This window comes from Artemia sp. Qi Xiang Cuo, chromosome 9 (genome assembly GCF_049724085.1).
Source record: "Artemia sp. Qi Xiang Cuo chromosome 9, ASM4972408v1, whole genome shotgun sequence".
In the NCBI taxonomy this organism is placed as follows: Eukaryota; Metazoa; Arthropoda; class Branchiopoda; order Anostraca; family Artemiidae; genus Artemia; species Artemia sp. Qi Xiang Cuo.
Genome location: NC_142802.1, coordinates 37,030,123 through 37,174,301, shown reverse-complemented (window position 1 = coordinate 37,174,301; position 144,179 = coordinate 37,030,123). Strand labels below are relative to the sequence as shown.

Here is a 144,179-nt window from a genome sequence, read left to right as displayed (position 1 = left end):
AATAAATACAGCTAATCATGCTATCCCCTGGAAAATACCTAAGAAACCCTTCCCTAAACACATTCCCAAAGCATGGTGGACAAATGAGTGCCAAAATAAATGGAGAACAAAAAAGGCCGCTAGGAGAACATTCATAAAAAAAAACTATCACCTACTATATATTTAAAAAATTACAAGCAGAATCTAACCTAAAAAGGACTATAATAAATGCTAAACATAACTACTGGAATAATTTTGCAAATAATCTCTCCAGAGAAACACATGAGCCAATTATACATAAAGTCATAAGCCAAATCTGTGGGAAAAAGACTTTCCCCACTCCTGTATGAGCTTATACATAATAATACCCATTATGACAGATAATGAAAAAGCTAAGCTATTTGCCACTCTTTTTGTTAATAAGCTAACATCAAATAATTGCAGCAAAATGTCCCCAATTTCTATGAACCCAAGTTACCAACCACGCCCAGGATCCGAGAATATAACCAGCCCATTTTCAATCCATGAAATGAATAATGCAATACATCATATTAGGACCAAGACTAGCGGCAGCTATGACAATATACACCCTACATGGATAAAGAATCTCCCCCCTTCATACAAACAGGAACTTTTAAATTGTCGTAATCATGCTTGGGCATCTTCTATGTTCCCCAATATATGGAAATGTTCGTCCCTCCTACCAATCCTAAAGAAAAATAAACCCAAAAATAACCCTGAGTCTTAGAGGCCCATAATGATTACTCATGTGATGGGGAAAATAATGGAAACAACGATATATTATCGACTCCTCTGGTTTGTTGAAAAAAATAATATGATCCCTCACACCCAAACTGGTTTCAGGAAACACCACTCCGCAGCAGATTTTTTCATATTATTAACAAATGCAGTACATAACTCTGTTTAGAACAATAAGAACCTAGTTGCAGCTTTAATAGATTTTGAAGGGGCATACGACGCTGTGAACCACCAGATCTTTATTACTAAACTTGCGAACCTTGGATTACCTCCTACGCTAGCTTCTTTTATATAATATTTCATAGAATTGAGAAATTTCATTGTTTGTATAGGTTCAGCCTCTTTACCCCTAAAGACAATAGCTAAAGGCCTTCCTCAGGGAGCAGTCCTCAGCTGCCTCCTCTTTGCCCTATGTCTCTGCGACCAGAACCTCCCCCACACGAATCTACAATATGCTGACGATCTGGTGCTATGGTCATCTGGCAACACCTTTGAAATATCACAGTCAAAGCTGCAAAAGTCACTTTTCCAACTTGAAAAATTCTCTCAACATTCAGATATACCCATTGCACCTACCAAGTCAAAAATAATCCAATTTCACCAAAAGCAAAATCATGTTAATGCAAGACTAACTCTAAATGGAACAACTATTCCAGAAGATAATCATACTACTTAGCTAGGTCTTATGCTCGACCAAAAACTTAATTTCCACCTCCACATTTCAAACACAATAAAAAAATGCCATAGAAAAACAAATATCCTAAAAAGACTTCTTTCCACACCCTGGGGATGTAAGGAGAAAACCTTACTCCAGTTTTATAAATCACATATAAGACCCTACATTGACTATGGGCTCATCGTCTATGGTGCATGTGCACAGACCCAGATGCAAAAAATTGAAACAATACAAAATGGTATAATACGTCTCATATTTGGCCTTAGGAAACCCACAAGCACCAAGTTTCTGCTTATGGAGAATGGATTAACAACAATAAGGGAGAAACGTAGCTTTCTCTTGACAAAACATCTTACAAAAATTGAATCAAATAGCTCACGCACCATACATAATTGGTTAAGAAATCCAGCCATGTATAGAGGCATTGCAGATGAGTATGCCATTATTCAGAAGAAGTTCCCTGTACCGGCAAAAGTCTATTGCCCCTACTTCCTCCAATCCCCTCCATGGAATTGGTCAATTCCCATAATAAATACTGATTCCTCTAAGTGGAATAAAGATCTAGCCCCCATTTCTTTTGTCCAGAAAAAAAATTCCTTAACTTAATACCATTATTAATAAAAGAACCTTTTAAATATTTGTTGATGTATCAAAAATAAATGAGAATGTAGCAAGTGGTGCTTTCCTTCCCCACCTTAAAATTGCAATGAGTGAGAGGCTATATAATAATGTATCTATAATTTTTGCTGAGTTAAATGCCATAATCATGGCATTAGAACACCTTATGAAAAGCCAACCTTTGATTCCTAATTCCAATAATATTTTAGTTTATTCTGACTCTTTTTCGAGCCTTGAGTTGTTGGCCTCAGCTCCTCAGTATAAGTTGGACATTAATACTTATCATTGTCTTAGTATTATAGATAATCTTGCTTCAAGTGGCATAAGAACTTATCTTCAGTATATTCCTAGCCACTCTGGTGTAAGTGTTAATCATCAAGTTGATGAAATAGTAAAAATTTCTATAAATATTGACCAGCCAAGTGGGAGACCAATCCCCATTAGAGATATTTGGAGACTATCGGATATTATATTTAATAAGAATAATCCTGTCCTTTCCCCCTTTACCAATAAGTATTTTTCCAAAATTTATCATAGAATTTGTTCTGTAACAAATGGACTAAACTTTCTTGCAGTCTGCACAACATACCTTGCTTTGTAAACTGTTAAAATGCTTCAAACACCACAAAATCTCACTATCAGCCAAGAGCATAGAAATCAACATCTATAATCTTATATTTGAACTCCTTGAGTCGAAAGATCTACTGAAAGATATCTGAAAATATCTAATAAATAAGAGGCAATCAAGCCAGTAGCTCTGTAGCCCACAGAGTGAAGCAAAAGGAAAAGGGCTAAATAGTATTACTGAAAAGCCCGCCTGCTGTGAAATAGAAGAAGAAGAAAGTTATGTCATTAACAATTAATATATTGGCTGTTAAATAGAAGAAGAAGAAGAATTGGCTTGAAAATAAAAAAGTGGCTGCACCCATAATATTCTGCATATATGGCAGCTTTTTTTCTCTCTGTCTTTTTCCTCAGATAGCTTGGCACTGGAATATCATAGAGACCTGTTAAATGGCTCATTTTAAATAAAATTATTGTGGTTAAAAATCGTTTGTAATTAAAATTTTTTTTTTTTAATATAATCAATTTTTTTAGTGCATTTTTCAATAAAAATTTTATAGCTCATGTTATTTGCATCAGGAATTTGTCACATCTATGTGCTTTTGTAATTAACACAAAATATTTAAAATAAAATCTATATTTTTACAAAGACCTTTTACCATTATAGGAAGCTTGTAGACATAGTTATGTAAAACTGGAATAATTCCTGAAAAATTTTGAATAAAATAATTTTATTTAACTACAAACTGCCAAAATGGTTATGTTGCTGAGCAATAATACTAGTTTTTTTTTAATTAAAACCAGAAAAATACCTGAAAATTTGAAACTAGTTTGGTTTTCCTTTTGCTTAAAATGACTTGTTATGTCAAGCTGAGATTCCAAATGTAGTCAATTATTTATCCAACAAAATGTCTGTTGTAAGGCCCAAGAAATGAAAACTTGCAGTTAGTCAGAGGCATCGCTGTAGCGTTGCCTATAGTAAAGGCCATACGGCTCCAATGTTTTATTATTTTTTTTTTTTTTCCAGAGGCACTTTATATGGAAGGGGTCGTCGTAGAAACTTCAAAGGGGGCTCATTCAATTGGAAATCGAGAGTTCTAGTTACCTTTTTAATATTCGAAAATGATTGGAGGGCAACTAGCCCCCCCCCCCACCCCACGCCCATCATTCCCCCCAACACATCCAATCAGAATTTTGAGATAGCCATTTTATCCAGCGTAGTTGATTTCCAGATAGAAAATATATTTTTGAGGAGGATACTCCCCGACAACCCTCAGGGCAAGGGTTTTAAGTTATGCGCTGGGGGTATACAAGGTTTTTATAGAAGGCGTTGTCGTAGAAACTTCAAAACAGGCTAATTCTTTTGGAAATTAAAGGGATAGTGCCCTTTTTAATAGTTGAAGGTGATTTGAGTGCAACTAGCCCCCCCCCCCCCCCACGCCCATCATTTCCCCAAACACATCCGATCAAAATTTTAAGATAGCCATTTTGTTCAGCGTAGTTGATATCCAGATAGAAAATATGTTTTTGAGGAGGACATTCCCCAAAACCTTCAGGGCATGGGTTGTAAGTTATGCCCTGGGGGCATATAAGGTTTTTATAGAAGGCATTGTCGTAGAAACTTCGAAAAAGGCTCATTCGATTGGAAATACAAAGGGCTTGTGCCCTTTTTAATAGTCGAAAGTGATTGGAGGGAAACAAGCCCCCCCCCCACGCCCATCATTTCCCCAAAACACTTCCAATAAAAATTTTCAGACACCCTTTTCTTTGAGCATAGTTGATTTCCAGATACAAAATACCCTAAAACGATCATGGCAAGAGTTTTACTTAATGCCCTGGGGGAATACAAGGTCTGTATGAAGGCGTTATCTTAGAAACTTCAAAAAAGGCTCATTCGATTGGAAATTAAAGGGCTAGTGCCCTTTTTAATAGTTGAAAGTGATTTGAGTGCAACTAGCTTCCCTCCCTCCCGACGCCCATCATTTACCCAAACACATCCGATCAAAATTTTGAGATAGCCATTTTGTTCAGCGTAGTTGATTTCCAGATAAAAATATGTTTTGGAGGAGGACACTCCCCCAGAACCTTCAGGGCAAGGGTTTTAAGATATGCCCTGGGAGCATATAAGGTTTTTATAGAAGGCGTTGTCGTAGAAACTTCAAAAAAGACTCATTTGATTGCAAATTCAAAGGAATTGAGCCTTTTTCAATAGTCAAAATTGATTGGAGGGCAACAAGCCCCCCCCCCGTACTTCCACCAACCCCACCCACTCGAAATTTTTAGATAGCCACTTTGTTCAGCGTAGTTGATTTCCAGAGAGAAAATATATTTTTGAGGAGGACACTCCCCCAAAGCCCTCAGGGCAAGGGTTTTAAGTTATGCCATGGGGGCATATAAGGTTTTTATAAAAGGTGTTGTCATAGAAACTTCAAAACATGCTCATTCGCTTGGAAATTAAAGTGCTAGTGCCCTTTTTAATAGTCGAAAGTGATTGGAGTGTAACTAGCCCCCCCCCCCCCCACCCCCACATTTCCCCCAAAACAAACAAACAAAATTTTAAGATAGCCAATTTTTTAAGCGGAGTTGATTTCCAGATAGAAAATATATTTTTTAGGAGGACACTCTCCCACAACCCTCAGGGCAAGTGTTTTAAGTTATGCCCGGGGGGCATATAAGGTTTGTATAGAAGGCATTGTCGTAGAAACTTCAAAACAGGCTCATTCGATTGGAAATTAAAGGGCTAGTACCCTTTTTAATAGTCAAAAATGATTGGAGTGCACCTAGCCCCCCCCCACCCCACGCCCCGCAATCCCCCACAAACAAACAAAAAAAAATTTTTTAAATCCCTTTTGTTCAGCGGAGTTTATTTACAGATAGAAAAAATGTTTTTGAGGAGGACACTTCCCCACAACCCTCAGGGAAATGGTTTTAAGTTATGCCCTGGGGTCATATAAGGTTTTTAAAGAAAGTGTTGTCATAGAAACTTCAAAAAAAACTCATTCGATTGGAAATTAAAAGGCTAGTGCCCTTTTTAATTGTCGAAAGTGACTGGAGTGTACTTAGCTCCCTCCCCCACACCCATCATTTCCCCAAACACCTCCAATCTAAATTTTTAGATAGCCATTTTGTTCTGCTTAGTTGATATCCTGATAGAAAATATATTTTTGAGGAGGATACTCCCCCACCATCCTCCGGGCAAGGGTTTTACGTTATGCCCAGGGGGCATATATGGTTTTTTTAGATGGTGTTGTCGTAGAAACTTCAAAACAGGCTCATTCGATTGGAAATTAAAGGGCTAGTGCCATACTTAATAGTTGAAAGTAAATGGAGGGCAACTAGCCCCCCACCCCACGCCCATCATTACCCCAAACACACCCAATCAAAATTTTGAGATAGCTATTTTGTTCAGCATAGTTTATTTCCAGATAGAGAATATTTTTTTGAGGAGGACTCTCCCCCACAAGCCTCAGGGCAAGAGTTTTAAGTTATGCCTTAGGGGCATATTAGGTTTTTATAGAACGCGTTGTCGCAGAAACTTCAAAACAGGCTTATTCGATTGGAAATTCAAATGGCTATTGCCCTTTTTAATAGTCGAAAGTGATTGGAGTGCAACTAAACCGCCCCTCCCCCCCCCCCCCCACGCCCATCATTTCCCCAAATACATCCGATCAAAATTATGAGATAGCCATGTTGTTCAGCGTAGTTGATTTCCAGATAAAAATATGTTTTGGAGGAGGACACTCCCCCAGAATCTTCAGGGCAAGGGTTTTAAGATATGCCCTGGGGGCATATAAAGTTTTTATAGAAGGCATTGTCGCAGAAACTTCAAAAACGGCTCATTTGATTGGAAATTAAAAGGGATAGTGCCATTTTTAAAAGTCGAAAGTGATTGGAGGGCAACAAGCCCCCCCCCCCCTCCCATCATTCCCCCAAACACATACAATCAAAATTTTAAGATAGCCATTTTGTTCAGCGTAGTTGATTTCCTGATAGACAATATATTTTTGAGGAGGACACTCTCCCACAACCCTCAGGGCAAGTGTTTTAAGTTATGCCCGGGGGGCATATAAGGTTTGTATAGAAGGCATTGTCGTAGAAACTTCAAAACAGGCTCATTCGATTGGAAATTAAAGGGCTAGTGCCCTTTTTAATAGTCGAAAATGATTGGAGGGCAACTAGCCCCCCCCCCCACCCCCCGCCCAGCATTCCCCCAAACACATCCAATCAAAATTTTTAGATAGCCATTTTGTTCAGCGTAGTTGATTTCCAGATAGAAAATATATTTTTGAGGAGGACACTTCCCCACAACCCTCAGGGCAAGGGTTTTAAGTTATGCCCTGGGGGCATATAAGGTTTTTATAGAAGGTGTTGTCGTAGAAACTTCAAAACAGGCTCATTCGATTGGAAATTAAAGAGCTAGTGCCCTTTTTAGTTGTCGAAAGTGATTGGAGTGTAACTAGCTACCCTCCCCCCCCCGCCCATCATTTCCCCAAAAACATCCAATCAAAATTTTCAGATAGCCATTTTGTTCTGCGTAGTTGATTTCCTGATAGAAAATATGTTTTTGACGAGAACACTCCCCCACAATCCTCAGGGCGAGGGTTTTAAGTTATGCCCAGGGGGCATATAAGGTTTTTATAGAAGGAGTTGTCGTAGAAACTTCAAAACAGGCTCATTTGATTGGAAATTAAAGGGCTAGTGCCCTTTTTAATAGTCGAAAGTGATTGGAGGGCAACTAGCCCCCCACCCCTCGCCCCGCCATCCCCCCAACACATCCAATCAAAAGTTTGAGATAGCCAGTTTGTTCAGCGTAGTTGATTTCCAGATAGAAAATATTTTTTTGAGGAGGACACTCCCCCACAACCCTCAGGTCAAGGGTTTTAAGTTAGGCCCTGGGGGCATATAAGGTTTTTATGAAGGCGATGTCGCAGAAACTTCAAAACAGGCTCATTCGATTGGAAATTAAAGGGCTAGTGCCCTTTTTGATAGTCGAAAGTGATTGGAGTGCAACTAAACCGCCCCCTCCCCCCCCACGCCCATCATTTCCCAAAATACATCCAATCAAAATATTGAGATAGCCATTTTGTTCAGCATAGTTGATTTCCAGATAGAAAATATGTTTTGGAGGAGGACACTCCCCCAGAACCTTCAGGGCAAGGGTTTTAAGATATGCCCTGGGGCATATAAAGTTTTTATAGAAGGCGTTGTCGTAGAAACTTCAAAAACGGCTCATTTGATTGGAAATTCAAAGGGATAGTGCCCTTTTAAATACTTAAAGACGTTTTGCGGGCCCAAAGGCCGCCCCCCCCCTCCCCCCCAGCAGTCCCCCGAATTCATCCACTCAAAATTTTGAGATAGCCATTTTGTTCAGCGTAGTTGATTTCCAGATAGAAAATATGTTTTTGAGGAGGACACTCCCCAAAGCCCTCAGGGCAAGAGTTTTAAGTTATGCCCTGGGGGAATATAAGGTTTTTATAAAAGGCGTTGTCATAGAAACTTCAAAACATGCTCATTTGCTTGGAAATTAAAGTGCTAGTGCCCTTTTTAATAGTCAAAAGTGATTGGAGTGTAACTGTTTTAAGTTATGCCCTGGGGGCATATAAGGTTTGTATAGAAGGCATTGTCGTAGAAACTTCAAAACAGGCTCATTCGATTGGAAATTAAAGGGCTAGTGCCCTTTTTAATAGTCGAAAGTGATTGGAGTGCAACTAGCCCCTCCCCCCCACGCCCATCATTTCCCCAAACACATCCAATCAAAGTTTTGAGATTGCCATTTTGTTCAGCGTAGGTGATTTCCAGATAGAAAATATGTTTTTGAGGAGGACACTCCCCCAGAACCTTCAGGGCAAGGGTTTTAAGTTATGCCCTGGGGGCATATAAGGTTTTTGTAGAAGGCGTTGTCGCAGAAACTTCAAAAAAGGCTCATTTGATCGGAAATTCAAAGGGCTACTGCCCTGAATGATTGGAGGGCAACTAGCCCCCCCCCAGGCCCATCATTCCCCCAAACACATCCAATCCAAATTTTGAGATAGCCATTTTGTACAGCGTAGTTGATTTTCAGATAGAAAACATGTTTTTGGGGAGGACAATTCCCCAAAACCCTCAGGGCAAGAGTTTTAATTTATGCCTTGGGGGCATATAAGGTTTTTATAGAAGGCGTTGTCATAGAAACTTCAAAAAAGGCTCATTCTATAGAAAATTCAAAGGGATAGTGCCCTTTTTAATAGTCAAAAGCTATTGGAGGGCAACTAGCCCCCTCCCCTACGCCCATCATTCCCCCAAACACATCCAATCAAAATTTTGAGATAGTCATTTTTGATCAGCGTAGTTGATTTCCAGATAGAAAATATATTTTTGAGAAGGATACTCCCCTAAATCCTTCCGAGCAAAGTTGTTGAGATATGCCCTGGGGACCAATAGGGTTCGTGTAGACGATGCTGTCATCTTCTCTGCAAATCAGGCTCATTCGAGTGTAAATTAAAGAGATATTGCCCTTTTTAATAGTAGAAAATGATGGAGTGCAACTAGCCCCCCCCCCACGCCCATCATTTCCCAAACCTCCACCAATCAAAATGCGGAGATTGCCGTTTTGTTTCGTGTAGCCTTTTTCTCGAGAGTAATCGTATTTTTGAGGAGTACACTGCCCAAGAGTCCTCAGAGCAAGGATGGTGAGTTATGATCCAAGATTATTGAAGGTTTTTACATTCGATGGTGCCGTAAAACGATCAAAAAGGCTCATTCACCTAGGATATAATGAGACCGTGCCCTTATCAACGTTCGAAATAGTTTTGATTGCAACAAGCCCCCCCCCCGCCCCCCATTTCCCCTAACACCTCCAATAAAATTTTTGAGATAGCCATTTTGTTCAGCGTAGTTGATTTCCAGATAGAAAATATGTTTTTGAGAAGGACACTCCCCCAAAGCCCTCAGGGCAAGAGTTTTAAGTTATGCCCTGGGAGCATATAAGGTTTTTATAAAAGGCGTTGTCATAGAAACTTCAAAACATGCTCATTTGCTTGGAAATTAAAGTGCTAGTGCCCTTTTTAATAGTCAAAAGTGATTGGAGTGTAACTGTTTTAAGTTATGCCCTGGGGGCATATAAGGTTTGTATAGAAGGCATTGTCGTAGAAACTTCAAAAAAGGCTCATTCGTTTGGAAAATAAAGGGCTAGTGCCCTTTTTAATAGTCGAAAGTGATCGGAGTGCAACTAGCCCCCCCCCCCCCCGCCCATCATTTCTCCAAACACATCCAATCAAAGTTTTGAGATTGCCATTTTGTTCAGCGTAGTTGATTTCAAGATAGAAAATATGTTTTTGAGGAGGACACTCCCCCAGAACCTTCAGGGCAAGGGTTTTAAGATATGACCTGGGGGTATATAAGGTTTTTATAGAAGGTGTTGTCATAGAAACTTCAAAAATGGCTCATTCGACTGGAAATTTAAAGGGCTAGTACCCTTTTTAATATTTGAAAGTGTTTGGAGGGCAACTCGCCCCCCCCCCCCCCACGCCCATCATTCCCCCAAACACATCCAATCAAAATTTTGAGATAGTCATTTTGTTCAGCGTAGTTGATTTTCAGATAGAAAATATGTTTTTGAGTAGGACACTCCCCCACAACCCTCAGGGCAAGGGTTTTAAGTTATGCCCTGGGGGAATATAAGGTTTTTATAGAAGGCTTTGTCATAGAAACTTCAAAAAAGGCTCATTCGATTGGAAATTCAAAGTGCTAGTGCCCTTTTTAATAGTCAAAAGCTATTGGAGGGCAACTAGCCCCCTCCCCTACGCCCATCATTCGCCCAAACATCCAATCAAAATTTTGAGATAGCCATTTTTGTTAAGCGTAGTTGATTTACAGATTGAAAATACTTTTTTGAGGAGGAAACTCCCCCACAACCCTCAGGGCAAGGGTTTTAAGTTATGCCCTGGGGGCATATAAGGTTTTTGTAGAAGGCATTGTCGTAGAAACTTCAAAACCGGCTCATTCGATTTGAAATTAAAGGGATAGTGCCCTTTTTAATAGTCGAAAGTGATGGAGGGCACCTAGCCCCCCCCCCCCCCCACGCCCATCATTTCACCAAACACATCCGATCAAAATTTTGAGATAGCCATTTTGTTCAGCGTAGTTGATTTCCAGATAGAAAATATGTTTTGGAGGAGGACACTCCCCCAGAACCTTCAGGGCAAGGGTTTTAAGATATGCCCTGGGGCATATAAGGTTTTTATAGAAGGCGTTGTCGTAGAAACTTAAAAAAAAGCTCATTCAATTGGAAATTCAATGGGCTAGTGCCGTTTTTAATAGTCAAAAGTGATTGGAGGGCAACTAGCCCCCCCCCCCCGCCCCTCCTTCCCCCCAACACATCCAATAAAAATTTTGTGATAGCCATTTTGTTCAGCATAGTTGATTTCCAGATAGAAAATATATTTTTGAGAAGGACACTCCCCAAAGCCCTCAGGGCAAGAGTTTTAAGTTATGCCCTGGGGGCATATAAGGTTTTTATAAAAGGCGTTGTCATAGAAACTTCAAAACATGCTCATTTGCTTGGAAATTAAAGTGCTAGTGCCCTTTTAATAGTCAAAAGTGATTGGAGTGTAACTGTTTTAAGTTATGCCCTGGGGGCATATAAGGTTTGTATAGAAGGCATTGTCGTAGAAACTTCAAAAAAGGCTCATTCGATTGGAAAATAAAGGGCTAGTGCCCTTTTTAATAGTCGAAAGTGATCGGAGTGCAACTAGCCCCCCCCCCCCCCGCCCATCATTTCTCCAAACACATCCAATCAAAGTTTTGAGATTGCCATTTTGTTCAGCGTAGTTGATTTCAAGATAGAAAATATGTTTTTGAGGAGGACACTCCCCCAGAACCTTCAGGGCAAGGGTTTTAAGATATGCCCTGGGGGTATATAAGGTTTTTATAGAAGGCGTTGTCGCAGAAACTTCAAAAAAGGCTCATTCGATTGGAAATTTAAAGAGATTGTGCCCTTTTTAATTGTATCAAGTTATTGTTGGGCAAATAGCCCCCCCCCCACGCCCCGCATTGCCCCCAACACATCCAATCCAAATTTTGAGATAGCCATTTTGTTCAGCGTAGTTGATTTATATATAGAAAACATGTTTTTGAGGAGGACACTTCCCCAACACCCTCATGGCAAGGGTATTAAGTTATGCCCTGGGGGCATATAGGGTTTTTATAGAAGGCGCTGTCATAGAAACTTAAAAAAAGTCTCAGTCTATAGAAAATTCAATGGGATAGTGCCCTTTTTAATAGTCTAAAGATATTGGAGGGCAACTAGCCCCCTCCCCTACGCCCATCATCCGCCCAAACACATCCAATCAAAATTTTGAGATAGCCATTTTTGTTCAGCGTAGTTGATTTCAAGATAGAAAATATGTTTTTTAGGAGGACACCCTCAGGGCAAGGGTTTTAAGTTATGCCCTGGGGGCATATAGGGTTTTTATAGAAGGCGGTGTCGTAGAAACTTCAAAAAGGCTCATTCGATTGTAAATTAAAAGGGCTAGTGCCCTTTTTAATAGTCGAAAGTGATTGGAGGGCAACAAGCCCCCTCCCCCACGCCCATCATTCCCCCAAACACATCCAATCAAATTTTTTAGATAGCCATTTTGTTCAGCATAGTTGATTTCCAGATAGAAAATATATTTTTGAGAAGGACACTCCCCCAAAGCCCTCAGGGCAAGAGTTTTAAGTTATGCCCTGGGAGCATATAAGGTTTTTATAAAAGGCGTTGTCATAGAAACTTCAAAACATGCTCATTTGCTTGGAAATTAAAGTGCTAGTGCCCTTTTTAATAGTCAAAAGTGATTGGAGTGTAACTGTTTTAAGTTATGCCCTGGGGGCATATAAGGTTTGTATAGAAGGCATTGTCGTAGAAACTTCAAAACAGGCTCATTCGATTGTAAAATAAAGGGCTAGTGCCCTTTTTAATAGTCGAAAGTGATCGGAGTGCAACTAGCCCCCCCCCCCCCCCACTGCCTTCATTTCTCCAAACACATCCAATCAAAATTTTGAGATTGCCATTTTGTTCAGCGTAGTTGATTTCCAGATAGAAAATATGTTTTTGAGGAGGACACTCCCCCAGAACCTTCAGGGCAAGGGTTTTAAGATATGCCCTGGGGGCATATAAGGTTTTTATAGAAGGTGTTGTCGTATAAACTTCAAAAAAGGCTCATTCTATTGGAAATTCAATGGTCTAGTGCCATTTTTAATATGCGAAAATGAGTGGAAGGCAACTAGGCCCCCCCCCCCCCCACGCCCATCATTCCCCCAAACACATCCAATCAAAATTTTGAGATAGCCATTTTGTTCAGCGTAGTTGATTTTCAGATAGAAAACATGTTTTTGAGGAGGACAATCCCCCACAACCCTCAGGGCAAGGGTTTTAAGTTATGTCCTGGGGGCATATAAGGTTTTTATAGAAGGCGCTGTCATAGAAAGTTCAAAAAAGACTCATTCGATTGGAAATCCAAAGGGATAGTGCCCTTTTTAATAGTCAAAAGCTATTGGAGGGCAACTAGCCCCCTCCCCTACGCCCATCATTCCCCTAAACACATCCAATCCAAATTTTGAGATAGCAATTTTTGTTCAGCGTAGTTGATTTCCGGATTGAACATATATTTTTTAGGAGGACACTCCCCCACAAACCTCAGGGCAAGGGTTTTCAGTTATGCCCTGGGGGCATATAGGGTTTTTGTAGAAGGCGTTGTCGTAGAAACTGCAAAACAGGCTCATTCGATTGGAAATTAAAGGGATAGTGCCCTTTTTAATAGTCGAAAGTGATGGAGGGCAACTAGCCCCCCCCCCACGCCCATCATTTCCCCCAACACAACCCATAAAAATTTTAAGATAGGCATTTTTTCAGCGTAGTTGATTTCCTGATAGAAAATGTGTTTTTGAGGAGGACAATTCCCCACAACCCTCACGGCAAGGGTTCTAAGCTATGCCCTGGGGGCATATAACGTTTTTATAGAAGGTGTTGTCGTAGAAACTTCAAAAAAAGGCTCATTCGACTGGAAAATCCGAGTGCTAGTGCTCTTTGTAATAGTTGAAAGTGATTTGAGGGCAACTAACCCCCTTCTCGCGCCCACCTTTTCCCCAAACACATCCAATCAAAATTTTAAGACAGCTATTTTATTAAACGTAGTTTTAAGTTCTGGAAATTAGGTCTTTGAGGAGTACAACTCCCCCAAAGCCCGCAGGGCAAGGGTTATAATTTAAGGATTCCACGAATCCTTCATAGTATTTCTAATGGAAGGGATGCTCGTATAAACTTGAAAATTGCTCATAACTTGAAAAGGCTCATTTGATTGAAAATTGAAAGTTCTTGTTCACTTTTTAAGAGTCAAAAAGAGATTGAAGGGAAACTAGCCCCTCTCCCTCCTCCACGCCCTAAATGCATCAGATAAAACTTTTGAGATAGACATTTTGTTAAAATAGTTCAAAGATCTAATAACAAAAAACTCCGGTGTCGACACAGCCCATCAGGGCCCAGGGGTAGGCGTTGTAAGTTATGCCCTGGGGCATAACTCATTAAGGGGGGTTTATAACTTATGGGAAGGGGTTTTGTATGGGAAGAACACATAGGAAATCTATTATAATTATCCAATTATAAGGTTAAAACACATACTCTGTGATAGATGAACAATTGGTTTGGCACACAAAATCATATTAAGGTCAATTTCAAACAATCTTGATCCTTTTGTGTCAGCAAGTGAAATGGTCTAAACCCCCTTATTGGAGCTATTTTTTAAATCCATTCAATGTTGTCAATCGATGTCCACAAGTTATGCAAGCTGTCTATTTTTCATATATAAGGTTTTTATAAAAGAGGTAATCGTATATACTTTGAAAAAAGCCTCATTCTATACAAATTTAAACTAAAAACGACCAGAAATTACTATTAAAGAATAAATGAAACCCAAAACGAACAGAAATTAAATAAACAATCATAGCAAAAAAACATACAACAAGTAATAATATAAATGAATTGAATATGCAAATCAAGTTTGAATCGAATAAAAATAACTACAAACAAGAGTTTGGGTATCGTCTCACTGCAGAAGCCTAAAACCTACTGCGTCATTGGCGCTTTACTTAAAACGAATTATATTACAAATGTTTTCTTTTGTACTTAATATTTAAAATAAATATTAAAATTACAGTAAAATTTTGAACTGATGACGTTTTAGCAAAAAATATCATTATGCATCAAATATTCAGTTTAATTTATTAGTTCTTTTCAAGATTGGTCAGGACAAATAGTTTCACTACAAACAAAATTTGGATACTGCCCCCTTCTTTAACTGTAAAAACCTTAAGCCTTCTGTGTCATTGGTGCTTCACTGAAAACTAATTTCTTTTCTAGTACAAATTTATTATTTTCCAGTTCTTACATCATTGAAAATGAAAATAAAAATTACAGTGAAAAAAATCTTGAACTGATGGATCTTTCAACAATTAATATCATTATATATCTAGTATTCAATTTGATTTTGTTTATACTTTCCAAGACTGTTCAAGACTCATATAGTTTTGCCATTTTTTTTTAACTCTGCCATTTTTTGTAACTATTCGTGTTACTTTGTTGTGAAAACATTCTATGGCTTCTAGGCATTTCTATTTAAGCGGAAAACTGCACCTCAAACTTTGTGGAACATGCATTTTCTTGCATGAAACACCAAAATATAATAAAATGTCAAGTTTCGGAGTGTTCCACCACTCGCTAGCAAGTGCCATTGGTATTTTTGAATCCGCATGGTCAATTTAGGGGATGGAGGGTAGGCTAATTCTCGTAGCAGCCCCATTCCGTCGTGCTATGGTTCACATTTTCAACACCTGGCGTCCGGACTATCATATAATCTACCAAGCACACAACTACCCCAAATCAGTATCAATAAATAAATGAAACCCAAAACAAACAAATATTAAAATAAATATTAGAGTCAAACTCAAAACCAGCATAAATTAAGGTGAGTAGGGTTCAAAACCCCTATGCTTTCTAAAAGCCAGAATAGAATTTGTACTTTACTGAAGAAAAATTCAAATGAGTTTACTGAAAAAAAATGTGCATTGTCAATTTAATATACATATGCTGATATTTATTCCCTAAAATCCTAATTAATTTTTGATTTCTTAAAGTTACAAAAGTGAAAATATTTCAAAGAATTGTTTTCAGTAAAGCGCCAATGACGCAGTAGGTTTTAGGCTTCTGCAGTGAGACGATACCCAAACTCTTGTTTGTAGTTATTTTTATTATATTCAAAATTGATTTGCATATTCAATTTAATTTTCACTCGTTTTAAGATTTATTTATTAATTTACATTAATATCTATTGTATGTTTGTTTGCATTGATTGTTTATTTGATTTCTGTTCGTTTTAAGTTTCATTTATACTTTAATAGCAAAATATTTGTGTTCGTTTTAAGCTTGATTTTCATATTCATTCTAAGCCTTACTCGCTTTAAGATCTATTTATTCATTTATATTATTACTTGAAGTATGTTTTTTGCTATGATTGTTTATTTAATTTCTGTTCGTTTTGGGTTTCATTTATTCTTTAATAGTAATTTCTGCTCGTTTTGAGTTTGAATTTTAAAAGTTATTTGTATCTGCTGAACTAAATTTTAAAATGGACTTTACTTTTCTTTGAAAAAATTATTTTTCGGAAAGTTTTTTTTAATTAATTACTATAAATGATTATTCTTTGGAACCAACACTTGAACTATCAAACATGATAAGATGTGGAAATCGACAACCTGGACCATCAATTGTGACAATACCAATATGGGCAGCTAGAGCAAAGGCCATTGCTAGATTCTCTGAAGTAATCAAAATCCAAAACCGTGTCAAAAATGAAGAGGAAAGACACACGCGGTTAGAAGCCGTGCAGCACAATGCAAGTGTGCGAGTCAAAGATGAAAATGAAGAGCAAACACGCATGCAGTTAGAAGAAAAGTGGTGGCGTGGAAAAATTTAAATGAAGAGCAAAGACACATGTGGTTAGAAGACATGCGACACCAAGTATGTGAGCAAGTCAAAATGAAAATCAAGACCAAAAACACATGTGGTTAGAAGAACAGCAGCCGCGTGTCAAAAAAGAAAATAAAGAGCAAAGACACACACACAGTTAGAAGGCATGCAACACCAAGCATTTTAGCAGGTCCTAAATGAAGAGCAAAGACTTGTGCAGTTAGAAGATATACAACACCAAACATGTGAGCAAGTTAGTGAAAATCAAGCTGGACAGCAAGAATCAAAACGGGTGAAAATGGAAAATGATAGTAATGATGATTGGGTTTGGGATTTTGACATGGATAAGGTCATCAATGCTTACCATACCTTTGTTAAGAAAACAATGGTTTACCAATATGTATTTCATAATGATGAAAGACGAGCCGAGGTAAAACAAACCAAACAAATTGAAAGTGATAAGTCATGATGATTGGGTTTTGGATTTTGACATGGATAAGATCATCAATGCCTAACAAGCCTATGCAAAAGAAGAAATTTTTGTCCCACCATCTGAACAATTAAAAGAAACAAAGGTAGTCATTATTGCCTTCCATACCTTTGAAAATCAAAAACCTGGACTAGATAAATTGTTGGAAGAAAAAATAAGTTATTGTCATACCACCTGAACAATTAAAAGAAAAAAAGGTTTGGTGATATGTCAAAGACAAGCCAAGGCAAAAGAAGAAGTTTTTGTCCCACCACCTGAACAATTAAAAGAAACAAAGGCTTGGCAACATGTCTTTGATAATGACAAAAGACAAACCTAGGCAAAAGTTAAAGATCCAATAAAAAAGGGTAATTTCATAAAGGCACTACTTCTAATTTAAGGTCTATTTGGACGTCATAACATCAAGCAAAGGCTCAAATTGTCTGTGTTTAGCTGACAAGCAACAGTGGGAATTCATATATATAGAAACCTGCCAAGATCCAAGGCCTGGAGGCAAAGTCGCCAGACTCCTGGATATATAAATATATATATATATATATATATATATATATATATATATATATATATATATATATATATACATTATATTATATAGGCTACCATTAATGAAAATACTCTCCAAAAAGGTATTTTTCAAAATATAGAAGGTAAATGACCCCCTTCCTATTGAAACCATTGATAAGAAGGGGCTTGTCTGTCTACTTTGCCTATGACTAAATAAAGAATCATTAGTTAAGATTAGGCTAATTAAAAAAAAAAATCTTGTATTTTACTAATATTCTGAAAGGGAACTCTATGATTTCACACATATTTATCAGGCCAAGAAAAAGAAGAAAAAAGCTGTTTAAGGTTAGAATAATAACACAAAACACTTATTTTAAAGCAGAAAATAAGTAAGTTTTTTTCAACATTTATCTTATCAAAGAAATCAACATTGACCCTTAAATTAAAAAATAGTAATATATTTCTTGTAGTGTTTAGGATTCATTTTTTCAGCAAAGATGTCTGGAAAATAGTCCTCTATCATTCCTGAAACCTGGTAGGATTAGACGTTGAAAATACCTATTTTGTTGTATTTTCATTGGAATTCATTTCATTTTTCTATTTTTATAAAAAATTGATATTATAAAAAATTGAAAATTCAGAGTGGCATTTTATAAAAATGTCATTCCTATATTTAAAAAAAAAATGCATTTTCTTCCCTCCCTTGTACATTTTCATGAATTGACGCCTTGACCAACTTAAGTCTGAAAAATTATGAAATTGTACTCTTAGTTTTGCTTTTAAAAGTACAGTAATATTAATAAAACTAAAATAAAGGACACGACAGTGTTTCAGGCTAGGGGTCTGGTAAGAAAGTTAGGGGAGGCATTTGGATCTTCAAACTCTCCAGACCATTTGAGATCTTGTAATTTTGGGCATGTCATGTGCATAGGGGGGCATAATTCGATTCAAAAGTCTAAAAAAATACTTTGAATTTCATGATTCCCTTTATTTTTCATTTGGCTTAATGTATCTGTGTTTTCACTGTACCCCCACCCCCTTTCCAAATGTGAGCTGTCTAAAGTAGGTTCCTGCATACTGCCATTACACATGTTATTTTAACATTACAATTAAAATTGATATTCAATAGCAGCAGTATTGACAAAATTTAATGCAGCAAGATATATTTATGCAGTAAATATGATCTAAAAAGAGGTAAGACATGGTTTTTCTCTTTGTGGTCCATGATTTGTGATTAAACTGCCTGTAAAATACTTCTCAGTATTCTCATTTTTGTTAAATTAAAATTTGCATGCTAAATACTGTAAAACATAATCAAACTAAGTGTGACTTATCTTCTGCAAGCAGGTAGTTCCACATCTAGGGAGCTTCCCATTTCTAGGACAACATCTAGGGAGCTATCCCAAATTCTGTTCCAGATAGTTTCTTAATTTTTCTACAGAATTTACAATTTTTTTTTTCAAATGGGAGGGCTCAATTTAGCCCTCTGTAGGATTAGGCATTGCCACTTTTAACTTATTGCTTTATACTTCTTGTAATTATTTTTTTGGAATTTACAATTCATTGTATATTATTTGGTAACAGTGTAGTTGTCTGCTCTTGAGATTTTGTGAACTAAACGCTAAAGCAAATGGATTTATGTTTGATTACATTCAGAAAATTTTATTCATTAGGTTTTCAGAGCCACTTCCTACTTAACTGTATCCCAGCTGCCCCCCCCCCCCCCTCTCTTGCCTGGACATAGCCCTTGGCTATATACATAGGCATTTTGAACCAACTTCTTGGAAATAAGTACGAAAAATAATACCAATCAACAAATATTAATAAAAAAATAATGGTTACCTATAATCTATTTTACGTTTTTTGACTTCCTCTCCGTTTTTGCACTAATGCATGCATCTTTGAATCAAGTAGCATTACGTCAATCTGAAATAGCAATGTTAAGTCATCCTAAACCACCATTTTGTGAATATTGGTGAAAATTGAATGAAGTGCTTGCACTTCTTGCGTTTATGTATGGCACCAGACAGGACACACAATTCTCAAATCTTCAGGAGTGGTTTATTTTACTTTCAAACATTATATATTTGTTGAACTTAACTTCTCATGAACTAAATGAATATATTTTCTGTTTTTGTTTTTTTTTTAGGAAATTGGATGAGATGCTTTGATAAACTGTGCCTACTGTTTTTAATTTTGATTGCAAAAGAAACAACTGTGTCATGAACACAACACCAAATCGGTTTCAAACGTCTATAAAGGGAGAATCCTCTCTCTATGCCCAAGATCTTGCTTCACAGCTTCTCAAACGAGCAGGATTAAGTGAGTTTTAATTTAGTTATGAATTGTATTTTCAGTTCCTCTTTAATTTGAAGATATTCATGTATTGGATTTAACATCTTTTATACTTGTTTGATATTGCTCTTTTGATATTTTTGTTGTGAATTACTGGCTGGCCGATACAATTTTTATTACAGTAGTTATTTGCATTTTAGAGAAGCAGGTGATTCAAATTAGCTACTATCACTTAGGTACGTATGCACAATTGGTTTGGCAACAGAAGGGGGGGGCTTGCAATTTCTCTCAAGGATTCTCCTGCTGGAGCTTTGCTTATGGAATTTGCCAAAATTAAGCTCAGGGGTCCTATCGACTTTGATAGGTAGATAAGAGAATATATGGGAGTTAGCCTAGCATTTTCTTGGGAATGTATCGGCAATTATCTCAGTGGTTTTTCTAGAATTTGGATCAGTGATCTACTGCGATTCAGTGTAGAGAATTTACGTGAATTAAACAAGGAGAATTATTAAAATTTCATTGCCTATCGGAAAATTACCAACCTCGCATACTACTGGGAGGACTCAATCCCAAGCTTGCTGGATGATCCATGCAGACAGGCAAAATGATACACCAGAACATCTACTTGGTAACTACAACAGACCTACTAGGTAACTTGGTAACAGATCTACATTTCTGTCCCATTATCAGGAAGGTGTCAGGGCACCCAGCATCTTTAAACAGCCTTATTAGTGCCAACATTGCAAATATTTTAGCTATTTTTGCAAAACACAATACTTTCTCGTTATATAAAAAGTTTAAGAATCAAGCTTACATGCAAATAATCACTTTATATATGTACTACATTTTTGAGTTGTTCAGTCCAATGTATTAATTTCAGTATTTAGTCCAATGAATCCTTCTCTTTGGACAAAGGTGGCCCGAAATTGCACTTCTTCCATGTGTTTGACCTGAATGATCAAATTTTTTGCACTACTTTGAAAATACTACTACTACTAATACTGCTGCTTTGAAAATAATGGTTTTAATGAGCTTGCATCCTTAATATATAGGCTGTTATTATTAATAGGATGATACCTATAACATCCCAATCTTATACCAATTCCATTTCATAGCTCTTATTCTTGACTAAGTTAAAACTACTATCTTTTCAATATATTGGAGTAATAAATTACGTCTGTTGATAAGAAATCTTTAAATTTCAGAAAAGCCCTGTGGCAATTGGTACAAAATGTAATAAACTTTGGAGGAAAACAAGGAAACTAAAGATGATACCCAATATAATAATATTTCATTTTTACCAGTAAACAAAATAAAATACTTATAATACCACATAATCCTTTTCTATTTTAACATTTCAGCTGTTCCAACTTCTTTGTCTTAATAAATTTTCTTCAAATGCTATATATCCAATATATATTGCAAACAGTTCAAATATAAAAATTTTATCGCCTATCAATAGCTGTTATGCAAAGCCGGGTTTAACCTAGGCATGATCATCTAGAAATCTAGGCTCTGGGTCCATTAAAAAACCTTTTTTCGAAGTATACAAACAATGTTATGAACGATATAGATTCGCCCTATAGTTATTATATCTTGTTATTTGCTTTGTTTTTTTTTTAGCTTGTTATCTGTTTTAGTTTTTTTTTTCTTATATTGTCTAAGCAGTTTGCAGTCTTCTATTCTAGTTTATTGTATTTGAGAAAAAAAACATTGAAGGGCTATTTTTCCTTTCTTTGTTTCAGTTGTTTCTTCCCTTTTTCTGAAATTCGGTATCTTGATTCACCCTGGATAAATAAAAGTTTATTTGTATTTTAACTTGTCAAAGAAGTTTTTTTCTTTCTCTCTTCTAGCTCCAACATGCATACAAAGACCTTCACTTGTTTCAAAAGCAGAATCTGGTTCAGAAGATCATCGCCTTAGAAAGAAATTCCCACGAAATTGTCCAGATCAAACACCTCTTCACTTAAAAGGACCAATTATTGAGATAGTCTCTACAAATACAGTTGATGAACTCCAATTCACCCCACTTAGGGTCAGATATCATTTTATTTTGTATCTTTAAAGTTTTCTCTCCTATCTTTTTTGTTACCCGGCTACCAGCGTTGTCTTTTTTTCATGTTCTCACTTTATTGAATCTTGGCTTATTTTCTGTTTTAAAATCTTCCTATTATTTAAGTCTTCTGAGGATGAGACACTGGATAACACTTTAATTCCATAGTTTTTCGTATTTTCTGTAATTTTGTTGCAAAAAATTTGAAATGGCTCTTTTTTTCCTTTTTCTTTTTTTTGCAACAGAACCTATAGTTATAACCAAATTACGCTTCTTGGATTGAATGGTATATATCGGAACCAGAGAAATATTTATTTTTTTGTATTTTCAATAATTTCGTTGCCTAATTAAGAGCTATTTTTGTGAATTTTTCATAGGAATATGTCGTTTTCCTACAAAATCTATAGATGGAGCCAAAATTCTACCCTTCCCTGATTCAATGGTATACATCTGAATCAGATAAATGATATTTTTTTTCGTATTTTGTATAATGTCTTCGCAAAAAATGGAGTTTACTGTGAAAAATTCTATTACGAGCTATTTTTGTGGACTTTTGATGGTAATATGTTATTTTTGGCAGCAAAATTTGTAGATAGAACCAAAACTATACGCTTACCTGATTGAATGGTATACTTTTGAATCAGAGAATTTTTTTTTATGTTTTCTATAATTTCGTTGCCTAATTAAGAGCTGTTTTTTGCGAATTTCTCATTGAAATAGGCCATTTTTTGCAACAATATCTGTAGGTAGAACCAAATTTATCGACATAAAGAGAAGAGTAAAAGAAAAACTAGACTAAACTGTGAAAATGCTCAAGAAAATAAAATGAAAACAAACATTAGAAAGTGCTACTCTACAAAAGAAAAAAAAACGAAATAACTTACACCTGAGAAACTATATTCGTTCTTTGTAAAAGTTATAAACATTTTGAATCTACTAGTAAAACACTACATAAGTCTAATCAGAGTGAGGTTCAACACCTCGTCTTGTCCGTGTATGCTCGTGTAGTTCGTGTTTTTTGCAGTTATTCTCCGAAATTTCGTATTCTTCTTTAAAACTAGAATTATTCGAGTTTATGATTTGTTTTCTAATTAAAATATTATAAATGTGGTTTAATATGTAATCACTCCCACTCTTGTGTATTCCGTTCGCTTTTTTTTTGTGTGTGTGTATGTGTGTGTGTGTGATTCTTGTAAAACTTGCTAACAACACAGCGCAAACATCAATTAGAGAGAAATCTGTTGTAGTTTTATGTTGTATGAACCTATCTCCTAAATTTTTTGGATATTTTGGTTCATTTTAGTTTTTCTTTCTTCTTTGAATCGTTTTGCGAATCCCTTTTTAGGATACCTGTTCTGAATTAAAATATCATTAATGAATATCTTTTCGGTGGTCTAGGAAAATATTCAACTGTAGAATCCACTTTGGTGGCAACTTGCCCCACTGCTAACTAGGTTTTGGTCGCAGCATCTAAGTAGCAACTCTGAATTTATCTGCAATATATTCTCTGATTGTGTCATCCCGTTATTATTATTAAATTAAAATAACAATTTTTTTTTAATTGAAAATAAGAAACAACATTAAACCTTAAAACAAACAGAAATTATTGCGTATATGAGGAGGGTTCCTCTTCTCAACACCTCGCTCTTCAAGTTTTTTTGACATTTTTTAAGAACTTTTAAAAAACCTTTTTATTGTTGTAACTAACCGATACTCGTGTTTCAGCTGTCGTTCTTAAAGAATTGGAACAAAATTCAAACTTTAGCGTAAAGTGTAAGGTGTTGAGGAGGGGGAACTCCCTCAAATACGTAATAATTTCTGTTTGTTTTAAGTTTTAATGTTGTTCCTTACTTTCAACTAAAAAAAATTGTTTGTTTTATTTAATTTCTGATCGTTTTTTAAATAATGCCTGGAAATCTGGCTCCACCTTCTCGAAAAAATTGCCCTTCCCAAGAAAATATCCGCTAGACAATTCAATCCCGGTGAAAATTTACCTCGAACAACTACCTTTCATCGTCAACATCTCCACGTATAAAGTTAAGGTAGGAAAGATAAAGCAAGACATACAAAAAAAAATTTGTATAGCAATTGTGGCAAATTCCCCCAGTTTAAAATTTTCCCTGAAAAGTTCACCCCCTGGAAACTTCACTCTCCATAGAAAATTTTCCCTCAGGAAAAACTTCCCCCCCCCCCCTTCGAAAAATATATGCATACTTCCCAATAACAAATACTATACGTAAACAATGGGCAAATTTTATCACTTAGAGACCTTTCTGTAGAGACTTTGGGGGGTTGTGTTATCTCCAGAGGCGTAGTTATTGGCCCTTTCAACTTTTTCTGAACAAAATGTCTATCTCGAAATTTTGATCTGACAATTCTGGGAAAAAAGGGGCATGGGATGAGGAGAAGAGAAGTAAGAAGCTTCACTATACCAAAGAAGATCAGAAATAAATTCAAAAATAATCAACAGAAATCTATCAGTGAACAAACGAGACCGAAAACGAACCGAAAATTTAATGAATAATCAAGTCAAAATTAAAACGGAAAGAAATTACCACAAACAGGAGCGGGACTAACGTCCCATAAGCCTTCCAAAGGGCAGACGTCATTTGCACATTACTGAAAATAATTTTAATTTTGAACAATGTGATTTAGTTTGTTATAACATCAGTTAAAACACAACAACAAAAAATACATCTCAAGCCCGATCAATATTAACAATTACGAGTGGTGCTACCTACCCCTTTTTTACTACTACTACTGCTACTAACAACCAGGGGTGAAGCTAGGGTTTTGACTTTTGAGGGGGGATATAAAGAATGTCCCGACCGATGAATTGTCCAGTGTTCTGACAAATGTGGACACATGGGCTTAATTAAGACGCTCAGAGCTAATTGGATAATGAAAAGCTTATATCTTAAACATTTAATGCATTGACGCTTATCACGTTTGTTACAATAAGGTGCTTAAAATGTTTGCAAAATCACTAGCTTCCTTCCATGCATGAAAAATCGTATTCATATTTTCAGTATCTAATTTCTAACTTTGTAAACACCATAATTCCAAATTTGATTTACCATACTGTCAGTACTTCCGTCTTTCTTTTTTTAATTCTTTTAATTGCTCCTCACTAAATAAATATCGCTTCGCTCCAAAATCATGGAAAAATTTTCCATCCATTCCGTATTTCTTCTATTCACACATTCATGCCTTCCCTACTTCCCATTCTTCCTTATTTTTACCAAGGATCTGTCGCTCGGGAACTTCTTTCATAATATTCTACTCTCTTCTTCCAAGCGGAAAGATTTCCCGCTAATATTCCTTGCTGCTTTTCTAACTTTCTTTCCTAGTGCCCCATTAGCTACTTCACGAACTATTTTCGCAAAATCAATTTATCCGTCTTTGACGCTATCAAATTCTAAACTCTCAAATTTCATATCAACTACTCTTAGATCTTCTTCGATTCTCATTCCGAAGGCTATCAGCGTCATAACTACCTGCTAAGAACTTACCCTTTAGTTAGTAGCTTCGATTTGGAGCTATTCAGAATATTTAACTAAGGTAGAATGGAGTGGTGTTGAACCAGATTTTTTTTTTTTTTAAAATTGAAGTCACGTATTTTCGGTATTTGAATAAAATGTAATTTCTAAAATTGAGACAGAAATGTTAAATTTTGCAAAGAACTTCATAGTTTTGATGCATTTTAATTTTTCAGGCCAGACGGAAACTTGATTTGGAATCCGATTCTTCAAGGCCGTCGAGCAGTTCCAGTACAGCCTCTACACCAATACAAACTTCACGGGGGATCAAACGACCTCTTCCTATGAACTTATCTCTAAAGCCAGATCCTTCTCCATGTCCTGGTAGAACAAGACAAGACGCATCATTAGGCATTATTACTAAAAAATTTCTTCAGTTGCTTGAAGCTGAGCCAACGGGTGTCTTAGATTTGAATATTGCGTGCAATAAAATTGGTGTGCAAAAAAGGAGAATTTATGACATCACTAATGTTCTTGAAGGTGTTGGACTTATCACAAAAGTTTCAAAAAATAATGTTCTATGGCAGTAAGCATTATCTCTCTTTCAATTTTAATTTAGGAAAAGGTACAATCAGGAATAACCTATGGGGGAGGGGATTTTATTTCGTTAGCATAACTGTAATTTAGTAACGAGCAAGTTACTTTCAGTTAATCGAGTGGATTATATAAGTGTACAAGTTGGTCTGGTTTCTTCTGACTTGGTTGATTTAATTGCAAGTTGGGAAAAACCATGCAGTAATATGCATGTTGATTTTTGTAATTCTCATCACGATAAAAGAAATCATAGCATATTTTTTCAAGTACAGTATTGGTGATTTTTACCGGGTGGCTTTTCAAATAGACAAATCGGAATATGCTTTTAGTAATCTTTATTGTTAGGACATTATATTTTTATCTACTTAGTATTCATCAGCATGGCACATGAAAAAAGAAAAAATCTGATTTGTCTTCCAAGCTATATTTGTTTTTGTTCGTCCAAATAATCCCGAATCTTTGGGTGAGTGGCATAAAAGGGCGTTTTGAAAGAGTCGAAACAAAACAAAGAGATTTATTTGTTGATTTTTTTTTTCTTCGTTTTTTTTTTCATCTTCTTATGCATGTCCTTTGGTTAAAAGATTCATTTCAAGGGGTGGGATCAATGGCAGTTTTTCGGAGGATATTTTCAAGCAATAACATAAATATAGGGAGTTCTTCAGACCTCACAAGAGAGGGAAAGGATCCTCCCTCCCCCATGTGTAGATGTGATTCTTTAAAAAAAAAAATGGTTCTTCATCATATTATTTTTATTAAAATTTTTTTGTCTACAAATGACGCTGTTTGTAAAATCTTCGCAAATCCAGAAAAGTATACTTATTCCTGTTTGCCTATGAACTGTGCATAAACACATTCATGCAGACCTAGTCGAGGAATAGGTGGGTTGGCTCTGAGACTGATATGAAGCCCCCGTACCCAAGAAAAATAGTAGCCTAAAAAGTCACTTTCCCACTTTTGGATCTCTCTCTCTCTATCTATCTATCTTTCTTTCTCTCCATATATATTTCTCTATCTCTTTCTTTCTCTCTCTAGATATTTCTTTTTTTTTTCCTCTCTCTCTCTCTCTCCCTCTCTCTCTCTCTCTCTATTCTCCGTCCCTGTCTGTCAGAGTTCTAGCTATTTGATACTAATAAGTCTGTAGGGTGTTAAATTCGGCATGTTCATTATTTTGTTAAAGTTCGTTTGAGTTTGTTAAGTTGGTCTTTGTTTTAACTTTCCTCTATGCAATTTTGAGTGTAATGCAATTATAGTTTAAAATAGATTCTATTCTACAGTGCTAGAATTGTACATACGTACACTCTGTCGATCTGTGAACTGGAGGCCCTTTCGCTTTTGACCCCTTATCACACTGAGTTGACAAAGTGTACCAGTGATTTAGTGAGATTTGCACGGGGATCTCTCAAACCTTTTTGAACTTCTTCAAAAAATAGATCTGTCAAATTTCAGAAATTCTTTGAATTACCCTTTATAATACATTTTACCTTTGGATGCAATGTCTTATGACTGGTGTTGCCAAGATATGTAAATTGTTTTCTCCTTCCTTCCTCTAACTAGGAATTAGGGATATTTCCCTTCGTGATGATATTGTCGATTGTAGTATATTATTTAGTTTTGGCTATGATCAACTATAATTTTTACGTCTGTAACACAGATATATTGCAGAAGTTTTATCTTATTTTTTATTAGATGGAAAGGCGGTATGATCTAAAAAATTATTCACCGTGTTTTTCATACACACATAAGTGTTCAGTGTGTATTTATTCATTAATAAATTTGTAACAAAAAACACTTCAAAGTGGTGTTCTCCCTAAGGCTCTATGACTAGGAAAAAAACAGTGTCTTTCTTTGAGAATGGACACACATTTTTTTGACGAAGCTTTCCTAGAGAATAGATGAATTTACACCGGGACATTTCAACAATATATTAATTGGCCTAATCAGCAAAAGATGCAAAATAAAAGAAATAAAATGTGGTTCGATTTAAAGAGTTGAAGCAAAATTGTGCCGTAAAAATGACACAATGGATATTCTTCCTCAGCCGGGTGAGGTAATAAAATGAAAAATAAAAAAAAATTCTAGGGCAGGTGGGACATAGTTGAGGTGGGGGTTTGCTGGCATTTTTCATATATATTTGAATATTCATGGTTGTGTGTGTGAACTAGCAACGTTAAGATCATACTGTAAGGGGGAAACTTTCTCCTGGGAATTTCACGAAAACGCGTTGAAATGGACGAGAGTTGAGACTTGGGGCCAAGAAATGTTTTTTTTTTCTAATCGTGTTATGCAAGTTTCCCTAAGGGGGTTATCTTCTTCTTTTTTCAGACAGCAAAGTAACAAAAGGTTATTTGAAAGTGAAATCGAAGTTCTTGAAGCCAAGGAAAATCAATTGGATAGATTGATCGCACTTGCTGGTAAATTTATTTTGTATAACATTATTCCTGGTATTATAGATAATTCTTATTGTTTTTGGTAAGCTAGTTATTACTATTTGTTTTTGTGCATGAGGGTATAATTCTTCATGCACGTGAGTATACCACTCCCAGTCCTTTTTTTTTAAACGAAACAAAAATTGCCAAGTAAAAAGTGTAGTTCATTTAGTGCCAGCGAGGGCCAGCTGAGTATCAAAGACTAAAACTTCTTAGTGTTTAGTTACATAATGATATTATGCTGTTAGAAATTTTTTATTAAGAAAATATTCCAAACTAACAAAAGAATAATCAATTCTTATTCTATGCCCTTCTTAGAATACTCTTGTTCCGTTTGATATCATAGTCTAACCAAATATCAAAGGTTTAAAAAATACCAAACATTAAAACAAAATGTGAAAAATATCAAGATAAGAAACATTATCTGAAGAGTTACCCCCGTTCGTAGTACCCGAATCTTTAAAAAAGATAGTTGGAACCAGGATACACATCAAAGAATCTAGTCTCTTGTTGGTTCCAGATATGACAAATTTGTTCAGATCTTAAAGATACCTTTAAAAAATTGTTTCAAGAAAATTCGATTAATTGTTAAAAGAAATGGAATAAAACATGATTCAAAAGAGGTTTGGTCTTGAAAAACGCAGAACTACTAAATTCGGCGTGTTTGATTGGCCTGGGATAGACTTTTAGCCCTCTATCTAAAACAAAATTTGGAATTTTGTATTGAATCAGATTAACAATGTTTTTGGACTGTCCTAGGTCCTTGCGTCGGCTTTGCAGTATGTTGCCACAGTTGGGTTCGAACTCTGGGTTCAGTATTACCACATTGAGATCAAACCTGCTGGGCAATTCGGAAGTTTGTGTTTTCCTTGAAAAGTGTGGCTATTAATGTTTTTCTTTTTTTCGTGACTGATGAATCATATCGGCTGAAGCTGGTCATCGCAAATTGGGGAAGGGCTCCTTCGGACAGATATTTTAAGTTCTAGAGTTCTTTTCAAGTAGCAAAAGAAATCGTGCCACAACAAAGTACATGTTTTAGGCATTTTGTGCCGCAAAAATTTGAGATAGTCAATAATTTTAAAATGCTATTGCTCTGGCTCAGTAGAATAAAAACTCTAGCCTTGATTTTTGTAATATGCAGAAGTAGATTTGCCAGTAAAACACGTCTTTAAGTTTTTTTTGTTATTTTCCTCTTTTGGAAGAAATTCGTGCATTTGGTTTTAATCTTGTTTTGAAAATTGAAGTCTTTATCATTGCTTTCTTTCTAATGACATCCCCTTTTTCATTTCCAATCAAAGATGAAAATTGAAAAGGCCAGTTTTAGAAATTGTTCGGTAAGAGGATTCAATAGCACAGGAATTGTGATTAAAGCCGGAAAGATGATTCGTCAATAAACAAAAGTAGTAGTTCCCCGTAAGAGAACAAAGGGGCTTGTGGACAATAGAAAGCGTGTATATTTGTGCAGATCAGATCAAGAGTAGAACTCCTTTTATTGTCGGTATTTTTAATGCTTGTTTTAAAGTTTAAAGAACTACAAAGGGAGGGAATTTAACTGTAATTCATTTGCAGCACCAACAGAGAAAACACCTGCTTTTGAAAATTTGAAGTTGGGAGAAGTGGTGTCTCTGTGCAACATTTTAATTTTGGGAATAGTCAAAGCAATTAAAAGTAAGAAATTTAAATAAATCGGGCAGAAGTTTAGATCTTACGCTTACCCAAGTGATTTCATCGTAATCTGAAAGATTGGAAAAATGAATTAGTTCTGGGAAAATATTGTTACATACAAATAATAATATTCGATCTCCCTTATACTGTACTTACTTACTTGTACTTGGATCAGGACACAAGCTATGTAGCTCTCCCTGGCGACAGGATCTAGCAGACTGTTGAATTCCAGAGGTTACGGTCTTGGGTTAATGGGACGATAATTTCAAGCCATGAATGGTCCCATCTGCGACCATGTCTCAGGAAACCGCCAATTGGCTCGATGTCAGATTTGACTTTGTTAAGTCAAGTTTCGACTTGTCCGCCATGTCGTTTCCTCCAATCAAGTGCTGGTTTGCAGCGTAGGGTTTGATTTGTGAAAGTCTCGGCTGGTCTTCGGCAAACATGGTTGAACCAGGACAGGCGGCCGCGTCGAATGATAGATGTGATTTCATACTTCTGGTCACATCGTTGGCGGATGATCGTATTTGGGATTCGGTCGCTGAGTCGTAACCCCAATATGCTCCTCAGGCATCTGTGTTCAAAAGTGTTGAGGGCGTGTGCCTCGGTAACTTTTAGGGGCCATGTCTCACACCCGTACATTAAGACTGGTCGGACAAGGGCATCGTAAATAAGAATTTTTGTTTTCCGGTGGATTTCCTTCCTTTTCCATAGCGGCTTCCATAACTGTGCAAAGACAGCGGAATCTGATGGAATGCGGCATTGGATTTCTTCGCTACATCCGCCATTAATGTTAATGTGTGATCCGAAATACTTGAATATTTCAAGTATCTCGTATCAAGTATCTCGTAGTATTCTCTGCTTATTTCAAGAAATGAGGACTGTGTGCCTGGATCTGTCTTTGACTAGGAACTTTGGAAAAGTGAAGCGATTGCTAAAATGATTAATATTTTCGAGGTTAATTTGGGGAGCCATATCAAAGTAATGGGAAGCTGAAATTGAAATACTTTTGGGGGTAACAAGTAGTGTCTGTTTGAGTAGTGTAATTATTGCGGGAATCTGAAGTGGGAAGAAGACAGTGGAAAGCTTACTGGGATTACATTAGCCGGACAAGGATCCCCGTGTGCATGATGATAGTATGTTAAAGGCCTGTTACCAGGTGACTGGCTTGATGTGGACGACAGTACAGGTCTGCCAAATATTGGTGGTTTGCGAAAAAGTAGGAAGAGTTTAGGGCAGGATTTTCTATAAGGATCGGAAGGTTAGCAATAAGAAGGGAAATTGTTTATTCAATTTTGGACCTCGAAAATAAATGAGATGGTTTTAGGTCAAAGAATTTGAAATTTTCTAACTCTCCTGGTAAAAATATCTAATATATGACAAAAAAGAATCATATAACTTACTCAAAAGTGATAAATAGTAAAGTTGTTATTCATTCTATTATATATAGTCGTTATTTATCTGTAATGTAGCCAGAGTGGCTGACGACTGTATTGATATTTATGAAACTTTCATAAATTTCGTCAAAATACTCACTGGAAAAATTGTTTCCAACATTTTTGTAGCAGGAATTACTGTCTCGCACATACTTTTTCTTTACATGGTGTGCTTTTTGCGTTTGGGTGTAAATTTCTCCATGTTCCATAATTGTTCCCTCCATCATTTTTATATGCCTTGACATGGTCCTTTATAAGTTTCTTCTATTGCAGAAGGTGAGCTGCGTTGTGCAAACAATGATGCTGAAAATAAAGCATCTGCTTACGTGTCACAAGCCGATCTTCGATCTATAGAGATGTACAAAAACAAAACGGTTTTAGCCGTTCGCGCTCCTACTGGTACCTCTTTGGAAGTTCCTCCTCCTGAACATGTAAGTTTGTCTTATTCGATAAGGTTTCTTTGGAGCTATAAGTCCACTGAACAGAGATAATCAAAATAAAAAGAAAAGTGAACAATAGATTGATAAAGAATTCATTTAAAATATTTAAATGAGTAAAAGGGTAATCAAAAATAATTGTGCTGAAATTTGTATTTGTTGGATCTTCTAGACTAATGTTAATTATGAAATTTAGTTGACACAGATTTTATGTTATCTACAATCAGGGCCTTTCCTGAATTTTGAACGTGTGGAGGGGGGGGGCAAGTATGGAAAGGTTTTTTATCCATTTTTAACTGAACAATTTTTGGTTTTACTTAATTCTAACTTAAAAAAACATAACTATGAAAAACTGAGATGAATTGGAGTCCTGCTACCCGGAGAGGGGGGGGGGGGAAGGATGGGGTTGAATTTATGATTTTTCCACATCTTTCTGTCATTTTAATACAATTTGCGAATCTTCTCTTTTACGTTTTGAAGTTTAATTCATGTACTAGTCAATGTTTATTTCTCTTTTCGGAAATTCAGAGGCTAACATTCGGTAATTAACAGTTTTGAGATGTTCTCTGTAACTGACAATACTCCGTGAACAGATTGCAGCATGAACTACACATAAGACAGGCAGTTGTGTGTAGTTTCTTCATGCCTATAAAAGCAAGTAACTCCCTCCTAAAATTCAGTTATTGTGATTTTTTTTTTTTGCTGAAATCTAATGGTATTGTACTTATATTCATCTGTAATTTTATTGTAACTGGTGAAGATATTTGTAGTAATAGGGTCATAGACACAAGGATATGTAGCTTAAAACGAAATATTCCGCTTGACTCTATTTATTTTTCTGTATTCTTTTTTGTTTTTGTTGTTTTTTTTTTTTTTTTTTGCTCTGGTGAAGAAATGCCTAGGAGGGGGAAGATATGATTTATGGTGCCTATTTGTTAAGGATAATGATTTGCTTTGAAACCAAAGTTTCGAAAAATATAATTGTACCAGTTTTTATTTTAATTCCGCCTAACCTTGATTTGAAACCCAACTATAAGGCTTTGGACGCTTGTTTATCTGTCATTCTAGGCAATTTAACGGTCCTGAGTTAATTTTTAGTTTTTGGTCAACCTGCCTGAGACTGGGCGGGTGTGCCTTTCCAAAAGCTGACACACAAGTATTTGTCCAGTAAGAGAGTCATACTTACTCCCGCTGTTTACCCGTGCCATCTAACCAAACACTGGAAAAACTATAGGTCTCGTCGTTTGCCTGCGAGTCCAGGGGACTTGTTGGTCATGTGTCAATCCTGTGACACGGTATTCCACCTGAGACTAGAAGCGGCCAAGGCTATTAGGCCTAGGTCACTTGTTCGCCTGTGAGTACAAATTCAGTGCCCCATTTCGCATACAAGTCCAGTGGACATTGTCCGTGGCGTGTCAACCCAAAATCAATCCGATCTTTCATCCTTTAGTTCTATGACTATCTACCTTAGTTTTGCCCTAGGAAGGACGCTTGGCAGGATGGATTATAGACTTTTCTATCAACAAGTCACATGATATCTTTTGTTTGCAATTCTAAAAAGACTTTATGCCATAGTTGCTTCCCACTCACTTGAACTATCTGTCTTGGCTTTTTCTACAAATAATCATGGCTCGATGACCGCAACTACTTGATTTTAGCTAAAGACGGCTTTGGCATCTCCTTAAATAGAATGTGCAAAAGAGAAAAATGACTAAGTTGCGCTTCTATTCATTTATGAAGAGTTCAGGGTAAGATGGGAGACGAGATTAGTCGTTTTAAGCTATTTACATTACGCATGATTTGGCACTTTATGTTATTATCCTTAACTATCTCTTTATGAGATTATATCTGTTATAATCCTTAATTATCCTTAACTTCAAATTGGCTATCTCACAGTTTTCGCCCTTTTGTCGTTTTGGCCTTTGGGCCTAACAGTTTTTGTGGGAGGAATTGACAGCAGTTTGACGAAAAAGGCTGAAAGGAGGGAGGGTAAGTTTTTTTGTGAGAGAGGATAGCTGGTAGAAGACTAATATCGAAGTCGGAATATCTTTTTTTTTTAATTCTGTGTTATTTTGTTCTTTTATGGCCGACGTTTTCTCATTTGTAGCAGAAAATGGTGGGAAGCTGCTGGGGAAGATCAAGAGAGCCGATAGGTAATTTGTTGGACATGATGGGGGAAGAGTAGTTTGTGGTTGATTGATAGTGAATTCGGGCGATGTGTTTATAATCGGATTTTGATGGGTAGGAGTCTGCCCTAATCTATGGGAAGCGGATTTTCATCAATATTTTAGATAACAAGTGCTTTAGGCAATGCAATTCCCCATGTCCAGTCTTTATTGACATTTCTCTATATTATTCCATATATTATTTTTCTATACGTATACTATATATTATTATTCAATATTCTATAATAGTATTATTCGTTATTATCCATTTCCGTATATTATTCAATAATTTTTCTTACATTCGGTATGGTACTAAACTGAAAATTGAGATCGTTGAATGCGTCTCCCGCTTTTCCTTTCTTTTGTGAACATATTTCGAGGAATTAAATCGATGTAATATGTTATGTATTTTCGGTGGACCTGTTTTCAGGCATATAGGGTTAAAGAAATGAAATACTAAATTAAATTTCATTTAAAGTTTTTTTTATTTCAAAAGAATTTAGTTCATTGTTTAGTTGGATTGTTCATTTACAAGATTTCTTTATTTGCTCTCGAGTGTTCACAAAAGATATAGTCTATCAGGGGGCACTAAAAAATTGTATTACCAAAGTCTATAATAAACCATTATGTGGATTCCCGAGTATTGTCGGGTACTTCTATAGAGGTTGTTTTTGGGCCGTCCACAGTCAAAATTAATGAAGTGTAAACGAAAACAAAAATTATCAGGGAAAATTGAATGACTAATGAGAAAGAGTGACATAGGTATAAAAAGTTGTGTGCGTTTTTTTTTTCGTTTTTTTTTGGAAAAATTGAAAAGCTATTTTCTAGTGATATGTCAAAGGTCATCAGCCGATACATCGGAATTGTTGAACTTACTATAGGGTGAATTTAACACAGAACAGTGAAGAGTAATACTAGTTTGGTCTGGGCTTCTAGTCCCAAATTTCTATGTCAGATTTCTTTAAAACTTGCATGTTTTAACTTTGATCACAATAGAAGCTGTTTTAAAACGTCGACCAAGTTTTTAGGGAGTGGAACCATCGTGCCGTCGTTCAGGAAAGGCTTCCTAATTACATTGATGGCAAGCGCCTACATAAAATGAAAGTCTATAGGGGGATGAAGTCAAGCCTGCGAGGGAAAAAAATACGGAGTGGTAATGATTTGGGAGAGGGTCTTTTTCCAGGACAATGTCATACTTTTTTCCAATATTGCACAAATTCCGCACTCGTTGTGTTTTTTTAGTCTTCTATTTGTGGAGGGGAATGGGTGTAAATTTCTGTGACTTTCTCACTTCCATCGTCTTATGGGGGTTTTCTTCTCTATATTGTACTGCATTTGATCAAGAAGTGATTGCAACCAACTGTTTCAGATATTCTAATGGAATAAGTAGCCTCTGTCATTGTCCAACCTTGTGTCTTTCTAATGTAAGAACACACCTGTGATGATTATTTTTAAACACAAATTAGGCCTCATTTCTGGATAGATCTGGAACCCTCTGCCTAGCTTCTCCTCTTAAAAGAAAAATTTGCATTTTGCTGTTTTATACCATTGATTTTCTGTCTAATTTTATTTTTCTCTCTCGCCCTCTCTCTCTCTCTCTCTCTCTCGCTCTCTCTCTCTTTCTCTCTCTTCTTCATCCCTGTCTGTCAGAGTTCTAACAACTTGATACGAATATATCTGTACGGCGGTGTTACATTGGGTATGTCGCTGTATCTTATTACGGTTTCTATTTCTTTTTTTCTTTTTTTTTTGTCTACTTGCTTTGACTTACAAAAGTACTTCTGTACTTATTCTTCTTAGGATTGGCATTTTTCATAAAAGATTTTAAGCAATTGTATTTGCCTTTGTTGTATGCTTAAAATGAAACTTTTATTTTGACTAGGGACTCCAAATATACGTAAAAAGTGAAAATGGTGAAGTAGAAGTGCTGCTTTGTCCCGATGAAGAAAGCTTGTCATCCAATTCCTCGCCTAGAATAGAGCACAGTCCTTTAGTACATGGAACACCTAAGACAATGTCACCTCGGAAAGTGTTATTTTCTCCTGAAAAATTTCAGCCCTCAACTAATAGGAAGATACTTTCGCCAAACAGTGCCAGTGATTCTTTTCTAATGTCCTTTATGGCGCCTAAAACTTCTCTTTCACCTCTTAAAAGTCCAACGAACTTACAGCGTGAAAAAGTGAACAGGAATTTATTTATTGTTGGTAGTCAACAAGCAGAAAATTCTCCTGTATTTGAAGGTAACTGGATTTTTTCTTGCTTTATATCCATGCCATGTTTAGTTCCTTTTTTTAAAGGGTATTTGCCGCAATGTCGAGAAGGGTATCCCAACATGCGTCATTTTTTAATTTTTATATCCGATTGACTTTGATGTAAAAGTCCAGTATTTTCAATTTGGTTTACTTTTTTTCTATGTTGAGTGCACCAAATCAATATTCTATAGCTAAGACATTCACGCCCGTTCTCTAATTCAGTATAAGTCATCAGGGCGGGATTATAGAGGATCTCAACAAACTCATTGATTTGTCCCTAGTTTTTGCCCGCCTACCTTGTCTACTTTAAAAGCAGCTTGGTGAATTTTGTGCTGCAAGTGATTTTTGGGCTATCTCTGTTTGAACCAGTAACCTGGTCGCATTCACAGTTCTAGCGTTGCAATTCCCTTTTCTCTTTTTCAAATGCACTTTCGTCACTTGAGATTTTGTTTTGGAGAAAAAAAGAAATTTCCTAAATTTTCATGTGATTTTTCAGATGTTGCTTTATTATCGAATTTGGGGCTTGTCCCGAGATAGATTCCTGGGTAAGTGATAGCATGTCAGTTTTAAATTGTACAATAAATTTATTTGCATTTGGAAGAAATCCTTTACCGGTGTCTAATAAATTCTGTTAAAGTCGTATTCTTATTTGTGGGATCGAAAAAGAAAAATTGTCACTAACGTTAGTTCACACTGTCATAAACTCTTAAATTCAGAGCAGATGTAAAGTTAATTTTAAAATCCAGATTAATTTCGCACAATTAGTTTTATTTAATTATCTTAACAACATAGATAGTTTTTCTGTATCATTTTTAAATTACTTTAAATCTTAGTCAACGCAATAGTGTTGATCACAGCTGACACAATAGTGACAACTTAACGGTGACCCTCTTTTTTTTATTTCATGGGTCATGTCGAATGGATGGCCGCAGAAAGCTGGGTAAGGGCTCATAAAATCACTAGTTATTCCAATACCCATTATGAGACGGAGGCTTCATAGATGCACGTAAGAGTCAACGCAACAGCGTCAGAGGCAAAGCACCTTGCTTTTTAGCGCTGCTGCAGTGAATAGGCAAAGAGCAAGGTGACTCCCAAGCATTTTTTGTCATGCCACCTCGTACAGAAAGGATAGTATTAGAAGCTTAGGATGCGGCTCATTCTTACCTTAGACTATAGATCCGCCTGTGCCTCCAGAGGCACTTAGGACATCAAGAAGAAGCCGCCAATCTTCCCGAAAGTTTGCTTTTGCCAGTATGTCCTCCCACTGAGGCTGGATTGAGGTATTTTGGTTTCCCAGATCTATCTGGTACGTTTGGTGCATGGTGTTTCTGAGTCTGCCTCTGCTATGGGTACCCGATGGTTGCCAGTGGAGCGCTGCATTCAGTAGCCGGGGATTGTCCAGTCGCTCAGTCTGTTAGAATTTAAAAGTTTCAGTGTCCTTTTACGAGCCAGAAGGAATTGGAAGGTAATCAGCCTTCCTCTCGTTGGATCACAGAGGCCATAACGCCACGCGGTTGTGTATTTGCTTTTAAAGACATCTAAAGTTAATACACAATAAACAACTGTGACAGAGGATTTTTTATTGTTTTTCCTGTTTTGGTTTATGGAGTTAAGAATTTATTGTCCGAGTCACTCATGTGGTGGCTCGTTTTTTCTTGTGTAAGTTTTCTTTCTTCTTGCGTTTTGCTATATTTGCTTAGAAAACTGTTTCTTAGAAAGCTGTTTTGCATATTTTAAAACGTCTTCTCACTTAAAGCTGCCGCTGACCATTTGTTCTTGATAGATTAAAAAATAAATATCCTGATATCGATTTTTCTAAATTTGCTTTTTCTCATGATGTACCTAGACTAGCTTGGCGAAGCCTCTTAAACGTATCACATAGCTTTAAGTTCGCATTCAATGTAGTAGTAAGATTTTAACGTTGCAAGTCTAAATTTTGCAACTAGCAAAAATTGGCCCTAATTATACGGAAATCTAAATTGTTATGACTAAAAAGAAAATAACATGATACAGTAAGAATAGACACGTCAGGACGATTTAAAAAAAAAATTATTATAGAAGTAACCTTAATAATTTTACGATATATTGTTTGTGTTTATTTACATAGACTATATTCGTTAGATTGAAGTTATCAATAGAATTATTTAGCATACTTCGTTGGAAGTTTTGTGTTGATTTTAAAAGGATATCCAAATTAGTTTAAAGTTGTATTTTGTTGGATAATAATTCTCTCAGCATGTGCTAAAAGAACCGGCTTATTATCAGCAATATAAGAATAGGAAGATGACTATCTTGCAACTTAATCATCCGAAATTATGTTTGATTTTAATGTCAAGAACATAAACACTTTGTTTTTCTAATAAATTATCTTAATTTGTTTTGCAGGTGTTGAAGTGAAAAGTGAGCCTTTCCTAGAGTTAGAACCTCCTTTGAGTGTTTCAGATTACAATTTTACTCTTGGTGAATCAGAAGGGATTGCAGACCTGTTTGACTTTAAATTATGAACTTGTTTTGCACTGTGTTGCAGAGGGTTTCTGTACTTTTAGTTTTAATTATGTCTTCATATGTAGTTATATTTAGGTTGTACTATTTTGAAGGCTTTTAATTCTTTTATGTCTTAAGAAAATTAATTTCACCTATTAGTTTCAGTGTCTTCTTCTGCCCCCACCCCCCTTGTTCTTACTCTTTCTTTCACTAAGCGTTTAATTTATTTTTTTAACATTTTTTTTTTTGGGCCGGGGGGGGGGTAGAGGAGATATTAACTTTCCATTGCCCTTCATTGGAAGCTTTTTGCTCGCTTATAGAGGGTTTGATTCCTTTTTGACAAAATCCACGTTTGTAAATTTTCATCACTGCTAAGAATTAGATGGTTAGTTCCAATCGAAGACCGTAATTTTTCTCAAGGGATAACGGTCACACAGATGTTGCTATGCGAATTCGTGTGAATATATCTGATTGAAGCAAAACTTATGAAGTCTTTCAAAAAATAAAAGGGAAAAAATATCTTTTGAATACTGTTAACAACAGTACTCGCAGCACAAAGCCACCTGAGGTTGCCAAAGCAGCACAAAGCCATGTAAATTCCTGGGCTATTTTCACCTCAACAATCGTCACTCGTCTAATGAAAACGTTTGTACGATGAGCCAAATTGACCGTAGACCACAGAGATTCCAGACGCGGCTGTATAAATTACGAATAGTTCGTTCTGATCAATGCATATGCTGGAAGCTTTTATTATTCTAATCATATATTTGCCGGCCAAATCTTTTCAATTTAATCTCAAAACAGAAGCGGACCAAATATGTTCTCGGACGAAGAGATTTTTTCATGAGACAAAAGGAAATCCGACTGCTGGAGTGACAACTGACTCGTCTTGGACCGTGATGATAGGGAAAATATCATTTGGCAACGTCTCATTTTGAATATGTTTACAACGCGTTGTAGACCGGAAGCCTCAAAAGTTAAGCAGAATGTTCAAATCTTTGACCGTAACTCACCATTTTTCGACCGAAGTACGACGTTTATGTTATGACAATGTACATATTAAAAAGCCTAAATAAGCTTATGTGGGCAGCTGGTGTCATGTCTTGGTTGTCTTGTATAGAAAGGCCATTTGAAAACGCTGTATAAAGCAATATCTGTGTTTTTCGGTGGAAGTAGAGAACTGTTCGACCCTATTGTCCTTCTTCTAGACGGAATCCTGAGGTTAAAGCAGTCAAATTCTTCCTTCCATAATTATCTAAAGAATTTGTCATAGAAAACTTCAAAATTAACGACTAAAATGGGCTTTTAAAGGCTTAAGGTACCCCTCCTCTTTAGAAAGGCTATAGCCCACTCTCGCATTAACATTAGGACTAATGAATTAGCCGGCTGGCTCGTCTGGATTCCTTCTCAAGCTAGCTTGATTAACTTAAGCCAGATCTTTGTAGTTTCAATATGGAAGCACTTCATAGAATCCTAATAACACAGAGGACTTAAATTAAACCTTTTGTTTTCGCTCAAGAGCTAAGATATGTGGTTCTAGTATAATTGTTTACATTGAATTGAAATTGCTGTCATAATATTCAGTCGCTTACTTTTTCTTAGAATGAACTTTAAAAAAAGAAAAAGCTTGTGGTTTGTAAACAAACGATTTTGTATTTTCAATATACAAACTCTTCGTCACTTATTTGTTTCAGTGTCATAAGGATGCTTCAATAACTCTTTTTTTTTCTCCACAAGCGATTTTATCTTTAAGTTGAAACATTGCTACGATGCATTTGAAATCGTCAAGTTGTATCCTTTTTTGCTTTCCTTTGAATTTTGTTTGTCCGGTTATGATCCATTTGACGCCGTTTTTCTTGTATAAAAATTTAAGGATGATGCTATGCTATGTTGAGTGAATTATGCTGCTCTTGCAAGAACTGGCTCTACTAGAGATAGTTAAAAGAAAAGAAAGAATTCGGGTAAAAAAAAAAGGTAGAAATACGAGTTGCTTGAGTTGATAGTTAGTAGTTATTAATTCGAAGTTAGTGGAAGTTTTTCTCTTAGTGCAGAAGTATTTACTTATTTTCATCCCTTTTTTGTTATTGTTCCTGTAATTTTTCGCTCACCTTTTGTACGTTGTCTGTATTTATGAAATCGATTCGGTTTGTTTATTTGAACTGCCAATAAATGTGCCTACATTTCCTTTTGTTTTAACTTTTCCTCCGTTTTCTATGTACAGAAGAGGGTACAACAACATTTTTATTTTCCAAGTATCAAATTATTAGCTAGTAAACAACAATGTTTGTTTTTTTATACTCGATAGGCTGTAAGGGAAAGACGGTGAATATAAAAAAAATTGATTTTATTACCATTAGTCACTTCTACAATCAAGATTACTTCTATATGTAATCACCCTGGCGATAAAGGCATTTGTCCAAACGGGTTTGGGAACAAAAAGATGTATTGCTTGTTGAGTTTGTGGAGACAGGAACAAAAATTACTGCAAATTCTTAATGTGAAATTTTGCGACGCCTATGAAGAGCTGTTCGAATAAAAAGAAGAGGCAACTGACTTCTGGAATTGTTCTGGTTCATGAGCGTGCCCGTTCTCACAGCACTTGTCTAACCTAACGACTCCTTGAGTAATTTAAATGGGATATTGTTTGCACACCCGTCGTTTAGTCCCGACTTACCGCCGAGTTGTTTCCGTCTTTTCTCTAAATTAAGAACTGGATTGGAAGGCAGCACTTCCAAACTGATGAAGAGCACAAAGGAATCGTCACAACTCACTTTAAATTATAAAAATTACAAAAGCTGTTTATAACTATTGCCTTAATCGTCAGAGTCATTATGTAGCTTGATTGTACATTGCTCTTGGTTATAAAATCTGTGAATATTCATATATGAATATATACGTATATTCACCCGTCTTTCCATTATAGCCAATTAGAGGTTAAAGAAGAAATAACTCTTGTGCATCTTGTTATTGAAGAAACTATTAGGTATTAAAAAAGAAACGTAAGCATCATTTAAGCTTGGTTGCCCTGAAAAACTTTTAAATTTGAGCTGGTCTACGGGAAACTATTGCTGCCAGATCGAGTTATTTTTCAATTTGGCTACCACTGAATTTCACTAGACCATAGCTAACTAATCAAGTATGTAAGGTTTTCGCAGAATAAATTTCTCAAAAATTTAGTTGCCAAATTATTTATTTTTCAATTGGGAGGTATTAGCCTTATCTGACACCAATAATTGGAATTCAGTTGTGTAGCCAGAGTGGATCTGCTCCCTCCCCCTCTCCAACCAAAACACGGCACAAATGTCAGTTTACCCTCCCCTTCCCCTCCTGGCAATGAGTGCAACGTCTCCAAAGTACAGTTTGACAGAATACCTATCTGTACACCCCAAAATAATAGGAAGAATATTACACCTGCTAAAATTAAAGACTCTTACTTAAATCAAACTGACAGAGTCAGAAACTCAAATTCCGCCCCACGTGCAAGACTTGACAATCGTGCATCGAGTCGTTGATGTGTAGATAATCCATAATCCGAATAGACAAGTTTGGCTTTTTAACTTTTTTTAAGATTTTATTACCTGATTTACTCTTCTTTTTTTGATGTTCTTATCGAAAACCCCCCAATAATCACATTTTTTTAGTAATAGCCCACGACATTCTACAGTTTAGAATCCTTAGTATAATTCAAGAAATTTTAGGAACTAAATAATAAAGTGGAACTGTGGTTTATTTTTACTAATTTTACGTTAAGATATACTTCTCGACGCTCAACTATGCAAACAAACACAAGTTCTGGAGTATTTATGGACCGGGTGATGGTTACACTATGATCGAAACACGATCCTTCTTCTCTTTTCTTTCATGGAGTTAAAGATCTATTATCCGAGCTATTCACACTCGTTTTGTCTCCTTTCTTCTTGTAAATTTGCTGTGTGTGTCCAGAAAACTTAGAAACACGCTGTTCTGCGTATTTTAAAACGTTTTTTCGATTAAAAACTACCGCTGAACATGTGTTCCTGACATAAAATTGAATGTAGATTATTTTATTTTTCTACTTTCTTACTTTTTGTCCGTTGTTTGTGATCTCTGATATTAATTAGTATTTTAATGGGAAGTTTGCCTGGACTTAAGTTATGGTTTATTAAATATTCAAGTTGCCATTAATAGTTTTAGCCAATTCTTTCATAAGAAGTAAAGAAGAAGTAGGTTTAGACCCAAAAAGCTATTGTATCTGTCGTTGAAATTATTGATCAGTTTGGGAATTTAATCTACTCAGTATATGATTTAGGGCGTCCTATGAATTATATGAAGAAAAAAGTAACTGAAGGCTTTTAAGTATATTGAATGTGTATAATTTCTGGAGGGTTTTGTTTGTATTTTTTGCCTTCTGTAAGTGTATCAAAATCTTGTACGTGTCATAGCATTAGTTGCCTGAAATATTTGTAGAAGATAAAACGTATTCTTTATGCTATTAGATGATAATTATTGCGGTTTGGTTAGTGAAAGCGCCTAGTTAAGAGCGACCCTTCTAGCGGAGATTTTCTGAGCTTTGGTAGTGCAAGGAAAGTTGACTTTGCCATTTCTTTTTCTTAAAACATGGATTTCAAAAAAATAAAAACAAAAGAGAAGAAAAACGAGAATGGGGTTTTATAAGATCAACAAAATATTGGACGACACAAAACGGATTTTTTGGGAGGACAACTGCTCCCCTTCTTCAGCAATATTTGAGAACGTCTCAGAGAATCAAGTTGACATTTTCTGAGTGAGAATGCGAACGATATAGACAAGATAAAAAGACAAAAACAAAAAACGTGGAGATTCGTTGAGCTTATTAAATCCCATTCTTGCTTTTCTTTTGTTTTCTATTCTTTGTGATGACAGGCCAATGTGGTTTACGGAATTATCTTTAAACACGGATTTACTTTCCAATGATTTTCGCAGTCAGAACCGAAGTGTATGGTACATTGATAGAGACATAAAAAAATACAATTGACGCCATCTAGTGTTACGGAGCAGAATCATGAATTCATTCATAAACGTATAACTATTTTGCCTTCTTAACTTTTGCTTAGAACTAACCCTGAGAAAAAATAAACTTTTGACAGATGGTGTAATTGTCTACATTTCTTTCTAAATAGTCCGTGATCTACATATGAACCTACTGCTAACTACTTTACAATCTTTAAAAATGCTTTAAAAGCAAAATAATTCTCTTGCTATATATATATATATATATATATATATATATATATATATATATATATATATATATATATATATATATAACATTGAAATTAAACTTGTTTTGAATTTATAGATCCGCTGTGTAGTGATGTACTGTCTCAGTTTATCATGTTCTTTACTTAGCGTTTTTTTTGTGACCGAGGCGCATCCTAATCGCGAAGTTGTCCAGTAGTTTCTCGGATTTAATTTATGTTCTTCTTTGTAGTTCTGGTGAAATGACTAATTGGCTTTGTAATGAGAATCGTTATTCCGGCCTAGTCAAGACGCATTAGCGGCTCATTTCTTCTTTATCTTAGTATGTACTTCTTAAAATAAGGGTAATTGTATTTTAATTTTGAATTTAATTGTCGAATTTTTGAACTTTATGTAATATAATTAGTGAAAAATACTACATTGTAAAGTAATTGTACTGCTTTTGTTGCATTCTTTGATTGTAATATTTTAAAAATAAATATCAGGTACCGATTTTGCGATTTTGCGGTTTTTTTTTTTTTTTTTTTTTTTTTTTTTTTTTTTTTATGATGTTCCTAGTCTAGCTTGGTGAGACCTCTGAAACTTCTCGCTTAGTTTTGAAGTACGCATTGAGTATAGTAGTAAAAAATCTAACGCTGCAAGTTTAAATGTTACAACTAGCTAAAGTCGACCCAACCTTTTGTTTTTAGACAGCTAGATTAATATTTAAAGCTTTTACAAGTAAGAAAAAACAACTTATACAGTAAGAATAGAGACACAAGGATGATTTGCATCCTAAGTAACCTAGTCAACAACATATACTTTTTTTAATTAGCCAAAAAGTAAGAAACATTCCTCTTGTAGGTCTTTATTCTTTGGTCACTTTCGCACAGGCGTACGAGTATTTGCTTGATAGAGAAGGTACGCCATGATTAGGGCTAATAAAGAAAAGTCATCTGAACCCAAAGACTATCGATCGTAATGATGCGCCTCGTATACCGAATTAAAAACGCATCATTCAGCCGTACATTGGTCTTGACTGATTTTTATTAGTCACATATTCCAAAAACTATTCTCGTGAAAAGCTTAAGAATATTTTTTCTGTTCTACTGTAAAATTTGGAAAAAGCGAGAGATATCATCATTTCCGGCGTGATATGTGTGATTGTCGTGGGAACCGGCTAACGTTCGATCGCATTAGGCCGTTCGCAAGGGGATCCATACCGCAGTATGGCCCAACAATTTTTTTTAAATACCAAAATTTGATTTTTTCACAAATGTAAGCTTGAGTGTCTCCCTCGAAATAATCAACCTCAAATCTGGATGTAAAGCTAAACTTATATGTTAGGAAAAGTTTGACGGTGAATCACGGGGTTTCAAAATAATAGCTAGAAAATATTGGATTAGTAGCTCAGAAAGCTGGTTAGTAAGGTCATTTGATTTTTACAAATGTTGAATTTAACAAACGGCCGTTTTTTCATGATAAGTGGATGGCCATTTTAAAACTTAAAATGAGCATAAATTAGCTTTAACAAGATATCAAACTTCAAAGTAAAATAAATTATGTGAAGCGCTTTTTTTATATTTCCTAAGGTCTAGAGTGTTATTTGAGATTTACTGCAAACTAAAGAAAGTGCTTAAATTCAAAGCTTTGCTTTGTCACTTGATTTTTCTATTGCTTTCCAAAGGAATGTATTAAAAGGAAGAAAATTCTGGTGAAAATAAAGTTTATTTAAAAACAGTAATTCCAAATTAATTGTCATAAACAAGTATTGTCTTGAAGGTATAATTTTGGTGCCACAAATAATTTTGGTGCTATCCCCCCTTCCCTCCGGAAAAATACCTGAAATGTTTGCATAATTTGCTCTTTGCTAATACCTACATGAGCAGTCACTCGATTGAGCACAGATTGATTTTCTATTGGAAACTGATTTAATAGAAAGAATTTGGTGATGATAATTTAATACATTTTGAATTATACAACCAAATTCATTTCTAAAAATATTGCCTATTGATATTAAAAAAAAAAACAGCTGAGACAGAATTTAATTTTTTACTGTCAATGAAAAAAGGGAGGATTTCTTTAAAGTCATTTAGTTTAATTTGCTTTTAATTGACGTAGTTGTCGTGCATAGTAATAGTAATAATATCAGCCAATAAGTTCTGTTGATAATAACAGTTAATGCTTATTAATCATACTAGTCATGATCAGAGCCGTTCAAGGGGAGAGGGCAATCGGGGCAGCTGGCCCGGGCGCCGTAGTTGGGGGTTTCCCACTTTGATCAGAATTTTCGTTTGGTTTCTTTCTTATATTTGACTCGGGAAGGAGGCGCTGTAATTAATGTTTCTCCCGGCACCACCAACCCTAGGAGTAGTGTTAGCTTTTAAGGTCCGGCCGCAGCGCACCCTAGCAACCGATTCTGGGTCCCTAGCAACCACCAGATCTTATTGATTTTCTTCAAGACGCAGGTACTTGTTATGTAATAGGGAATATTTTATTTCTTTGGTTGTTATATAAATTGTTTAAAAACCTAAGGGTGTAGAAAAAAAACCCGAGACCCCACCAGTCAAGTAGGGATATAGTCCAAATCGATCTTATTCCAACATTTACATAGGTTTTTTTCTGGTTTACACACAATCCCTTTGTTTTCATTTTTGCTAACACAGGAACAAAGGTGTCCTGTTATGTATTGATTTTCCAGCAAGAATAAAGGGGGCCCGATATATGGTCTAGACCTCTATTGATTGTCTAATGTGAACAAGGATTCCCGTTATGCAACAAACAGCATTATGTAAGAGAATGTTGTTCTCAGCGGGTAATGGGAAATTCATTCATTGTTGGTAACACAGGAACAAAGGAATTCCCGTTATGTATTGATTTTCCAACAAGAATAGAGGGGGTCCCATTATATGGTCCAAACCTCTATTGATTTTCCAATGTGAACTAGGATTCCCGTTATGCAACAAACAGCATTATGCAAGACAATGTTATTCTCACAGTCGGTAATGGACCGGGTAATTTTCATTGTTCTCTGGCGGCTATAAAACCCGGTCACAAACGAGGAAATTCGTCAATCTTACTTTCAAGCAAAGTATAATCACCTACGGAACAAGTACTGACAAAACTCCAAAAGTGACCCCGCGTACCTCAGCGCCTCTAGACGCAAAATGTTGTACTACTTAATCGTTCCGAGCCAAAGTACTTTGCTCCGGCCAATGATTATGCTAGAGCGTGATTCAGGCGACGAGTGACCGGGATGAATTGTGTAACTACGGTTTTTAGTTGCCAGGTTCGCATAGGTATATAAAGGGTCACTTCTTTTGTGTGGAGAGGATAGGTTTTGTCAGTACTTGTTCCGTAGGTGATTATACTTTGCTTTCAAGATGAGTGGTAACACAACAATAAATTTTAAAAAGGATCTAGTTCGAGCTTATTTTCAGGTAAGCCTCTATGCATGTTAAAGATAGCTCCCCTCCCCCACCAAAAAAATAGCTCCCACCACCTCTTCCCTCCTTCTATTACATAGTTCTTACGGTGATAAAATAACCTAATTTTCTCGCAAAATATACGATTTTACCCCGTTTGCAATCTCATTGTGCTTTTCCGCTAATCGAAGCCCATTCTAGCAGGTGGGTAAACACGACTTAATTAACATCCGTCAAATATTTGGGTTAAAGCCTTTAATGATAGCGAACAGCCAGAAGTTCACCCTACCGTTACTCAATTAGGTAGGGATCATTCCCTTATACCTTTGTCTGGTAAACTTAAGGCTCCAACATTACGCGTGGCTTTTAAATAAAGATGTTTTTTTTCTGTTCAAATGGATTGACTTATATTTACATTAAATCTTTGATTTTATTTTTTCTTTTAGGGGGGCGGAGTAGGCTGTGATTACTATTTTCATATGAAAATGTGATTAGATCTAATTTAAGTTGTCAATGTTTATTCTGGGAAGGGGGGGGGGGATGGCGAGCGTTAGTTAATTGCCGAAAAAGACTGTTTTAACATCTGCTTTGTACAATAAATTGTCTGCCTAAAAAAATTGAAGCTGTGCATCAAATAGTTATGTAAAAGCACCTTATATTTAAAGATAAACATTAGAAACAACAAAAGTACGAAGAACAAAAGGGAAATCTTTTTGTAAGACAGTGGCCCTTGGACATAGGGCCGAAATATTCATTCAAATTATCTCCACTGTCTTACAAAAAGATTTCCCTTTTGTTCTTCGTACTTTTGTTGTTTGTGATGGAAAGGCAGTGTGGTCTTCGTCGCTATTTTTGATAAACATTAGAGTAGACAAAGCATACAATTATTATTTGAATGAATGATTTTTATTACCCATCTTTAGCAATACAAAAAAGTAAGAATGGAGTAGAGAAAAAATGAAAAGAAAACAACAAAACACATTAAACAAACGAACAACTTAAATTAATACTTCAGTAACTTTATATGCCCCCCAGGGCATAACTTACTACCCTTGCCCTGAGGGCTGTGGGGGGAGGGGTTGTCACCCTTGAAGACCTAATTTCCAAAACTTTCAACTACGTTGAATAAAATAGTTATCTAAAAATTTCGATTGGATGTGTTTGGGGAAAAGGTGGGCGTGAGAGGGGAGGGGGTAGTTTCCCTTAAATCACTTTCGACTATTAAAAAGGGTACTAGTCCTTTGAATTTCAAATCGAATGAGCCCTTTTTCAAGTTTCTACGACAAGGCTTTGAATAAAAACCTTATATGCCCCAAGGACACAACTTAAGATTCTTGCACTGGGGGTTGTGGGGGAGTGTCTGGGGAAAAGGTGGGCGTGAGAGGGGGGTTAGTTGCCCTCAAATCACTTTCTACTATTAAAAATGGTGCTAGCCCTTTGAATTTCAAATCGAATGAACCCTTTTTCAAGTTTCTACGACACAGATTTCAGTAAAAACCTTATCTCTATGTGTATCTATGTGTATTATCTCTATGTGTGTCGTCTCTATGTGTGTGTCGTCTCTGTGTGTGTGTCGTCTCTGTGTGTGTGTAGTCTCTGTGTGTGTCGTCTCTCTGTGTGTGTCGTATGTGTGTGTTTGTCGTCTCTGTGTGTGTGTTGTCTCTGTGTTTGTGTCGTCTGTGTGTATGACGTCTCTGTGTGTGTGTCGTCTTTGTGTGTGTGTGTCGTCTGTGTGTGTATGTCGTCTCTGTGTGTGTGTGACGTCTCTGTGTGTTTGTCGTCTCTGTGTATATGTCGTCTCTTTGTGTCTGTCGTCTCTGTGTGTGTGTGTCGTGTCTAGTTTATGTTGGGTTAGTTAAGGGGGTTTATTTGCCCTCAAATCACTTTCGACTATTAAAAAGGGTACTAGCCCTTTGAATTTTAAATCGATTAAGCCCTATTTCAAGTTTCTACGACAAGGATTTCAATAAAAATCTTATATGCCCCCAGGGCATAACTTATAATCCTTGCCCTGAGGGTTATGAGGGAGTGTCTTCGTCAAAAATATGTTTTCTATCTGGAAATCAACTTCGCTGAACAAAATGGCTATCTCAAAATTTTTATTGGAGCTGTTTGGGGGAATGATGCGTCTGGGGGGACTGGTTGCCATCCAATCACTTTTAACTATTAAAAAGGGCACTAGCCCTTTGAATTTCCAATCGAATGAGCTTTTTTGAAGTTTCTACGATTACGCCTTCTTTAAAACTATTATATGCCCCTAGTGCATAACTTAAAACCCTTGCCCTGAGGGCTGTGGGGGAGCGTCCTCCTCAAAAACATATTTTCTATGTGGAAATCAACTCCGCTGAATAAAAGGGATATCTATAAATTTTGATTGGATGTGTTTGGGGAAATGATGGGCGTGGAGGGGGGGGGCGCTAGTTGCCCTCCAATCACTTTCGACTGTTAAAAAGGGCACTAGCTCAAAAAGGGCCCGAATCTTGCCCACATAGGTGTGGACTATGTCAATCACAACCGAATGAATACTACCAGCTGTAAGTGTGTTAAAGGGGTCTCCAAATTCAGCACTAAAGACATAAACATTGCACAAGACAGAATCACATAAACTAAATCAGGCAAAACAGGGGGTGAACCACCACCATTTTGTCCTGCTCCCCCCTCATCATGGTCAATTTGGGTCCTAGGCATTGTCTGTTCCTGTGCTCTCTCGACCTCGCTTGGTGTTAGCTCATATTTTACCTATTCATAGTCTTTGCCGAGGCCGAGATCAGCTATAAAGCCAACTAAATCGAAAATGGGAGGAGCTACATTGATAGGGTTTATCTCCGGGCTTAAATCCTCTTTCGGTTCATTTTCCTCTAAGGCCTGTTCCGTCTCCATTAATGTTTCAACATCATCATAGAGATTGTAGGCCCCTTGACTTCATGATAATGTTGCTAGTCAAACCTAAAAAAATAATACAGCTTATTTCCCCTTTGAAGAACTTTTGATTTCATCCTGAAAAAGAATTTATATTAGGCTGAAATAGAATATATTATTAGTCTCTAAATCTTTTGTCGGGGGAAAGTGGCCAGTTTGACATAAACAGTAGTGGCGGGAGGGTGGGACAGCATAAAAGAATCCATTGCCAATTTTTTTTTTATTTAATAGAAAAGTCCTGAGAGGCTTATCCGCATTACATACAAACTGAAATGCAGACGCTTCATCCGAACTTGCATAATCTTGAGAGGTTTTTTCAGAGTGGATGGGCAGCATTTTTAATAAAGTAGATAGTTACAATGAAAAGGGGAGCGATTTAGTGGTTTTATTTATAGGAAGCTTAGACGTAAATGTAACAAAATTTAAAAGGGAATTGGTTTTAAGATGAGGGAGGGGGAGGGGGGAAGGGAGGGAAGCCTAAAATTTTAAAATATAATTCAGATTTCAGGGTTTTCAAGGCGTACAACAAATTCTTTTTGATACGGGCCTAGAGTGCTTAAAGTACGCATTCCTTATTGCAGCCCATAAACCCCTGCAAAAGAATGTTAATAAGACACCTTTGGACAGTTTGGCACTTAATGGGACTGGGGAGAGGGCAGAGTTTTCTAAAATAGACTTTAACTGTTTAAAGGGGCAATATCCTGTAACACTTAAGGGGGTAGAAATTTTTAAGAGGGCTAATGAACATGTAAAGATTGGTGTTTCAGTGTTACAGCACGACACAGAATTTGAAGAGGGGAAACGTAAAGAGAAAAGGGGGGTAATATATTCAGTGAGTGCTCCGTCCATTGAATTGGTAAACATTGGGTATGGCTTTCTTACGAGCATGCTAGAGAACCATATTCAATTGTTCAATTGAACTATATTATTTTCCGATGTGTTTATCAGCTTTCCATAGAGAATTAAAATTAAAACTTCACTTTATGCGCTGTAAGCGTCACGGGTACCAATCTTTTGAGATGGTTACGGGTGACATTACCATCTTGCGATTCAAGAATTTTCAGAATTCGCTCTTGGAGAGCGGCAAGGTAGCTTTAGATGTCAAAGCTAAACTTACAGTTGTGTAAGATTCATTGAATTTGAATCGTTTTAAAGACCTGAAGTCATTGCAATCTTTATGTCCATGCGCAAAGAGATGCTAGTAATACCATGCAATTGGTAGAGGTATTTGAGATATTGGGCTGTGAAGATTGCGCAGGCGCAGCCACGGTTGCACTTATTAAAACAACAAAGAAGTCAATTTCACGGCTGCGCAATACAAATTATCCAATGATTCAATCACCACAGGATGAGTTGGCAATTAAAAATAAAGGAATGTGTTCGGTTTGCAAAGTGAAATCTGTTGAGGGTAGTGGGGAAACTCCAGTCCTCGACCATGATTATTTAAGTCATTTAATTTTATCGGGAGGGGCGGGGGAGTAACTTTCGTGGACTGGAAAATAAATAATGTAATTTAAATGTTAAGCAGTAATAATTTTTACCGGTTTACATTCACAATTCCAACTATGATTTGAAATTCATATTACCAGCGTTGACACGTCTGCAGAAAGGTGAAGCTGTAGATGGTGCATGGCTAGATGGTTCTTTTTCTTATAATATCATACCCAAATCACCTGAGAAGTTGCTGGTCTTAGAATTCAAACGGCAAATAGTTTAAAATGGTAACACGTACTTGAACAAAATCATTTTTTTTAGATTCCTCTAGTTTTTTCCCTAAATTACTAAGCCTATTTATTCAAGAACAGAAAAGCGACGATTTTAACAGTTTCCCCTCCTTAAACAGTGCTTTCCAGATGATTAAATGTAATATTTATTGAGGTGTCAGGGCATATAGTCATACGAGTACTACAACTCCGTCTAGAGGCTACGTGAGGAGAAGTTGCAGCTCGTCGATACGTTTTATGATTCACTTCACGGCTGTCAATGCACCACTGGCCGAAACTGAATTTGCTTAAAAGGTTTGGGCCAAGGGTGGGTGTAAAAATGGGGTGGATTATTGTAAACTGTACCTGGCAAGTGATTCATAACGTTGTTGGGTATTGTATGTAAAACACGGATAAAATTTATGAGGAATATGGGTTGAATTCGGGGTTCTATTGTTCAACTCCTCGTCTGGTGATGCATTTAGTTCTTAAAATCAGTAAAGATCAGCGTATATTTTTAGAGTGATCCATACGGGGAGAGTATATTTTCACGGAGATTGTATCCTGGAAACTGACCTGACTGGACAACGCACCGGTAAAAAGTCGGATGCAGTTTTTCTTGATATGAACTCTCTTCCTCCGGTGGCAATGTCTCACTACTCTTTATTGTGTAAGAATTGCAAATGGCTGGACTGTCCTTGTGATCCAAGTTTCCCCGACTTTTTTACTGTTGAAAATAATGGAGCACAAGGATGGTTTTTACAATTTGAGGGTAAGCTACCGGTGCAACTTTATGACTTGGTAAAGGATTTAGTTTTTCCCTTGCATAAAAAGGCCGGTGTCAAGGGATTCACTGAGTCCCTATAATATTTCTTTGGTATAGGATAGGGGTATGGCATGGACACCTTCAAAACAAAAGCGAATGGCCGACCTTCATCCGAAACAAAATATTGTTGTACACCACGTTCTTTTGCGCTGGATGCTGGCCAATGGCTTTTTGGTCACAAAGGTTCATAGAGCCAACTAGTTCTATCAGAAGCCATATATGATGAAGTTTATTGACACCTTTGTCATTAAACGCTCTGAGGCAAAAACAAAGGTTGAAATAGAATTCTTTCAACTCATTTTAAATTCGGCCTTTGGTAAGTGCGTGATAGTGTGTGCTATAGGAGCCCTTGTCACGTTGTAACCGACCCTAAAGAATTTGCTCGAATCATTGGCGATCTGAATTCCACATCGTTTACGATCAATTACTCAAATATGATCCTTTTACATAGAAAGAAGGAAGTGTAATTTTAAATAAAAATATTGCCAATGGTAGCGCATTTAGAAATTTCCAAAAAAATTCCTGTTATAATTTTATTACAATGTGCGTTAGCTCCAATGGCCAGGGAAGGGATATGTTCAAGTTTATTACGGGGATACAGACTCACTTCTGCTAAAAGTTAAAACTGAATTTTTTAGATGATTTGGAAAATGGTAAGCTTATTAGTTCTCACATGGACTACACCAGCTGGTACGATTCCATTTACCTGGAGCCAGGGAAGCGCCATTCCCCAAATAAGTTATTATTTTAAAATCCGAGACGGGGAGCGAATTGATTTCTTGTGCTACGACTTGATGGTGTGCTTGCAGGTCCGAAGGTGTACTGTGTGCAAACGCAAAATGAGGAAGTCAAAATAGTCTACAAGGGGGTGCCTACATACTAGGTAAAGGCACATTTCGATATGAGCGTTAATAGAAACTGTGTAGAAAATAATTTAGTTCCAAGAGCAAAAGTCATGGCGATTCGTTCTTTAAAGTTTAAAAACTATACAGTTAAAGTTGAGAAAAAGTCATGTCAGCGATATCGGACAAAGTCTGTGTATGTACGGAAAGTGTGAAGGTACTACTACCACACGGCCATTACTTAGCTTTAGATCGAGATATATGTGTAGACGTGCAGAGTACAGGCAACGTCTCGGTATTGAGAAAATTCAATAGTTGGTGAGAGGATGGTCCGATCAGTCTCCAACTCAGCAGTGTGTTTTTTTTAGTGTTTTTGTTTGTGCAAGGCGGAATCTTTTTTGTGTTTTAAAAAGTTTTTAATGTTACACTGTTATTCTACATGCTGCCAGTCCGGCCCCGCAGTGAACCCTTGCCCGCCGTAGTGGGCACCGCGCCTTTCGGTCGCCGCATCCGATTGGCCACCCCAACCCTCCTGGATGGACATTTCTTAAGTGTTTTTTAAATGTTCGATTGTTTTTAAGTGCCTGTTTTATGTTGTTGATTACTTCCCATGTAAATATGTTTATTCCTCATGTGCTTATTTCATGTTGTTGATTATTGCTTATGTATATATGTTTAAAAAATATTTGTAGTGCATTTATTGTCATTAAAGAAAACAAGTATTTTATTTTTGTCTTTTTGAACTTAGGTGTTTATTCAACAGATTGAGGTTAGGTAAGTTGTATTGTGACAGCGAGAAGAGTAATATGTATCAAATTCAAACTCCTTTCAGATCATTTGTTTGGGGGTCATCAATGTCTGGCAAAGCAGCACTTTTAACGAATTGATTCAAAATCGTGATAAAAAAATTTTAGAAAACCCGAAAAACATCTACTATTGCCATGGCATATGGCAAGAGTCCTGTGATAAAATAAAGAATATTGCACCAGATATAAAATTCATACGGGGACTTGAAGTGTTTAATATTATAGCACTAAAATCGTGGTTGATTACTGCTGAAACCATTGAAGAATGGTCTCAGGAGATACTACAATTATTCACCATCCAATCTCATCATGAAAAAAAATCCGTAACCATTTTTCTCCACAATCTCTTTCATCAGTGCAAATGTTTGAGAACACTTACTTTGAATTGTACTTACTGTATCATCTACAGAGTTGTTCGTGATTCAAGTTCTCTCATAACGTTAAACAAACAGATATATCTCGGTGAGCCAAAATTTCTACTCTCGGTATACAATCAGGCGACAAATAAACCTTATTGTTACATTTTATTGGATCTCAATCAAAACACAACCGAGGAAGCATGTGTAGTCACTGATATTTTTGACATGGATATTACTGTACATCTACCAGTTAACAGTAAAAAATGTCATTACCATCATGACACTGAAGAAACTACAAGAAAACAGTCATTTATTTTCCGTACTAGGTAATTCAAAACCGCGGCTTAGGAAGGCTATATTCAAACATGGTATTGACAATGAATTCGTTAATCTCCAATCTGAGCTTTGTCTAAATTTAACTGAGGGCAATGTTCAACTGCAAGGAGCAGTTAAGCAACATACAAGGCAACATCGTTCACTAGTGCGTGCCTTAGCTTGCAACAATAAAGGAAAGGATTTTAAAAGAAAATGACTTGTTCAAGCGGTTGGTATTTTCTTTTCAGTGTTTCTTACAGAGTGAACCCCGCCATATTCTTCATCTTAATCATAGAGTTCGCGGTAGTCATTATCGAAAAACTGAAGCCTTTTCCCATTGCATATATTACACTGCGCTCGTTAAGGCAAGACATAATTTTTACTTCGTGATAGTTCTCAACTGTGATATCCTGTTTTATTTCAATTATTGCACTGTTGATTCTGGGGCCCCTTATATTTGGATTTTAGAAGAAAGGGGCCCACGCTCGTAAGTTTTCTTGAAATGTCATTTTGATGAGTTGAGGAAAGAAGCGAGCGTACTGTATATTTAGCGATATATTAATTACCGATACAATATAATTAGCGATGTCTCTCACGAAAAAGTATTTTGATGAACGTATGGACAACTTAAAACAACTGGTAGAAAATCTTCGTACGGAGAATGCAGCGTTGAAACAAGAGAACACTGGCTTGAAATCTGCTCTTGTGGCAGTTAAAAACCAGGTTTTAAGAACTGAATTGTACGTTAAACGCAATAATCTTCTTATCCATGGAATTCCTAACAAGGAAAATTAAAACATTGAAGAAACTGTTAAGGATTTTTTATCAGAAATGTTGGTACGGAACTACAGGGATATTCAGTTCGCGGCCATCTATAGACTTAGAAGCAAGGCTAAAAGTCCCAGGAAACAAAAGTCACATCCGGCATCGGACCCTATTCTTGTATCTGTTCTAAATCTTCGACATAAGGTCAATATTATGGCTTGTGTTGGTAATCTAAGAAATACAGGGAAAAGCGTCAGTATTGACCTTCCATTCGAGCTGGCTAAACGTCGGAAAGAACTTTTGATTATTGCTTATAATTTAAGAAATTGTAAAGTTGCCTCCGATAAAGTGTCTCATACCAAAGTGGTTCAAAAGGGGACTAGGTTGTGGCTAGAATCTAAAAAGACTTCTAGTTCTAACTGGATCAAGGTTGATGACGCATACTACGACCCACTTACCCTAGTTTTCCCTTCGGCCAATTCTGATTTCGATTCTGACGCATGATTATTAGTGAGTGCTCGCTTCCGCTCAATATATTATATCTTCAAAAAATGTGCTGTTCATTAATGTTATTTGTCTTTTTGTATTTTTCCCTTTTATTTGTCTTTCTTTACCCTCAGTATTTACACATTCCTGTGCTATTTTACTTGTTATTTTTTTTTGTTTCAGAGCAAAATAATCAAGTTCATGTCATAGCCTTTTTAATTCGGATTAAGAGGTTGACGTCACTGGTGTTCACGCGACTACAGCATGGCTCTCTGTCACCTGCATGGGTAAGTAATTATGGTTGACACTAATTCTCTATTGGGGATTAACGCTAACATAACACTAGGGAAATTAAATGATTATGAATGTGGGAGAGTTGATTTTAATGAAATTATAAATAATCCGGTTGGTAAAGCCCCCAATATGAATTTTTATGAAAATTTTGAGAATATTATTGATAGTGTGTTTGTGGAGGAGCTGAGATTTTGGGACTCCGGAGCTCGGTGGGTTGATGCACTCCCGGTTGTGCATCTAAACGTTCAGGGCCTAAATTGCTCGTTTGATGATATTCAATTATTATGTAGGAATTCGTGCCCTGCAATTATCGGTCTATGTGAAACATTTTTGAGCGAAAAAAATCAGGTGCTTTTGGATATTCCCGGTTATATGTCGATATTTCTTAACCGCAAGACGGCCCAAAAAGGTGGACTCGGATTTTACATCCGAAATAATTTTCATGCTGTACTAAGACAGGATTTATGTACAAATAATGAAAAGGTATTTGAGTCACTTTTTATAGAAGTCCCAATCAACGCTAAGGAAAGGATAATAATAGGCGAAGTATATCGTTCTCCAAGTGGGTCTATAACCCAATTTATGGAAACATTAGAAGATGTTCTTGGAAAAGTTTTTTTCTGAAAAATCCGAAGTTGTATTAATGGGCGACTTTAACATCGACCTTGCGGATCCGACATCTAGACAGGCTTCTGATCTTTTGTCTTTACTAATTTCGTATGGATTAGCTCCTTGTATAAACATACCGACAAGGATTTCCAACCAGTCAGCAACATTAATTGACAATATTTTTTCATCACTACACTCCATTAAGAACGAAGTACTGCTTTCTGATACTTCCGACCATTTGCCAGTTGCAGCCTTGTTTCCAATCCTCCAAAATCCACAAAGATTAGTCCCCCAAGATACACCGAGATTATGTTGCTCACCAGTGGAGCTGGATAAACTGAAAGAAGATCTGAGTTCATCTTCATGGGACTTTTCATTACCAGAAAATATTAATTTGGGCAATTATAACGATATATTTGGCCAGTTTTATGACACTGTTAAGGAAAAATTCGCGGCTTATTGTCTAAAAGCTCCTTTAAGGAATCCTCGATCAAGAAGATCAACACCCATAGCTCCCTGGCTAACACCGGGAGTCCTCAAGTCAATAAATAGAAAGCAGAACCTTTGGAAAGAGTACAAAAACAGACCAAGTGATGCTAAATTAGAAGCATTTAAGTTGTACCGTAATATGCTGAAATCAATTATTCGGAGAACAAAAACAGTGTATTATACTAAGAGATTTGATGATTGCGGTAGAAATATAAAGAAGACGTGGGACGTAATTAAGGAATTTAGTCGGCCATCGAAAAAACTAGAAGGTCTCCCTAAGTCTCTTATGGTAGACGATCAACTTATCACAGAAAAAGGCCAAGTACGACATCATATGAACAAATTCTTCGCGGAGATAGGGAAATCAACTGCTAATAGTGTTTCTCACTGCTCGGTGTCTCAGACTTGGAAGCAGTTCCTAGGCCCCCCGTGCTTGAAATCAATGGCTCTTGAGGACGTTACAGTGCAGGAAATTACAAATATTGTTTTGTCCTTAAAGAATTCTTCAACAGGTTTTGACAAAATTTCTGCTAATGTAATTAAACATATCCTTCCGTCGATTATCACCCCACTTTGCCATTTGATTAATAGGTCATTTCAACTAGGAGTATTTCTTCAACGTCTTAAATTGTCGCGTGTGATAGCTCTCTTTAAAGGAGGTGACCGTGAGGATCCTAGGAACTATAGGCCGATCTCTCTTTTGTCAGTGTTCTCTAAGATATTTGAAAGGCCAATGCTCAAACGTCTGGTAAGGTTTCTTGAAGCTAAATCTTTTTTCCATAAGCATCAGTTTGGGTTTCGCGCAAAGTACTCTACAGAACATGCTTGTAATAAACTTCTTCAGTTTATACGACAATCTTTAGACTCTAATCTTATTCCTGCAGCCATTTTTCTTGATGTAAAGAAAGCTTTTGACAGCCTTACACACAAGATTCTCATTGGTAAACTTTCTCATCATGGTGTGCGTGGGGAAGCATTGTCTTGGCTCTCTTCACACCTTACTGACAGATCTATTGCCATGGAAGATACAGACAAGGAAATTCCAATTGAATACGGAGTACCCCAAGGTTCTATTCTTGGGCCAACCCTATTCCTGATATATGTGAACGACCTCTACCGACTTCTAAACACCCCAATTCCCAATGTTTGCTGTGGATTGTGTCACAAATGTTACTCTCAGACTATGTCGGCGTCCACATCTGATAGTCGAGAAGAACTGGTATCATTTGCAGATGACACTACTCTAGGTGCTGCAGCTCCGGATGAGTCATCCCTTATTCTAAAGCTTCAAGCAATGACTGAAAAGATACTCAATTGGTTTGACATAAATCAACTAGCTTTAAATGTAAAAAAATCGTACCTTCTTATTTTTTCCCGTACAGGTGGGAGCTGCCCCACAATTACTGAGCTTCCTACACCAAGAGGCTCCATAAGTCACCCCCCAGATCGATATGTGCGATTCCTGGGAGTTCTTTTGGATGAAAATTTATCGTTTAAGTGGCACGTTCAAGTAATAAGAGTGAAAATTTCCCGTGGACTTGGAATCATCCGTAAATTAAAGCGTTTATTTCCTTTTCCTATACTCCGTCTTTTATATTTCTCGCTCATTTTCCCTTATATATGTTACTGTTCGTCTGTGTGGATGTCTACATTTTCTTCTGTACTTGCTCCTGTTCATATTCTTCATGAGAAATCGATAAGAGTTCTCCAGTCGACTACACACTCTCCTGTTAATCTCCTTAAGATTAGAGATATTTATGTTATATCTCTAGCTTCGTTGGCATATCAATTCTTCCACGGAGATCTCCCATTTTGTTTTTCTGGACTACTTAAGCCAGTAGGGGAAGTAAATTTTTACGCAGTTCGAAACAGGGAGGATGTTATGATTCCGGCTACTCCCTCGGTTCGTTCAGACTTTGGTCTGGTCGTGACTGTGGGACGTGCTTGGAACTTGGTTCCTGCTGAGATTCGTCAGTCACAAACACTTGGCTCCTTTAAAAGACAGATGAAAAGTTTCTTATTAAAGCTAAATATTAATTAGTTTATAGTTGTTGTATTGTTTTTTTGTTGGCGTTGGATCCTCGATGATGTAGAGAATTTTTCATTTTTGATTTATTTTTTTATTGTCGGGTGATAGGAGGGTCGCTGTTTCGTGTGGACTGTCGGTGAGTTGACTTCTTTTCCTTATAGATTTTTAAGTTAAACACTGTTTAGTATTGTTTATGCCAAGTTTTAATATTATTCATTTATTCTGTGTCGTTTCCCAAATAACGGGCCATTGAGCCCTTTGGGATATTGTTTTTGTTATTGTTATTTATGGAAATAAATGGAACTTGAACTTGAACTTGAACTTGAACAAGCAGATCTCTTGAATCTAGACGAGGTTCAAAGGCGTCACAATGGTCCGTACAAGTATTTTTTTACTTGGAATCAGTATTTTTAGTCGTTGTGCATATGGTATCCCACTGCGCTCAAACAAAGAAGATGGAGTTGCTAGAGCCCTTGAATCTATCTAGGAACAAGATTGTTATAGGAAAATTCAAACAGGTCGAGGTAGTGAATTTGTTAATCCACATGTAAAACAGTTGCTGTTGAAATATAACCCATTGCTTTATCATAGTCATAGTCCGATAAAGGCGGCATTGGCTGAACGATTGATAAGAACAATTCGACGTTTAATCTCGAGTTATTGTTCGTTGAAAAATACTGCTGCTTTTATTCACGATTTAGATGAAATCATATATATTTATAATCAACGCCCTCATCGATCCCTGTCCAATCTTAGTCCTCTTGAAGTTCATCACGATGGTAACAATACACTTGACTTCTTTCTTAAACAATATTCCAATGACCGGCGTGTGAAAAAAAGGAATTTAATTTTGGTGATACAGTTCAAATCAATCGAACTAGTAATGTTTTGCAAAAAAAGGAATTACTTGTGGTCCACTGAACTTTTTAAAGTATCAACAGTCTTAGACACTAAACCTGTAACATATCGTCTACGTGATATGAAAGATTAAAAGATTCTTGGCGGTTTTTATGAGTATGAATTACAAGAAGATAAAAACAATGGAATTTATCATCTTGAAAAGATATTAAAGATTCGAAATCGCAAGGGTAAGAGACAGTTGCTTGTCCGTTGGTAAGGATACAATTTTGATCTTGATTCCTGGATTGCCGCTTAAGACGTGCATAATTCCCAATGATTTATGTGTGGCAATCATCTCCAATGTTTCTGACCCCCTCTATGATGATTTGAGTAAAACAAGCGATTTTTGATAAAACTATCCCCCGCCATAAATTTTAGGGAAAGTATGAAGTTGCTCTTGTTGATTGTATTCTCAAAAACACATATGATATCCTGAGAAAAGATCGTCCTTATGATATAAAAGTTAGAAAAACGATTAGCCAGTGTTTGATGAGAAATAAGAATGGGTAAAATCCCTTAACTTTGATATATACCCGCATTTTACCCTAGAATACAAAGAATATTCTAGTATGAAAGATTTGTGTCAAGCAATCAATAGAAAAATCTCTGCTCGTAAAAATGATGCATTCTACTTTAACTCTTCAATGGAAAATGGCAGGGTTTACATTACCTTTCCCATCGAGAATGAAATGTTGATTTAATCGGAATATAATTGAGGGTAAAAGTGTTGGTACCATCTTCGGGATGTAACGTGTTATTTTTGCAAACTATCCGTCCAGCTTCTCTGTGGACAATTGTATATTTCTTTATGCGTCCTTTCTTGAGACATCGAGAGTTGGTAATGCCAATGTCCCACTCCTGTATATTCTTGAACGCAAAAACACCCACGAACACATTCACCACTACAATATAAAGCACCTTCAATATATTCATGTAAACACTTTGTATTTGCAATTCTATCGGTTAACTTGTCCCACTCCTGTATATTCTTGAACACAAAAACACTCACGAACACATTCACCACTACAATATAAAGCACCTTCAATATACTCATGTAAACACTTTGTATTTGCAATTCTATCGGTTAACTTTAAGAAGTGAATGGGCGATTCTTTAGCAATGACTAAAGGTTTGACTATGATTACATGCCATTTTTGACTCATTTAGTGAGATGGCTAGTATAAACAGTACTTTTGTTTGTCCTGATATTGACTGCTATGTTGATACTCTTAGACAACGACAATTGGGTCATGGAATGGACTATTACAGGGGTCGTTTGTCAATGTCGGGCTACGGCATGGGTAATTTTTTTACTAAGTTGTTTTGCTCTACATTACTCCTGGCTAAAAAATATGTTGCTCCGGTAACCGCGGATTTTGCGTCCTCTACGCTACGCGATTGGGGCTCTGGGGAGGATTTTAAAGAAATTTTTTCACAAAATATTATGTCTGGCGTGCGATCCCTCGGCGAGTAATTGAAATCACGCAAAGCTGAAAAGGTTTTAAAAGGCCGAGAAACACCTCATCACTCATCAGTCTCAACTCAGGCCGGAAGCGAAAAACATCAATCCTGTCAAAGAAGAAAAAGAAACCAAGAGTAAAAATTGTTAGATCGAAGAAGGATTTCTTTTCCTAGAAATGGCACATTTACCACACAAAGAATCTCATCTCTCAGTCACGTCATCATTGAATCTTTTCAATGTAGAAAATGTTGATGTGAGCGTGGGCGCCCATAGACTGAATTTTAGGGGGGCTTACCTGGTCTAATCGGAACTGTCATTGCTGCATAATTGAAATCTCAAGAAAAAATACCATAGCCAGCGCGATAGTGCTGCGTAACAAAAGAGCGATGTGGGCACACATTTTTTTTAGACCAGGGCACTTCTTACAGTTGGAAATGTCATAGGAACTTAAAAAGAGCTCATGGAGGGCAACCAGCTCCCCCTCCCCACTTCAATCACTTTCCCAAACACATCCAATCAAAATTTAGAGATAGTAATTTTCTTCAGTGTAATTTTAAGGGCTGGAAATTATGACTTTGAGAATGACCCCCCCCCCCACAACCCTCAGTGCCCGGGGTGTAAGTTATGCCCTATGGGGAAATAAGGTTTGTTACAGAAAGTATGATCGTATAAACCTCAGAGGGGGCTCATTTGATTGGTAATCAGAAGTTCCACTGGCCCTTTTAACAGTCAAAAGTGATTTGAGGTCATCCAGCCCCCCCCATACACCAATCATTTCCCCTAAGACATTCAATCATAATTTTTGAGATAACCATTTTGTTCAGTGTATTTGAAAGGTCCAGAAATTATGTCTTTGAGGATAACTTCCTCCCCCCATATAGCCCTCGAGCAAGAGTTGTAAGTTATGCCCTGGGGGCATATAAGGTTTTTATAGAAAAGGTGGTCGTATAAACTTCAAAGAGGGCTCATTGGATTGGTAATCAGAAGCTATAGTGCTATTTTTAAGATTCAAAGTGACCAGAAGGCAAATAGTCCCCCCCCCCCCCAACACAAACATGTCGTATTTTCCACGAACGCTTCTGATAGAAATTTCAAGACGGCCATTTGTTGTCATAGAAACATCGGAAAGGGCTCAGTCGGTTGGTAATTGAAAGGGCTAGTACCTTCTTTAATAGTCAAAAGTGATTGGAGGGCACCCCCCCCCCGGCATGCCCATCATTTCCCCAAACACTTCCAGTCAAAATTTCGAGATAGTAATTTTGTTTGACGCAGTTTAGAAGTCCAGAAATCATGTTTTTGAGGATGAAAACCGTTACAGTTCAGGGCAAGGGTTGTAAGGTATGCCCCGAGGGCATTTAAGGTTTTTATGGAAAGGGTGGTCGTATAAAATTTGGAAGAGGCTCACTGGATTGGAAATCTGAAGATGAAGAGCCATTTTTAAGAGTCAAATTTATCGGAGGGCAGCCATACCCTCCGAAAAATACCCTCCCCACGTCATATTTTCCCCCATTGCATCCGACAGAAACTTTGAGATAGCTATTTGTTCAAAAATAGTCCAAAGATCTCATAACACGCCCTTTGGGGTTGACACAAGCCCCCAAAGTATGGGGATGAGGGTTTTAAGTTATGCTCCAGTGGGAATTAAGGTTTTTATGAAGAGGGGGTCTTGTGAACTCTAGAAGAGGCTCATTTAATTCGAAGTACACAGTTCCATTTTAAGAGTCAGGCGTGATGGAGAGAAAATAGCCCCCCCCCCCTCCCCGTGATATCCTCTTTTCCCCTAACACATTCGATGGAAATTGTGAGACAGCCATTTTTTAGCCAATAGTCCAAAGTGAATATAACAATGTCTTCAGTAATCAAATATAAAAAATATTTAGGCGGACGTTTAACTAAATCAAAACAAACTATGAGCATATGAACTTCGAAAAAGGTGACAAAGCAATATCTCAAAAACAATTTATGTTATTAAGTTAGATCCTTAAGAGTAAGTTGTGGGGAATTTTGAACTAGCCAGAAGGCACTATGTGTATACTTTTAGTACTACAACTAGAAATACTGTAACTAATGACGCTTAGAGTATTGAGGTGAAACTTCTAGGAAGTGTTTAGGGGTTTCCAATTAAACGAAAAAACTGTATACATACAGGTTTTCAAAAAGGCATATAAGCAATATCATAGGCAGCACCACTCTATAGTAGCTACAAATATCATTTAAACATTTAAAAAAGCTAATTCGATTCAAAATTAAAAGTTTTAGGGTCCTTTATAAGAGTAAAAAGAGATGGGAGGGCAATCAGGCCGTCTCTCAAGCCGATTTATTTCCCAAACCCATTTAGTCAAAACTTTAAGACAACTATTTTGTTCAGCATAGTAGAACGATCCAGCAACTATGCAGTTAGGGATATTTGGCATGTCAACCCCCAACAATAATGCCAAACTACGGATTCTTATAGAATAAAAAAAACGAAAAAGATATAAAATATAATTTTTTTTTCATGAAAATGACTTTGTTAATAAAAAAAAGAACAGAAATTCATCTAAAAAGAACTTTTTCCACAAAAAAAGCTTTTCAAAGAAAAGTAAAGTGCTCCATTAAGCCAAAAATGGGCAGAAATGAAGTTATTTAATCATCCAAGCGTAAAACTATCAAAAATCATCAATAAATAAAAGAAACTCAAAATGAACAGAAATTAGAATAAATGGCCGAGTCAAACTCGAAACGATCAAAAATTAACATTAGTAGGGCTGATAACCCCCAAGCCTTCTCTTGAATTTATATTCGCCATTATTTGACTTTATTTCTGCGCATTTTTGGCTTAATAGAACTCTTTACTTTTCTTTGAAAACTTATTCTGTGGAACGTTTTTTAAATTAATACAAATATATGACACCGTCATTCAGCCAGGGGGGGCTGGCGCCCTACCTTGCCCCCCCCCCCTTATGGGCGCCCAGGAATGTGAGTGTATAACATGGTTACTATGAACAATCTTATCCGCAACAACCGCTCTCTGAAAACGTACATTTTCAAATTTAATCCAGTGAAGACTATTTCATAGATCTGACTTCCATATTTATAGATTCGTATGTGATAGTAAAAAATCTATCAATGAAAAGCCAAGTGCTGCCGAGGGGTTATCCTATGAAAACTGTGTACCATACAATTTGTTAAGACAAATAAGTGTCTACATAAATGGAGTGCTGAGCACAAGCAACAATCTATCAAACTATGGAAGTTACATACAATTCATGGTGATGATTCCAGAGTCCTATAAAAAATTGAGAGGTTTAGCCATTGGATATGACTATAAGACGGACACTGACACTGCCAATATACTTAGAGAGGTGACAATTAGTGATTTACACTTGGCTGGGAAAATAATTCGTGAAATAATTAATACACCTCAATGGATGCCTTCCAATGCTAAAATTGATATAAAGTTACAACTTGCCCGTCCAATTGTAGTTTGCGAAAATTACTTGCCATTACACCTGATGCAACAGTCTCTCTTACCTCGACAATGCTTCATATAGGAAAACAACCGGTTATAAGTTCTGTTACCTTGGTAATTGAAAAATTAAGAGCCAGTGAAAATAATATCAAACTGCTCGTTCCCCATACTATCACCAATCAGCGACATATTGCTATAGATTTCGGCACCTACACCTGATAGTTCCTGATGCACCTGATGCAACAGTCTCTCTCGCCCCAGCAAAATTTAATGTACGAAAACAACAGGTTATGAGTTCTATTGCTTTGGCAATTGAAGGTTAAGGGCTAGTGGAAATAATATCCAGCTGCTCGTTCCGCATACAATCACAAATCAACGACATATTGCTACGGGTCCGTGTACCCAAACCGACTCATCATTTATCAATGGTGAAATTCCTTCAAAACTTGCTTTGGCTTTTGTAAAAAGTGCAAGTGCAATTGGATCATGGACAAATTCCCCACACAAATTTGAAATGTTTGGACTTTCATCCCTTGTACTTTAAATAAATAGAACTCCGCTCAACAATTTATCCGTTGATAAATCCTATAAGACCCTACATGAATTGGCAATGCAATTCCTGAAAATGGCATAACCGATACAATGTTTGCAAAAACTTATCGTATCACTCTATGGGATTTGTGTGGTACTCAAAGATATGAGTATTGTCCGAACGGGCACTGCACACTTAGAATATATCGTTGCAGAAACGTTGGGGAAGAGTATAGCATTAATTTCACTACATCAATTTGAAATCTATTGGGAAATTATCCCCGATGTTAGTGTTCTATTAGACTTGGCAACATGAACAAAAATTAAACAATCAATGTATTCAACTTGGATCCGTACATGTCCAAATACGAATCCTATTGCATACCCTCGGATTTCCTTGAGTATATTCAAAGGGATAGCAATACCATTATCATTGTTAATAGTACTCCTTCAACTGTAAAGACGATTTATTAACAATGCATCTTTCAAACAGCAACGAATATTGAATTTTTCGATCCTTTTGACCTGCCGTATACATTCTACACGCCCACATCAGAAAATTTCTCGGGTAAAGTGGAAAATCTATTATTCGAAATCAGAAGCGAGTACAAGATTTATCGACCAAATGCTGTAGCTTTCATGCACTACTATATTTTATTTTTCGATGTCTTGGCTATACTTACACTGAACTCCTCAGCATTTAAGTAGATAATCCTCGATTGAACGACTTTTTAGTTAAAAATACCCTTTCCTACCAGTATAATATAGATTCCAGTGCCCTAAGACAAAAGTACTTTAAAATTGTTTGTGAATGTGTTTATTAATAAAATTTGAATGCAAAATAAAAGTCTTAATTCTTCATATTTCTTCTTCCACGTATAGGTAACCATCAACAACGATAAGTGGCATCAGCTCGCCAGGATTCAGCTTGTATTCATCTAGGTATGCAAAATCAGGGTCTCATTTTTTACGATATAATGTAACTTCATTTTTATTATATCTCCCTGTAAAGTCAATAATACTATTCTGATTCATTTTATAAAATTCATGTGTTCCAACTTGTTTATTTGAAGATATGTCACACACGTTATTCGAATATGAAGAATCACTTTCTGTTACAGCCAAATAAAAATCAGTAGGTTTTATAGTCATGGTAGCCAGTATCATCACATTGATGTCGTAAAAACCAGACTCTCTTATTACTCCAACAATTGAAGCGTAGACCGGTTTCTTCCTTCCAAAACAATTTAAAACCTCGAAAAAAACAGTCTCTTAAAAACAAACTGAAATTACATTTAGGGTTTTTTCCAATCATACCAGGGTAAGTATTTTCCATTGATCACACTTATCATAGCGACAATTGGAGCATAGGAAACCTCTAGTTTGAGAGTCACAAATATCTTCAAGACAGGAATTACAATCTTTAATTTGCACTGCATATCCTCTATTCAATTTACATGGAATGAACAATCTACACTTTTCATCATAGTCATCAACAATAGTAGAATTTTCACAGGATTACCAGCTGTTCAATGTACACAAACATAATGGACACGTGTAAAACTTTTTTTTCACTGTTGAATGTCTCATTTCCAAAAACCAATTGACTTACGATCCATAAAATGAAAGTTCCTTTTACTTCTAGAGGAGAAGTAATCGAGTGGCGTGACAAAACCTATTCGGTCACGATTTCGACTTATTTGTTGTTGCCATGCAAAAATGTCCGTCTTCAACGAATTTTTAGGTTGTGTTCAAAAGCAAATCCACAACATCATTTTATTTTGTTTCAGTTAGTTTGTCAGTAAATTGAGTAAATGCATCTGGCCCATGACGAAAAAGTCTCATACAATAGTCCAAAGATGGGGAATCATTTTTCATTGCATCATCAAGTATTCTTTAATAGAGTATTTTCCTTTGAACAGATAACTCTTGGAAATGGTAATTTAGAATCAAACTTTTTTCCAAAGTCACTAGATTCCACATGGTTTTCTGTTTCTCAAATCCAACCATTTTTAGTCTTGACACTTTCACTGCTGAATATAAACTAATAAAAAATGAATATTCCTTCTACCTTCTCATCACTAGTAAGATATCCAACAAGAAAAATTTTAAAATAGTAATAAACTCCTTCCTTTTTCATATATTGATTTAGATCATTGTCTTCAATATATTTCACTTATGCATTTAATCCGTCTTTTAATCTTTGTATTTGCATTATATTCACCTTTACTGCGAAACATAACTTTTCTCCCAACTTGAATTTGCTCCATGATATTACATATCTTGCAAACGTCTCGTCCCATTCTAGGGTTTGCCGACAGCCCCTTGTAATTTCTACGGCTACGTTAGATACTCTAGATTTCATTTCACCATTGCTAGCGCCTTCAATATCCAATAGAGTAAAAGCATATATTACTATGGGATATACCAAGAACAATACCCACGATGTTGACGCACTGAACTTTTATCCAATACTGAGGCAAGTGGAGCGTAAGATCTAACAAGTGACACGAGACCACGTCATCATCTACATAGGTAAAATAATTACTTAACAACCAACTCCTTATAGTATTAGGTAATATCCAGATGTACATAATCAATACCAATGCCTTGAAGAAAACATTTTCATAGGTAAACAATTACGTAACAAACAGGTGCGCGTAATAACTTCTTGAAGAAAATCCATAGCACCTGACGGTTTCTAGGGACTTAGAACTCGTTGCTATGGCGTGCTGTCATGGAATCTGAAACCCCTCCACTACTCCGGGGAACGCCTCTGGTTGTGATAGCAGTAGCCACACAATGATTTTTTACTGAAGTTGCATTATTATCAGGCCAGGATTTACCAATAGACCCCGGCCTAGGGGCGCACAATGCCAGGGGGGCAATAAATTGTCACTGAGCGATGAAACTGGACTGATGTGATTTATCGTCAAAGTGTCAGGTGCACTCTGCCACTGTGGAAATCAGAAATCTACGTCTCAGAAATCACGAAGCATGCAAGTGAGCCATTGAGTTCTTTCCCCGAAGATCTTGAGCCTATAATGGTAGATAGATGCTTACATTTTAAACCCTTCTTGGTACAAAATGCTGATTAAGAAAAAAAGCATGACTAATTGACGTTAGTAAGGTTTTACGTCATTTTGATGCAAATGACACCTATCCAAAAATTGACTTTGCCTTAAGAATGGTTCTTAGTGCGCCTGCCACAAATTACAGAGAAGAAAGATCCTTCTCCGCCCTTCATCGACTGAAAAACTAGTTAAGATCTTTAATCAGCCACGATAGATTGACATCATTATCCCTGTTCACTATTGAGGGAAGGCTGACTCAAGAGATGCCATACGATGACATCATAAAGGCTTTATCAATTGACTTGAAGATAAATCGTCCTACGTACAGAGTAATGCGTCTATGTGTTTTTGTTTTACTATCTACCAATGGATTAAACTTATTTCCAATGTCTGGTTGGTTTCTTTAATTTACTTGATACCCCCAATGTACAAATATTTGATCCTCAATTTATTATCAAAAGCAGACACCAAATTTGGGAAAAACGTGAATGATAGTGTTGTGATAAAGTTGAACACCGTTTTCAAAATATTATCTTAACTCATTTCGGTTTAACACAGCTATTCTGCAATCTTTGCGCAAAACGATCGTACGTACTGTTTAACAAAGGGAGGGGGAGGGTCAAAGACGGTGTGAACTCATCGTGGGTTTAAGGGAGTGATTGACCCATAAAATGTGAAATATGTCGTCGCAACAAAACTAACTTTGTTTCTAAAATAGTTCTCTAAATGGATTATATCCCCGCTTAAAGATGTGCGCCAAAGTTCTGTGGCTCTAGCTTCTTTTTTTTTACTTCGTTTGTTTTGTTTAGGATAGTCATACTGCGATCTTGACAAAGAAAATGAAATATAAAAAAGCAAGTTTTTTCAATTGAAAGTAAGGAGCATTATTAAAACTTAAAACGAACAGAAATTATTACGTATATGAGGGGGTTCGCCCCCTAGTCAATGCCTCGCTCTTCACGCTTAAGTTCGAATTTTGTCCGAATCATAAAATCAATAATCAGAAAGGTGGTTTGGTTAGAAAAGATTGCTCTATTGACACTACTAAAAAAAAACTTTAGCTTAAAGAGCGAGGTATTGCCTAGGGGGCAAACCCCTCATATACGTAATAATTTCTGTTCGTTTTAAGTTTTAATGTTGCTCCTTAATTTCAGTTGAAAAAACTTGTTTTTTATTTAATTTCTGATCGTTTTTTGAATAATGCTGGGAAATCCGGCACCCCCTTCATAGAAATATCCCTTTCCCAAGAAACTTCCTCCATGGAAAGATCCCCCCACGTAACCCAGTTCTCCGACCCCCCTCCCCCCCCCACTGAGAAAAAAATCCCTCCTGAAAAGGTCTGGTATACTTCCCAATAACCAATACTATATGTAAACGATGGGCAAAGTTCATAACTTGCAGCCCTTCCCCCGGGAACTGTGGGGGACTAAGTCATCATCAAAGGCATATTTATTAGATTTTCGACTATGCTGAACAAAATGGTTATCTCAAAATTTTGATTGAGTGACTTGAGAAAAATGAGTGTCGGAGGGGGCAATTTGCCCTCCAATTTGTTTGGTCACTTAGAAAGGGCACTAGAACTTTTAATTTCCATTCAAATGAGCCCTATCACGTTATTCTAGGACTACTGGATCGACACGATGACCCCTGGGAAAAAAATTAAAAAACAACAAATAAACACGCATCTGTGATATTTCTCGCTGAATCTGGTGGTTTGATTTTCATTAAGATTCTATCACTTTTAGGGGTGTTTCCCCCTTTTTTCGAAAACAAGACAAATTTTTTCAGGTTCGTAATGTTTGATAGGTTAGACTAAATTTGATGAAATGATATATGTGAAATCACCATAAAAATCTGATTCTTTTGGTGTATCTACTGGTATCAAAATTCCGTTTTTTAGAATTTCGGTTACTATTGAGCCGGGTCGCTCCTTACTTACAGTTCGTTACCACGAACTGTTTGACAGAGCGCACGCACTGTTAACCAAAGGGTGCAGGAGACATAGCATATGCAAAGTTGGCTAAAAGCCTAAAATGAGTCAAAGACAAAGTGTACGCTCTGTCAACCAATGGGATTAATTTGGTTTTGGAATATCTGGCAGATAATAGTTTTCTGAACTAATTATATTCCTCATTTACAGATGTTTGCCAAAGTTCTTCAGCTGTAGCTTTTTTTTTCAAAAATACCAGTTCCGGAAATTATGATTTTCTTACTGTTTGTTAGGATCCTAATACGTTACTTCAGTCTTAGAAAGGGATAATAATTTCCACTTTTTGAAGTTCAGTCTTGACAAGATATAGACAATGTATTAACACTAGCGACTTTTACGCACTAAGAATTCCGAAAGTTGACCTGCATGACTTTTGAACTTGAGAATTGGAATTCCAGGTATTGCAGTTAGATAGTGAATCCTGGTAATCAGACTTAGAGTCATGAAGATGTACACTCCAGAGCCTCAAGGTTGGTTGCCCCTTACCAATATTATATATATATATATATATATATATATATATATATATATATATATATATATATATATATATATATATATATATATATATATATATATATATATATATATATATATATATATATATATATATATATATATATATATATATATATATATATATATATATATATATATATATATATATATATATATATATATATATATATATATATATTTTATATATATATATATATATATATATATATATATATATATATATATATATATATATATATATATATATATATATATATATATATATATATGTATATATATACATATATATAAAAGAAAAAAAAAACAAAGGTGGGAGCTGTTCATTTCAGGGAATGTAGTCATTTTTCCAATTCAATCCATATTAGAAAGATCAATTCAAAGGTATAGAATCAGGCTTTTAGAATGAGTTAAAAAAAAAAAAAAAATCCGTTTTGGAACTAAAGTCTGAAGTCGGTAACTCACGAACTTAAGGATAAACTACCAAGATGAGTGAACAACATTATTTAAACCCTAATTGGCTTAAAAAAAAATGTATCAACCTAAAAATCTAGCAATACCTATAATTTGTCAAAAGTCGCAGGTCAGATATGATCCAAAAATCAATTGGCCAAGAGTGGAAGAGTGGAAGTCTAATAATAAAAAAAAAAGGAATTACCTGGAATGGATCCACTAATGAAGCAAGTTTGATATTTTGCTTGACTGTGCATGCAAATAAATTTCGGAAGAGAGGGTGACATATTCGAAAAAAAAAATGAGCTGACTGATGTAGAATTAGGAATTATTAGTTATAATTAAGTATCATTAGGCCAATCTTACAAATTTCGAGACATCAAGAGGGAAGGTTATGACGGGCTTTGAAAACCTCTACTGCACACTTACCTCTAAAGAGCCAATTCTGGCGAGTTGCATCTTGAATTAGTATTTTACTTTTGCGAAAAAACAATAAATCGAAGAATCACGCATATACTATATACAAGCATGCCGCGTGCGGAGTGCCAGGGACGAAGTGAAGCACGGTTTCCTGGTACTGAAGATTAGGCTAGCCCGATGGGAATAGTTTTAAAGATCTTCTTTAAAAAGAAAGATTTTAGAGATTAGAGATGAGAGAATTTAAAGAAGTTAAATCTTTAAATTTCTTACAAATATCAGGAAATTTACACCCTTGAACTCTTTGATCTTATAAAGAGGGGGGGCTAACAAACAGTTCCCTTTAAACTTTATGAAAGGTAAAATTTTATAAAAGGACTAAGCTTTCTAACTCATAAAATTGATTCTTTAGTTAAGTCCCTCTTTGCCCTCTTTTAGTAAGTCTGCAACAATGCACTCCAAAATAGGTACCAATGGGATTCGAACCCATGATCTCCTGCTTACTAGGCAGGCGCTTTAACCAACTAAGCCATGGCGCCTTGACTGCATAGATAGATAAAAAAAATGGTTTTCAATATATATTATCTGACCAACGTTACTCCTTGTGAAAAAATTTCTGTACAGCATACAAATATAATATAAAGTTCCATTCCCATTCTAAAGTAACTACAACAAAAATTATATATTAGTACCGTGATGATGTTCGACTTGATGTTTCTTTGAAATCTTTGTTTATTTGTTAAAAATTGGCTTCAAAGTTCAAAGTATACTTTTCCTTTAATTTGTTTTCATAAAGTTCGCGTGAAATACTTCCGCCGTCATTGCAAATTAGAAGAAAAAAAAAGCAGACCAGAGATTGAGAAAATAATGTGAAAATTCTAAAAAATTTCTCCAGAAACCAATTCCCTTTAACCAATAAACTAATTTCAATTCCCTATCACTTGTATAAAAGTGAATAAAGTCATGTTGATGAGACAGAAGCCCCCTGGCTGAATGATGCTGCCTTATTTTTTACATTTTTGTTCTGAGATTTCTATTATATAGCATTAAAAGTGCCAATTAGACGAGGTTTGCCCCCCCCCCCTGGAATTCAGCTTATAGGCGCCCATGGATGGAGTGTTTTAAGTATTCTTTCTATATTTCAGGTATTGCCTATTTCTTAAACATTTATGGTGGACAATTATTAAAAAAGATAAAGTATTAACAGTATCTAGATTGTAAGGAAAATGCTCCCTCTATGTAATTTAGTTGTCAAGAGCAGCCAATCTTGAAATATGCCTGTTCATTTTCTATGTCCCATCAACCATATGCTCCTTTTATTTATTTATCTGTTAATATAAATAATGTTAACCGCAATGCTTGCGATATAATGTGAGAAGAGAAACAAAGCCACTTTATATACATTTTAGGAAAAGAAAGCCAAAGTTCAATAAGCAAATAAGCACAAAAATAGTAAAAGTCTATAAATACATTTTAATATGTCTTGTTAAGATTCCTAAGAATATTACCCATTTCCGAGTTCCAGGAGAAGGCTTGGAATATTCAGTTTCTTAATCCAATAAATTTCAGCTGCCCTGACGGCCAGAGCTTCATTTGTACTTTACCGAAATGTTTTTTTTCGAGCAGTGTGGTTTTTATTTGTTGAAACAGACAAAAAAAGGAAAAAAAATCCCCATAAGACCCAAGGTTATTGAAGAGATATAAAGAAAGTAGAATGACTATTTAATGTATTATGATGTTCATTCTTGGAAAGCTCAGCAATTTAGGAATTATTAACACAATACACGAGAAAAATTTAGAATATATTTTGTACTCCGGAAAGGACAAATGAAGCTGTAGCCTTCGGGAACCTTAGGGGACGTTAACCCTATTTTTGTTTGTGGTTATTTTTGCTCTTTTTAGGTTCGAATTGATTATTCATTGTAATTTCTGTGCGTTTTGGGTCTCTTTCATTTATTGAGTGTTTTCTGGTCATTTTAACCTTGAATCATTATTTAATTTTGCAACCTTTATTGTTTGACTTAAGCTCCAAGGCACCGGCATGCAGTGACGATTTTATCGGCACATTCTTTATATCCCCTAAATTCGAAACCCTAGCTTCACCCCTGTCTATACTGCTGAAGCCATCCTGACCATCGTCCTGCTAAAATCTCGAATGTAGACGAGCATTGATCAACTATTTTACTATAAGAATCTAATTGTATTATAATTTTATTTTGAACGCTTGTTTGCTTAAATAAATGTATTTTTAGCTCACGTATTAAAAAAACAAAATTCAGATTTGTTTCTTAAAAATAAAATTAGGCGGTAGAGAATGCCCTTAGCTGCTCGTTTGATACTGCAGATACACCTTTTTGACAACATGCGTGTACATAGCGTCTTTTGATTTAATTCAGCATCCTCCTCAACATACCCTGAAAGTTTTACCTTTATACCCTTAGACTTTACTGAAATATCGCAGATACGCTCTTTTGACAACCTGGATGCACATACTGTCATTTGATTTGCTTCAATACACACTGAAAGTTTCAAATTATTAGCTTTAGCCTTACCTGAAATATTGTGGATAGACCCTTTTTGAAACCCGGAGGCACGTAATGTACTTTTATTTAATTCAACATCCCCCTCAAAGTTTCGAGTTAATACCCTTAGCCGTTACCCAGATATTAAAGATATGCCCTTTTGACAACCTGGATACAAACGTTATCTTTTGAATTAGTTCAACGTCTCCCTCAACACACCATGAAATTTTCAACTTAATATTCTTAGTCGCTCAAGACATATTGCATATACACCCTCTTGACAACTTGGATGTCATAGTGCCTTTTGACTAAGCTCAACATCCTTTTTAACGTTCTTGAAAGTTTCGACATGACACTTTTAGCCGTTTACAAGATACTGCAGATGCACCATTTTGACAACCTGGATGTGCATAGTTCTTTTGTTTAATTTCAACATTTCCTGAAAATTTCAACTTAATACCTTTAGTCATTCCTGAGATATTGCAGATGCGCCCTTTTGACAACATTGATGCAAAGAGTCTTTCAATTTAGATTAATGTGTCCTGAAAATTTGTACTATCACCCTTAGCCGGTCCTGGCATATTGCAGGTACACCCAAAGGACAACTTGGATGCAAATAGTGTCTTTGATTTACTTCAGCATCCTTTGAAAGTTTCAATTAAATACCCTTAGCCGTTCCTGAGATAATGCAGATACGCCTTTTTGAAAAACTGGATGGACATAGTGTTCTTTGATTTAGTTCAACACCCCTCCTACATTCCCTGAAAGTTTCAACTTTATGCCCTTAGTCGTTCTAGAAACATTACGAATTATAAAACCTTTATTAAACAATGGACAACTTGAACAACTTATAGCCCTTACTCATGGGGATGTTGCGGGTCATGTCATCCGTAGAGGCATAGTTATCTGATCATCGACATTTTTCGAACAAAATTGACTGCCTCAGAATTTTTATCATGTGTCTTTGGAAGGTGGGGGGGGGGGGGGGGTTAAAAAGGAATGATAGGGGGTTACTGACCCTTCAGTTACTATTGCCTCTTAAAAAAAAGTCAGAATTTTCAACTTCCAACTGAACGAGTCCCATCCAAAGTTTCTGTGACAACTCCGTCAATATAAAGTGGCCGGAAAAAAGAATAATACATTGACGCCACACTGCTGTTTACTTAGGCAGCGGTATTGTGCTGCCTATGAAGCATTCAGTTTTACCCCCCTTCTTCTTCTGACGCGTCAGAAGAATATTGATACCTTGACCTTGATAAACAGATACAAAGTAATAATCAAAGCTAGCGCACTAGGGTTGACTAATTGAAGAGTGAAAGACCTTCCTTATTTTTTTTCACTTGCAACTTCGTGTCAAAGGTGGTCATAGGAGTGGTGGTCATGCGATCCATGGAGTCCAAGGCGCTAGGACCGCGAAATAATGGTAAATTTCCAATTGTTGACAGGTATAATTTTGGATATTTTGATAATTGTTAGTGAAAGGGCTAGTTTCAAGACTTTGATCCAATGTCACAAGGATTTACGGGAGCAAAAAGGACGCAAGAGGGGATGTGCTGTGATTAGCCTCCGATCACTTTCAAACTTTAATAAAACCACCTGAACTTTTTATTTTCAAACGACCTCCCAAGTCTCTATAGCCATCGTTCATATAGGAAGTGGTTGGAGTAAAAAGCAACACATGGGGGACATCATTCAGAACCAAGTCAATGATTTTGCATTGATTCTGAAAACAGTGTGTTTTCTTTTTCTTTTTCCGAAAATGGATTATTTTCTTATATGCTAAAAGCTCTGGATGCAACGAAAACGGATATTTCGAGAAGACAACTGCTTCCTTTCTTCAACAAAACCAGAGAAAGTTCCAAAAAATCAAGTTCAGATTTTCTGACCAAAGTATAATGGTTACAACTCCTACACGGTCAATCCTGTTGCATCAAGTTTTGTTGCATCTCCAATCAGTCGTTCCTATTGAAGTCCTTTTTGCTGAAAAATAACTAGTGTAAGGCATGGTGCAACAATGAAATTAAATGGCATTCAGCACGTGAACATTCAGGGTTATCAGTGGAATCAAGGACCCTCCTTCTGTTCTGAGCCGGTTCAGGTAAGAAAATATCTTTTATTAATATTGGTTATTTTGGCAGTACCATTTTTTCACGATTCTTTTTAAAAGCACTTCTTCGAATTTAAGTATATGTGGAGCAAGAAGAAAAGTCTTGAACGGTTACTTTGTCAAATACAAATTCTTATTTATTCACAGCCATGACACCTTGAAGCAGTCATATGCTTTTCCTCCCCAAATAAATCGACCAACTTTGATCTCAACTGTGTTACTTTCAATATGTTAAAATTACCAGATTTATTTCTTATTTCCAATTCAGATTCTGGCTTAGGTTTTCACCACCAAGACCTGTGAGCAACAAAGGTAGCAAACCGATCCTTGACCAGAGGTTAGCAAATTAATTAACCTATCTAATCAGTATTTAAAAAAGTATCTTCATCGTGTTTGATGCCCTGAAGAGCTTTAACCACCACCAACTTATGTAACTCCAAAACAGTAAGATGCCCTAATGAAACCACTTCTCTATCTCTTCTTCCTTATCGAAGAAGTGACTCGGACATTAGGAGTTCTAAATTAACCTCTACTATTTGCATAATAAACATAATTCTGTTATTAAAACATTTAATCAATTTATTAATTAAAGCTTCTGAACAAAAAGAAGAAAAAAACACAAACCCTGCATAATACTATTGATTTATTCAAGCTCACATACAGAAAATGAGAAAATAGATACTATTTAAATATGAACATTCAGCTTTGATAGGCTGCTGGATGTGATAAAAATTTATTACCAACAAGGAATGTGACACCACCTAAGAAAAACAGATAATACAAAGTTTCGAACATATTCAATTGGATCCAAAACCAAGCATAGAGGGCAAATGTGGCAAGTAAACACAAATTGAACCCAATTGACCAAATGGGAGCTGGGAAGTGCATGCTTGGTCCAACAAGTCGCAAAACCTGTAAATAAAATAAAAAAAGTTGCAAAACAAGCATCATTAGACGTAATTGCGCAATATAAAAAGTATCTCAAGTCAACATAGTCAAATGACAAATAATGAACGGAATACATCTTTTTCAGTCCTCAATAGCCATTAAATAACCACAAGAGCATATTTTTGTAAAAGATTTTAAATATTCAAGAGATGAAATTAAGCCCAGAATTAGCACCCACTTTCCCAATGGTAGGGTTTGTATGTACGACAAATATTGACTTGGACCAAATTTAGCATGTCAAAATAAAAAATAATTAGATTTACGACGCCAAGACAACGTGTAGTGATGCAGCAACATTCGTTTACACGTTGTCGTCGAAAGTGTTTAGACAGCAGCACTTTTGTTCAATGTTTTCGGCGTCTATTTAACATTGTACCTTTCAACCTTTCAAAACGTTCATAACTGTAGATCCAAGGAATAAAAGAATGTGACGAAATCTCAAATTACGATGTTTATTTTGAAAATCAACTTTATTTTCTGTTTTCCGGCACCCAATCAATGTAACTTTTTTAATTTACGGAAAGTTTTCAACTTGATACAGCTACTGCTCTAAGTTATGCAGCTAAACTCTCTTTTATACAAGTCCTGTCTCAGTTTCCCGATGGTAAGCAGAAAATTATTCAGGCAGAAAATTATTCAGGTGAGCCCAATATTACTTCTAGACATAAAAGTGTTGTAAAGTCTTCTCAACCCAAAGTCGAGTACTAAAAAATCAACTTTGTAAACTAAAGACCTTCACAGATCCGGAAGAAATTTGAACTTCGAACTATAACAGTGCTATACATTCCAAAGCATAACTATTATTTCTTGAAAAATAATTAGAGCTATATTTCATCTCGTCATATTGATAAAAAATCCTAGTGTAATTCTGGTTCAAATAAGGTGCAGCCTGTCTACTGTTCCGCCTAAATGTCAGAAGCATGGCGGGGGGTTTTGAGGGTGCTCAGGACTAATTTTGTTCTCCCAATTTTCACAAACTAAAATTTCTTAGAGAAAATCTGCTTGACATTAAGTTATCAAACGAAGTTATCAAATTTCGTGCAAATTTGGGCATTTTCACGGAGAAAGTACATGAAGCTTGGAAGTTGCATACACAAAAAACAAGAGATTAAAACCGAAAATGGGATTTTATAAGGACAATGAAGATACCGGATGCATCAAAAACGGATATTTCGACAAGAAAACTGCTTCACTTCATCAGCAAAATCAGAGTAAGTACCAAAAAATACAGAATAAAATAAATGAAAAGACAAAAACAAACAACGTGGATATCAAAATGAAACAAAAGCCCAAATGGGAAGAATTAAAAAGCTATCAACGCGGAATAAAATAACAGAAAAAAAAATCAAAACAATAAATCTAAATAAAAAAAGGTCCAAATCTAACGACTAACGATGTCCTTAATTAGAATCTAGAGAAGCGATTAAAAAAAATGAAGAGAAAGAAAAACGAAACAAAAAAAGACGAAGAAAAACAATTGAGAATATCGATAGTCGTTGGATTTTGGGTGAGTGGCTGACTTTTTTGATTTAGGTTTATTGTTTTGATTTTTTGTTTTACCTGTTATTATATTCCACGTTGATAGATATTTTATTCTTCTCATTTGTGTTTTTGTTTCATTGGACACAAAAAACCCATCACGCAATGTTCCACGCAATCAACCTAGCATCTATCCATATCACAAGCAGAATTTACAAATTACAATTTGTAATCAAGTTTTATAATTTACAAGACAATACATTCACATTGGTTCAAAATGTGTAAAGTTTATAGAGATATGACTGCCATATAGAAGTAAATTGTACAGGAGCATTTGAATAAGTGAAAAGAGGTAAGATTTGAATAAGTGTAAGTTGCACAGGAGCAATTGAACAAGTTAAAAAAGAGGAGGAAAAATAAAAGTGAGAAAAAAAAAGTCTAAATGAATTCTGCACTCATTAAAATATATGACTAGATTTCTACTCCACTTGCTCAATAGCAAAAGTGGGCCATCAAATCAGGAACTTAGAAAGTCAGGTGAAGGCAATTTTTATAATTCAACTCTTTTGGCCGAAACACATTGTCTAATGCGAATGAATTTTTGTTTGGCTAGGCCTAGACGGTAATTGTAACCATTAATTTTAATTGTACGTCTTAATTGTCATATTAAGCCTTAATTGTAAGGTTCTTTGAAGCGGCAATTGGAAAAAACATTGAAAATTGCAATACAATGTTAGTGATAAAGAGATGCTACATACTACCTTTAAATCTCTAACCAAAGCTGCCACCCAACGTCAATTTCAGTTCAACCCTTTTTCGCTTACTGGTAAATAACGGAATACTGTTCAAAACAACATATGCGTATCCAGTGATGAATACAGAAAAAATAAGGCAAAAGAACTCATTATACTGCATCATTTAAAGGGGCAGCAATAATTTCTAAGAAAAAGTAGTTCCACCCATTATTTGTTTTTGTCAGACAGTTTTGTCTGCAATTCAATGGCGAAAAAATATGATGACTAATCTAATGATCAATTCAACACCAGTTCCATGAGAAAGATGAAAAAAACAGAAAAATCTAATATATATTTAAGAATAAAATCCTTAGAATTTGTTTAAGAACCTTAGAGACGAAATTGTAAATTTGAAAAAATAACAAAAATAGAAACATTTACGGCCTCTCATTTCACTACTTCTTAAAAAGTTTGTCCTGAGTTTTATACTCTTTTGACCAAGAAACCGCTGAAGATATGATAAAAGACGAAAAATACTGTCAATTTAAAATTAATTAAACTTACCGTGAAAAGGAAAACAACAAAGAGACCAACGATAATTGCAGTGAAGACATTTGAAACAATGACAGGCGGTCGTTTTTCAGGCTGTCGGAACATGTGCTGAAAAAGTATTTATATATATATATATAAACTGAGCAGTTTAGATAGCATAAGCAGCAGTGAAAATAAAATAAATTACACGAATATATAGTCAGCTGTAAATGTTACTTATTCTGAGTTCGACAGAGAACAGTGTCAGAAGTTTTTTGTTTTCTCATTACCCACTTTACAAGTTCACTTTGAACTGCCGAAATAATTCAATTTGATCAAATTCTACATACAAAACTCTTCAAAACCAGCCCTATTTATTTTATGATTAATTAAAAAAAAATTTTTCCAAAAAATAAGTTTTTCAAAGAAAAGTAAAGAACTCCATTAAACAAAAAATTAGGAAAAATAAAATCAAACAATTAATCTACCAAGCGTGAAACTACCACAAATCAGCATCGATAAATAAATGAAACCCAAAACGAACAGAAATTACAATAAATAACCGAGTCAAACTAAAAACGAGCCGAAATTAACATAAGTTGGGCGCAAAACCCCTATGCCTTTCCAAGACCACAAAAAAATTTGCACTTTACTGAAAAAAATTTAAATGTTTTTACTTTTATAACTTTAATAAATCAAATAATATTAACACTTTGATTATTAAATATCAGTATATCTATATTAAATTGACAATGCACATTCATTTGTATTTTTTTCAGTAAAGTGCAAATTTTGTCTGGTCTTGGAAAGGCATAGGGGTTTTGCGCCCAACTTATGTTAGTTTCTACTCGTCTTGAGTTTGACTCGGTTATTTATTGTAATTTCTGTTCCTTATGGGTTTCATTTATTTATCAATGCTGATTTGTGGTAGCTTCACGCTTGGTAGATTATTTGATTTTATTTTTGCTAATTTTTTGTTTAATGGAGTTCTTTACTTTTCTTTGAAAAACTTATTTTGTGGTAAAAGTCTTTTTAATTAATTTCTGTTCGTTTTATATTGACGTAGTCTTTTCAGGCAAAAATGAAATAGTACTTTAAATCTTTTCGTTTTCTAAGACTTGATAGTTTGGCCTGCGATTTGTATGCTGGAAAAAATTTTCAGCTATTTTTAACAACATACACCCTTTTATAAATCTGGACACAAATAGTACTGTTTAATTTAGTTTCATACCTCCTCTAGATGACCTGAAATGGAAAACTTAATACCATTCACAAAAAATCAGTTTACTGTCTTTGATAGCTTAGATACACTTACGCTTTTTTTGTTTGGTTAAATTTTAAGAGCAGAAATAGCCCCGAAAGTTTGAACATAATACCCTCAGTCGTTCCTGGGATACTGCTGAGATGCCTTATTGGGAATTAGTATTACCACAGTGCAATTTGATTTAATCTTAAGGCAACAATTAGTTTTTAAACATAATGGGAAATGGGAGGGTGGGGGTGGGAGGTGGGAGTGGAAGGGGGATTAGTTGCCCTCCAATCACTTTCGACTATTAAAAAGGGCATCAGCCTTTTCTATTTTCAATCGAATGAGCCCTTTTCGAAGTTCCCACGACAACTCCTTCGATACGAAGTGCCCTGGTCTAAACAACAACAACAACAAAAATATCACTAATCACTTTCGACTATTGAAAAGGGTACTAGCCCTTTGAATTTCAAATCGAATGAGCCCTTTTTCAAGTTATACGACAAAGATTTAAATAAAAACCTTATATGCCCCCAGGGCATAACTTATTTTCTATCTGGAATTCAACTACGCTGAACAAAATGGCTATCTCAAAATTTTTATTGAATGTGTTTGGGGAAATGGTGGGCGTGGGAGGGTGGGGGTCTATTTTCCCTCAATTACTTTCGACTATTAAAAAGGGCACTAGCCCTTTGAATTTCCAATCGCATGAGCTTTTTTTGAAGTTTCTATGACAACACATTCTATAAAAACCTTATATGCCCCAAGGGCATAACTTAAAACTCTTGCCCTGAGGGCTGTGGGGGAGTATCCTCCTCAAAAATATATTATCTATGTGGAAAGCAACTATGCTGAACAAAATGCCTATCTCATCGGGTTTTTGTAAGCATCTAATGGGCGTAGGGGGGGGGGCTAGCTACCCAAAAGTCCCTTTCTCCAATTATAAAGGGCACTAGCCCATTTAATTTTCATTCTTATGTGCCTTTTTTGAAGTTTCTACGACAAAGCCTTCTATAAAAACCTTATATACCCCCAGGATATAACTTATAATCCTTGCCCCGAGGGTTGTGGGGGAGTGTCCACCTCAAAAACATATTTCTATCTGGAAATCTACTACGCTGAACAAAAAGGCTATGTCAAAATTTTGATTGGATGTGTTTGGGGGAATGATGGCCGTGGGGGGGGGGGGCTGTTTGCCCTCCAATCACTTTCGACTATTAAAAAGAGCACTAGCCCTTTGAATTTCCAGTCGAATGACCTTTTTTTTTAAGTTTCTACGACAACGCTTTCTTCAAAAACCTTATATGTACCAAGGGCATAACTTAAAACCCTTGCCCTGAGGGCTGTGGGGGAGTGTCCTCCTCAAAACATATTTTCTATCTGGAAATCAACTACACTGAACAAAATGGCTATCTCACAATTTTGATTGCATATGTTTGAGGAAATGATGGGCGTGGGGGGGGGAGGGGGCTAGTTACCATCCAATCACTTTCGACTATTAAAAAGGGCACTAGCCCTTTGAATTTCCAATCGAATGAGCCTGTTTTGAAGTTTCTACGACAACGCCTGCCATAAAAACCTTATATGCCCCCAGGGCATAACTTAAAACCCTTGCCCTGAGGGTTGTGGGGGAGTTTCATCCTCAAAAACATATTTTCTATGTGGATATTAACTATGCCGAACGAAATGGCTATCTCAAAATTTTGATTGGATGTGTTTGGGGGAATGATGGGCGTCGGAGGCGCCTAGTTGCCCTCTAATCCCTTTCGACTATTAAAAAGGGCACTAGAACTCTCGATTTCCAATCGAATGAGCTCCGTTTTGAAATTTCTACGACGACCCCTTCCATATGAAGTGCCCTGCTCTAAAAGAAAAAAAATAATACATAGTACATTGTGCCAACATCGTTCTTATATGCCCTCAAGGCATAATTTAAAACCCTTGCCCAGAGGGTTGAGGGGGAGTGTCCTCCTCAAAAACATATTTTCTATCTGGAAACCAACTACGCTGAACAAAATAGCTATCTCAAAATGTTGATTGGATCTGTTTTGGGGGATGAGGGGCGGGGGGGGGGGAGGCTAGTTGCCCTCCAATCACTTTCGACTATTAAAAAGGGCACTAGCCCTTTGAATTTCCAATCAAATGAGCCCTTTTCGAAGTTTCTAAGACAACCCCTTCGATACGAAGTGCCCGGGTGAAAAAAAAAACATTTTGCCCACATCGTTCTTTACTTTGAAAAAAGCGACTAGAACATGTTTCCCTTATGCATAACATATTTATGATTAAATAATTCATATTTTCATATTTATGATTTATAACATATTTATGATTAAATAAAAAAAACGACATACTTCATCGAATTTTTCATTAGCCTTTAAATTGACGAATTTATTTAATAAAATACGTTTCTATCCAAATGCTTGTTTATTCATGACCAATAAAAACAGACCTAAAATTATGTTTGACGTTTCTGACACACGAGGTGTACCCAAAAGGACCACGGTAAAGAAACGAACTTCCCCAAGTCTCCCCTTTCAACATTACACATATATTTCAATACATAGCATAGCGTATGAAAAACAAAATTGCTATAATGTGCAACCTTATGTACATAAATTATTCCTTTAGCATTATAACAATAACTTATCGCCACATAAGCCACCTTATACCAGGCCAGCTGCGGACGCTTTATACACCTTACTCTATTTTGACCTTAATCATTTGACCCTCTGAATGAGCCTTCCGCACCCCTGATAAGGCAAAAAAAGCCTATTGCTCCCCCTCCCCCCAAAAAAGAAAGAAAGAAATAGTACTGATAGCCATTAGGTTATAGGTGCCCTCTCGGGCTGAAGTATTTTGACATTGTGCTTACTCATCTCTTTTTTTCCTTCGTAGAAGAACCTTCCTCGGTGATATCAAGGCGCCCACCATTGTTTTTTCTACCATCTCGAAAACCCCAGCCAGCAGCTTTAGGTAAACCTGGCAGGCAACACTCAAGCAAGAGGGAGGAGTTATCCACGACTCACCACCCATCAGCAGCAATCGTCATCTGAGCTCAAAATCGGTAATAGCAATAGAACTTCTTTCTCACACCTTGCATTGCTCTTCAAAGGATCTTTCTTGTGCCACGACCGGTGCTTCATATGCCCGGAGGGTTTGAGCCCCCCCCCATCCCCCATCCAGAATAATTCATCCAGGTTCGGCAGTGTGTTCCACAAAATACCCTACTTCATGGTCAGACGCTGGACAGGATAGCCAGTCCTAAATGGTGACTGAAATTAGCAGTAGTAGGCCCCTATTTTTGGCTAGTAATCTCAGAGATATCTCCGGAAGAATGGCACCACCTCATACTTAACAACCAGGGTTTTTTATTTTTACCGTGTAAACTCTAAAGGCTTAAATATTTTATTTCAGCATGGAGAACTGCTATGGACGCACGTAAAATGTCATTTTCAGCAAAAATCAATTATGAGAGGTGTGCTCGTGGAAACTGCAATTTCTTATGTATGCCTTTTGCAGAGAATGCAATAAAAAATAGTTGAACCAAGAATAAGTCTAAAACGCAAACCCCCACCCAAAGGATAAAAAGAACAATATTTTGTATTTTCATCTTCCTTACCAGTTGATTACTTCACTTGATATAAGTGGTTCATTTCTTTCTTTTTACGGACAAATTAGTGTTTTTAACGTCAAATTCAGTGTTTTTGCTGTAAATTGGCAATACTTGTTAACAAAATTATACTAGCAAATATGCAACCCAGCTATCAATGAAGACTTGATGAATATATTCTTATTTTCATTGGATACCTTTTATATTAGGTGTCAGAACAATTTGCAAAAGAGGAAAATTCCTATCTTTTTCTGTTCTGATTCAACATTAAACCAAGAGAGATTGCTGTATATGAACTATTTTAATTTTTTTCTTCCAGTCACCTATATCATAAATCTTAAGAATATCCTTGTAAATGTATAACATTATCATTTTTGTTCTAAAAAATGTTCAATAGAATTATGATAATGATACCTCAACTCAAAATGTTCATAATTAAGTGATCAGTTTTGAAGGAATATCAGCTCAAAGAGGTCCAATCATACCCGATGAAAACATAACCCACTATATATATATATATATATATATATATATATGGTACATATATATATATATACATACATATATATATATATATATATATATATATATATATATATATATATATATATATATATATATATATATATATATATATATATATATATATATATATATATATATATATATATATATATATATATATATATATATATATATATATATATATATATATATATATATATATATATATATATATATATATATATATATATATATATATATATATATAGAATATGATTTATTGGCTAAAATAGCACAAAAGCTAGCATAAGCACGTCAGAATTACCATAACAAAACAAATGTTATGTGATAAACATAAAACAAAAAATTGAATCAATAATAAAACAGATGTCAGGGGAAAAGTTATATCAATTATTAAAACAGGAAACAAAATAGGGGACAAAAGAGTTTTTGTACCTCATGGTCAACATTTGGGGATACAGGTCCAGCCAAACCTTCATTGTATGTAGTATAGGCCGTCCCCAGAATAATTTTTACTGCTCTTTTTTGAATACTTTCAATTTTAGAACATTGGTCTTTGGTCAACCCAGGGTGCCAGACAGGGCAAGCATATTCCAAACAGGGTCTTATATAAGAACAATAAATCATTTTAAGGTTTTGGATTTATATGGAGAACCGTTTGAGAAGGGAGAAAGATTTAAGGAGAAAACAACCTGAATTAAATAATTGGTAAATGTGGGAGTTCCATTTAAGTTCGTTGTCCAACTGCACACCAAGCAGTTTAACAGCTTTTGAATTTGGTATGCAAAGGTACTTATTGATAGGGAGTATATTTTTAGAAAAAGAGAATAACATGAAACTGCTTTTGGGCATGCTTAAGTTGAGTTTAACATTGTCAAGATCATTCTTTAAATTATTAATTAGTGAATCGAGTCTAACATTCAAAGTATTAGATGTTTGACAAAGGTTCAGTAATGTCAAATCATCCATAAATTTAAAAGTGTTGTCAAAACTTGGTAAAACATTATTAAAAGCCATCAAAAATGCTAAAGGACCTAACCTAGCCCCTTGAGGTACTCCACAGGAAATCAAGAAAAATCCTGATGAATCCCCATTAGGGAGGACTACTAATTGCTCACAGCCAGACAAAAATGTAGTTAACTTAGGTAAAACAAAATCTCTTGCACCTAAAGCCCTTGCATTATCTATAACTGTCTAATGATCCAAATTATCGAAGGCTTTACTAATATCAGCAAAAACAGCCTCAACGTAGGAACTATTCAACTCAAGATGTTTGAAAATAGTATCAAGTAGATAAATTAAGCAATGCGTGGTGCTATGATTCGGCCTAAAGCCAAACTGATTTGGGTTGATTTTATCATGAATATCGTCAAAAAGGAAATGGTAAATAAAACTTTCAAATACTTTGGAGAAAATGGAGGGTTTTAGATATTAGTCTTAAGTCAGAGGAAACTTTTGAGATATTAGTTTTTGGTCTAGGAGATATGATAGCTCGTTTAAAACACACGAAAAATACCATCTACAAAACATTGGTTAAAAATAGCAGTTAGAGATACACTTAAATACTGTGCACATTCCACAATCAATTTGGTAGGGATATTACCTTGGTATACTGACTTATTTGTGTCAAGAGTTTCGAGTTTAAGTTGGGTCTGATGTATTTCAATCACAGGAATGTCACTCACTGCACTGTTGGCCGGCATATGCTGGAGTGGCGGGTGAATTTTACAAATTGAAGCAAAATGATCATTTATGACATCCTCACCCACTGGGTCACCATTACTGTCCAGTAAGAAAAATTTTGAAGAGACCTTTCCCATGAGATCTTGGACACTTTTGTGGAATTTCTTAGGGTCCGCATACAATAACTTATTGAGCACGTGCGCACCATGCTCCTTTCTTGCTTTACAGATTTTGCTAACAACGATGTTTCTAAGCTTTCGAGATTCTTGGAAAAATCCTTCCTTAAAGAGTTTATCTTGTTCATTTATTAGGTACAAAATTTTTTTATTTATGCACGGTTTGCAGTTAGATTTGTGAGTAAAATTTTTCACTGGAAAGGTGTCACAATATAACTGGAAAAGTTCCGCTGAAAACTTAGAAGCCATTTCATTACCACTGGTAAAACATAGGATATTGGCCCAAGATTTGGAACTAAGTTTTAATTTGAAATGGGCAACCTTCTCGTCAGTAATGGGTCTATAAGAGTAACTGATAAATTGCTTAGGGGGAAAGGAAGATAAGGGGGTCCAAAAGATGCATAGATGGTCACTTGCTCCTAATGGAGGGGCCACTTTGGGGACACAGTAGTAATCTACAATGTTGGTAAAAATCAAGTCTAGGGTTTTATCACCGCGAGTAGGTGACTTGACCACTTGATCAAGCCTAAGAGCAGAGCTAAGCCACTTTTGGTCTAGCTCATTAAAACCATCACATAATGTAGTGGCAGTATAAGGGTACTCGCAGCGAATTCAGTCAGTATAATACTGCAGATATGCCGTCAGCTCCTCCTTTAATCCACTACGAGGAGGGTAATTAATAATACAAAAAATCATGCAAGATACTTGTTTTGGATGGTTTTTGGGCCAGGTCAAAAGCAAGATAACTTCGTTTTTGGAGTTGCTCAATATTTCATAAAATGAAATAACCATATTAGTAAGGGCAGACCGGCAAAAAAAAGCAACTCCTCCATCATTAGATAGAGGGATAACATCTTTGTCTAACCTAGGCTTAAAATGGGAACCATAATTTGGAATGGAACAAAAGTCTTCAGTTGCAGACCATGTTTCGATAAGGCAAGCAATATCTATCTGGTTTTTATCAAGATTAATTTGAAATTCATTCATTTTATTTACCAGTGACCTTACATTCGCTAGAAGGATTCTGGGAAATGTGTAGGAGGAGCAGCAATGTATCAAACAAGGGTTTCTTGATTTGTTATTGTAGACTTGTTGTAAGTTCTTGGGTTCATTTGATGTAAATAACGGGACTGAGGAGATGGGCTGATTTGGCAATTTAAATGGGAGGGAGCTGGAACGTAACATGGAGGTCTTCTGATTGGGTTTGTTCGGTGCTTTTGATAATTCGGATTCCTGTCGCTTTTGAGGGCTGGTGGGAACAGTGGGCTGGTGTGGCGAACTTCGTTTTTTGGCTGCTCAATATTCATAGTGATAATACACGGGAGAAAGTTTGACAGTTGATGATAACTCTTTCAGGTATTATTAAAAAGTTTTTTGAATGCGCCATAGCCATGATTCAAATGAATCCGGTCACAAACAAAACAACGACCACTTCCAAACTTAAAACAAACTTTCTGGTGTAATAGTTGGCAGTCAGAGACTTTACACTCACCCCCAAAATTAAAACTCTTGCAAACATGTAGATATTTACATTTTTTGCCTTTTTTTGCAAATATCATTCCAGGCGAATTTGCATACACCCTTATGTGTAGTCAGTTCATGACCGCTTATCTTGATTGACTTGACCTTTAGTTCGCATTCATTAGTATTCAACTTCATGTTTTCAAGGTCAGATGAACTCTTATTTATGTTATCCCCAAGGTAACTGAACTTTTGAAAAATACAAGTTTGTTTCATCACTTCTTTGTTACAGGAAACAATTGCATATTTATCCGGGTGGGATTTGTCATTGATAATTTCGTGATTTTGATCCTCATTAGTATTAGAAGACTTTTGAGGGGTATCACTTAGATCCGACCTAAGATCTATGACAGCAGATACTTCCTTGTTTATTCATTTTAATTCATCTCTCATTACTCTAAGGGAAAGGAGTGATAAGTCTCATAGGGGATTAGAACAACAATTGTCACAAGTAGTAGTTTCCGTCTGGCAGGAGGCATTAGATTTGTTGGCTTCGAGGTGGTCATTATTACTTGGAAGGTTTGGAGCTAGAGGGGGCGATCGAATTTCCATCACACTGTTCGCCTGGTCATTGCCCGATAGACGACGAGGGGGAGTAATTGGGAGAGGCTGGGGTTGACTGGAATAAGTATCAGCAAAAGTAATTACCTTTTTTGGACTATACTTGTTTAAACTATCCTTTTTCACAGAACAATCTAGGTATAGACAACTTTTAGTCCATTGGAAAAATTCAATTCCAGCACCATTGTTCGTGAAAATATGATTCACAGTCATTGCATATCAAACAGTTTAACGTTGCCCTGCAGCAACAATCGGGGCATACTCGCCTAGTCATTCTTGGGGTTTTGGATAAAATTAAGTTTAGTCTCTAATTGAGTCCGAACATAATCCTTTTAATTCACACCTGTTCAAAAACTGGGATTTAATCCTTTTAAAGAATAAATATGTCTTAAAAGGTCAGAGACTGAATAGCAACTGTATATATACATATATATATATATATATATATATATATATATATATATATATATATATATATATATATATATATATATATATATATATATATATATATATATATATATATATATATATATGTATATATATATAGTGGGTTAAAAATAAATTATTATTATTATGTAAAGATAAAATATATGATTTTGTGTACGATGCGAGTTTTTTTTTTTTTATCTTAATTCTTGCCTAGTCCCTTGCTCGAAGTTCTGAAAGTTAATATTTCGGTCCCAAGTTTTCAGTAGTCAATTTAAACCCAAAACCTACCTTTATCTCCGGCTTTGGTGCATACAAGCTTTCATGGGCTGTTCCTTGAACCACTTCAGTAACTGAAACCTTCACAGAGGCTATATTCCATTTCAGAGCGTTGACGGCAAGAGAATCACCAACAATGAGATCGACTTCGTATACGCCAGACACACCGCCAAAGTCTTTTTCTTTAACTTTCAAGTCCTTTTCATGAAACAACACAATATGAGTTAATTACTCTATACATATAATCCATAAATTTACCTTTCAAGGTCTAGTGGTAAAGAACCTTTGATGTAAAAAAAAAAAAAAAGTCATCTGAATCCAAAACGAAAAAAAAGATTGAAGAACAAGGAGTTTATGATATATATATATATATATATATATATATATATATATATATATATATATATATATATATATATATATATATATATATACATATATATATATATATATATACAAACCAAACATCATACTTAGCAGGTTTTTTGCCTAACAAAAAGCCCGCTACGTAGGCCTTTGTCACCTCTTTCCATCCACAACCTTTTCCCATCTACTCCTCTCCACCTGCTAGAGTCGACAACTCGGGTCTAAGGCAATTGCGGATACGCCATTGCTTTGCTCGGGTGCTGGTCTTTTCTTCAGTGAATATTTGGGGGTTTAAAAAAGCCTCTAGGCCTTCTCACGGTTTCATGATTACTCTGCAACATTTTCATGTCACCAACTTCACTAGCTTAGCATATTGTTCAGCGTGTACACTGTACAGTACATAAAATATAAGCGATTGTTATATGTTATATGGAGTTGGAACATATAAAAACATGAAATGACATGATTATATCATGAAAAACCATAAGTATATAGATTCTTGCCAGGTTAGTACCTAGTATTCCTCATAACAAATTTTTCTTGTTGGAGTTTCCCAGATTTGGGAGTTCTAGATAAAAGATTGCATATATGTGCCTTTAAAAAAAACCACTAATATTATCTTCTATGTTTTGCGATACAGCAACGAGAATGCCCTTAAGGACACGCTTGGGAGCTTTTGAGAGGTTAATCAGAATACTTGACAATCTAAAAATTTACTGCTCTTGTACAATAATTAGGAATAAAAGGCCTATTATCCAGAACTGCTAGTTTTATTTTCTAGGAAGGAAAAGCAGAAGATAAAAGGTGAGAACGGCAGAACGTATGTCTTCTTCTAGCATTTTACTTTACGAAAAACGCCAAAGGAATGATTAGTTTCCAAAGAAATGTAATAATACAGTCGACTCTTGATAACTCGAAATCCTAAATATCTCGAATTATTTTCAATCCCCTTGGAAAAAACTGTCAAGTCGAAGAAAAAACTATGCATAACTCGAAATAATTTTGCGGTATTTTACCACTGTAAGTGGAAGTGACCAGAAAATTACCTCTATAACCCGAAATAATTTTGCGGTATTTTACCTCTGTAAGTGGAAGTGACCAGAAAATTACCTCTATAACTCGAAATAATTTTGCTGTATTTTACCTCTGTAAGTGGAAGTGACCTGAAAATTACCTCTATAGCTCGAAATTCAGTAGATAATTCGTCATTTGACTTTCATTTTACCTCCACAAGTCAAAGTTTACCTCTGTATCTCAAAGTTTTTTCAACGAACCTCTGTTAGTCCAAACCTCGGTATGCTGATGCAACATCTCAACTTTACATTTATTAATTAGGTTTAACATATTTTTGTATCAGATTCGGTTAATATTCAGGTGTCTAATTCCTAGGAAACTAAATTTATTATTGACATTTGAAAGTCAAGTCTTGGTATGTCAAGTCTATAATACAATAATAAAGTTATTCTTAACTTTGTACTGGGTGTAGGGAGGAAACTTAGCGATTTTGTACCTCTGTAACTCGAATTTCATTTGGCTTACTTCTATAAGTCGTTTACCTTTATAAGTCGAATTTTATGTAGAATCAGCTCTATGAGTCTAACTATGCATAAGTTGAACTGTACTTAACTCGAAGGAAAATCGTCGGCCCATGAATTTCAAATTAGCGAGAGTTGATTGTAATAATAAAAGTCCGCTCTTCATAAAACCTTTGAGTCTTTTCTCATTTGAATCTCAACAACCTTGAATGTTTCACAAACTTTCGATCAACTCTACTCCAAATTATGGAATATGTTTTGTGAAATTCCCCCCCCCCCCCAAATTACCACTTTAAACATTCGTTTGAACAAATTAATTTTTCCATGTTTGATAAAAAAAAAAAAAACAAAAAAAAAACTTTCTAACTTTACTCATTATAGTTCAACTTGTCTTCTTCAGAGGAAACGTTCAAACATTAAAAAAAAAACTCTCCACCGCTGTTTTCACAGACTTCATGAACAGAGCTACCAACAGCCCATACTGGAGCCTCTTTATATTCAAAATTCCGAGTCGCAAGTATGTTAATAGCATTTCTGTATTTATAAATTCTGCTTATGATCAATCCATCTTTAAAACTGAGCAACATATTGACGATCGTTAACTTTTTTGAAAGCGACTACAAATCTCAGTCTCTATATTTATTCTTGTCACCCATTCTTCATCTTTCTTTTATGCTCCTTGTCTTTTTCCCCTTTCATGTTTTTTCCAGTGTCTTTACACAACGTTTATCTTTTGACTTACCATTTCTGCTTTATAGAGTTCCTTAGTGTACCGCTCAGCAATCAAAAATACTTCTTTTTTGGATTCTTCATGAAAAAAACGAACAAAAGCCTGCTGAGGAGTGAAATTATCTCCCGAGTCTTTTTCATGAACTCGAAATTTGACAACAGTTCGCTGATGGACGTCCAACTCCAGCTGAGTCTCAAGCTTGGCGTGTGGTTGGACACTAGACAAAACAAAAATAAGCTACAAAATGGTTATATAGAGCGTGCTAAGAATAGCCATATATTACTCTTACAAACATTAGGATGATTACTGCATATAAGTTTTACATTTTAGTAGAAGAATATTGACTGTTTGAGTTGGTTAGAACCGAAAATCACAAAAGCTTGTTGGAGTGAAATCATCTTCATTATTTTTCAGAAGCTTACAATTTGACAAACTACCACTGACGAAAGTTGAATTTGAGCTGGCTTCACAGCTTAGGAACAGTTTGTGAAAACATGACAAAAGATAAAACAGATTATCAGTGACTAGTGATTAGAGTATCAGTGACTAGTGAGTTCAGTGACTAGTGCTCAAATCACATGTTATAGTCCCCTTAAATTTTAGATATTTCACATGCTGATCAATTATCTGCGTTACGTAGGTACCAATCTCCTGGTTCAATGCCTTCGGCCGGGAGTGCAATGCGTGTTCGGGGGCAAATCATCCGACGTTTCCCGTGTTTTTTTTCCTCAAATTTCTCCAGGCACCCATTTAGAGCGGGGTCGACACCGGCTGGACTTACCGAGTCACACCTTTGATCCCCGTTCCATACCAAATAGCGAGCGACACCAAGACTCGAACCCCTGACCTCAGGTGTACGAGCAAACTGCAAAAATGAAGTTCTTGGTTCCTACTATTGTTGCTAAATAAAATGTGAAACTAAAAAGTCATTCTTTTAGTGCTTAATCTGACTCTCATGACTAAACGCTGGTGGCACCATCGACAGCATAGTGTTACGCAGTTGTACAAAAGGAAAAGTTAAGATAACTTCTAACACGAGCATCTCGAACAGCACAGCAAGAAAAAGTAAAATCTAAACAGCATAAACATCATTAGGATTTTACTCAAAAACGCTTGGCGTACACATAGCATTTCTGAAAAATTTTAGCATCAAGACAAATAAAAAAAAACTAATTAAAATACCTTCAGGTATTAAAATTTTCCTGGTAAAGAAATGTGTGTTTTTTTTCATCAGATTTGGAAATAACAAACATAAACACAAATTGAATATAAAACGCATTTAAAAAATAAAAGTGAAGAGTGATTTAAGTTAAAAGAACCAAAAAGGCCTTATTACAGAGGGGCTATCAAGCTCGTCAGCCATCTCTAATTCTAAATAAAATATATAAATAATTTAACAAACTTATTTTGGCTAAGAATAAGAAGCAGGTCCATAAAAGAGAATAGGAATCAGCATTGGGCCAAACTGTGGTTAGACTGAATATGACAGTCAATTACTATTTAATTCTGAATTAAAAAAAGAGTGTCACATTGTATAAGTTCATGCAAGTAGGAAGACAATAGTTTACCTTTGTCAATAAATATTACAACATCCCGACTGTATCCAGAAAAAAACAAATAAATCAAAGTCTCAGAACCACTCGAGCATATCGAGAAAAATGCTGAAGCATAGAGGCAAAAAATAAGAAAAACAAATTAATAGCAAAAAAGAGAGATGAGCAAGACAACCAATTTCTGCACTTTTAATCCTGAATTTGAGCTGCAGAGACACGTAATGTCAGTAATCTCATAAAAAAAATCTTTACGCACATATTCATAAGCTAAACAGAAATCATACAAACAGCCAAAGCATTAATAACACAAAGAAAAAAAGGACAAAAAACCACACGAGCAGCGGTAACACTCTTGGGTCTTTCAACCCAGATTTTGGATTATCTACAATAAATTGGAATGTAGATTAAAACCTACGAAATCAAGTTTTTTTTCTATGCAAATCATTAAAGGAATAGACAAAATTCCTAGTAAATTTCACCGGTAAAATATTCATTAGAAAATATTAAAAAGTGTATTATGATAATAGTAATCATGATCGTTACTCTTTCAATTGCATTTCCAAGTGCAACATGATTCTGAAAGTCTCACAAACTTCCAGTTATTCCTTGCATGCTCTCAAATCAATGTACAATTTTTGAAATAAACTATCAGCCATCGCGTCTTAACGCCCCCCCCCTCCCCTCGAGACAGACAAATGAAAGATATTATGCTTAAAATGTTTCAAAAGAATAGTAGAGAAGAGCTACAGAACGTTTTGCTCTGAAAATTTACCCTAAAGGAAAATTCGCCCGCAGCTTATTTTGACAATGTAAGGAAATTGCCTATTGAAACTTGACCCATTGATAAAATGATAAAAGCAGCTTAATGAATATGGGCAAACGTTTTTTCTATACCGGTATCCTAAAGAAACAAATGGAGGTAAAATAACCAGAAGCTATTGTTCTTAAGCGGGGAAAGAGAGTGGAGACAGGAACTTGAAAGCAGCTTTAGATACTCTAACTTGGGTTGCGGATCTTTTCCAGAAAGCTTTCAAGGGAAAGAGGAGAGAAGTTAAAAAACACCCTCATGGATCCTAATTTTATCATAATAATCAAAAAGGGACAGATTCATTAATGCAGCATAACAATTTTTGTTTCGACTAGAAGTAACTTTTTCTTTTTACTAAAAAAAGGTCATTCTTTTCGTGTCTTAAAATTTTAGAGCCACTTAAAATCTTTGAGGAAGCTATAAATTCACTCAAACCAAGACTCTGAGAAATACAATAATGGCCAAATGGCTCCTATAAAAAGAAAGGACATTATCATAGATGTTATATTGATTTGTGATGATGAATAAAGAATTGAAGAAGTAAACGAAGAAGAAACAGATGTGAATTCCAAATAGAGCTGACTAAAAAAGTACTTATTACAAAAATACATTGCAGTCCCAAGCACTGTGGTGTTATCTATCCACTTTTTTTCTTCGTGGAAAAACGAAAAAAAAAATCAGGATTACTGGATTTTGGTCACAATCTTGGTTACATATAAACTTATTGGACGGAGCACTGGTCAAGTTTTCTTCAAACTGAAGGGATTTTGGCGATAGTTCAAGAAAGCTAGAAAAAAATAAACATCTTGCATTTTAATTAGCACGATAAATTTATTTTTCCAGTACACAAGACCGACTTCGCAACAAGCAGAGAAATAGCTCCCTGAAATTCAATAGGCTAAAAAGTTTTTTATATAAACTGAACCTGTCAGAAATTGATGAGTTGTGCCCCTGCAACATCAAGCGTGTATGCGAATATATTTGACGGCTTACGTTGTAATTTATGTGTTCCATGTTTTGACTATATTTCAGAATGAAATTATTTGTGAGTCGCCAGACACGGAATACGGAATATATATTTTTTTTTTTGTATTTATCTAGGTCTAGATATATGTTTAGTAGATAATGATTTTTTTTCGCCACCACCACCCTCTACCGTCACATAACGTTTTACCGTAACGTTTTACTTCCTGGGAACAGCAATGTCCTGCATATTGAAAGTCGAAGGGTTGATTTTTCCAGCCAGTTTAATGAAAGGATAAATAGAAATTTAGATATTAATGCTACTGAGATTTTCACAGATGAACCATCAAGGAATATTTTTAAAGAAGGGACACTACCCTTGCATTGTGATAGGGGCCATTTTGGCCTTAACATTTTTCATTTGAATTGTCAGGGATTGAATTCAGCGCATAATTTTTTATCGGAATTAATAAATACTAATGTCTTTCAGGTGATCGCTTTAACTGAAACGTGGTTAAATGATTATAACTTGCAATTACTACATATCCCTGGTTATAATTTATAGGCAAGGAATCGAGAGTATTACCAACATGGAGGCCTAGCAGCTTATATTCAGGCTGATTATAAGGTTTCAATAAGAGAAGATCTCACAATATATAGAGAGAAAGTTTGCGAGTGTTTTGTTCTAGATGTTACTAGAGAGAATTTGAACTTGTTATTGTTGTAATATATTGAACTCCGTAGAGCCTGCTCCATCACTGTATGGAGCGAATTGGAGAACAACTAATAGAAATCCATATTAAGTCTATGCCGTATTATATTATGAGGGATTTTAATATTGACCTTATAGATCAGTCATCTGCTAGCACTGAATATATTAATAGAAGTTTATCTAATGGGTTTCATCCTTGTATAAACATCCCTACAAGAATTACGGGAACATCAGCTAAGCTTCTGGATAACATCCTTTCTAATGTACCCTTGAATCTTCCCAGGGTCCTTATCAACGATGTATCTGACCACTTTGGAGTTTCAGCTAGCTTTTGAACTGTCACGAAGGTGGTTAAAGGCAAAAAATCAAGGATTCAAGTGATCAGTCCAAATGCGATAGTACAACTGAGAAATGATATAGAAAAGGTGGATTGGTACGATGTTCTAGGCGAACTTCAAGATGCAAATTCAAAGTTTATTTTATTTTTTGAAAAGTTGCAGAGTTTGATAAGTCAAGTAGTCATATTGAAACCGTTAAATAGAAAGCACTCAAGTAAAAAACCTTGGATTAGTCCTGTGATTTTGAAGCAAATAAATGTAAGAGATAAATTGTTTAGAGCTTAAATAATTAACCCGACACAAGAAAATAAGCAATTATATAAAATTTATCGAAATAGGTTGAATACAATTTTAAGAAATGAAAAAAGCTATATTTTGAGAAAAAGTTTAAGGAGGTCGAAGGATGCCCTAAGAAAACCTGGGGACTAATAAAAGAAGTGATTGGATTAAAAATAAATAGTGTACTTGATGAATTAGTTAGTGTAATGGGAAAGACTTTGAATTCTGAAAAGGACATATGCAATGAATTTCAGAGTTATTTTTCGAATATTGGTCTGAATTTAGCTATGTCAGTTGTACCTGATAGTGGTGATCCAACGTTCGAATCCTTAATGAGGGACCCGATTGATGTATCTCTTCACCTTAGACTTCTAACAGTTGATGAAATTAAAAAAATTATTTATGGGTTGGGTAGTAATTCATCTGGTAGCGATCATATTACTCTAAAAACACTTAAATGTATTTTTCCTGATATAGCTGAAGTTTTATGTGGGTTAATTAATGAGTATTTACGTCAAAGAAAATTCCCAGAGTGTTTTAAAGTTGCTCGTATAACCCCAATTCATACGGGTGGCATTCAAAATGACCCAGGAAACTATAGACCGATATCTGTTCTACCCGTCATTTCCCGTGTTTTTTTGGAGAAGTGTTTTAGTATTAGAATGATGAGTTTTTTGGAGGATCATAAGTTACTGGTAGAGACACAATTTGGGTTGCATGGAAAAACGACAACGGAATAAGGGATGATTTATTTGACAAATATTTTTAATAATGTATTAGATGAAGGTTTTAAAGTAAGTTCTGTATTTTTAGATCTCCTGAAAGTTTTCTACTTTCGGGATCATCAACTTCTGCTTAAGAAGTGTGAGGTGTATGGTTTGAGGGGTAAATCATTAAATTTTTTAAGAAGTTTTTTAAGTAATCGTTATCAGTATGTTCAAACAAATGATTCTTCTTCCGAAAAAAAGCGTATTGAAATAGGTGTTCCGCAAGGACCAGTTCTCGGTCCTATATTATTCTTGATATTTATTAATGATTTACCAAATTGTCGAAATAATTTTTGCTATAGAATAAATGAACTAACGGTAAACCCGACTAATGAAACAGTTTCACTTTTTGCTGATGACACAACAGCCATTATAGCACAGCTAAGACAGCGGAGCTGCTGCAGATTTCCATGAAGGAATCAGTTAATAGAATTATAGAATGGCTGAGGGTAAATAAATTAAGGATTAACATGGCTAAGTCTAACTCTATTATTTTCTCGCGATCATCAAAGTTTTACCCATGGATCAAGGAATTAGATATGCCCAATGGCGTTATAAAACTGACTGCGTCTTTTAAATACCTTGGGATTGTGATAGATGAAACTCTATCTTTTAAGGAACATGTAACTTTAACTAGCAAAATTCTGGCTAGAAATCTCGGTATAATGAAGAAACTCCAACATTGTTTTCCCAAGTCTGTCCTTTGCCATCTTTATTTTTCTTTAATACACCCGTATATACTTTATTGTTCGAGTATTTGGCTCTCTACTTTTTCTTCTATCCTAAAACCAATAAGAGTTTTACAAAATCATGCAGTAAGAATTTTAGCCGGTATATCTCCACGTATGTCTTTTCGAGAAACTTACCCAACTTTAAAATTTTGCCGCCTGCAGGCCTTCGTGAATTCTATGTATTGTGGTTTATTTTTGGAATGCAGCAGGATGTTCAGCCTCGTTGTTTTGGTGATTTATTGTCCATTAGTTCTACTGTTCATTCTCATGATACAAGGGGTAGCGCGGATTTCTGTGTACCTAGAGTTATATCTTCCCGTTCATGTTTTTCTGTTTTTTATAGAGGTACGCGGAAATGGAATAGTTTGAATAGTGATATTAAGACTATTGGTGACCCCAGTATTTTAGAAAAATCATTAAGGAACTGCTTTTTGCTGAATATGAGTTTTGACTGATTGATTGATTTATTTATTGTGGGGGTTTTGTTGATATGATGTTCGCAGAGGAAGTATAATATATGATATTATTTTGTATTTATTGTTTAGTGTGATGGTATTAGTGGCCAAGTGTTCTTTGTTTTAAGGATTTTGTTTTCTCTACCTCCCCCACGGACAAGCTTTGCTTTTTAGGGGAGGAAGCAATAATTTTTTGTTGATATGTTTTTTTTTTCAATAAATCCTTCTTTCTTTCTTTCATGAAGCTATTCAGCTACACATGAACGGAGATCTACCTCATGCCTGCGTAGATAGGGAGGCGTTAGGGAGAATCCTCGATACAATTAGAAAAAAATTAGACCTCATTTTCACGGAGCCAAGAAAAGCACAGAAAAATAAACAAAAACACCAATGCTAGAGGCTAAAAACGTATTGTTCGTAAACATTGAATACAGCCTTAAGATACTCTCCAGTGTTACTATCATGTTTATCTATGAGATAACCCCCCTTTTTTAAATATAAAAATGAGGTGACTACCTTTTGGTTTTCAAAGCTGTTGTCTGATCAATATCACCAACTCCAATTTCCACACCAGTGACAGCTATCTCTGTTACAACTTTGAAACTAACTGTAGATTTATCAGCTCCAATGAAAGGACTATCACCAACAACATCGACCGATAGGTCTGCAGTGTAGAAACCAACAGACATATCTCCATCAAGTGATAACTTGAAGTTATTACTAAAAAAAGAAGAAATTTCATGGGATATAGAGCTCAACATTTCACATCATAGAATACCAAAGTTTAAAAAAAAAAAAACATAAAAAAAATATTGGCATACTCGAATAATATAAAAAGATAAATCTCAGACTTTGTAAACATAATAAGTATCTAGACTCGAAACACTCCCCATTATTTTTCCCTACTTAGTACATACAATATGTATGCTTTTGTTCTTTATTTCAGTGTCTAGATACATAAAAAAAGACACTGAGCAGGGCAAAGCACAGCAAAGCAAAAACATAAACAACAACTTATTTACGCTTTCCAGCACGCCTTTACTATCTTTCTCTAGGCTCAGACCTTTTTTTTAGAATGTAGCTTGAGATCAAACGTACAGGATAATATAAAATTTGACTAAAGAGGTTTTTGTTAAAATTGTAACTCCCAGAGTTTGCACAAATATGCCACTCGGTTGGTATCTTCAAAAAGAAGGTTTGGAATTTCTAGCTAATAATTGAGTTCTTTTTGCTGTCCCCTGGAGTTGATGTTTACGGAGTTTATGGCTTTGGTTTAGTGATTATTTGAGGTGGTGAACTAATGTGATATTATCCTACCTAAGCTGAACTTTAGGGGATTTTTGACTTCGGCAAGTGAATTTTGTATTTTGCTTGGGCTTAATATATTGGAAGATTTAATATTTAGCATTTTTATTTGTCTATATTACATACTAGATCTTCCAATATATTAAACACAAGCAAAATACAAAATCCGTTTCCCCAGGTCAAAAATCCCCTAAAATGCTCTCATTTTCTCCCGTTCTTTCCTGGCCACGGAACCCTTAGAACATAAAAGAAATCCTAGAACACAATTCTATGCACTCATTTTCAGAGAAAATGGAGAGACCTACCCTTACATTGACATAGTTTATTAATTGATCAGTGTATTTTGCCCCCCCCCCAAAAAAAAAGAAGAAAAATTTTTGCTTGAAAATAACTTGTTGTTTCGTGTCTACAGCATCTTTTACTAATGCGTACTTATGCTCGCGCTTTTATTCACAAAACAAATAACGATACTTTAGATAATTACTTAACGATAATAACTAATAATGAACGACACTCATCACGGTGGATGCACATACTCTCCCCCCCCCGCCCAGATAAATCCAAAGGACTCCTCCCAGAATGCATCTAAAATATGATGTAAAATATACTTTTTTTCCCCTTTTCCTCCAGAAATGCACATGGTATCCCCTAAGGGTCACACCTTAGTACACCTAGATAATAATAATTTATATAAAAGGTGTTAAGATTCTCTGATTTGATTCTGCAATCAACATTTTTAAATTGGAAAAATCCATTTTTCCACATCTTTGCAGGAAAAAAAATGCTGCTTACTTATAACCTATTAATTACGACATTTAGCAAGTTTAAATTGTTTAATTATTGGATAGTTTTTGTACATAGGGTGAAGAAGGTATCTAGCGAAGTTAAAAAACCATTATCCATTTTTGAATGACCAGCGTTTGTCTTCAGTCTCAAGAAGGGACCTGCATAAAACATATGGAAGGACAATTGAATTTTATTGGCAATTAATTAAACAACATTTTCCCCATAAGAAATTTTTCGAAAAAAAAAAAATCAAGAGCTACATTAATCCAAAGATAAGCAGAAATAAAGTCAAATAACATTTCAAGCGTAAAACAATCATAAATCACTATCAATAAATAAGTGAAACAAAAAGGTCCAGGGCTAACACCCTCTGTGTCTTTTAAAGACTAGAACATAAATTACACTTTACCGAGAACAGTTTTTACATCGAGGTAAGTGTTTTTATTTCTCATAACACGAAAGAAAAAATCATCATAATAACCAAGATTACTGAAAAAAACAAAGGAATCTGGATTGACAGTTTAATATATACTGATTCCTCAAAGTCTCAGCAATTTTGGATCTATAAAGTAATAAAATGGAAAATGTTTAAAATTTGTTTTGTTTGCGATTTGTTACACATTATATGCACACAAAAAAACAACACGCTATGTGCCTGCAGGTTATCAAAAGGGCGTATCAACAATATATTAGGAACGACTTAGGGCATTAAGTTATACTCTCAGTTGATTTGCCGGGAAGGTTAAACTAAATCAAGGTACAATACCTCAGATACAGCAATACCTCAGGAACGGTTTAGAGTAAAAGGCACTATGCGCATAGTAGGCTACTACTACTAATACTATTACTAATACTGCTGCTACTACTAAATCTATAGCTAGAAGTATTATGGTGAAACTTTTAAATGTTGAGGGGGACGTTGAATTACATTATAACATATTATATGCATGGAGGTTGTCAAAATGGCGCCTTAAGAATATCTCAGGCAATGCTAAGAGAAAAGGTTTAAACCTTCAGGATAGTTTCAGCAGGATGTTGAACTAACCAAAAGGTACACCAAAATCTTTATTTTGGGATTGTTGGTTTTCTTTTTGATTTTTTTTTTTTGTTTTTTTTTTTGTCATTAGTAGAATCACCAGACTTTTTTTTTTATTATAAACATCCTAGAATTAAATAAGACCATTCAACGTCTAAACTTGACTGGGGAACCATTTGAGGGGGAGGAGGGAAATGCTTTCCCTATATTTGGAAAAATATATTTTTTTTGTTGATAAAAAAAAAACCTTCTGTACATTTTTGTTGCACCACGGATATCTATAGGTTTTATTGATAAAAACACATGCTTTTTACTCATTTTCCCCATTATAACTATATATTATTACTATCTCTAGGAAAACAACAAAGAAAAGATTTTATAACCCGCCAACTAGGGTTGGAGAGAATCATATTTTGTTTCCATCAGCGGGACTTCCTGGCCTGTTAACTTGAATTATTTCATGTCTGAAAATTGTTGGTTTTCTCTTATGTTAATATTATTCCTTTCTTCGTCTGATTTTATTTTTTACACATGGGGTGGGGGCCTACCAGATCTGTCATACCCTATTTTTTTTCGCCCTTGAATAGCGCAGGTATAATTGCGAAAATCCTCTATATCCCGCTTTTAACATAATTTGGCCTTTTTATCGTATTTTTTAGCCATAGAGTGGAGCTTTGATTCTCTCTGCTTGCTTACTCTAACTTTGTATGAATTAAAAATTATCAAGAGTAACAAAAAGAAAAAAAAAGGAAAAAAAGAACAGGTCGGTAAATAAATAAAAAAAATAACTGTAACTCAGCTTTTTTGCTAGTTGAATTTTATATTTTGTTGATTTAGCAAAACTAAAATAAAACTTAGTAGAACTCTTTCTAAATAATTCCAAAAAAAAAGAGTTTCTTGAGTGGTTCAGGGTTTGTGAGGATTATATATTTGTGCCCTCCTAAGTTTCTAAGACTAGCCTTTCTATTCTAACTGGCCCGGAAATAAAAAAGGAAGAAACAAATATTATTTTGATGGCACACTACTTATTAACCTTAAGTTTTTAGTTTTTAATGTCTGCTCATGTAATGCCTGCACAAAGGGTGACAAATATACAAATAATTCTTTTAAAAAGGTAGAAGACACTCACCCTTCGGCAGAGAGAGCAATGTCCTTCTTCACTTCCAATTTATCATCAGTAGATACGATACTATTCGCTTTGACTTTAGACACCTGAATGTCATTGCCAAGTAAATCGCAAACACGGACTAAGAGGTTCCGGTTTTCAGAAGAGATGACTGGTTGAGAAGAGATTGATAAAACCAAAGGGACAAAATACTGAAAAAGAAATGAACATAATATTTATCAAAATCTTTTGACGCAAGATAACCAGTCCTCCGTGAAAAAAAAAAAAAAAAAAAAAATATGGATGCACTCAATACCTCAGCCCACCCAAACAACACCCCAGCAATAAATAATTATAGAACGATTTTTAACTTGTATGAGGCGTGAGTTTGCCGATAATTACCTAAGCTTAAGATTATGATATAATATGAAAAGCAAAACACAGTAATTACATATTTCGCAAATAGCATGTGATTTCCCCCGAAGTTGGTATTAAAGAAAGTTCAGTTAGCTTTGATCCTCTGAGAGCTAGCTATGAGCCTAATAATAGGCTCATAGCCAGTAATGATGGTGATCAAAGTGGGACTAAAAGGAAATAATCCGTATGGTGGTTCTGAAATGGAATAGGATCAATCAGCAAAAAAAGGAAAAGAAGAAATCTGACCCAAATAATATCGTAGAAATCCGAAGTGCTTTTATGTATAAAGAAAATACTTATAGTTTGTATAACTACCAATTTTAAAGCAAGCTTCTCAGTGTGTTGAAGCTGCAGAGACCAAATGGAGATTGCAATATTAATAGACTGTTGGCTATTGTAGGGGAAGCTTTAGAGGTATATTTGGCTATAAGGAGACTACTCCTTACCAATAATTATAAAAGTATTTTTTATTTTTAGGGAGGAGAGTAATATTTGTTTGAAAAAGGAAGCGTTACAAAATAAATAGTGAGTACACCTAATAGCATGTATGGCTATCTATTTTGTTCACATAACAACCACAAACACAGAAGAAGATTGGTACCTATGTTAGAATTTTCGGTCTTTGAGAACGTTGATGACAATGCTGAGGCTCAGAGACTATTCTAAAACAAAATGGTAATCCATGCTTCACAGATGGTGTTTGATATAACCAAAATAGACTTTTGAAGGTTGTTAAGTCACGAATAGGAGGCTTAAATTGTAAAATGGATGTCTTGAAGCTACACACAATATATAGTCTAAATGTTTTATAACCTCCAATAATACAAACCTTAGTGTATGTTTGTACGCAACAAAATGTTCTAGATTTGTTTTGCTTTTGGACTTTTGGAGCAAATTCCTGCTAATAGTAGCCAAAACTAAAAAAAAAAAAAAAAAAAAAAAAAAAAAAAAACGTTTGATAACAAATACATACATCAAAAGAACCGACTTTTTAAGACGATTGAATGAAAAAAAAAGTTTTTTTTCAACTGAAAGTAAGGAGCACCATCAAAACTTAAAACGAACATAAATTATTACACATATAAGGAGGGATACCCCTTCTCAATCACTCACTCTTCAAGCTAAAGTTTTTTATTATTTCAAAATACTTCTTATTCTAATTAACTTATGTTTCAAGAGTCGTTCTTAAAAAATTGGGACTAAAATTCAAACTTTAGTATAAAGAGCGAGGTATCGAGGAGAGGGCAAATCATTTCTGTTCATTTTAATGTTGGTCCTTACTTTTAGTTAAAAAAAAAACTCGCTTTTATTTACTTAATTTCTGATTCTTTTTCAATTAATACCGGAAAATCCGCCTCCCCACGAAAATTCCTCAATGAAAAGTTCCTCCGGCGTAAGATCCTTCTCTCCCCGGGTAATTCCATCCTCGCAAAAAATTTCCCCCAGAAAATTTCTTACGTCTTACGGATAATTCCGCCTCGAAAATTCTCCTTGGCATGCTTTCATTCGAAAAAAGACTTGTTTTTCATTTAATTTTTAATCGTGTTTTAAATCATGCCGGTAATCCCCGCCTCCATAGAAAAATGTCTATGGAACCACCGCAATTCCCCCACTAGAAAGCTTCTCTCGCAGAAAATTCCCTAGCGGAGAATTTCTCCCAAAAATCGCCATCAAAATCGCTTACTGGTATTGTACATCAGCTCTATGCATTGGTATTTATTCCATTCAATATTTTCACAAGAGTGGGGACTTGGATAATTCAATATGTCAACTCCACGAATTTCACAATTTTCGACACCACTTCCTTCAATTTTTGAAGATACGAACCAACCTCTTGAAATTCTAAACACATTCCGAGTCCGATATGTCAAAGTGTTTACCAGGTGAATAAGAGCCATTTTGACCCGACAAATTAGGAAGTCATGTCACAATTCAAAGCCACTGAATAAAAAAGATTAAATAATAGGTACTGGAGTCTGAGTTTATTTATTTTCACCAACTCCGGTCCCAAAGCCTCAAATCTTCACGGCTTCAACTCCACGTCTTGAGTTTTAATAGCCCTAATTCATCGGCAAAATTAAGGACTTTCCTGGCCCTAAATCCCTGAATTCATGAGTGAAGTGAACAGGGTATGAGACAATAGAGAACAGCCCGTTATAGAGTCATCAAAGGCTAAGGGCCCCAGGTAGAAGTTATATACACTGAAATATAGAGTTATGGTAATTCATAAAGTAAAATCTGTTTTCTAAGCTTGTCAATTTACAAATAAGCATTTCACGATGAGATTTGAAAACCAAAAAAATGACTGAATCGGCAAACTTTGTGAACAGCATTTATTTCTTCACAATAGCAAGCCAAATTTCTAGCTTTTAAGATGAACAACTTAAATCATTCTAGAATTTTGTTTTAACAATGACAGTCTAGGCCAGTTAGTAACAAAAACGGCTTTGAAGGAATCATTAATTTTTTTTTAGTGCAATAACAATAGCAAATTCACTGAATAATTGAGTAAATTTAAATGATATAAATGATATATAATGAAATAATATAAATGAGGAAAAAAATAATATAAAAAACAGTTTCATTATTTTCTGCAGAATTTTCTACCTTTAGTCCTATCTCTCTCTTTAAAGCCCTGTTTTTTACATTCAAGTTTAATATTTGTAAATAAATAGTTCGAGAAAGATAATCATCCTTGAAAAAGTATACCACTTCAAATATTTCTTGAGGGGGAATATTTGATTTCTCCAACTGAAATATGAAAATTAATTTTATGGTCATCACTTTGTGCTTTTCAATGAATTCTTCGAATAAATTTTTTTTATAGGGATGTCCCAACCCCATTCTTGCCCTTACTATGCAGGTAAGCAGAAGTCATCTTTGATGTTACCAATTAGCATACATCTCCAATACGAGGAGGAACGTTACTCTACAATAGTAATGTTAATCCAAACATTTTATTAGAATAAAGAGAGACTAGGGGGTAGATACAACACACATACCATATGTTGTTTACTTTTGACTGAAATTGGGGCTTTCAGAAAATTACGTATCAATTGCAGGCTCTTAATTATACCCGTTCAGATTGTATATCCAAAAGGTAATACATACCTGATTTGTGGTAAGATACTCCAATGATGTCAGTAGATTGGCGATACTTTTGGCTTGGCGAACCGTCTTTCGACTAACCAGGTACTCTCCGAAGCCAATCACTTGCTCTGCATTCAAATCTGGCTTTCTGCCCAGCTTCGTAGAGAGGTCAAAAATACCATTGAGTACCAAAGCTGAATGAAGATTGAAATAAGACAAAGCATAAGAAACATTGGGTAGACATAGAGCCTCAACAAGAGACAAACAAAACACACCACTTAAACAAAAACAAGACATATCCTCAAACAACAATATCATAAATAGACAAACAAGAAAAAAACCACGTTACAAAAAGGCAAAAATTAACGCACACATATGTAAACACACGCATACATAGATCCAACTATGGTGTTAGATTACGATATATTGCAACAAGTATAACAAAAGGATCGGTTTATGCTTTTGTTAATCGAGTTCAAACAATTGGAATGACCTTCTATCCAATATTGTTAGTGCTAACTTCAACTTAACTTTTTCGCATACTGACCAATGATCTGCGTTGCGCAGGTATCGATCTCCTGATTCACTGTCTTCGGCCGGGAGTGCAATGCATGGTTGGGTTGTTAGTGCTGGTTTAATTATTTCAAACCAAGTTAGCTCAAATTCCATTTTACTTTCAAGAAGAAAATCACCATTTACTTTACATATTATTGTATCCAATACCCCTCCTTAATTTTATCTTGCTATCCCAGTTGTGTATGGTCAAGTGTTTATTGTGACAAGCCTTTAACCTAAAGAACCTCTAAGAAATCAATCAGAAGAAATCTGAAAAAAAGAAGAAAAATAAAAGAAGCATTAAGAGAAGGGCTTCCTATTCGAAAACTACAGGAACTAGTTCGCATAATATTTCGTCACTATTTGCTTCCAGCCTGGATGGCCAGAGACGACTAGCGTATACAGCTAAGGAGAACTTGTATGAGTTCTTTTTTTTCGTCTATCCATTTTTAATAGTTGGGTGCAATCGCCCTTTTTAATCCATCGGATGTATCATTTTGCAAAGTTTATGACACCTTTTCACACCTGAGCAGAAATCAAAGAACTAAATGTTAAATTTCATGCAAAGTTTCCATTGTTCCTTCTCGACTTCAACAGGAAATTAAGTACCTGCAATGAGAGGAGATGGACCTGTTGTGCCTCCCCCATTTCAAAATAGAAATTATTAGCTCCCGTCCTCTCCCTCATCCAAAGGAAAAGTCCGAATACAGATATGCTTTCATTCATTAATAATATACCTTTTCTTCGCAATCGCAAGTCTAAGTAAATAAAGATATAAAGCTCACTCCGAAGTAGAAGGTCATGTTTTGTTCTTAGTTGCATGAATGAATCGACTGTGGTCCGATACGATTAAAATTACACACTTTATGGCAGAGTCATAAAGACTAGAGCACAAATCACTTACTTGTAACCGATAATCCTCCTTCAAATTGTACATATTTGTTGTCAACCATGTCTGCTTGAACTACGACATCTTCTATGCGGTCATAATATTGTTCAATATTCCCAGGGAAATTGGAAGCAATATGAAAAACATAGCCCAGACTAAAAAAAGAAAATGATTGTACAAATGCTCTAACAACTGTAGGAGCTGGATGCAAGAAAAAGGGAGAATGCAAGAAAAGAACACTTGTCAAATCAATAGAGTGGGATTACATTGGAGTGCATTACAAAATCCATCTCAGACAAAATAAAGTGTTTTCTATAGCACTGAAAAAAATATATATTTTTTTTGAAATATTAGTTGCAAAATTCGTGAAAATAAATATTACAAAGACGACATTTTTCTTTCTATTTCATTTTGTTTTAGTAGATTGACACTCTATATGTTCAATTTAGAATGATCAACTAAAAAATTTCTTTTGCACTTTCTCCTAAGTTATCCTGATTTATTCAAATTTATTTTTAATGGGAATTTCGCATGATATTACGAATGAGCCCTCTCCCGATTCTATAGGACTATAGATTCGAAACGATCTCTCTTGTGACGCCATTCACAGTCAAAGAGCATGTCCATCACAAATTCACCATTTTTTCTGCATTGCAAGAATATGAATTTAGAGCAGGTCAAGGAGTTCAAGTACCTGGGTAGCTGAGCTGATTGAGATGACAAAATAATGACCAAGATAAAACACAGAATTAGGCAGTCAACTGGAGCCTTCAATATATTAAAGTCAATTTGGAGGAAAAACAAGTATTCCCTGCAATTGAAGTTACATCTCTTCAATAGTGACACACTCTCCTTACTCCTTTATGCCAGCGAGTGCTGTAAAATGAGCCAGTAGCTCGAAAAGAGGATTCTTTACTTCAAAAATATCTACCAGAGAATAATCCTAAATACAAGCTGGCAACAAAGAGTAAGCAATTCCGAAATTTGTGCTAGAAATGGTCAGCTTTGCTATATGTCTTTTGCATGCAACAAAGCCTTCTTGCTTCGACAACTTAGGATTGGATACCAGATGGTCAAAGGAGACAAGGTCGTCCAAAAAACAACTTTACAGTGAACTTATGACCGAGATCTAAAGGAGTCCCTAAACGGTTAATCATTTTGATGAAAAGCTTCCGTCAATCCATTTACTCAAGCATGGTTGACCGTCTAGGAACCTGTTTGACACTCGAGTCAAGCGTTGACGGTGATTGATAGAAAATTTTAACGACTCAATCCCTTTGATCGAAAGCAGTGTATTACATTAGCTTCGGTCGAGATTGAAGGTTCATTGAAGCACACGTCAATCGATAGAAGGAAACTTTTGATCAAAATGATTGACCGTCTAGGGCCTCCTTAAGAACAGCTGAGACATCCGTATTACCAGAAAGGGATGACGTCAGCCCTTTGGTTAAGCTTCGGGACGAGTTGAGAGGTTTCTTGACACACTATGCGCCATCCATGGCTCTGGAAGATCTAAGGGTCCAAGGAAACATATAACCAGGTAACTTAGTTTATATAATCAGGCAACTTAGCAATTTTATATTTGTATTTATAATTATATTTGTATATATTTTATACTTATAAATACGGATATTATTTCTTTAGTCACTTTAATCAATTGGCAGCAACTTGGCAACGTGCATACGATGTAATTTTCGCTGGCCAATCAGCAACCATTTTTGGTGACTTTGCCGTTTGCACCATCTTGCGCTCAGTGTTGCCAGATTTTTTGCATAACCTATAGCCCAAACAGCAGCAATCACTAGCCCAAACATAGCCCAAAGTAGCCCAAAAATAGCGAACGCTATTATAACCCTATTATAGCGCTGTTATGGGTAAAACAAGGAAGACATACAAACGGCGTATCAGATAGCCTACAAATAAGTATAGGTCAAAAGCGAACATGAGGTCTCCGAACAGACAAAAATAACAACCCCCTCAACATATACTGACATAAAATTGACAAGCGCATCACTGAAAACAAAAAGGAAAATTGTTCTTTACACACTCGGTTTATTGCATGCATACCACGATCAAACAGTTCTTGGTAACGAACTGTAGGTAAGGAGCGACCCGGCTCAAAAATAACCGAAACTCTAAAAAACGGAATTTTAATACCAATAGGTACATACAAAAAAAATCAGATTTTTATGCTAATTTCAAATATATAAGTTTCATCAAGTTTAGTCTTACTCATCAGAAGTTACGCGTCTGAGAAAATTTTCCGTATTTTCGAAAAATGGAGAAAATAACCCCTAAAAGAAAGAGAACTTTAATAAAATCACACCATCAGATTCAGCATATCAGAGAACCCTACTATACAAGTTTCAAGCTTCTATCTGCAAAAATGTTGAATTTTCTCGAACGGAAATTAAAAGTTCTTGTGCCCTTTTTAAGTGACCAAAAAAATTGGAGGGCAACTTGGCCCCCTCCCGCGCTCATTTTTTCCCGAAGTCACCCAATCAAAATTTTGAGATAGCCATTGTGTTCAGCATATTCGAAAATCTAATATATATGTCTTTGAGGATGACTTAGTCCCCACAGTTTTCAGGGGAAGGGCTGCAAGTTATGAGCTTTGCCCATTGTTTACATATAGTATTGGTTATTGGGAAGTATACAGCTGTTTTCAGGAGGGATTTGTTTCTGGTGGAGGAAAGGAGTCAGAGAAGGGGGTTACGGGGGAGGATCTTTCCATGGAGAATGTTTCCTTGGGGAAAGGGACATTTCTATGAAGGGGCGCCGAATTTTCCAGCATTATTTAAAAAACTTTCAGAAATTAAATTAAAAACAAGTTTTTTCAACTGAAAGTAAGGAGCAACATTAAAAGTTTAAACGAACAGATATTATTACGCATATGAGGTGGCTCACCCCCTATTCAATACCTCACTCTTTACGGTAAGGTTTTTTTTTGTAGCACTTTCAAAAGAGCTATCTATTCTCATTAACCGGCCTTTATGATTTAGGGTTAGTGATTCGAACAGAATTCGAACTTTAAAATAAAGAGCGAGGTATTAAAGAGGGGACAAACCGCCTAATATGAGTAATAAGAACATACAAATATAGAAGTTCGTTGCGTAAGTTAATTCATAAGTTACGTCGGAACAAAATTTCGAGAAAGCCATTTAGCCAAAAAAGTAAAATTAATGTGCAAATTTTTTTTTAATTACTCATGTCCGGTGACCCAAAATCAAAGCTGCATTAATTCAAAAACGTTCAGAAATTAAATTAAAAAAACAAGTTTTTTTTAACTGAAAATAAGGAGCGACATTAAAACTTAAAACGAACAGAAATTATTCTGTATATGAAATTTCTATTGTTTATTCCATTGTTTACACCTTTTAATGCCCACTTTCTTGCATTTGCAGGTAATTCTCATTGCCACTTATCCTTTAACCGCATATTTCCTTGTTCTCGCTTTGGCATATCTTTCAGCCGCATATTTCTTTGATCTTCCCCTTTCTTTTTGAGTAGTTTTAATTCTTCCAGCAGCTTATCTTCGAGACGTATGTTTCTTTGTTCTTTACTTCTTGACTCGTTGTAACTGTTGCTGACGGAAGTATTCTGACTGTATATACTTGTTCTTCATTATCGTTTGTCATTACTTTAAACATTTTTTATTTTCCCCAGACACCAACAACCCTATGAACAGCTCTGTTCGCAGTTACAATTAAGCTTAAATTAAACCTGTTCCTAGTTTCAGTCTGACTCCAAGATCCTTCTCCGTGATTAAATTATTCAAACCAACAAAATACACTCTGTCTGTTTGGTTACATTCACTGTGATTCCGAAACATTCAGAATGCGAAGTTTGATTACATTTTTCGACAACTTTTCACTCTGATTTCTTGAGTCTAGCATTCAGAAGCCGGAAGCGGATGTTCAGAAAAAAGGTGTCAGGGTATTATGCGTATATATTATGTCTATTGGGACGGTAGAGTAGACGTTCTATATACTTTTATTTTCAAGGAATGGTGATGAGATATGGGGTACCCACAAATTAGAAGAGGACAACCACAGTCAAGACACGCTATATTTATATTGTGATTAGAATCTACAAAGAAGGTAAATGATCAAATAGACCAAATTTTCAAACATGATTTTTTTGGGGTTTCAAGCGAATTCAATTTCTAGCCCAAAAGTAGCGAGATTTAAAACATTATAGCCCAAAAACCCGCCTCGCAGGTTTTTAGTAACTTGTTCCGCGAAGCTGAAAATCTAAAGCCCAATTGGCGGGCTATAGCCCAATCTGGCAACACTGCTTGCGCTTCGTTGTTTTTATATAGTTCTACTGTTTTGTTTGGATGTTATATGACTTATGGGTGACAAATATTTATTGTTTTAACTTTCTACTGTTTTCTATGGATGTTATACAACTTACGGGTGACATATTTTTATTGTTTTAACTTTTTAACCATAGGTGACTTAATTTTGGGAGTTTGTTAATTAAATATAAGCGATTTTTCAAAAAGTAAAGTACAGGAAGTGTTCCTTGATGTAAGTAACATGAAGCATCATTTCAACGAACTGCCAAAAGAACAGTGTTTACCAAAAGGCCAGAAACACGAATTCTCACAAAAGCCCAATATTTGGAGTCTTAAAGCATACTGGAAAGAAAAAAACAACCAAGAATTATCAGTGTTTACAAAGGCTCGACGTAACAACTACTGGAGAGAAGTTAACAGTTCCTGTAGAGGAAGGTAAAGAGCAGATGAGGTTTTACGTTCATTGGGAAGAGATATTTCAACTTTTATATGATTATCATAATGCAATTTGGCACTATCATTAAAACCACATGAAAAAAAAAAGATTACAATCAACATCACAAGGGAAATGATTGTGACCTATCCAAATTTATGTATGATAAGCAACAAAAAAAAGAAGAAAGAACACCAAGTGTGCCAAAATAAGGTTTAGTTGCAAGACCTATCATTAAAATCAATCAGCAAAGGGAAAGCTATATGTAATGACGTATTTGGGTATAAATATAGTGATATGGGTAAAAACAAAAACTGCAGTGTCTGTATTTATTTATATATATTTTGTTTTAGCTAACTTATTTTCAAATATGTAAACCCCTATGATCATCTACTCACACTTTTTTTCTTTAGCCATTTTTTTCTTTTTTCAAGAAGGAACATATTATTTTTGGCTTCTTGTCTTTACTAGTTACAAAAAATAATGACACGAGGAGCTGTAGTAGGTAAATTAGTAAATTAAAGGATGCGGCACGCAGCTTTGCAGTCCAAATGGCCGTGATCATCTCCTTCATGGCCCTTCAGCCAGAAATACAATGGGGAGTTGGGAACAAGCCATCCTGTGCTTTTGTACAACCGTCCTTTTATCTTCCCCGAGTACCTATTTCGAGAAAGGTTTACTCTGACTAAGCTTACAAAGTCACCACCATTGACCCCCATCCCAAACAATAGCTGAATTGCATACCTTTGAACAGAATCATCTTGTTTGAGAAGTCTATCCAGGATTGGGCGAATTTTTTCCACTGGTATAGAAAGATTGAAGGCAGCCAATGATTCAACGACATAATAAAGATCAGCCACCGAGCTTATGTGGTTTAATGATGACTTGAGGACCTGAAAATAAATAGATATAGTTTTTATTCACACAAAAAGGTCTCAAATGTGTAGGCAGTAAGTCTATGTTTTTATAAGCCAAATGATTTCATTGTAAAGACTTACACTCTCTTAATTTAGAAGTAAAAAACTTTGAATGGCACAATAGCACATCTTTTAATTTGTATAAATGAAAGGGGTTGAATTCGTGTCTTCATTAGAACACACTCATCAAACTTCTTTTCTTTCTTAAATTACTTTTCTCTTTTCTTCTTCCTTTCCATTTCTAATCAGTATATACCAATCTAACTTATTTCCTTTCTTAAATTATATTTGTCCTCTTTCCTTTACATTCACATTTCTCCTTTCTTAAATTACACTTTTCCTTATTTTTTTATTTTAGGATGCAGCCTAGGTGATTATAATTTCGGTTTTAAAATGTAAAAAAAAACTCGTTTGGGATACAATTTAGACAAAGCTCAAGTTTCCTATTTAAGGAGCTATTTTTTTAATCATCGACCTTCATCAAAACGAAAGCCATATCAAAATTATTATTGAAAAGTTGCAATTAAAGACTGTTTAGTTTACTTTAAAACTGTATTTTCAACAAGGAAACCTATCTATAAGGAACATTTCTGAACTTTAGCAAACGACATTCACGTTCTAAATGTACTTATTGTTTGATCTGGTACTAGAAGACACAGAGATAATAACTCACTTATTGGGAGTGAATTGTTCCCTTAATGTATCTTTATTTAATATTGACTAAGACACACACAACCATAATGACACTTCAGTATTTTTACTTCATGGAGTAGCTGTTCTTTTGTTTTTTTACAATTAGCAATCACAAACATGTCAACATCAGGAATACTGCCATGATTCCAAAATCATCTATAAATTTTGTAGTATCCCCTGTTAACTAACATGAAGTCCAAGAAACTCCCAAGTCTAATATCATGTCTAGGCTATATTCTTAATTTTCAATTTTATTTTTAGAATTCAGAGTCATCTCTGAGACTGTCTGTTAAAATAACACTGAGAGGGGCTGCCGTTCTCGGTAATCAAAATCTCTAAAGTCAATCCCAAATAGAAGTGCTTGCGTGAGGATTCAAAATTTACGCCAATTAAATTAGACCAAGATGAACATAAACCAGATATAAGCGGTTTTGCAGTCTCTTAACATTTTGCTAAAAGCTAGTGTCCTTAAGATTTCCTGAATATAAAAAACTTTCAGCAATTTCGCTTTTTAAATCATGCAATAAAAAAGAAAAAAGTTTGTTTAAACCGCCAGGAAAGTTTTGTTTGATATTTTAGTATATTTACAAAATATTACTAGTCTAACATTTTGTTATTTTTTTTTTATTTTTTTTTACTTTTTTTTATCTATCATCTTTTCATACTTGTAGAAAATATTTTGGTCAAAATAGTTTAAGTATAATATTTTGTTTTATGTGAACTTTTAGCATAAAAGTTCCAATCTCAAAATTTTGATTTATGTAGTGTATTTAGCATTCAGCAAAATGCAAATGGAAGGAAATACCACACTCATAATAATTTTTGTTCCATTTAGGTTTTATTTCGTCGGTTAGTGAAACCTCACTTGTTGAAACATGCGCATAACTTGTCCCTATGTGAATTATTTGAAAAAAACTACGTTTTCTAAAGAGTTAAAGAGGCTGAGTTACAAGGTCGAACCTTAAAACGTACAGGGATTAGGAGGCACAGTTGGGGGGCTGCCTCCCCCCAAACCCCCGCTTTCGCAGCCTTTAAATAAAAAAAAAGTTTTTTAAACTGAAAGTAAGGAGCGACATTAAATCTTAGAACGAACAGAAATTATTCCGTATATGAAAGGGGCTGTGCCCTCCTCAGCGCCTCGCACTTTACGCTAAAGTTTTTATTGTTTAAAAAAAAGAGTTGTGAGAAAGTCAAACTTTAGCGTAAAGAGCGAGGCGTTGAGGAGGGCACAGCCCCTTTCATATACGGAATAATTTCTGTTCGTTCTAAGATTTAATATCGCTCCTTACTTTCAGTTTAAAAAACTTTTTTTTATTTAAAGGCTGCGAAAGCGGGGTTTGGGGGCGGCAGCCCCCCAACTGTGCCTCCTAATCCCTGTACGTTTTAAGGTTCGACCTTGTAACTCAGCCTCTTTAACTCTTTAGAAAACGTTCTTTTTTTCAAATAATTTCTGCACGTTTTTGTACAGTTTATTACTTATTATTGCTTGACTAACTGTTTGCTGATCGTGTCGGGAGTTAATTAAAAAAGGAACTGAGTTTCTTTTTAAAACTATTAATTCAGTATATAAAAATTTTCTTTGACTGTGACTCAAACCCGGGTTTTCCACCTGACAGTCAGGAGTCTTGACCGCTGAACTAAAGAGACATGATTATAATTCTTTCTTAGTAAAGTGAATCTATTTTTTTAAAGCACGCAAATCCCCGTAAAACTTGAGATTTTGTTTTTGGAAAACAGGGAAGGAGTGATCAGATTGAGCTGAAATTTCGAGGATCAGCTCCCAGGCCCCAGGAAAAGTTATCCTCTAAATTTCAGCCCGATCAGACAAAGTTAAAGGAGGGCTGTGGTGGGAAAAATTAACATGGGCTATTATAGGAAAACGAGGTTTTTCGTAAATGTAAATTCGAGGGATAATTTTTTCGGTCTGAAAATATCAAAAGGCCCTAACAGGTCGAATTCTGCTTCGAATGAGTCCTCATTCACCCAGATCAGTTGCCAACTGTGGCCTGTAAGCGTGGATAACAAAAAAAAAGAGAAATGAATTTTAAGTGGCTATATTTGGTTTTGTGAAAACAGGGAAGGAGTGATCGGATTGAGCTGAAATTTCGAGGACAAGCTCCCGGGCTCTAGGAAAGCTTAACCTCTAAATTTCAGCTCAATCGGACAACGTCAAAGGGGGGCTGTGGTGGGAGGGTCGAAACTTCCGGCCCAGTTTACCCCATGAAGACAAAGTCGGAGGAGGATGAAATTTTGCACGTTTCTTAGTTTGAGCTTGGGCTACAAAATGCGATCACCGCCGTCTCTCTGCGGCCTCTAGGACCTGAAATCGCTTAACATTGTGGTGGGTCGCCTCTTTATAGAGGCACAAGTGTGCCTCCTTGATAAAGTCGGAGGGGGGTGAAATTTTGCACGTTTCTTAGTTTGAGCTTGGGCTACAAATGCGATTACCGCTGTCTCTCTGCGACCACGAGGACCGGAAATTGCTTGCGGGCTCTTATAGGAAAACGAGCCCGCATTTTCCCGGGCTAGCCCGCTTATAGCGGGTTCATATAGGAAAACGAGGTTTCTCGTAAATATAAATTCGGGGGATAATTTTTTCGGTCTGAAAATATCAAAAGGCCCTAACAGGTCAAATTCTGCTTCGAATGAGTCCTCATTCACCCGGATCAGTTGCCAACTGTGGCCTGTAGATGTGGCTAAGAAAAAAAAGAAATGATGAATTTTAAGTGGCTATATTTGGTTTTTTGAAAACAGGAAGGAGTGATCGGATTGAGCTGAAATTTCGAGGATAAGCTCCCGGGCCCTAGGAAAGCTTAACCTCTAAATTTCAGCCCAATCAGACAACGTTAAAGGGGGGCTGTGGTGGGAGGGTCGAAACTTACGGCCCAGTTTACCCCATGAAGATAAAGTCGGAGGAGGATTAAATTTTGCAAGTTTCTTAGTTTGAGCTTGGGCTACAAAATGCAATTACCACCGTCTCTCTGCGACCTCTAGGACCTGAAATCGCTTAACATTGTGGTGGGTCGCCTCTTTATAGAGGCACAAGTGTGCCTCCTTGATATAAACTGGCGATTGAAAATGGCATACCGTGGCCGAAAATCGTATTCAGGAAAATCCTAGTCCCCTTGCTTGAACAACAATGAGAATCGCTTTTTTGCTGGAGTAGCATTGATGAGTCTTCTTTTTCATTTTATTTCTCCGCTGCTAGCAGATCAGTGGAACATCATGGAAAGCTTTTTAAGAACCTATTTTAAAGTAAATTGCTATATCTAAGGGCCAAAACATCATTTTAAGACTAAAATCCATTTTTTGACAAAAACAGCATTTTCGCATTCAAGATGATGAATGACATCATAATAGTATATCCATAAATGACGTTATAGTAAAACTACATGATAACGTTAGTTGCAAATGGAGTTTGTTCTTTGCTAAACTGGAATAGTAAAAGACGAACCATGGGGAATAAGGCTGCGAAGTCAGTCCAATATAGCACCATACCCAAGGAAACATTTCAAATGATATTTGTATTATATTATCGCGTCAAAAGATCAGTGTATGTTGCATCCTCTTCCATATATTGATTTATTTTAACAATTCGGTAACTATGAGCTCGCCGTGCAAAAAGTGGGGTAGCAAAGTAGAAATGCTACTTGGCAGTTTTAAAATGTGTAAGCAGATTTTGTCTGAAAATGCAATTTTTACATATAAAAATAATTTTTGCTCAAGGAAAAGCTGTCAAAGAACAAGTTGTACTCCACCGTGCAAAAAGTGGGGTAGCATAGTAGCAATACTACTTGGCGGTTTTCACGACCTAGTAAAATTTGTTGGCAGATTTTGTCTGAAAACATCAGTGCACCCACTATCCCCGAATTTTGAGGGATTTCCCTAAAGATCTGTCTTCTTCAGAGAAAAAAAAAATCGTTTCCCCAAAAATCCACGTTTCTTTCATCGATGCAAAGAGGGTTATTTTAGACAGCTTGACCTTGAGTCTTAAATTTTGTTTTCTTTTGCTATTCTGTTTAATTTTCAAAGGCTTGAAAATATAAGAGTTAGACTGAAAAATTATTTTAAAATGAAAAAGGGAAACCATGGTACCTATGGAGAGAGCGGGAGGGATTTCGTGATAAATTTGGATATTTTTTTCATTATCGAGCTATAAATTAGATGAACATACCACTCGTGACCTTTTTTTAAGATCTTTCAAAAAATAACACGTCGTTTTACTCTGAAGTTAAATGGACCCTTTAAGAAGAAACCGTTTCCTCTTATTTTCTGAAATTTAGTTTATTATTTTCTTTTACTCTAGGTTTTGGGCATAATATATTAATTTCAAATACATAATAATTGAATGTGTGATAGATTAAAGGATACTTATGTATTATATCACCAACACTCAAGTTTAGACTGTATAAAACTCGACAACAAAACGGTTTCATCTGTCTGTAATAAGAAACAATTAGCTTACGCTCAGTGGAAAACATGTGGCGGGTGACAGATTACATTGGAATTACATAATTTCGGCTATATATTTGCACATTAATTAGGGGTGGGGGGGGTAGGTTAGTTTGGCTCAGGTTACCCCCCCCCCCAAATGTGCAAATATATAGCCCAAATTTGTTTCTAAAGTATTATATTTTATCATGTTTTGGGATTTTTCATTAGGATTAACCTAACTTCACTTCTTGAGTGTTGACGGGATAATACATATGTAGGCCTACCAATTAAAGGAATTGATCTTTTTGCCAGGAATCTTCAACATTTAAAATTTGTTGAATTTTGCTTCATTTGGTATGCAAAAATTAAATACTTCTCCTTGAGAATTTTATTTTGCATATAACCTTTTTATCTTCAAATACATTCCCCCTATCCTCCTCCCTTCACCATTGCTATTCTGGTGTAATCACCCCAGCAATATTTTTACAGGCGTCCATGCTTGATTGAGTGGTTCAATTGCAGTCTAGGATCTTTTTACGGTCTAGGAAAGTTGTTGAGTAAATGAATGAAATTTTACGGAATAGATATTATGCTCAAATCGGGGCATTGGAAATTTTTTTTAATACCTAGGCCTAACTTCACAACTTTTAATGCTTGAGCAATTATTCACCCTCTATGAAGGCTAATCCTGAGATAAAAACAATAGAATTAAAAAAATATAGTAGAATTGGGTTTGCCATTCAAAACTTTCCCCAAATATAATCTTCTTACCGTAAAAATTGCAGCCCCTCCCCTCTTAATGAGACAAAATTAAGCTATAGATTATATTAAAATTCGGGGAAAAGTTAATTAAAACGGAAGCGACCCCAAAACATGATTCATAAAAATTTTTATATTATAGCTAAAAGTACAAATTTGGTTATTATTTCCAGATTCTTTCCTTGTAAAGTTTTATATTATTTTTCAGAGTTTTTTTTTTTTTTTTTTTTTTTTTTTTTTTTTTTTTTTTTTTTTTTTTTACAGACGGTTGGTCTTTATTTCTTAATGTGCTACCTAATATCTGTGTTTGAAGATTGATCAAACAGTTCGCAGTAATGAACTGTAAGTAACTCCACCCAACAGGAACCAAAACTCTAAAAAAGAGCAACTACAAAACAAAAAAGAGCTTATTCCGTTTTTATAATTTTTTTTTTTGACCAGGTGATGTATCTCTTCTCTTCTGCAAGAAAAGATGTATCTCTTCTCACGCTGCTGCTTTTAAAACTTGTTCAAACTAAAAGCTTATTGAGTTTAAATGTCGCTATGTGAAAATTTTCTTTTTACTTTTAAGTCTTTGTCATCCTTCGTCCTTGCGGACAAGTTTTTACTTACTCAACTTCTGTTCAACTGAAAGTGAATATTTGTCCAAAACCTCGCACAAATAGCTAAATTCTCTCAAAACTGTTTATTCGTCAGTTGAAAGAATGAAAAAGGGCTGGTAGCTATGAAGGTGTACATACAGTTAAAGCAGGTGATGGGAAATCTGGAAAGAGGAGGATTAGTAGCCTGAAACAGTCATCCTACAATGCAGCAGCAATTCTCCGTTTATTTTGGGGATTAGATTAGGGCAAAACTAATATCACAGCTCCATTATGCATGCGATTGCCAGGCTGCCAATCAATATTATTCTCCCGGGAAATCAAATGGCACTTTTTAATGTTGTAATATAGTGATCAATGAGTATCAAGCACGCAGTTGGGTGTGCTATTTTATAATATCAATAGCAATGGAGTGTACAACTCCATCCATAAAGTAACAGCAGTAAGCTATATACAGCATACTTCAGACTTTGAACACTCTACTCCACTAGCAGATTAGTGCAAATATGATCAGGGGCATCCCGAGGGGGGAGGGTCACGCCCCCCCCCCCAATGTTTTTGGCATTCGCGGCGGAAATTTTGCAAAATCGGGCGGAATTTAGCAAAATTCTTTATTTCTGCAGAAAATTCGGTATAAATCAGGTAGCGATTTGGTAAAATTTACGAAGGCCCCCCCCCCTAATGACATGAGCCTCGGGACGCTCCTGAATATGATACAGTACTTTTAATAAAATGGTACATATAAAATTAAGCAGTATGATATTTATAGCTAGTATATAGCTTGTCTCTACATTAGCTTATATTATTATGAGATTCAGAAAACTATTGATATTACTAACTGCAAGCTATGTTAAGTTACATTTGTTACTTTTCAGCAAATTTCGCGAATAAAAACACTTTTTGCTCAAAGCAAAGCTTTCAAAACACAATATAAATGAAAAGAAATATAATATTTTTACTTTTACAACTTTAATAAGTCAAATAATATTAACATTTTGATTAATAAATACCGGTATATGTATATTAAAATGACAATACACATTCATTTGAATTTTTTTCAGTAAAGTGCAAATTATGTTCTGGCCTTGGGAAGGCATAGGGGTTTTGAGCCCTACGCATGTTAATTTCTGCTCGTTTTGAGTTTGACTCGGTTATTTATTGTAATTTCTGTTCGTTTTGGGTTTCATTTATTTATCGATTCTGATTTGTGGTAGTTTCACGCTTGGTAGATTATTTGATTTTATTTTTGCTCATTTTTGGTTTAATGGAATTCTTTACTTTTCTTTGAAAAACTTATTTTGGGGGAAAAAGTTTTTTAATTAATTATTTTCTCTTCGTTTTATATTGACATAGTCTTTTCAGGGAAAAAGAAAATAATAGTTTACATCTTTTCGTTTTTTAAGACTTTATAATTTTGCTTCCTATTTGTATGGTGGAGAAAAATTAGTAGCAATTTTTAACAACATACACCTTTTTGAATATTTCGTCACAAATAGTAGTATTTAATTTAGTTTCATACCTCCTCTAGCTGACCTGAAATGGAAAACTTGATACCCTTCGCAAAAAATCTGTTTACTCTCTTTGATAGCTAGGATACACATACGCTATTTTGATTTAATTAAACTTTAAGAGCAGAAGTAGCCCCGAAAGTTTGAACATAATACCCTCAGTCGTTCTTGCGGTACTGCTGAGATGCCTTATTGGGAATTAGTATGAACACAGTGCATTTTGATTTAATCTTAAGGCAACATTTAGTTTTGAAACATAATGGGCAAATGGGAGGGTGGGCGTGGGAAGGGGATTAGTTGCCCTCCAATCACTTTCAACTATTAAAAAGGGCACTAGCCTTTTCTATTTCAATCAAATGAGCCCTTTTCGAAGTTTCTACGACAACTCCTTCGATACGAAGTGCCCTGGTCTTAACAACAAAACAACAAAAATAATAATAATACATTGTACTCACATCGCTCTTTTTTATAAAAATATCCAGCCTTCCAATCATTTCTACTATTAAAAAGGGCACTAGTCATTTCAATTTCCAGTCAAATGAGCCCTTTCTGAGTTTCTACGACAATGCTTTCTATAAACACCTTATATGCCCCCAGGGCATAAATTATAACCCTTGCCATGACGGTTGTGAGGGGTTTATCATCCTCAAAGACCTAAATTTCCAGAACTTTCAACTACGTTGAACAAAATTTCTATCTCGAAATTTTGATTGGATGCATTTGGGGAAATGGTGGGCGTGAGAGGGGCATTAGATGCTCTCCAATCACTTTCAACTATTAAAAAGGCACTAACCCTTTTAATTTCCAATCGAATGAGCCCTTTTGAAGTGTCTACGACAACGCTTTCTATAAAAAACTTATATGCCCCCCCCCCAAAGCATAACTTACAACCCCTGCCCTGAGGGCTGCGGGGGGGGGGGGGTTGTCAGCCTCAAAGATCTAATTTCCAAAACTTACAACTACGTTGAACAAAATTGCTATTTCAAAATTTTGATTGGATGTGTTAGGGGATATGGTGGGCGCGAGAGGGGGGTTAGTTGCCCTCCAATAACTTTCGACTATTAAAAAGGGCACTAGCCCTTTCAATTTCTGATCGAATGAGCCCTTTTTGAAGTTTCTACGGCAACACTTTCTATAAAAACCTCATATGCCCCCAGGGCATAACTTACAACCCTTGCCCTAAGGGCTGTGGAGGGTTGTCATACTAAAAGACCTAATTTCTAGAGCGTTCAACAACGTTCAAAAAAATTCTTGTATCAAAACTTTGAGAGGACGGGTTTGGCGAATTGGTGGGCGGGAGAGGAGGGGTACTTACTCTCCATTCATTTTAAACTATTAAAAAGGGCACTAGCACTTTCAATTTCCAATAGAATGAGCCCTTTTTGAAGTTTCTACGACAACGCTTTCCATAAAAAAACCTTATATGACCCCAGGGCGTAACTTACAACCCTTGCCCTTAGGGCTGTGGGGGGAGTGTCATCCTCAAAAACATAATTTCCGGACTTTTTAACTACGTTGAACAAAATAGCTATCAAAAAATTTTGATCGAATGTGTTTGGGGAAAAGGCGGGCGAGAGAGGGGGCTAGTTACCCCCAAATCACTTTCGACTATTAAAAAGGGCATTAGCCCTTTGAATTTCCAGTCGAACGAGCCTTTTTTGAAGTTTCTACGACAACGCTTTCTATAAAAACCTTATACGTCCCAGGGCATAACTTACAACCCTTGCCCTGAGGGCTGTGGGGGAGTGTTCTCCTCAAACACCAAATTTATATCTGCAAATCAACTACGCTGAACAAAATGGTTAACTCAAAATTTTGATTGGATGTGTTTTGGGAAATGGTGGGCGTGAAAGGGGTGTTAGTTGCCTTCCAATCACTTTTGACCATTAAAAAGGGCACAAGCCACTCCAGTTTCCAATCGAATGAGCCCCTTTTGAAGTTTTTACGACAACTCCTTCCATACGAAGTGCCCTGGTCCAAGACCAAGAAACCAAAAAAAAAAACAAAAAAAAAACTTTGTGCCCACATCGTTCTTTACTTAGGCAGCGCTATTGTGCTGCCTATGATATGGGCTATTGTAGTTTTTACTATGGAACGTGATCGTCTTTCACTAGGTTACTAGCTACTGCTGCAACCCTGATTGTACAACATATGTTAACTTTAAATTTGATTCTTAACTATTGGATAAACATTATCAATTTTGTTTTGTTGTTTTTGTTAGCCTTTATTTTGACAAGCTCTTTTAAAATGACGCAGAAATACACATCTAGCAACTAATATCTACTATAATCAAAGATAATAGCTTAAACTCAAAACGAGATTAACAGAGGATCCCAAATTTTGACCTAAAAAAAAAGAAGATCAAAACACTTTTGCATTTTAGTTGGACCCTATTTAAATCTGACGCATTTTGGATAAAAGTAGGGTCATAGGAGTTGTCGTAGAAATTTCGAAAAGGGCTCATTCGATTGGAAATTGGAATGGCTAGTGCCTTTTTTAAAAATCGAAAGTGATTGGAAGGCAACTAACACCCCTTCGACGCCTACCATTTCCCCAAACACATCCAATCAAAATTCTGAGACGGCCATTTTGTTCAACACAGTTAGAAGTTCTGGAAATTATATCTTTGAGCAGGAAACTCCCCCCACAGTCTTTAGGGCAAGGGTTATAAGTTATGACGTGGGGCCATATAAGGTTTTTGTTGAAACCTTTGTCGTAGAAACTTGAAAAAGGGCTCATTCCATTGGAAATTCAAAGGATTAGTCCCCTTTTTAATAGTCAAAAGTGATTGGAGGGAACTAACCCCCTTCTCACGCCCACCTCTTCCCCAAACACATCCAATCTAAACTTTGAGATAGCCATTTTGTTCAACGTAGTTGAAAGTTTTGGAAATTAGGTCATTAAGTGTGACCCCCCCCCCCCACACCCCTCAGGGCAAGGGTTGTAAGTTATGCCCTGGGGACATATAAGGTTCTTATAGAAAGCGTTATCGTAGAAACTTCAAAAAGGGCTCATTCGATTGGAAATTGAAATGGCTAGTGCCCTTTTTAATAGTTGAAACTGATTGGGCAACTAACCCTCTCTCACGCCCACCATTTCCCCAGACACACACAATCCAAATTTTGAGATAGCCATTTTTTTCAACGTAGTTGAAAGTTCTGAAAATTGTGTCTTTGAGGATGACAGGCCCCCCCCCACAGCCCTCAGAGCAAGGGTTGTCAGCTATGCCCTGGGGGCATATAAGGTTTTTTATAGAAAGCGATGTCGTAGAAATTTCAAAAAGAGCTCATTTGATTGGAAATTGAAAAGGCTAGTGCCCTTTTAATAGTCGAAAGTGAATGGAGAGCAACTAACCCCCTCCTCATGCCCACCATTTCCCCATACACATTCAATCAAAGTTTAGAGATAGTCATTGTATTCAACGTAGTTGAAAGTTCTGGAAATTATGTATTTGAGGATGACAAACCCCCCAGAGCCCCGAGGGCAAAGGCTATAAGTTATGCCCTGGGGGCATATAAGGTTTTTATTGATAGTGTTCTTGTACAAACTTCAAAAGGGGTTCATTCAATTGGAAATTGAGAGGGCTAGTGCCCTTTTTAATAGTCGAAAGTGATTGATGGGTAACTACCCCCCTTCTCACGCCCACCATTTCCCCAAACACATCCAATCAAAATTTTCAGATAGCCATTTTGTTCAACGTAGTTGAGTTCTGGAAATTAGGTCTTTGGTGATAACATTCCCCCCTGAGCCGTCAGGGCTAAGGTTGTAAGTTATGCCCTGGGGGCGTATAAGGTTTTTATTGAAAGCTTTGTCGTATAAACTTGAAAAAGGACTCATTCGATTGGAAATTCAAAGGGCTAGTGACCTTTTTAATTGTCGAAATTGATTTGAGGGCAACAAACTCCTTCCTCATGCCCATCATTTCCCGAATTGCATCCAATCAGATTTTTGAGATAGCCGTTTTGTTCAACGTAGTTAAAAGTACTGGAAATTATATCTTTAAGTATGACAAGCCCCCCCCCCTCACACTCTCCAAGGCAAAGGTTGTAAGTTCTGCCCTGGGGGCGTAAAAGGTTTTTATAGAAAACTCAAAACGAGCAGAAATTAATATGAGTGGGGTTCTAAACCCCCAGCTTTTAAAGAGTCAGAATATAATTTGTACTCTACTGAAAAAAATCTTTTAAATGTTTTCACTTTTCTAACTTTAAGAAATCAAAATCAATTAAAATTTTAAGGAATAATCATCAGCTTATGTATATTAAACTGACAAAGCAGATTTTTTTCAGTAAATTCACTTGAATTTTTTTCAGTAAAGTACAAATTATATTATGGCTTTTAGAGAACTTGGGGTTGAGAACCCTACTTATATTAATTTCTGCTCGTCTTGAGTTTGACTCTTATTTACATTAATTTCTGTTTGTTTTGGGTTTCATTTATTTATTGATACTGATTTGTGGTAGTTGTATTCTTGGTAGATTATTTGATTCTATTTTTATTTATTTTGGTTCAATGAATTTCTTTACTTTTTTAAAAAACTTATTTTGTTGAAAAAGTTTTTTTAATTAATCTAAAAAAGGTCTACTCTGCAGAAAAATATGTTAAGAATGATTTTAATAAAAACCAAAAAGACTGGACAAACAATGATGGTTGATAACAGGGACACAAACAGTAGTGAATGGTTAAAAAAAGGTTTAACGGCTCATTTAGTTTGGTTGTTACAAATATAGTGACATAAAAAAGACTACACAAAAATATACATTGCGCCAGAGAACTATCCAGACAAACATTTTTTGCTCTTTGAATAGGGAATATTGTTCTGGTTAATTGCTACCTACCATATAATAAGGAATATATGATAGCTGATATAATTTCTGAAGATTTAAGCTGGCTGATTCTTTGGGGATTCTAATTCTGGCATTGCAAGAACCTCTCACTGGAGTGAAACTTTCCTAAACATATCAATCCTTTGAGGCCAACACTGTGTAACCAATAGGTGGCCTTTTTCAAGATGGCATCAACAATTGCTCGTTTTTGTTTTTCAGAGGCCCCCCTTTCATGGCAATAATTCCTCAAGTCTATCTAGCTGTTATTCTTCCTAAAGATGGCAACAAGGTTTAGCTCCCTTTCTTTCTTTTGGTCTAGGATGCTTTGTTGTTCAGAAGCTTGTTCTTTTGCCTTGCTCTCCACATTGTCTTAGTGTGATATTTTGACCAAGCCAACCTTGTCAAAGTCATTAACTCTTTGGGAATAGAAAACTTTTTGGGTTTGCCTCCACATTTGTTCAATTTGTCAATTACACACAGCTTTGATCCAGGCACCTGGCAAAAGCCAAACATAAGCCGCTTTGCCAAAATGCACATTTACAATGCGTCAGTCAGCACCGTGCTGCTGTATGGAGCGGAGATGTGGCCAGCTGCAAAATCTATCTTCAGCACCGTCGATGCCGCACAGACGAAACATCTCCGAAGAATGGAGGGATTCTTCCTGTCACGTACGGTACAAAATCCTTTCTCGACGCAGCTCGCCCAGTGTACTGTTTGGTGGTACGGCCACCTCCTTCGCATGTCACACGACGCCCCGGCACGGGTCGCATTCGACTTTGACCCAACCCTACACGGATGGAAGCGACCCAGAGGACGTCCCCCCACTAGGTGGAAAGACAAAGCCGATGAATTCTTCGCCCAAGCCCACGTCCCAGTGGAAGAAGCTGCGAGCCTGGCAAGCGATAGGTCCACCTGGAGGCACCTGGTCTCATCGTTCTCTACGCCAAACCCTCAGCAGAAGCCTTAAGTCAAGTATTCAAGTCAAGTCAGGCACCTAAGCGCTTCAAGATGGCTATTGGAAGAGATGGGGCACTTCTTGATCAAGTATTTGGCAGCTGCATTGAAATGACTTTGTGTCCTTTGATGGAACCTTTGTCTTTCTGCCAAGGGGAGTTCTTTAGTATCTAATACAAGTTCAACCTGCTCACCAACAATAGTGTCTTGCAAATAGTTGTCCATGTTCTCAAGCAAACTGGTTGAAATTTCATCCGCAGAAATGAGAAAGTCAGGTTTCAGAAGTCTTGCCAAAACCGTGAGAAGTAAGTTTTTCAGATCAACATGAAGAATGTGCACAAGAGTTTCGTTCTTCTGAAATGCTGCCGTGAATTTCGTAAAAATCTCCGACGATGAATGTTACAATCTTGAGGTACTTTGTTGACAACCCAACATTCTTAAAATGTTTCTTCAATGGCACATAATGCAAAAAATACTTAAAGAGTGCCAGCCACTGATCAACTGCTCACCAAACTTAAGGACCCAAAATCAGTCACCTTGTTGAGAGATGCTGAATGAAACTATTGTATGCAGGGGCTCCATGACGCTCATTTGATTAGGGGGGGGGGCGATCTTCGTTAATTTTACCGAATCGCGACCTGATTTATGCCGAATTTTCTGCAGAAGTCAAGAATTTTGCTAAATATCAGCCGATTTGGCAAAATTTCTTCCGATATTTTCGCCTTAGGTGAAAATTTCACCAAATACCAAGAAAGTTGGAGGGGGGCTCCACAACCCCCCTCGGGACGCCCCTGATTGAATGGGACACCTTTCCTTTTCTGACATTCTCGAAAATTCGCACATCTTGGAGGCCAGTCAAGGAAAAAATGCCTCAAGATGACAATAAAGTTGGATGACTCCTCTCCAAACTCCTGGAGCCCCTTCCCGGAATTTTGAAGATTTTTTCTTCTTCAATGCACTCACTTGCAACCATACTTATTGACATTAGGCCCACCGCTGCCTATCATTATTAGTATTTCAAGAGGTCCATTCTTGTTCTTAATGCATGACATCATCTTTTTTTACAATGTCCTAACCAGTTGCTTGTCCTATGAGATGTCATCAGACGGCAGCTCACAGCTTGACCTCAACAACCTGTAGCTCTTTTTTTCCTTCACTATTTGTACTTTCATTATATTCGAGAACTAAGTGAGCTTTACCCATGTACCTCATAAAATTCTGTTTACAGTCTGGGTGAAGTGCATCAGTTATTAAGTACATACCTTTATTCACACTCATCAACATCCCAGGCAGTAGCTTACCAGGAAACAAGGCTTCAAAGACCTCAATGATTCTGTCACACAGAGGATCATCAAAGCTTGCAAGGATTGGAGTACCCAGATGATTTATGCTTTGTATGCAGCATCTTTTTCACAAAACATCTTGAAGAGTTTTACTTCAATTGATAGCTGATGGCTCTTTGATTCGGACTGTTGCCTAGCAGATCCACAGAATTGTAACTGTAACATATTCAGAGGGATTGCAACCTGTTTCTTGTGCTCATCCAACAAAGTATGCTGATTCAAGGCATAAAAGCTTTGGCGACAGCTAAGGTTTTTCCTGCATATTTTGCAGTAAAAAGAAAACTCATCATCACCAATCCTGCACCATTTGTTTATCTTTCTGTCACTCATGTCTCCTTTAGTTAGCCATGAGCAACAAAATTGCAGTTGCCCATTGTCTTTCCTAAATTAACTTGCAAGACTAGAAACACAAATATGTTTAAACAAAGCAGAAGAAACACTGAGTACAAGATTTTTGCCATCTGAATATTCCATTCATGGTACTCTCCTCTTATCACTCAACCTGCTATTAGTTTATTAACTAACAAGAAGAAGGAAAGAATATATAATTTGTACAATTGAAATACAAATCAATTGAAACAAATTCATACTGGTATGGTTCATTTTATGAAGCCACAGGAAATTATCTATCCTTGAACGTTACCATATGACCAATCCATCCCACCCTCCCAATAGACCAATGTTACTCTCTATCCATGAATGGTATGACAATGTGAACCATTTATCCCAAACACCATACAGACTAATTCTGTGAAGTTATTAGCTGCCAATGTTTAAAACAGTTAATAGGCACTTTTACAATAGACAAAGTTCCCACTGTTTTGTTGCTTCTTTCTGAACTGCAACAGCATAACCAAGAGACCAGGACAACTGGATATCTGTAGAAGCTATATTAACTAAAGTGGGTCTTTCAAATATATCATGCTTCAGTTTTCAAATATACAATGCTTCCAATTAGAGAATTTTAGGGACTTCTGGGGGAGTTAGGGGTTTCATGCATAAAAAGTGACTTATGACTAAAAAATGGACTTTAGGGACTAATTCTGAGACCTACTTGATAAAAGTATACGATAAATTTTTTAATGTATATATTACCTACCTCTTCAATTCGATTGTCAGCTGCAACTCCACATTTTGGTAGAATAGCAGCAGACTTGGCAATATAAAAGATATCTTCTGGTTTAACATTATTCTGTGCTTCAAATTTCAGCAGATTACAGGATTGCTCTAGGTAAGCCTAGAAAAGGCAAACAAATTAGGTTGATAATTAACAACTACTCAATTCTTGTAGAATATGATGCTGTCAATACATGCACTGTATAAGGGCTCTTTTCCTTTCCAACAGGATAACAAGAACATATTTACATATTTAGATGGGGCGGGGGGGGGGGGGAGGGGCATTTTGCCTGTCCCTCCCCAAATTTCCAAAGAATTTTTTTTAAGAGTTCAATGTCTTGCTCTCAGCAGTCCCCTTGACTCTTTGTTGTATACTCTAATAATATATTGGAAGCACTGCAGAGCAATAAATCTCTTACCTTTAAAGATCTTTTACATATCTGTCTAGGTTTAAATTCTACATTTTTAAGATCTCTTTCATGTCCTTAGACAAGAATTGTCATTTGAACTCTTTTCTCTCTAGCAAGTTTTATTTCATACTTATTGTGATCATGTTAGATTGGGTTGAAAGCTGCATAAGCTTTGTTGCTAGTATTTGACTCAACATGACTAAGTGATATCTAACACAAAACAATAGTATATATTGACAGTCATCTATATATTGTATCTTTCTCCCTTTGTTTAGAACCTAATTATATATTTTCCTGAGTTACTTAAGACAGGATCTTCTCTTCATTACATTTTACATTTGGTTGTTTGAATGTTTGTGAACCTGGATTGAAGTTAACTTGTCTTAGCTTCCTCTTAATTTACAGAGATCATAAATTATGGACCACACTTGATCAAAATGATAGGAATATATACAATACTTTTTTATCAGTAATTATCTAGTTTACCATTTAATTTATCTAGGATGACAGTGAACATGTCACTTGATGTCTTTTTTTTATGCTCTTTCATAGTTCAATAATCACTTCAGGGGCTAATGGCATCTTCAGCCCTTAAAGGCACCCCAAAGGTATTTTAATGTTGTAAACACACAACAAAGTCACCAACACTAGTAGAGGTATTGAAAAGTGGTTAAAAATATACCATTAGTTTATAAATAAGTTGTTCAAAAGTAAGATACTCTGAAGCTACTTATTTATAACAATACAAATCCTCATTTAATAGCCCACTCAAATACAAACAATTTTTGGCTGCATTTTTTTTTTTCTGTCTAAACTTTGCCATCAATTAAAATAGTGCAGAGTTCTGCAATGAGAAACTTTGCCATCAACTAACAATAGCATTGAATTTGATAGGAACTGTCTGAATTTGAGCTGTCACAGAGTTGATTTTTTAATCCCTAGCAGTAAACAAAGCTTTATTAACCAAAGAATATCCAAAATATCCCCGTTGTTTTACATTTTTCATTTCTTTTCTCTCCACTCGCTGCAGTCTCATTTGTTGCTGTTTTTTTTTTTTTTTTCACTGAGTTTTTTCTCTTTGCTGGTTTTTTAAACAAAGCTTTGTTTAATATTCCAAAAATGCTTACACTTTTACTTCAAACCAAGTGCTATATTACCTGGATATTTCTAAAAATTTATTTGTTGAAATACCTAAAAACTTACCTACTAGTATCCTAAAACTTTACCTCATAAATTCCTGTCATATTTTTTTCCTATTTCTGGCAAAAATCCCAGTTTAGGGGCATTTTGCAATCTTAGAAATTAATAGGGCTAGGAGAATGAGCCTCCCAGGAATGGATCAAATACTTCTCATTTATATTGGAAATGAATTTCAGCCCCCCCCCCCTATATCTGCCAATTCATGGTACCTATTTCTACATTGGAGGAGATAGAGGCAAATTTTTTTTCTGTTGTAAATGGAAGGTAAGCTTGAACTTTACACCCACCCCTCAAATGTATAAATTTATAGCCTACCCTGAAGTGGCAAATATAGGGGGGGGGGACTGAAATTCATTTATGATAGAAATGATTATGACATTCATAATAAGCATAAAAAAGGCATCAAGTGGTATATTCACTTTATGCGTAAGTTAATGATATGATTTGGTAGATATTTACCAGTCAATAATGAGTTGGTAAAAATTTGCCAAATAATCCTAGTTAACACATTTTGCAGGGAGGGAGCCTTTATCTTCACTTCTTTCCTTGTTTTTTCCAGTTTTTCTAAGAAATTCATGAATTTTTTAGAACCTATTTATTCACAGAATATATACCCTATCCCCCTAATTTGCAAATATATAGGCTACCTAGAATCGCATCCTCAAATTAAATATAACATCCATTTGCATCATAAATGAACCTTACTCCCATATTAGCCATGTGGTGGATGTCCCTACTTCATTGGCTAATATGATCTTTCATAGCCTATTTCAGTAATTGTTTCTACCTCAAATTCCATTTTGAGCCCTCAGTGGGACATCAACAGGTAAAATAGTCTATAGCCTAGTTGCAAATACTGAAGTAGGATGTTTTTGAAACAAATTCCCTCTTCAATAGCCCTGATCTGGGACTTAACCCTATATCCTAATAGAATTGTGCATGTGATTTTAAACAAAAGAAAGAGAACCTTACTTCTGGTGAAATATTCAACTTTTGAAGAGCTGAAGATACTCCATAGAGTGTACTAAGATCTTTACAAGGGATGTAACTGATGAGAAGATTTTTCATTCGACTAATATCGTTCTCATGGATATAGCTTGTTGCAGAAATCGAGCTCACAGCCCTTAAACACAAGAGTAAAGCCCAGAAAGTTTTCACAAAATCAAAATTCTTCATTTTTGAAATGAAGGACCTGAGGTGGAAACGCCGATTTTAACCTTTTACTAATTTAAATCAAGGTGATAAATAAGTAGTAAAACATAACATTTTAATAAAATTTTGACAGTGAAAATTACTATTTTCAAATAAAGATTATAGATTTAAATTGGTTCATAAATAAGTTATAATTGTAGTTTATATTTTCGTATGAAAAGAACTCAGTTGTACGTAAACGCTATCTGCTTCAGTAAATTATTATTATTTTTTTCTATTTAACAGTAGGCGGGCTTTTCAGTGATACTATTTAGCCCTTTTGCTTCACTCTGTGGGCTACAGAGCTACTGGCTTGATTGCCTCATGTTTATTAGATATTTTCAGAGATCTTTCGACTCTAGGAGTTCAATTATGAGTTGATAGATGTCGATTTCTATGCTCTGTGTGCAGGTATAGTTGGCTAGGCTCTTGGCTGATAGTGAGATTTTGTGGTGTTTGAAGCGTTTTAACAGTTTGCAAAGCAAGGTATGTTGTGCGGACGTCAGCATATTACATTCAAATAGGCAATGGTCAATTGTTTCATTATTCACATTACAATGCCTACAAAGAGGGGACAGGGGAATTGAACCACTTGAATTAGAAAACTTATACGAGAATGCAAGAAAATTCAGTCCATTTGTTCCGGAACGAATTCTATGATAAATTTTAGAAAGATACTTATTTGGAAAGGGGGAAAGGATAGGATTAATCTTATTAAGATTAATATCTGAAAGCCTCCATCGGTAAATATCTCTAATCGGGATTGGTCTCCCACTTGGCTGGCCAATATTTATAGCATTTTTTGCTATTTCATCAACCTGATGATTACCACTTATGCCAGAACGGCTAAGAATATACTGAAAATAAGTTTCTATGGCACTTGAAGCAAGATTATCTATAATACTGAGACAATGATAAGTGTCAATGTCCAACTTATACTGAGGAGCTGAGGCCAGCAACTCAAGGCTGGATAAAGAGTCGGAATATACAATAATATTATTTGAATTTGCAATCAAAGGTTGGTTTTCCTTAATTTGTTCTAATGCCATGATTATAATTTTTACCTCAGAAAACATTACATATACATTATTATATAGTCTCTCTTCCATTTCAACATTTAGGTGAGGAAGAAAAGCGCTCGTTGCAACCTCCTCATTAATTTTGTACCAGTGGACAAACGTTTGGATATGGTTTTTATTGGTATCTGTTTACATTTAAGCTATTTTTTTCTGGACAAAAGCAATGGGGGTTAAATCTTTATTACACTTTGAGAAACTAGTATTTATTATTGGACTTGACCAATTTAATGGAGAGGATTGCGGGAAAGTTGTTGAAATAGACTTTGCTGGCACGGGGAATTTCTTCTGAAGGTTGACATACTCATCTGCAATGCCTCAATATATGACTGGATTTCTTAACCAATTATGTAGGGTGTGTGAGCTATTTGATTCAATTTTTGTAAGATGTATTGTCAAGAGAAAGCTACGTCTCTCCCTTATTGCTGTTAATCCACTCTCCATAAGCAGAAACTTGGTGCTTCTGGGTTTCCTAAGACCAAATATGAGTCGTATTATATCATTTTGTGTTGTTTAAATTTTTTTCATCTGGGTCTTTGCACATGCACCATATACGATGAGCCCATAGTCAATATGGGGTCATATATGTGATTTGTAAAACTGGAGTAAGATTTTCTTCTTACATCCCCACAATCTGGAAAGAAGTCTTTACAGTATAATTGTTTGTCTATAGCATTTTTTTATTGTGTTTGAAATGTGGTGGTGGAAATTAATTTTTTGGTCAAGCATTAGACTTAAGTAGTTAATATGATTATATTCTGGAATATTTGTTTTATTTAGAATTAGTTTTGCATTAACATGGTTTCGCTTCAGGTGAAACTGGATTATTTTTGACTTGGTAGGTGCAATGGGTAAATCTGAATGTTGAGAGAATTTTCATATTGGAAAAGTGACTTTTGCAGATTTGACTGTGCTATCTCAAAGGTGTTGCCAGATGACCATAGCACCAGATCGTCAGCATATTGTAGATTCGTGTGGGGTAGGTTCATGTCCCAGAGATATAGGGCAAACAGGAGGCAACTGAGGACTGCTCCGTGAGGTAGGCCTTTGGTTGTTGTCTTTTGGGGTGAAGAGGCTGAACCAACACAAACAATGAAACTTGGCTCTTCTATGAAGGATTTTATAAAAGATACTAGCTTGGGGGTTAGTCCAAGGTTTTCAAGTTTATTTAAAAGGATTTGGTGGTTCACATTGTCATATGCCCCTTCAAAATCTAGGAAAGCTGCAACTGGGACATTATTTTTTGAGAATGATTCATTTATTGCATTTGTTAGCAAAATGAAAGCATCTGTTGAGGAGTGGTGTTTCCTGAATCCAGTTTGAGTGTGAGGGATCATATTGTTTTTTTCCAACAAACCAAAGGAGTCTGTGATAGATCATTTTTCCCATTATTTTCCCCATCCCAGGAGTAATCATTATGGGCCTATAGGACTCAGGGTGCTCTTTGGGTTTATTTTTCTTTAGGATTGGTAGGAGGGACGAACACTTCCATATATTGGGGAACATAGAAGATGCCCAAGCTTGATTATAACAATTTAGCAGATCTTGTTTGCATGAAGGGGTGAGATTTTTTATCCATGTAGGGTGTATATTGCCATAGCTGCCGCTAGTTCTGATCCTAATATGATGTATTGCATTATTCATTTCCTGGATTGAAAATGGACTACTTATATACTCGGATCCTGGGCGTGGTTGGTAACTTGGGCTCATAGAAATTTGGATATTTTGCTTCGATTATTTGATGTTAGCTTATTAACAAAAAGAGTTGCAAATAGCTTAGCTTTTTCATTATCATTGTCATAATGGGTATTATTATGTATAAGCTCATACAGGAGTGGGTTGGGGGAAATCTTTTTCCCACAGATGTGGCTTATGACTTTATGTATAATTGGCTCATGTGTTTCTCTGGAGAGATTATTTGTAAAATTATTCCAGTAATTATACTTAACATCTATCATAGTCCTTTTTATATTAGATTCTGCTTGTAATTTTTTTAAATATGTAGTAGGTGATATTTTTTTTATGAAATCTGTCCTACCTGCCTCTTTTATTTTATATTTATTTTGCCACTCATTTGTCCACCAGGCTTTAGGAATGTGTTTAGGGAAGGTTTTCTTGGGTGTTGTCCTGGGGATAGCATGATTAGCTGTATTTATTAGTAAAGATGTCAATACTTCAGCATGTGTGTCAACTGTTGGGTTTGAAATGTATGAATTTTGGGTGAAACTTGTGATTTCACCATTTAGCTTATTTTGGAACATAGACCAATTTGCTTTAGTGTTGATATATTTGGAGGTATGTGGTAGAGTTTCAGCAGGTTCATTTAGGGAACACACTATAGCAAACTGGTCAGTACATAGACTATCTATGTTATTTATATAAATTTTATTCAAAATATTTAATGACACAATTTTTAGGTCAATTGTGGAGAATCTGCCACTTTTGGGGTTGAAATAAGTATTCAAATTTGGAGGGGTAGCAACAGCTAATTCATTATTATTTGAAATCATATACTCAATCAATTTAACAGCTTTATTTGCTGGTTTATTCCCCCACAAAAGGCTGTGGGCATTGAAGTCTCCACAAATAATCATATTTTTTTACATATTAGAATTATTTATATAATTAAAGAAATCCATGGCATCTGTAGTTTGGCCATTAGGGTTATAAAAGCTTATTATGTAGGTTTTTATATTATTCAGCCAAACACTGGTATCAATTGCATCAACATCATTAGCAAAATCTGGAAAATGGATGCCACAGAATTTTATATTATTTTTAACTAATAGAGCTACTCCACCTCCTTTTCTCTCTGATGATCTATCCTTTCTCAGGATAGTATATCCCAGAGACTTAATTTGGCGATTTTGGGTTAAATGAGTTTCCTGGAGGCAATCAATATTAATGGAATTATTATTCATAAAAGATATTAGTTCATTTAGCTTATTTTCTGTGAGTGATCTTATGTTCCACTGGAGTATTGATATGTGTTGTGTTGTTGATTTATTTTCCATATGACTGTGTATCAATATTCAGCTTTGTTAATAGTAAAGCAAGATCTTTTTTTGCTTGAATGAGCATATCATCAGGGATGTAGATTTTTGCCAATTCTGCAATGATTTTTGTTTTCTGTAGTTGATCTATGTTCATGGCCTGAACTGCATTACAGTTTAGAATGAATAAGCATATATTTGGGGATTGCTTTTTTGGTTGTGCATCCTGTTTGTCGGTTAAGGGATTAATTCCTGGTCGTGTTACTGGTTTGTTTCTTCTTGGGAGGGGGGGGGGCAGGCTGACCTCATCTCACCGGACAAGGAGGCTCGTTGACTTGGTGATTACTTCTGATAGGGATGTGAGATAGGGGGCTTAGAAGATGGTGTTTAATATGTGGTACTTGATGCATTGGGGGTTTTAGGTGGTTTCATCACGGGCTTTACTTGGTATTGTTGGGCAGCATTTGCTTCCATTGCTGCAAAGGGGTAGAGTGTTAGAGCTCTTTTCTTATATGCAGGGCATAGTGATTTATTTGTAGATTCATGTGGGCCTTTGCAATTTATACATGTAGGCTGAGTGTTGTTGCAAGTTGTCAACTCTTTAGGATGGTATGCTTTACAATTACTACACTATAGGAGAATTTCATTGCATTTGTTCGTTGTGTGTCCCAGTTTGTGACACTTCTGATACTGGATAAGCTTAAGTATGTATTCCTTGTGTGGTATGATTTTCTTAAATAGGAAGAACTTTTCTGGGATACTGATTTTTTCCTTCAGTGTGAATAAGACGGGTCTACTAGTTTTTACACCATTAGAGTTTGATTTTCCAAGTTGGGTATCATCATTAACTGGGATTATGTTGCCAGCCCTATCTGAGAGCCCTTCTTTTAACTCCTGAATGGATATCTCTGGGGGAACATTATAAACTACTATTTTTGTTGGTGATTGTTTTGGGTTCCAATTAGATGCAATAATTGGGGTATTCAGAAGGGATTTAGGTTAATTATTGTGTCTGCTGATTTCTGATCTTCGACTGCTATAAGCAGAGATCCATCACGGTTAATATTAAGAGAGAACATTGATTTTAGCAACTTAAAAATTGCAACTCTTATTTCAGTAATCTTTTTTATTTCAAAAGGAATGTTAGGAATAATTTTTAGGTAATTTTCTAAGTTCTGGGAGGGAGGATCTTCAGTAGGGGCAGGGGACATTCTTTTGGTTTTGAATATGTTTTTTCTTTTTTTAAAGCTTCTAGAGAGAACCTCTTGAAACCCATTATCATCATTTATGGTTACATTAGCCCCTACAGTTATCATTGTCCTATTCTCAGAATTGGAGCTATCATTTGAAATTTGAGATAGTGTGCTTGACCAGTCAAGATGGGTATCACTTTCACTGGCATTTGAGGTGGGATCTGGGGGAACTTTTTTTTGGAGGACTTCTAATCATTGCCTATTGGAAAAAGCTTTAAACAAAAACAAAATTAAAACAAGAAGGGATAATAGAATGATATCAAACCCTCTGCACTATACTATGGGGAGGAGAAACACCACAGTATAGCCCTGAAGATGAATTGAGCAGGATTGGTTCGGTACAACTGCTGATTAAATGCGATAATATTTCACAAGAAAATTTATTTTAAATTTCTTATAAAGTTGCTTATTATTATTATTTATTGAAAAGCCGTCTTTGTACAAAAAGAAAATGACAGAACACTACAAAGAAGTACAAAAGCAAAATATCCCTATACAACTATGAAAAAGTAACTATGGTTGTAGAATTTGGCTCCGAGCATGTCTTAAAATCTTGGGGTTGCATTTCTCCATAAGTTTAGCAACAGCTATAGTAGGATCTGCTATGTGAAGATCGTTGATGAGTTTGGAATTGTGTGTCCAAGTTGGATATCTTAGTAGGTATTTTGCAAAACAGAAAAAGTGGAGCGGATTTTCAATTTTTCAACATTTGTAAGAATCTTCCTGAAGAGTTCATTGTAGAGGACGTTTGGGAGAGCAACAGGGTTGTACAGCATTGCGAGATAACGGCGATTGAAATGAAGCTTAGCAGAGGCTATGGAAGCATAGGAAGCTGATGTATGGCATTTGATGACTTCTGTCAAGAGATCACGAGTATGAGAAATGTTATTTCTAATGAGAATACTAAAATAAACGATTTGGTCAGACAGGCAGATCTTTGAATTCCCAAGTACCAGAGGTCAAACAATTGGGTCAGACGGGCAGATCTTTGAATTTCCAAATACCAAGTTCCTGAGTAAGTGAGCCTTTCCAGTTAAAAACCACTATGTCGGACTTTGCAGCATTAAATTTAAGACCATACTTTAAATATTCTGCTTGCAGGTTTTGGCAAGTTTCAGAAATTTCGTCCAAAGTATGGCTAATGTTAAAAATGTATTAAGCATAAGTGACTAAGGAGATATTGAGGCCAGAGAGAAAGCAAGACATCTGACACTGGTCTTGAGCTTCGAGGACATAATTATTGAAATAACAAGGTGAGGAAATTGCACCTTACCTGGCTCCTCTTTTAACTGGTATAATGCTATCCAGTGGCCTTGCCATTTCATTTTGCTTATCAGGGACTTTAAGACCGACACGCACTTAAGCATACATATCCCTTTAAGGTCTAATGATAGCCAGATTTCTCCTTCTATTAACAGCCCTTAAAAGCATAAGGGGATGGATCAGGGAATCAAAGGCGTGGCAAACATCATGATTTGCCAAGGCGAGTGAACTACCTGTACAAGAAGCATCAAAAAGAGCATTAGCAATGACTGTAAGGGCGTTTGCATATTAAAAACCACGTTGAAAGCCAAATTGATGTGGAGGTGTGTAAAACTTTTCTTCGAGCTCTTTTATAAACAGTAGTTCATAAAACTTGCAAAAACTTTTGAAACAGTTACAGGCCTGAAAGATGAGCATTGATTTGAGGTTTTTCTCATTTTTGGAATAGGAGAGAGATCTCCCACGCAGAATGTTGATGAAACCATGCCTTGTGTAAAAACCATCGACAGCAGTAACGTCAGATGTTCTAAAAGCAAAGGACCACCATTTTTGATACGTAAAGCGTGAAGTCCATCTGTGCATTGTGACATCTATGGCTAAAGGCTCATAATAGCATCAGCCGCAGACATTAAAGACACAGTAAATCAGAGTAATAGAATGCATACAAAAATTGATCAAGCTCTTCAGCATATTTGTGTTCAAGTTGGGGGTCTGGTGGAGAGAATTTGGCCTCATAGAAAGAATACCACTCAGATAGAGGAACATCAGCAACAGAAAGGGAGGTTTTAGGGATATTTGGACGGAGTGTCGACCAAAGGAAATGAGGGTTATTTGTGAGTTTTTGTGCTGACAGTTCTGTTATTTTCTTGTGGTAGTTTTAAAGCTCCTTGGCCAACTTTTCCTTTGTTGTGATGCGGATGGAATTAACAGGACCGGATTGTGGCCGGTCGCATTCAATCCATAGATGTAGCCAAAACTTTACTGAATCACCAGATTGGGAGAGACTTTGATTTTCACACCACTTGGGAACTGTTCCTAGATGGCGACACTTCAATGGAACAGGACAATATTCTGCACATTGTAAAGCGATCTCTGCGTAATAAATATCAAGGAAAATGCGTTTTTCCTTAGTGGGCCGCTGTGAGTGCTTGATTAGCAGGACAAACGGTATTTTAGCAGGACAGCAGGACAACTGACGCGTGGAGGATAATACGCGTGTCTTCTTCTTCATGGTTGTAAGGGCTGAGTTCTAATCTTCTCGAAAGTTCCTTCGAAGAGCAAATTTGATCACCGATTGTGGTCATGACCTGTTTGTCTCTGATCTCTGCGGAAACGACATGACCTAAAAAGATGAAGAGCATTTTTTGCTGTTTGAGTTCGGAAGGAAGTTCTGCCAGCTGCCTTTGGGAATGTGTGTCCCACCTTCGACCTTGGATGCATATGAAATAGATTCACTTTTTTCTCTAGAACAGTTCTTAAGGCTATTCGGAATGTAGACGTCATATATCAGGTCTACTTTCACAGTACCATCGTCAAAGAGTCCTAAGATTTAGGGATAGAGCTCTAAACCAGCGTACTGGCCGAAGGTTTTTGCATTACATGGTACAATCATATGTACTAAAACGGTGCCTTCTACTATCTTTTCTTCTGGACATGGTCGAATGAACTCGGAACATTCTAGGTAATCCGTAATACAGGCCAATATGTCAGATTTGGAACCAAAGCACAGACTTCCTAAATCTGAAAGTGACGGAAGAAAGGGGTGATTTTCGTGCCGGAAGAACTCGTCAAGATCAGCTCTATGAGCCTCACACCCGATGTAAAGCCTGGCAAATAGCGCAAAGTCAGACTTCATCAGCCTTATATAAAAACCAGCTTTCAAAGCTTTCTTTGCAGGCCGTTGAATACTGACAACTGATTTTGCTTGATTGGATCATCCATTGACTTGGACCTTTCGACATGTCTTTCTTTGACAAATTCTGTGCATTGGTCATTGCAGAAATGTTACCATCAAGCAGCAGTGAAAGTTGTTGTCAACAATCCAATGGCTTTGTAAAGAAATCAGAAACGAACTTTCCGATTGAAATGGATTTCCCCTTTCTGCCAGGACAGAGACGAGAGACTTGAACATTGGATATGAACTGTTTTTGAAAACTTAGACTAGCTTCATGGTGCTTGTTTTCTTTCGGAAGATCGTTGTTGAATTCTTGAACCATCCGAGCAATCTCTGGACCTACAATCGTCAGCCTCCGTAAAGATCTTGGATCATGAGCAATTCCACTGAATCCTCCTGGGCCTTTTACATTCTTTATGGTGTATGCGTTTTGCTGGTCGAGAGGTACTGAGGCGAAAGTAGCGCCAGTAATAGAAATTACGAACCCTCTGGTCACTTAGTTCTTTGTGGAGAGACGCATTTGTCACTTGCAGATGGCGCAAATTGCATGTATGAACCGAGAGCCATCTTACGTAATGATGATGGTTGGTTGCGAAGAAGAATGGTATCATTCCTTGCAATGTCACTACATACAAACGCAGATCGCGAAGAGACATCACCATCAGTAGCAGCAAATTGATTAGCTTCAGGACTAGGTGCCAAAATCGAAAAAGAGGTGAATTTATTTTGCGCTGGATACAGCGAGGGTCGTAGTCAATCAACGTAGAGAGTTTGGTAGTCTCACAGTAAGGCATATACGAGTGATTCATCATCTCTTCAAGTGCAACAAGTGTTACTTCATACGCGTATCGAGACCGATTGACCCCCAATCCCTTTTCTAGAGAATCAGCACGTCCTAATGTGAACACACCTGCTTGAGCCAAAGCTTGGGCCCATGTGCTTGAGTTTAGGATATCTGCGATTACACTGTCAAATCCCATCTCAATATGCAGGCCACCCATCATTACGAAGATTTTACTTTTCCCGTAGTCGTCTGGAATAAGCCACTGTAACTGTTTCACAATTTAGTAGAGTGGCTGATCAAAAGCAATAATGCCTGTCGGGCTAGAATTCAGGTAAGCAAGCATTTTCAGATATTGGTCAATCTGATGCTTGATCATTGAGTGTGAATGTGCCAGATCCTCTAAGACGGGCTGACATGCTGCACTACCTGTGCTGACGCAACTTGTTCTGGACGCCTGGTAAGCTTCCCAGTAAACCGTTGCTATTTCGTCGGCCCCTGGGATTTCAAAGAAAACTTGTTATAAGTTGAGCAAGGGATAGCTCTGGCTGACAAATACCCGCTTGGGTTTGCCTGTTTGACCCATGCGAAAGCATCCTCATGAAATAAAGCAACAATGGTGACCCTGAGCTGGCTAGATAATCTTTTTCAAATGATCTCTTGAATACTTGCTTCTGAAACAAATCTCTGCGAAAGATTCTTGCCGCCTTTCCAAGAACAAGCATATCGTCTTGGGACAAAGCTAAAGATGAACCTT

The 144,179-nt window shown here is 36.0% G+C and overlaps 2 protein-coding genes and 1 non-coding gene across 4 annotated transcripts in view; 1 reads left to right on the top strand and 2 right to left on the bottom strand.

Moving 5' to 3' along the window:
- The window catches only part of LOC148948619 (transcription factor E2F5-like), a 48,813-nt gene extending 7,774 nt beyond the window's left edge, over window positions 1–41,039 (top strand). For both annotated transcript variants that reach the window (XM_089094514.1, XM_089094515.1), the window contains exons 2-8: window positions 19,718–19,890; window positions 21,717–21,898; window positions 25,632–25,981; window positions 28,312–28,400; window positions 31,790–31,947; window positions 36,001–36,358; window positions 38,756–41,039. In XM_089094514.1, coding sequence (XP_088950640.1) covers window positions 19,791–19,890; window positions 21,717–21,898; window positions 25,632–25,981; window positions 28,312–28,400; window positions 31,790–31,947; window positions 36,001–36,358; window positions 38,756–38,874 — 1,356 coding nt within the window. In that variant the 5' untranslated portion in view covers window positions 19,718–19,790 and the 3' untranslated portion in view covers window positions 38,875–41,039. The remainder of the gene's footprint in view (window positions 1–19,717; window positions 19,891–21,716; window positions 21,899–25,631; window positions 25,982–28,311; window positions 28,401–31,789; window positions 31,948–36,000; window positions 36,359–38,755) is intronic.
- A 32,137-nt stretch (window positions 41,040–73,176) lies between these two features.
- TRNAT-AGU (transfer RNA threonine (anticodon AGU)) lies at window positions 73,177–73,250 on the bottom strand. Its single transcript has one exon. It is a non-coding gene; the product is annotated as a tRNA-Thr (tRNA).
- A 4,648-nt stretch (window positions 73,251–77,898) lies between these two features.
- On the bottom strand, window positions 77,899–134,205 carry OstDelta (oligosaccharide transferase delta subunit). The gene is made up of 11 exons (XM_089094015.1): window positions 133,944–134,205; window positions 131,345–131,482; window positions 114,960–115,108; window positions 109,498–109,637; window positions 108,060–108,232; window positions 104,556–104,743; window positions 100,816–101,019; window positions 93,706–93,910; window positions 91,075–91,260; window positions 81,066–81,161; window positions 77,899–78,252 (listed from the first exon to the last, which is right to left on the bottom strand). The coding sequence occupies exons 1-11, from the start codon at window positions 134,145–134,147 to the stop codon at window positions 78,040–78,042; spliced, it is 1,896 nt and encodes a 631-aa protein (XP_088950141.1). The 5' UTR covers window positions 134,148–134,205; the 3' UTR covers window positions 77,899–78,039.
- Window positions 134,206–144,179: the final 9,974 nt, after the last annotated feature.

Excerpts from the sequence above, each read along its gene's own strand:
- OstDelta (XM_089094015.1), bottom strand. The coding sequence starts at position 134,147 with ATGAAGAATTTTGATTTTGTGAAAACTTTCTGGGCTTTACTCTTGTGT. Across the intron at positions 131,483-133,943 it reads AGTTGAATATTTCACCAGAA|GCTTACCTAGAGCAATCCTG; the intron begins GTAAGGTTCTCT and ends TGCCTTTTCTAG. Across the intron at positions 108,233-109,497 it reads AGGAGGATTATCGGTTACAA|CTTTGGTACTCAATGGTATT; the intron begins GTAAGTGATTTG and ends ATCTTCATTCAG.